The sequence below is a fragment of the Schistocerca gregaria genome, chromosome 1 (genome assembly GCF_023897955.1).
Source record: "Schistocerca gregaria isolate iqSchGreg1 chromosome 1, iqSchGreg1.2, whole genome shotgun sequence".
NCBI classification, from domain to species: Eukaryota; Metazoa; Arthropoda; class Insecta; order Orthoptera; family Acrididae; genus Schistocerca; species Schistocerca gregaria.
In genome coordinates, this window is record NC_064920.1 from 129,135,888 (window position 1) to 129,280,066 (window position 144,179).

General features: G+C 39.4%; 1 protein-coding gene across 1 annotated transcript; it reads left to right on the plus strand.

Annotated features, from left to right (window-relative positions):
- The first annotated feature begins 4,074 nt into the window (after window positions 1-4,074).
- On the plus strand, window positions 4,075-115,407 carry LOC126330262 (heparan-alpha-glucosaminide N-acetyltransferase-like). Its single transcript, XM_049996397.1, has 8 exons — window positions 4,075-4,212; window positions 19,018-19,130; window positions 19,224-19,327; window positions 19,512-19,639; window positions 23,691-23,797; window positions 109,015-109,122; window positions 112,697-112,963; window positions 115,374-115,407. Exons 1-8 carry the CDS (start codon window positions 4,075-4,077, stop codon window positions 115,405-115,407), a joined length of 999 nt encoding a protein of 332 aa, XP_049852354.1.
- The last annotated feature ends 28,772 nt before the right edge of the window (window positions 115,408-144,179 follow it).

Sequence of the window (144,179 nt, forward strand, 5' to 3'; positions counted from 1 at the left end):
AGACAGCTGGTAAACTACGTATTTAATGTATCTCTCCAAAAAATCTAGCAAAATAGCAGTATTTCAGCACCCCAGGTTCTCACTGGAATTGAAGCGTGGCTAGTATCTGGCATTCTCGACATATGTTTTACGCCTCTCTCCAGTTTAGGTCAGTGCTGAGCTTTCGTGCTTTGACTTACTGTCAAGTACTGGTGGTTTAGAAGAAACATCACAAGTTAACATCTTTAATGCTTGCTGAAAAAACTGCATAAATGTTTATTGTAAAAATAATTATTGCTTATACAACTACTACTATTACTACTACTACCACCAATACTACCTGGAACCGCACGACCGCTATGGTCGCAGGTTCAAATCCTGCCTCGGACATGGATGTGTATTATGTCCTTAGGTTAGTTTGGTGTAAGTAGTTCTAAGTTCTAGGGGACTGATGACCTCAGCAGTTAAGTCCCATAGATTTCTCTGTGAAGAGACCACAAATGAATTCAGAAGTCTATTAGAGTTACATTTCAGATCAGCCATAGAATAAATAGAAATAAAGAATCGGTATGCATGCAACAGTGATAGAATCGCTATACATGTGACAGTGATAGAAAGGTAGGATCAATTGCTTTGGGTAGAACTTGGGCATTTCTATACCCAACAGAAGGATCGTCTTAGTGTCATTGTCCTGCAAGTACAGGTCATGGTCGTACCCTACTTTTGGCTTTTGGGGGGGGGGGGGGAAGGATAAAAAAATTTCTTAAGCTGGGTCCCCTGATTTTGTTTTGACCTACAAATTGTACAAAGACACCTATACGAAACATTGGGTGTAGGGGAAAAGCCTACAGGAGATGCTGCGTGACGGTTAGTCAAAGAAATAAATATAAATATGTCTTGATTTATTTTAAAATGTTTGATTAGACAACTGTCTTAAAAGTAATTTTCGAGAATTTTCTGTAAAATGTCTTATGATATTTCCCATGAAAGAATCGCCCATAGTGAGTACAAGTTTTTCATATACACTGAGCATACGAAGCACATTTAACATAAATTCAGTCATTGTTGATCTGAGCCATGCTTTTATGCATCTGAGTGTGCTAAACGACGTTTCAATTGTAGCCATGGAATAAGGCACTGTCAGTAAAATTTCTAGGCCTGTTTTCACCTTTGGATAAAAAGATGCTGCTTGTTGGATTAAATCTGCTATCTCCAAAATTTCAAAGTTTTCCTGTTTGTTTATCCAAAAAGTGCGCTACACTTTGGCTTCTGATCTCATCCCTTCTAATTCATACAATGTGGATACTTCCTCCACACAGTTTTTAAAATTTTTATTTTGTGAATAGGATGTAACAATGAAAGAGCAAATGCTGGTGATGGGTCTTTGCCATAACTCGCCTCTAATGAGGATCATAACATATTTAAAGGGACCACGTAAAGCAAGCGACGAAACTACTCCCTTGACAATGCAGCTGGATGATTTGTCCTATATTGATGGTGCGGTAAGAAGCAATCTATCCTTTCCCACATTGTTGATATTCCTACCTGGAGTTTCCATTGTTTAACCATCACACAAGAAGATCCAGATATTGGACTCTGTAGCTTTTGGATTCGGAGAGTTGTAGCTTCAACAGTACAATGCCGTACACCAAATTTGGCGTCCATAGAAGACTCATTCTTCAGTGTTGCGTAAAGAAAAAAGAAACTATATTAACTAGTCGATCAAGACGTACAAATTTTGCAGAAGATAGGGGATACGATCCCTCGACCTCTAAATTCAGAGATCAATAATTCAATAAATATTCGCCGTGGCAATATTCTACTTGCAGCATCCAAAGACAAATACTTTAGTTCTGATTAAATGTTCAATTAGGAAATATGGACAGCTGAAAATGGCAGAAAATACGCGCATGGCAACCTCGGCTGCTAACGTCAAGAAGGAGTGTATTATACAGGGTGTTTCAAAAATGACCGGTATATTTGAAACGACAATACAAACTAAACGAGCAGCGATAGAAATACACCGTTTGTTGCAATATGCTTGGGACAACAGTAAATTTTCAGGCAGACAAACTTTCGAAATTACAGTAGTTACAATTGTCAACAACAGATGACGCTGCGGTCTGGGAAACTCTATAGTACGATATTTTCCACATATCCACCATGCGTAGCAATAATATGGTGTAGTCTCTGAATGAAATTACCCGAAACCTTTGACAACGTGTCTGGCGGAATGGCTTCACATGCAGATGAGATGTACTGCTTCAGCTGTTCAATTGTTTCTGGATTCTGGCGGTACACCTGGTCTTTCAAGTGTCCCCACAGAAAGAAGTCACAGGGGTTCATGTCTGGCGAATAGGGAGGCCAATCCACGCCTCCTGTATGTTTCGGATAGCCAAAAGCAATCACACGATCATCGAAATATTCATTCAGGAAATTAAAGATGTCGGCCATGCGTTGTGGCCGGGCACCATCTTGCATAAACCACGAGGTGTTTGCAGTGTCGTCTAAGGCAGTTTGTACAACCACAAATTCACGAAGAATGTCCAGATAGCGTGATGCAGTAATCGTTTTGGATCTGAAAATGGGCCAATGATTCCTTTGGAAGAAATGGCGGCCCAGACCAGTTCTTTTTGAGGATGCAGGGACGATGGGACTGCAACATGGGGCTTCTCGGTTCCCCATATGCGCCAGTTCTGTTTATTGACGAAGCCATCCAGGTAAAAATAAGCTTCGTCAGTAAACCAAATGCTGCCCACATGCATATCGCCGTCATCAATCCTGTGCACTATATCGTTAGCGAATGTCTCTCGTGCAGCAATGGTAGCGGCGCTGAGGGGTTGCCACGTTTGAATTTTTTATGGGTAGAGGTGTAAACTCTGGCGCATCAGACGATACGTGGACGTTGGCATCATTTGGACCGCAGCTGCAACACGGAAAACGGAAACCCGAGGCCGCTGTTGGATCACCTGCTGCACTAGCTGCGCGTTGCCCTCTGTGGTTGCCGTACGCGGTTGCCCTACCTTTCCAGCATGTTCATCCGTCACGTTCCCAGTCTGTTGAAATTTTTAAACAGATCCTTTATTGTATCGCTTTTCGGTCCTTTGGTTACATTAAACCTCCGTTGAAAACTTTGTCTTGTTGCAACAACACTGTGTTCTAGGCAGTGGAATTCCAACACCAGAAAAATCCTCTGTTCTAAGGAATAAACCATGTTGTCCAGAGCACACTTGCACGTTGTGAACAGCACACGCTTACAGCAGAAAGACGACGTAAAGAATGGCGCACCCACAGACTGGGTTGTCTTCTATATCTTTCACATCACTTGCAGCGCCATCTGTTGTTGAAAATTGTAACTACTGTAATTTCGAAACTTTGTCCGCCTGAAACTGTACTGTTGTCCCAAGCATATTGCAACAAACGGTGTATTTCTATCGCTGCTCGTTTAGTTTTTATTGCCGTTTCAAATACACCGGTCATTTTTGAAACACCCTGTACATACTGCAAGTGGCATTTGCGTCGGCGGATATGTATTTAATTATGGGTTTATGAACTTGGAAGACGAAGTCACGGAGCTTGGAACTCAATGAAAAACAATCGGCGAGTAGCCTCAAATCGCGTATGTTGGCACCCCTGAATCCAGGTAGCGAACAAAATATGAAAACGAAGCTAACTTCAAGTCGGTTGCATCATATGGAGTGAATAAGCACGAGCTTCGTAGTTCTTTTCATTAAAAAATAAAAGCACAACAAAGTTTCCGTGAAAGTAATGTACGCTGTTTAAAAATAACAATAAACCTCATTTTTCTCATTGCTTACGTTCTCCTATCTGTAATTTGTGGCTGCTGTATCTCTGCTAGCTATTTTTTGATGAAAAAGAGAAATCGTGTGCACGCCGTCAGACTCTTTCCCTCTAATAAACTACACAGGAATATGTATTTCACGTCTTGTGACGATAGCTGTCACGTGAAGTAAATGTGCTTAGATTTGTTTGTGTGTTCTTTGCACTGGAAGCTGTGACATTCTTATACGTGGTTCTACTCTATGATGTGTTTTGTACTATAGCATGAAGCATTACTGAAATTCTCTTCCGAGAATGACGATACTAAATATTATAAGGAGCGTAAAAAATTGCAATACTTCAGTGCTCAATGTTGATGAAGCATGCCTATTTGTGAATTCTGCAGCGGAAAAAGATATTCAACTTTGGGCCCAGTTTCAAGAATGCTTTTTGGTAAGATGAAACTATTTAATAGCGTCAGTTCATACTAACAGCGCATCAAGGACAGAAAATTGTTTTCGTTATTGGCGTAATTGAAATGTGTTGACCTTAAACTACATTGTTCGTCTATTTTTACGTACCCACTGATAATGAGTAGGCTACATACTCAGTTGTCATTAACTGTTTTCGTGTGCATTGTAAAAACATTCACATGTATTTTTCGATAGACTGCTTATGAATTATTTTGGAAGGGGTTTAGAGCTAAAAATTTTACAAATTGTATATGTTCGGATGCTTCGAAGACTTTACAACTGGGGAGATTTTATGGGGCAGATATATCTGTGTTTCACAGTGGCGGCTTGTGGTCATTTTCCTTGGTCAATAAGGAATTGTTCCAAATTGTTTGTTATTTAAAATTCATTTGTCATACTGCTTAGAAACACTAGAAAAATAGTAAATATGATAACTGTAAAGCTATAAATAGGGATTAATGATCTAATCCATGAAATAATGTAGCTAACAATGAAGTATAAACAACTTCCTTTTAATTGTTTTCGTGTTGTGTGCGTAATATTGTAGGTGGGTGATGTGCACCTCAGCCTTTGATTTGTATCTTTTCTTCTACGCTTAACAAATTAAAAGGCCTTTTTAGCAGACAGCCTACTTTATTCACTTTAATACCAATTACAGAACACTCGAGTTTCAACAACACAGCTCCAAACTACTGAGAGCGGCCCTGTTTGCTGTTGACGAACTGTAGTACACCGTCACTTGAGGTCGCTCGATAACATCGGTGACATCGTGGTCGAACTGCGTCCGATCTACTTAGTCCGTTTTTGGCAGGGTCAAGGAGATTGCGTTAGGTTAGAATCAATTCTACACATGAATTAGTTAAACAATGGAAAATCCAGGATGGAATGTAACAATATTATGAAAAGGAAAGTTGTTACTCACCATTTAGCGGAGGTGCTGAGTCGCAAATAGGCACAACAAAAAGTCACAAAGAAAACTTCGGCCAGTAAGGTGTTCGTCCAAAATAGACGACACTCACACACGCACGACTTCAGTCTCAGGTAACTCAAACCTGCTTATGATGTAGGTTAGATTTTAACCTCTTTGGGTGGGGTGGATACTTCGACGCCTCTGTGCTTGGACACGAGTGTTGCATAGCGGCCTCTTTTATTAAAGAGACGCCGAATGCGTTTGAATGAGCTTTCCTGCTTCGTAAAGTACGGTACTATACACTCCTTGCTAAGTTATCGAAATAACCAGCCAAGTTTTACGAACATATGAGATGACGGGAGAAATGTTCTGTTGCGTACTCTACGCCCGCATCTCGTGGTCGTGCGGTAGTGTTCTCGCTTCCCACGCCCGGGTTCCCGGGTTCGATTTCCGGTGGGGTCAGGGATTTTCTCTGCCTCGTGATGGCTGGGTGTTGTGTGATGTCCTTAGGTTAGTTAGGTTTAAGTAATTCTAAGTTCTAGGAGACTGATGACCTAAGATGTTAAGTCCCATAGTGCTCAAAGCCGTACTCTACGTAATTCGTGGTGACCAACAAAAACAAGTTACAAACAGTCGATTTCGCTGTATTTATTCAAAGTTGTGCAGACGTACGCCAATTAACTTTCAATAACTGTCATTTAGCACACGAGCGAAAGATAAGCATAAAGGGTAGCATAAGATACTCTGAAAACCTAAAGCACTTAAAAGTGGGAATACATATAGCGCACATGTTAATAGAATCACTACCCTGCTGGCATAAAACGCCAGTAAGCAGTAATGTAATTTGTAGACAACTAATGGCAACCCAACACAAAAAAACCAGTACAATAGCTATAAACATATAATATAAGGCACCCTTTTCACTTGAACAAATTATTTTCTGATATTATAATCTATGCCTAAAATTTCCAATAAAGATTTTGCTTATTTGAGGTCTCGAATAAACCTGCGATTTCAGTCCATAGTTTTCGAACTATATTTCGATTATGAGGTCTTCATCCTCAGGATGCCACAAACTCACTCTTTCTTGGACTAAACTTATCAGTTTCTCACATTCCATATTTCGCGTGCGAGAACGTCGGTCAATTTGACTGAAGAAAACGAAACGATTTCAATTTCAGCGACTGTCATCCGAAGTCTGTACGTCTGGGAGATGAGATCGGCTTTAAAGTGTCCTCCCCCATTGTGGCAAACTGATTTGAAAAGATCGGCCGATGTCGGAGCCAGTGTGGCGCCGCCTAAGAGTCATCAGACGCCGTTGTCCGAGGTCTCACTATACACCGGCAAACCGCTTGCTCACGGAACGTATCCCACGTTTGTGTGTTTAGAGACGAGTCCTGCACTGCAGTTGCTTCGTTGAAACGTCCTCGAATGCATGTTAATGAGTTAAATGAGTATCAGGAAGGACGTGGTGAACACCATATGCTGCTTCCTCAGTTGCTACAACAACGAGAAATATTTTAATGAAGAAGGAAATATTGTACTATTTATCAGAGATGATTAGTGTTGACATTGAGAAGCAATTCAATTTTAGGAAATGCATTTTAGAGGAATAGAGGCTAGTCGTAACCATGTGGTAACGTTTTATACTCATACTATTTAATACCAAGTTCAAAAGATGGAGGTGCTTATATCTGTTGCTCTATAATACTTCTGGAGTACTCATGTGTAGAGCATCTCTCACTAAGCTTGGTAAAATAATATAATGGGCAGGATAGACCTGTTTAGCTGATTTTGTACTGTGTAGAGCATCTCTCACTACGCCTGGGAAAATAATATTATGAGCAGGATGCACCTCTTTAACTGATTTTGCTAGTAAATCGTCCTCAGCCTTCAATTTAGACAATCAGTACATCGCCCTGGCAGCTACTCGACACTGCGTTCAGATCTTCGAGCAGCGTTGCCAACTCCAGAAGATAAAATTATGGCATTTTGTATTTAAAATTATCGGTTTTATCGAAAATTATCGTATATTGACAATCTTAAAAAAACAAAAACAATAATGCTGATAATATGACGTACACAATATTTGCTTTCAATCGCGAATGGCAAAGTCTTCTCATCTTTTAAAATTTTTGTCCATAAAACCTCCTAATTACGAACCAAAACGTCTCTAATCCCGATGCTAAGTACTAAAAATACGTTCAGAACCAGATAAACTCGAAAGTGTCCAAAGCATCACAGATTTTATGCAAGGAAAATTCGCTAACCCCGATCGGAAAGTAGCACTGTGTACGTAATATAATTAAAAATAGTAATATAATTAAACTCACCCTAATAAGCATCGTTGTCGAACTCCACATCGGCGAAATCGGCGTCACTATCCCGATGACATTCCTTCTTCTTAGCATAAATGTTCGACGTGTTCATTGATGCAAGCGTTGCACTGGTTGGCTCGAACTGTACGCAATTCTTCACACGCTGGGAAGTGAGCATTACTGCGCTGACTGTACCCGAATGTAACTTATTTCTCAATGGTGTCTCCACTAGATACAATTTTGAAAAGACCCGCTCACAATCAGCACTAGAATGTGGTAAAACTAATATATCTAGCACAAAGATTCCTATTTGGAGGGACTCTTGGTTACCATGATGGTCCCTAGCGTTCTTTATGAACACCCAAAGTTCGTCCACCTCTTTAGACCATAGATTTTCAGGAAATTCTGCATGTGGCAATGCTCTCCACTGATCATCAATCATTTGCATAAGCCTTTCGTCTTTTGGAGAAATCCTCTGAACCGACTTTATAAGTGGAACAAGTGTTGACGGCCTTGCAGCACTTTTTGACAATGCTATTTCTGGTGTTAACCAACTCAACATTTTTAGAACAGAATTGTTGAAATCATACCGCTTTTTTTATCTCACAACAAGATACTATAAGAAACTGTTGCACTCTGTAGTAGAAATCAGTCACTTTAGATTTTTGTGAATGTTTTCAGATTGGCTCATGAAATTCGTCACACCTACACCTAAATACATTTGCGTATAAGGCACAAGTTGGGCTGGGTTTGCTGGATCTATGTCTGTCAAATCAGTTTTATTGATATAGTCAGGAGACACGTAGCAGAGAAGGATTTCTTTGTACGTTTTCACATTCTATCATGCAAAGAGCAGATTACTAATTTCTCGCTTTGAAAATATTGATTCAGAGATACAAATTTCAGTAGAATCCACTCGAGAAATATAAAAAATACACGTACAAAGTTGTCCCTGAATGCCTTTGCTAACTGTTCAGCTGCATACAGTCTTTCTTCTTCCCACTTGCAAGTGAAAAATAATTGCAATGCATTCCATTGCTCTAGAATACGTGAAACAACAGTTAACAAAGATAACCATCTTGTTTGAGATGGATGCAGTATCTTGTGACGTTCGACATTACAAAACTGTTGGAATTCCACAAACTGGGCTATTCTTTTTGAACTATACTTAAAGAATGAATTTGCCATTCAGCGACACTCACACCCTTTACTTCTAATGTGTCTGACTTGCGACTTAATGCATCTGCATTCCTGTGTTTCTTCCCTGGTTTATGAATTATTTCATAGTCAAACTCACTTAATCATAGAGCCCATTTTTAATGGACTAGAAGGTTCCTTGAGTCGCAGTAACCATCTCAACGCTGCGTGATCTGTCATGACCTTAAACTTCCTACCATAAAGGTAACAAAGAAAATACATTACTCCATATATTACGGCTAACATCTCCTTTTCCATTGTGGAATAATTCCGCCCTTCCCTATTTAACTGTCTGGAAGCATATGCCACCGAGTGCTCCTGTGCTCCTGTTCCTTTACCATTTGACCCTGAACACATCTGTTGCGGCCGCATGTAGTAAGCGTTGCTTCATGCTGTGGAGGATGGAAAAACAGAGGCATGGCGGCGCCCGAGGCGTTGCGAAGTAGGCAGGCACAGATAGCCTTGCTGACAGCAGCAGTCTACCAGCAGGCTGATGCAAGGACGCACACAGACCGAGCGCCGAACGAAGCCTGGAGAGTGCTGAGTAAGGGGAAGTAAGGCCAGCACGCTTAGTTACGCTGCAATATACTGCGGGAGTAATAACAAAAAGCTACCACCGAGGGTAAAAAACGCCCTCCTGTCGGATACAAATAGTAGAGCGCAGGCAGCAACAGACAGAAGCCATTAGGAAGCAGTTCGGATCTGAGGACAGACGTGGTCCGTGTCCGAATGTTCAGTCTTCGTAGGTGACGATTCCGGAAGTCTGTTCCAGCTCTCAGGAACCATCCGTTCGCCGCCAAAAGCCAACTTCAGCTCTGGAGGTCGGCCCGAGTCCGGTCGGCACCATGGCTGACTTAAGTAGAGTGAGAACTTCCAGCAGGACCAGCCGCAGCGCGGTCTCGGTCACAGGCGCCGCCGGGGAGTGACTCCCGGACTTCCCGGCAGCCCGGCCAGCGGCGCGTCGCCGCCCATGACGGGACCTCGCGGACAGCGTGACTGCCAGCTTCCCAGCTGCAGGGGCAGCAAGCAACGGCAGCTGACCTCATGGTGACGCTGCTCCGTGGGCGTGCTCATACTGGGGGCGCAGAGTAGTGACGACTTCATCTCAACCACAGGGCATACTGGCCTCAGTGGAGCTCCTAAGTGCGATCATTGGCGAGCGTTGCGTGTATTATCAGAGAATCTACACAGCAGCAGCCAGGTGGAGGGATCCGCAGGGCTGGGCAGCGACGACGAGGTAGAAATTGTAAAGAAAGTTCAATAAATAATTGTAAAACTTGACGCCGTCTCAGTCTTTGGCGCAGCCACTCTGTCTGCTGCTAACAAGTGGTGTAGAAGTCATAACAAGTGGTGTTAGGCGCACTCACGCCATGACTTTGACTAGCACCATACGGAGCAACCGAGAAACACCGAATAGGGTGAGTCTAGCAACTGCCATCTCTCTATGTCTTCTGTGTAGCTAGACATGTCAAGGGTAATGTTAAGGGATGTGAGAGTGTCATTTGAAAGGCTTAGTAGCCCTGTAGACTTATCACAGTTTCGTGGGAATGATAGTCACGTTAACTTAGTCCCATCTAAATGTGTAGTGTGTGGATTAACAGGTCACGGAACTCCTTGCAATAAATTTGTACTAAGCACTTGTGATGTTTGTTGCTTCTATGGTCATCTAATGGGGCAATGTGGTAAGTCTAGATGGCTTGCCATTAGACGTGCGAGGAATTAACTTGCTTTTGGGTAATACAATTTTATTTTTGTGAGGTGAGGTATACCATACGGAAAATGCCAGACACGTGCAACCGAAACAAGTGACGCCATAGTCGCATTGACAGAGCAAATTAAGAAACTGATTGAAGAAAATAAGTTGCAAAAGCAGCACATGCAGAGGATGGAGCAACAATTGTTGCAAAATACTCATTCAGCCTCGGGAAGCAATAGTGTAGAATGCAAGGGGTACTGTCTTTTCTGGTGTGGCAGATTGTTCAGCGGCTAATTTGATACCTTACTTCTTGGGTAAAACATCAGAGGATGTGAATGTTTTCATTGGTGACGTACGTAGTACGGCTAGACTGTGTGGCTGGTCAGATGAAATGTGTTTGCAAATGGCGACGTTACGATTAGTAGGTGACGCAAAGACTTATGTGGCAAACCACGAAGGGTTAAAGGATGGTACTACGTTCACAGAGTTGGCTCAGGGATTGTTGCGAAGGTTTAGGAAACAAAACAGTGCCAGATTTTTTAGAGAAAAATTGGGAGGATGATGCAAAAAATGGGTGAAACGGTAGAAGAATTTTCAGACAGAATTAGGATAACGAATGCGCACACATATGAGTTAATGCAAGATGCGAGTGCAAATGAAGTTCTATTGAAAGAAGCAGAGAATAGAGCTTTAGACTCATTTTTGTGAGGGGTCTCCCCGGATTTTTCTTGCTGGATACGGATGGAAAGTCCAAATGACTTAGCAGCAGCATTGTGCGTAGCTATACATTTGGAGGAAGTGGATAGTGCCACTAGAAGTTGCAATGGCAAGAACATTTTTTCGTCTTCCAAAGAGTGTTACCGTTGTGGAAAGCAAGGTCATTTTAAGGGACAATGTCGGGAACCACACTGTTTCAATTGTCAGAAAATAGGGCATAAGGCACGGCAGTGTAAAGCCTGAAAACGGGTTAATGATACAGCAGGTAAAAATCTGTTAAACGAAAAAGGGAGTGTTCCTGCCATCGGGAGGCGTTTCCAGTAAAAAGAGGTACTCAGAGAGTGCATGAAGAGGCAGATGGTAGTTTGATGGTTTGGATAAAAGATAAGTGGCAAAGAGTTTTAGTGGATACTGGAGCACATGTATCAATTGTCAGTGTGGATCTCGTGGGCAAGAAAGGATTGGAAGTTCCAAGATACAGATTGCGCGCAGTAGGTGATAAAAATAAGATGCACTAGGGACAGCACAGCTGAAGTTTAAGATAGGGAACGTGTGGTTTCGGGAGCAAATGGAAATGTTGTCAACTGTGGCACAGGGATTTTCAGCGATACTTGGGTTGGACGTTCTGATTAAACATCACGCCAAAATTGACCTTTCGCAACATATGCTGGAGCTCGATGAGAACTTTTTCTCAATGGGTATAGCCGTTGCAAATGTTTCAGAGTCACAAGGTGCACCGATTACTAAGGTGATACCAATTAAACTGCGTACAAGCTCATTAAAGTTGATTTCGTGTGACAAAGTACGAACAGGTACAGGGAAGTTGATCTGGGTACTGGTGGATGTAGATGTGCCACAGCATTGGTTATTCTTGGTAGAGCCACTACCGAGTAATGAGGCTTTAGATGAAAAGCATTGCTTTATTCGTAGGAGTGTATCACGGGTAACGAACATAAATGGGCACTTTATGGTTCCGGTGAGCTTAGATAACTTTGGGCGGGATGATCTCGATCTGCCGAAGGGATTAGTAATAGCCACAGTAGAGTTAATGGATGAAGAGGACATCGATAGTTCGAGGCTAGACTATGATGTAAAGCAAACCGCCAGCACGTCTGCACTTCGTGACAAGGTAAGTCATTTGAGAGGAAATGATCATTCGGTATGGAAGCATTATTACTAAAGTATAAAGCATTCTTTGATGCACAGGGTATGCTACCTGCTACACCGATAACACAGCATCGTATTCCGACAGGGAATCATGCTCCGGTGTATCGTAAGCTATACAGATTACCGAAACAATTACAACCAGTAGTAGAGCAATTAATAGAGCAACAACTGGAAGATGGGATAATCCAGCACAGTAATAGTTATTGGTCTAGTAGCGTGGTCCTAGTTCCAAAGAAGACACCGGACGGGTCGAAAAAATTTTGCTTTTGTTGCAATTACAGACATTTGAATGAATGGACAGTGGCAGACGTATATCCGTTTCCGAATATCACAGAAACATTAGACAACCTAGGGCAGTGTAAATTTTTCTCCACTATGGATTTGTGAAGCGGTTATCACCAGATTGAAGTATCTCCAGAGGACAGGCCAAAAACAGCATTTACGACGCATAGTGGTCACTTCAAGTATAAAAGAATGCTGTTTCGACAAAAAAAATGCTCCAGAAACATTTCAGAGGTTGTTGGATGGAGTCCTCTGTGGGTTGAAACCGAAAAAATGCATGGTGTATCTGGATGACATTATAGTTTTTCAAGAGATAGAGAGCAGCACGTGGAACGGTTAGAGGTGTTTAAAAGATAGAGGCAGCACGGCTAACATTAAGTTTGGACAAATTCCATTTTGTGCAATCACAAGTAAATTATCTTGGGCATGTTGTCAGTCAGGACAGGGTATGGACAGATCCTCATCTCACTTCTGCAGTATGAGATTTTCCGGTTCCGCAAACGGTTAAACAACTGTAATCGTATATTGGTCTTGCAAGCTATTATCGAACATTCGTACAGGGGTTCGCAGAAATAGTGAGGCCACTTACTAAGTTGCCAAGAAAAGGTGTTACCTTCCAGTGGACGTCAGAGTGTGAGAAAGCATTTGAAGAGTTAAACGGATACTGACATCAGATTCAGTTTTGAAGTTTCCATACTTTTCAAAGGAGTTTATACTACAATGTGATGCGTCTAATCACGCTCTTGGGGTTGCACTTGGGCAGGAAATTGATAGCAAAGAACATCCGATTGTGTTCGCGTCTCATCAGCTTAACAAGGCGGAACATAATTACTCCATGACAGAGAAGGAATTGTTAACAGTAATATACAGGATTTCATACTTTCGATGTTATTTGTACGGTAGAAGGTTTAAGGTTGTGATGGATCATTCAGCTCTGAAATGGTTATTAGGTATAAGATCCAGCGAGTAGGCTAGTGAGATGGGCGCTGAAACTCAGTGAGCTCGATTATGAGGTAATACACAAGGAAGGTGTGAAACATGGCAACACTGACACATTGAGCAGGAAAGTGGCAGTATTACAAGTAACAGGGGTGACTGAAGATGAGTGGAAAAGGGCAGGCGCCGTGGATAGTGATTGCAAATTGTTCTGAAAGCAACCACAGTTCCTAGTACAGGACGGGTTACTTTGCAGGTCGACGAATTGCGGCCCACGTGTTGGCGTACCAGCAGTGTTAAGATCTTAAGTTTTGCAACAGGTGCATGACCATTTTCTTTCAGGACATGGTGGGAGAAGAGCTACGGATAGGCAGATAGCGGAGAAGTTTTGGTGGAGGACGTAACGTCAAGATGTGGATGAGAATGTCAGGAATTGTGTGCCAAGCGCACAGCGTGTGGACTTGAGCCATCAAAAGATTCAGCTTCAAAGATTACCAGAGGCAGACAGACCTTTCCAACAAATCGGAATTGATGTTTTAGGCCCATGTAATAGAAGTGCAACAGGGAATAAGTATGTGTTAACAGTGATTGACCGCTTTTCTATGTATTTAGTCATGGTCGCATTACGGCCGAGAAAGCAAGTATGGCGGCACAAGCTTTAGTTAATAACTGGTTGCTCAGGTATGGGATACCTCAGTCCTTAACCTCAGATCAAGGTACTAATTTCACATCTGATCTGATGAAGCAACTGTGTAAGTTACTGAAGGTAAAGAAACTATGCGCTAGTCCATTCCATCCGCAAGCAAACTGACGAACGGCCTGTCCTGTGGTGCAGTCAGTAATCTGATCGAGGATAATGAAGTATTTGCAATTTCCTAACCTGTCTAGTGTTTTGTCGATACGGGGGAGAAGGTAACCATCAGGAGCAGTTACCTTATTTACTGCTCTCATATTGAAGCTTAGATGGTAGCCCATTGATTGGTTTCTTTGGGACCATGATGATTGAGGACGACCAGGAACTGACAGAGGGTTCTATTATCTCTGCCTTTAGCTGCTATTGGATAGTTTCCTCCACAACAGGCTGGAGGTATACGGTATTCTATATCGTTTCTGTGAAATGGCGTCGAATCTCTGATGGGAATTTCATGGTTAACAAGCTCAGTGTCCAGCAAATAACGCCTTTCCTCGAATAACCAGGAGTGTTCTTCAAGATGGAGTACAATTTGTTTTGGTTAGCCGCAGGCAGATGAGCTAACTTATCTTTGAATTTATGTTTGAGCACAGGAGCAATATGACATATGCTGTGTTCCAGAAGCCTTTGTTTTTGGTTAGGTTTTGGCTTCTCTTGTACAGGTTGGTTTTGTTCAATCTCTTGGCCGCTAGCTAGAATGGTTCCCATAGGAATTTCTACCTGTTTCATTCCGAAATTATCCAAACAGATGGGAACATAAAATTTCTTTCCCTGCACTTCTGCTGTTGTTAAGTCACATTTAACACGTACCTGTAGTCTGTTGAGGGCATCGTATTGATGGAGGGGGTCCATCAATATGGCTGTTCTTGGCAGTTCGTAGGGTTTGGGTTTGACCCCGAGCCAGAGAATGTGTCCTGTGCCACCGCTGATTCTAACAGAGGTCGTTGTACGTAACATCCACATTTGCGAGGAAGGAACCTGTGAAAGCAACTGCATATCAGTAGTACCTTGGGATGGAATGATGTGGGGGGCACTGAAACGCTGGGTTTCCTCACTGAGATGGACAGTTTGTGTTCTGTAGTCTACTATACTCTGATAGTGGTGGAGGAAATCACTCCCCAGGATGACGTCAAAATCTCGCCTTCGTTTTCTAATTACATCCATGTCAAAAGGGTAGTGGCTAGCTCCGATTTTCAATTGAACTTGGCAATACCCAGCAAGTATGATTATCTCATTACTCAGACTGTTAATATGGTGATGGGATGGTTTTAACACTTGTCTGTTCCCATGTCCTATGAATAACGTGCTGGTTTGCTCTCCCATGTTGACAAGCACTCTTACATTCTTTCCTCAAACTTTGCCATTGAGGAGGATATTCACTGCCTCATTTACTACTCCATGGTGGACTGCGTGCATTAATTTCACAGGGGGCATGGTCTGGCAGCGTGACTTGCCCCCTGATTGTTTCCCAGCTCATTTTGGGGTCGTGGTAGTTTGTTGGTGAATTGCTCCCTCTTCTGGTTGTGTGAGGTCCCCACTGTTTCCTGGGTTCTGAGGGCAGTTTTCACTCATATGTCCTACGATTCCACACTGAGGACAATAAGGTGCATGGCACTGGGTGGCAGCATGGCCTGTCTTTCGGCAGCATTAGAATGCCTGCTTGTATTTAAAAATTGGATGTGGCTGTTCATCCAAGTGTGCTGAACTGGCAATAAAATGTGCTGCCTCCTCTCGCGGCATTGTGAGTTGTGTGGTATCATGCAGCAAGGCGGGTGATGCTATCTTTACCTCTCCTCCAACACACGGGTTGATTCCATCTATAAATACGTCAATCGAGTTGACTTCTGCCTGCTCAATTAACACCTCGTTACGGATGGGGTCTGAACCCAGCGTGTAAGTGCCGCAAGCCATAGCGTGGATTCGGTGAGCAAATGTCTCTACATCATCCCCTTGCTTCTGGCAGAGGGTGGACAACTTGCCCCTGTAATAGTGGACATCATGTCTTCTGAGTACCTCTCCTTCAAACTAGCTTCTAACGTGGGAAAAGAGGTGGTGTCCCTAAGGGTGTGAACTGATTCTATATAGGTACAAGCGTCATTTGACAATTTAAGGTGGAGTACAGTTAATAGGAAATTGTTTGACCAAGTTCAAGTGCATTCTACATCTCAGACAGTTTGTAGAAAGGAATTTATTTGCCTCATTAGGTTCTCTGGAAAATTTCGGAATGAAATCGACTGCAGGGAAACTGTTAGCCAAAGTTGCAATGGGTGGTTGGGGTACTGTGCTACTTAAGGTGCTTGCAGCCATCATTTTCTGCACAGCAGGGTGTATTTCTGATGCACATAGATTGGCAGACTGTATTTGAGACAATTTTTGGCATTCTTCTGTCAATTCTATCTTCCTTAACATTAACCTATCAATTTCTGCTTAGAGGGTAGCTACTGGGTCTGGTTTTTGCATAGGTGGGGAGTTCTCTTCGCTAGTGGTGGTACTATGGTTACAATTTTAGGACACCTAGCACTAGCCAAAAACTTTACAATGACAGCACAAAAAAAGGGCCTACACTTGATAGCAAGAGGCGGTGGCAAAGAAAATCTGAGCAATGAACTTACTGGAGCTGTAGTTGTGGCAGTGGTAGATTGTCGATGGCTGCATCTCGCTGGACAATGGCGGTAGGAAACGGTGGCAAAGATGATGTCGGCAGTGTCGACGGCTGTGCCTCACCTAGTCAGCTGGAACGTGTGCATTTTCTGGATGGCGATGCATGGCCGGAACATGCCACCATGCTACATTGGAGCAGCACGAAGGCCTGCTACCCACAGCATCGCATAGCACCAGACTGCATGGAAGCGGCAGCAGTGCTGCTGTCTGTGTGGCGTGGTGAAGCACTTGGCCATGCAAGTGACCTGGCATTCGCTGCGGCAGCAGCTTGGAAAGAACACCGAAATGGCAAAAGGCTGCACGGCGAACCACAATGCATGTGCGTGTTATTGTGCATTGCATCTGGAGCATCAAGCAACTTCATTGGGTATTGCAGTCAGATTGATAAGACAGGCCTATCGGTCAGCGATCCCACTTCTGACACCAGATGATAACGAGTCAGGATTGGCGAGGAAGGGAAAGCAGTGGGCACCATTTGAGGTAAAAAATCAAACATATTTTAAATGCATGGATGTTTAATGCCGTAAAAAGGAAAGGCAGGCCTATAGAAGCTGCCCAAACTGAATGGGCTGCTGCCCAAGAGAGCAGAAGAAGAGAGCGTCTGGTCGGCTCAGAAGCTGCCAGCAGAAGGGAACAGATGGTGTATTCACTCTCGGCAGCTAGCCATGATTCCACGCCCACGTGGCCACCTCCAAACATCCCTACTGGTCGGCCAAATCGTAGACACGCAGTTCGGTGGTGTTACCTCATCAGCAACATGTGAATTTAGCTGCTGATGGGTCAGCACGTGAGTTTCAAAGTGGTTCTGTCTGGTTTTGCAATGTGACTGATCTGCTGCAACTAGTCGCCAGGCAGAAGGCACTGACGGACATTAAGTAAAAAATAAAAATAAAAATTTATACTGTTTAATCCATTCAATATCGGTCCCCACTGTACACCTCTCTGTTAATGGAAACAAAGTGGTTACAGCTTAAGTAGGCCATTCAATCAGGGCCAGTAGCATGGCATCCATAATGAACAGTCCTGATGAAACTTCACTTATGTACTGCACATGCAGAAAGCATTCCAAACTTGTTACCAGTCATATAGTAACCAAGTAATACAACCACTTTATTTATAATCTCTGACCAAATAAAGAAATAGACTCTTGGGACTCCACATGACACAGAACAGTGGATGTGGATGATACAAAACTAGAATAGCATAGAGAGTCAGTCAGGGCTGCTCTGCGCATATTAGAGTATATGCGTGAGTTTCCCGCAGTCAGTGCAGCATAGACTGTGCCGTGCTCATGACTCCTACTGGAGACCTCTAGTGACTGACCCGTTCTGATACAATTGGCAGCCAATTTGAACACACGTGAGAGGTTACACATAATTGGCACATTCACACACAGTAATAGTGATATATAGCACCTAGGGAACAGCATATTGTTGACTTCTACACACTTATTCAGCATATATATTGATTTCTGTATGTCAGTACTTCATGACAATTTCTCTAAGGAACATTGTTCCACAGGATAGCGAAATTATGCAATAAAATGCGATTTATGTCATATTTTAAAGCATCAGTTGCATGTTATATTTAGGTGTTGCTAATCATGATATCTACACTAGCTACATACAGAGCAACATTGAGATTCTTATTTAAAGAAATGCAGAAAATCCATATGCCAAAAATGAAGTCTTATGAAATGTCATTTAATTTCTTTCCTACATAATTTAGTGTTAAACCAATGCCTACTTCTTTTAGTGAGACTTTGGCTACTAAGCAAAGAGTTTCACTGTAGTATCACAGTGTGTAATGTTGTATGCTTTTGCAGAAAATATGCAAAGGCTGACAATATGATCTATGATAGATCCATACTCACCATATCAAGAAGGCATTGAACGACAGACAGGTACTTTTAAATGGAGATTGCTGGATGTTGTCTGCACACACACACACACACACACACACACACACACACACACACACACACACACACAATGTTATTCTATTCTGGATTGTTTGAATATTAAAAGGTTAAGTTTATTCTATACTCTGTTTATAATTTTTTATCAAGAAACTGAATGTAGCCCTTTGCTGTATTGAAAAAGGTAGTTGTCCTTAACTCATGAGGTCTCTAAAATTTAATTAATTCTCACTACATTCAAGTATGTTTTTGAAATGCAAAAGAAATCATACATATACTCTTTTCTTTACAGTGTGACTATGAGGCATGGCACACAGTTGGGGCACAAGAAAATGTTTCATTTAAAGTGGAAACAAAATTTCCTTTATTATTTCGTTACTCTTTCAATGCCACCGAATGGTGTTTGTAAGTATAAGTCTTTCTTCCATACTAGTATTTTTCTCAGTGTAAGAAAGAGCTGAATGATTTAATTTGAATGACCTTATTCATTTGTTACAGGAGGAATGTTACATTCAAAGAGTATGGTTTATATGGGTGGAATATATCCGATGATGCTTGCAGTGACTTATACATTATAAGGATACCTGTTGCACAGTTTCTTCGTATGTATATTTGATACAAATGAGAGATAAAATAGAGTGAAATCTGTTCATATTTGTGTCATTATTGCTAATCTAATTATGTAAATGTAAGGTTATGAAATTATGTCTGTATTAGCTTTTTTAAATTATTTACAGAGTTTCTTGCAGTCATGTCTCAGTTCTCAGTTCTTTCTATTTCTTACAGCAATCATCGTGGCTGTCTCCTTGCTGCTTCTTCTTGGTATAATATCTTATGTATTTGCAACAATTGCAGAATCAGGATGTCCCACAAACCTTGGGAGGAGGAGTGCCTCCTTCCCAGATTTGGAAAAAGTTAGTAGAAAATTCTGTTTCTCTATAATTTGTATATATATATATATATATATATAAATAAAACAGAAAGAAACTTCCACATGGGAAAAATATATTAAAAATAAAGATTCCAAGACTTACCAAGCGGGAAAGCGCCGGCAGACAGGCACATGAACAAAACACACAAACACACACACAGAATTACAAGCTTTCGCAACTGGCAGTTGCTTCGTCAGGAAGGAAGGAAGGAGAGGGAAAAATGAAAGGGTGTGGGTTTTAAGGGAGAGGGTAAGGAGTCATTCCAATCCCGGGAGCGGAAAGACTTCCCTTAGGGGAAAAAAAGGACAGGTATACACTCGCGCACACACACACACACACATATCCATCCGCACATACACAGACACAAGCAGACATATTTAAAGGCCTTTAAATATGTCTGCTTGTGTCTGTGTATGTGCGGATGGATATGTGTGTGTGTGTGTGTGCGCGAGTGTATACCTGTCCTTTTTTTCCCCTAAGGGAAGTCTTTCCGCTCCCGGGATTGGAATGACTCCTTACCCTCTCCCTTAAAACCCACACCCTTTCATTTTTCCCTCTCCTTCCTTCCTTCCTGACGAAGCAACTGCCAGTTGCGAAAGCTTGTAATTCTGTGTGTGTGTTTGTGTGTTTTGTTCATGTGCCTGTCTGCCGGCGCTTTCCCGCTTGGTAAGTCTTGGAATCTATATATATATATATATATATATATATATATATATTACTTCATTGGTTAGTATTATGATTGTAGTAACTGATCTTCTAGAGAAAAACATTTAATACAGTGTTATCTTTCTTGCATGCTGCTGACATTGCAGGTATGTGCATTACATTCTGACAAGTTCACAGATGCTCTCTATAATGAAATAGTTTTCTTCATTGGAAACTTTAAATGTATTTAAAAGCAACCGAAAAATTATCCTCTATATTGTTCTTCATCTACATCTACATTTATACTCCGCAAGCCACCCAACGGTGTGTGGCGGAGGGCACTTTACGTGACACTGTCATTACCTCTCTTTCCTGTTCCAGTCTCGTATGGTTCGCGGGAAAAACAACTGTCTGAAAGCCTCCATGCACGCTCTAATCTCTCTAATTTTACATTCGTGATGTCCTCTCGAGGTATAAGTAGGGGGAAGCAATATATTCGATACCTCATCCAGAAACGCACCCTCTCGAAACCTGGCGAGCAAGCTACACCATGATGCAGAGCGCCTCTCTTGCAGAGTTTGTCACTTGAGTTTGTTAAACATCTCCGTAACGCTATCACAGTTACCAAATAACCCTGTGACGAAACGCACCGCTCTTCTTTGGATCTTCTCTATCTCTTCTGTCAACCCGATCTGGTACGGATCCCACACTGATGAGCAATACTCAAGTATAGGTCGAACGAGTGCTTTGTAAGCCACCTCCTTTGTTGATGGACTACATTTTCTAAGGACTCTCCCAATGAATCACAACCTGGTACCCGCCTTACCAACAATTAATTTTATATGATCATTCCACTTCAAATCATTCCGCACGCATACTCCCAGATATTTTACAGAAGTAACTGCTACCAGTGTTTGTTCCGCTATCATATAATCATACAATAAAGTATCCTTCTTTCTATGTATTCGCGATACATTACATTTGTCTATGTTAAGGGTCAGTTGCCACTCCCCGCACCAAGTGCCTATCCACTGCAGATCTTCCTGCATTTCGCTACAATTTTCTAATGCTGCAACTTCTCTGTATAGTACAGCATCATCCGCGAAAAGCCACATGGAACTTCTGTCACTATCTAATAGGTCATTTATATATATTGTGAAAAGCAATGGTCCCATAACACTCCCCTGTGGCACGCCAGAGGTTACTTTAACGTCTGTAGACGTTTCTCCATTGATAACAACATGCTGTGTTCTGTTTGCTAAAAACTCTTCAATCCAGACACACAGCTGGTCTGATATTTCGTAGGCTCTTACTTTGTTTATCAGGCGACCATGAGGAACTGTATCAAACGCCTTCCGGAAGTCAAGAAAAATAGCATCTACCTGGGAGCCTGTATTTAATATTTTCTGGGTCTTATGAACAAATAAAGCGAGTTGGGTCTCACACGATCGCTGTTTCCGGAATCCATGTTGATTCCTACAGAGTAGAGTCTGGGTTTCCAAAAACGACATGATACTCGTGCAAAAAACATGTTCTAAAATTCTATAACAGATTGACGTCAGAGATTTAGGTCTATAGTTTTGCGCATCTGCTCGACGACCCTTCTTGAAGACTGGGACTACCTGTGCTCTTTTCCAATCATTTGGAACCTTCCGTTCCTCTAGAGACTTGCAGTACACGGCTGTTAGAAGGGGGGCAAGTTCTTTCGCGTACTATGTGTAGAATCGAATTGGTATCCTGACAGGTCGAGTGGACTTTCCTCTGTTGAGTGATTCCAGTTGCTTTTCTATTCCTTGGACACTTATTTCGATGTCAGCCATTTTTTCGTTTGTGCGAGGATTTAGAGAAGGAACTGCAGTGCGGTCTTCCTCTGTGAAACAGCTTTGGAAAAATGAATTTAGTATTTCAGCTTTATGCGTGTCATCCTCTATTTCAATGCCATCATCATCCCGGAGTGTCTGGATATGCTGGATCAAGTGCCTCATTGGTCCATCAGTGCACTCAGTATCCTGCATCATTTAAAAACAGTACAAAATTGTGGCTTTCCAGACCACTCTTCATGCCTCTACTTACTTACTGTCCAGTTTCTGTGTTGTTATGGCCATTGAAGACATTCAACTTTATGCATAGCTTTGAGCAATGGTCTTCTAACTTGACTCCATATCCATTGCATGCAGCTACCTTCCCTATGTTTGCTCATGAACTAGTTGAGATTAACGTGCATTCACTGACAGCAGCAATTCTTGTTGAGTTTGAATGTAAATGTCATTGACAATGTGAGACACTCATTTCCAGTGCTTGTCAGTTAGGATCCTTTCCTGACCACTGCTCCTAAGCTGTGTTACACAGTCTGTGACTAAAACACCAGTTCTCGTAGATACATTGGACAATTCCCATTAATATGTCAACAAGTCAGTTAATTTCATTAACAGTGTGGTCGACAACACATCAAAACACAGTAGCTCCTTTCTATAATTCAGTCTAGCCCCATGCCTGTCTGCCTTAATGTGTTAATCCCATATAGTTAACTATCACAAACAGACCACTTCTGTCATGATGTACATTAGTGGTGAGAGTCACATGACTGCCTGGTATCAGTTGTACATCATCTACAATGCTCCAAAGACACAATGTACTCTTTTAAGAAGGAGATTTAATATCTGGTCCCTCAAGCTGCCTCTTATACATTCCCTGATAGTTATTTCATCATCAACAACACAACAGGTTTAAGGGCAACCTGCTTGTTTACATCCCTACATGCTAATGTTTTGCACACTATCTCAACAGTCATTTTCTCAGTTCAGCATTCAGTACTGATGATATAGTGCAACAGCTCCTATTCATCACACTTAAATTTCTTCTTTTGCATTACATCAGCATGGTGGGATGGTGGGTGGGGCAGTATACTGATACATCTGTTACAATACCATTTTCATTTCTGAACTGTTCACTTAGGGTAATTGCAAAACAAATAAATAAATAAATAAACACCAGTGGTACTTTTGTTGAACAACATTTACCTTGTGGATATGTAAGTCATGACAGTTTATTTCCACAGTTTCTTGGAAGATATGCACTTTAGGACACCATGTATGATGATGAAAAATGTTCAGTTTTTAATTATCTATTAGTTTCATCAATTTCATATCGCCTGTACATCATGATCTTCAGGGATGGTTTTCTCAAAACTGGAGGGATGTTGAGCCACAATAGATTAGAGTCTTTCATTTGTGCACAAGTGACCTACCAGATATCAGCTGAATTGGTATGCCAATTTTGAGCTGTTCCCATTATAAGTCTTTTAGGTATAAAATTCATTATAAATTACATCTGCAGTGTGGACATATATATAGGATGGTCTAAGGTGTTCTTTCTCAATTTTGTTTAGGACCTTGGTAGCTCAAAACCTGGTGATGCACCTCCAATAATAAGAAATGAGGTACAGCAAATAATCCACCGACAGAATAGAGTTGCATCTGTTGACATCTTCAGAGGGTAAGTGAAAGATCCTTGCAGCACTAACTAAAGAAATGCACTTTCATGTTACCCGTAATGACTGGGTGTTGTGTGATGTCCTTAGGTTAGTTAGGTTTAAGTAGTTCTAAGTTCTAGGGGACTGATGAGCATAGATGTTAAGTCCCATAGTGCTCAGAGCCATTTTTTCATGTTACATGAGGTGCAAAACAATTGTTCTAAAAAATGTAAAATTACAGTTACTGGTAAAATGTAGACAGATAATGGTAAAAAGCTGAAGGTGTGACCAAATACAATACTCTGCAAAAGGTTAGAGAGTGAGAGAGAGAGAGAGAGAGAGAGAGAGAGAGAGAGAGATCATTTTGTTCCGATTTGTATTACCATCTTTAATATTGTTACTACTATCAGTACTGCCACTATTACTTTATACCAGGTTTAGCAACAATACAATGGTTTCTCTTCCACTTTCAGTCAAGATATGCAAGAAATTAATGACTATAAATTTTTAATGAGTCGAACCCTTTTCAATAACCATTTTTATTATGGAGCCCCTGGTATGTTTCCGTAATATGTATTTAATGCAACATTCTATAAATAGATTATCTGGAACAAAGATAATCATTCCAAATAATGTTTGTTTCAAAAAGTAATATCAAGATTATCTAAAAGTTCTTATGTTAACCTAAACTGAAAGTAGCACAAGCAGATAAGACATTTAACTTTTCTTGAGATATGTCATTCTGATAATGTATTTCAATGACATTCATAATAACAGATTTTATGGATGAAAATTGAATTCTCATGAAAAGTTTTGTAACGCTTTTGTGCTATTTATTTTTATCAACACACAAGCTGAGGACCCTGTTTTGCTCTTATATGTAATGGCAAATGGTAAAACTACCAACCAGGCATATTTTGTCAATTGATGATATTAATCTTTTAAACTGAACCAGGGTTCAACTTAGATTATTACTTAAAATAGTTCTTCAATGATGAATGAGATGTTTGTTGAAAAAAAGTTTTGTATTCTTCCACAGATGTAGTCGTAGGTCATGAATTTCTGATGGACTGGCGTGTAAGTCAGAGTCTCATCCTCGGTAGCATCAATCTTAATCAGTTGAAAGCTGAAAGTTCATGTAAGTGTGGTATGGTGGCATTCAGAGATGTACATGGCACCAACAGTTTAGTGGACAATAGCACGCACATTTTATTACTTTCAAAGTTTGAATAGTATGAACAGTGGCCACTTTATCTACTACAAAAAATAAGTAGCACAAGTCATTTGTCAAGTCCACACAATTCTGGTGGGAATTTTTTCTATTGTGGCAAAAACAAATATTCATATTTATACAAGAAAATCTCTGTTCCTACTTATCACAGTCCTTTATCAATCTGTTAAGGCTGATTATACTTTGGTGGTTTATTTAAGTGAGTTCAGCACATGAATTACTGACTCCAACAACATATCTAAAAACGAAGATGATGTGACTTACCAAACAAAAGCGCTGGCAGGTCTATAGACACACAAACAAACACAAATATACACACAAAATTCTAGCTTTCACAACCAATGGTTGCTTCTTCAGGAAAGAGGGAAGGAGAGGGAAAGACGAAAGGATGTGGGTTTTAAGGGAGAGGGTAAGGAGTCATTCCAATCCCGGGAGTAGAAAGACTTACCTTAGGGGGGAAAAAAGGACAGGTGTACACTCGCACACACACACACACACACACACACACACACACACACACACACATACACACACACACACACACACACACACACACACACACACACACACACACACACACACACACACACACACACACACACACATCCATCCGCACATACACAAGCAGACATTTGTAAAGGCAAACAGTTCGGGCAGAGATGTTAGTCGAGGCGGAAGTACAGAGGCAAAGAAGTTGTTGAAAGACAGGTTAGGTATGAGCGGCGGCAACTTGAAATTAGTGGAGGTTGAGACCTGGCGGATATCGAGAAGAGAGGATATACTGAAGGGCAAGTTCCCATCTCCGGAGTTCTGACAGGTTGGTGTAAGTGGGAAGTATCCAGATAACTTGGATGGTGTAACACTGTGCCAAGATGTGCTGGCCGTGCACCAAGGCATGTTTAGCCACAGGGTGATCCTCATTACCAACAAACACTGTGTGCCTGTGTCCATTCATGCGAATGGACAGTTTGTTGCTGGTCATTCCCACATAGAAAGCTTCACAGTGTAGGCAGGTCAGTTGGTAAATCACGTGGGTGCTTTCACACGTGGCTCTGCCTTTGATCGCGTACACCTTCTGGGTTACAGGACTGGGGTAGGTGGTGGTGGTGGGAGGGTGCATGGGACAGCTTTTACACCGGGGGCGGTTGGTTACAAGTGTAGGAGCCAGAGGGTAGGGAATAGGGAAGGTGGTTTGGGGATTTCATAGGGATGAACTAAGAGGTTACGAAGGTTAGGTGGATGATGGAAAGACACTCTTGGTGGAGTGGGGAGGACTTCATGAAGGAAGGATCCCATTTCAGGGCAGGATTTGAGGAAGTCGTATCCCTGCTGGAGAGCCACATTCAGAGTCTGATCCAGTCCCGGGAAGTATCCTGTCACAAATGGGGCACTTTTGGGGTTCTTCTGTGAGAGGTTCCGGGTTTGAGGGGATGAGGAAGTGGATCTGGTTATTTGCTTCTGTACCAGGTCGGAAGGGTAGTTGCGGGATGCGAAAGCTGTTTTCAGGTTGTTGGTGTAATGGTTCAGGGATTCAGGACTAGAGCAGATTCGTTTGCCACGAAGGCCTAGGCTGTAGGGAAGGGACCGTTTGATATGGAATGGGTGGCAGTTGTCATAATGGAGGTACTGTTGCTTGTTGGTGGGTTTGATGTGGATGGATGTGTGAAGCTGGCCATTGGACAGATGGAGGTCAACGTCAAGGAAAGTGGCATGGGATTTGGAATAGGACCAGGTGAATCTGATGAAACCAAAGGAGTTGAGGTTGGAGAGGAAATTCTGGAGTTGTTCTTCACTGTGAGTCCAGATCGTGAAGATGTCATCAATAAATCTGTACCAAACTTTGGGTTGGCAGGCTTGGGTAACCAAGAAGGCTTCCTCTAAGCGACCCATAAATAGGTTGGCATATGAGGGGGCCATCCTGGTACCCATGGCTGTTCCCTTTAATTGTTGGTATGTCTGGCATTCAAAAGTGAAGAAGTAGTGGGTCAGGATGAAGCTGGTTAAGGTGATGAGGAAAGAGGTTTTAGGTAGGGTGGCAGGTGATCGGCGTGAAAAGAAGTGCTCCATTGCAGTGAGGCCCTGGACGTGCGGGATATTTGTGTATAGGGAAGTGGCATCAATGGTTACAAGGATGGTTTCTGGGGGTAACAGACTGGGTAAGGATTCCAGGCGTTCGAGAAAGTGGTTGGTGTGTTTGATGAAGGATGGGAGACTGCATGTAATGGGTTGAATGTGTTGATCTACGTAGGCAGAGATACGTTCTGTGGGGGCTTGGTAACCAGCTACAATGGGGCGGCCAGGATGTTTGGGTTTGTGAATTTTAGGAAGTAGGTAGAAGGTAGGAGTGCGAGGTGTCGGTGGGGTGAGGAGTTTGATGGAGTCAGGTGAAAGGTTTTGTAGGGGGCCTAAGGTTCTGAGGATTCCTTGAAGCTCCGCCTGGACATCAGGAATGGGATTACCTTGGCAAACTTTGTATGTAGAGTTGTCTGAAAGCTGACGCAGTCCCTCAGCCACATACTCCCGACGATCAAGTACCACGGTCGTGGAACCCTTGTCCGCTGGAATAATGACGATGGATCGGTCAGCCTTCAGATCACGGATAGCTTGGGCTTCAGTAGTGGTGATGTTGGGAGTAGGATTAAGGTTTTTTTTAAGAAGGATTGAGAGGCAAGGCTGGAAGTCAGAAATTCCTGTAAGGTTTGGAGAGGGTGATTTCGAGGAAGAGGAGGTGGGTCCCGCTGTTTGCTTCACTGACAATTACATTTCAATCTCTTGATAATTATAATACACTTAATTTCAAATGTTCATTGATTTATGTTACAGAAATCACTTGTAAATAATTAAACATGAGAGTTCTTGCATTCTGCAATGACTGGTGCATGTACTTTTGTGTATAAAATGTATGTAACTATTGCATGAGTTAACAATGAATACCTGTATGACATAGGTGTTTCTCATGTACTTCCAGATGGCAGACTGCCTAATTTGGGTGATGTCTTACTACTTATAGACAGGTGTGAGGACAGTGCCAACCCATAGTTGCCACCATTGTCATGCTTTGGAATGCTGCGAGCATCTCCATTGCATAATGTCTTGAGAGCCGCTGTGGCTAGTGTGACTGTGCAGCCCGTAAACGAAGCTGCCTCGCATAAAGTAACAACATCAGTGGCCTTTTTCCTCCATGGGCTTTCAACTTGTAACTACCACTGATGGAGCCCACCACACTTGAGCACACTGTTTCCACACGCTTGGACATGCTTGTTTTCCAGGTGCTGCATCATTGACAGTGCCAGTTACAGTTATGCGGTTCAATGTGTTAAGCTTTTCTGTTTGGCATCGCGAACCTTGGTGTGTGTCGCTGCATGTGGAGAACATACTGGGTGGCCTTAAGTATTATCTAGAATGGCCCTGGTCATGTTTCAGCTAACTGTTGGCATGCATGGCCTGAGACAGGTTGATTCTCTTGAGTATTTGTAAGTATGGTGGCTCCAGTCTTGCTGGTTTGCTGTATTTAATCAGATCTCAGTCATGGGGAAGCCACCAAATAATATTATATAATTTTCATTAACTATGTTGACAAAAGTGGATGGTTGGTTGCCTGTGTAAAAATTTGTTTTACAGACTTTTAATGCAAATAATGTCACAGCAGTATTTTTCATGCATGGATAATAGAGATTTATAGATTATGAGTTTTAAGCATTTTCTTTTATTAGCATTGTAAGCATATTGTTTTATTATGGTGCCTTTTCTAAAGTTATTGTAGCTGCACTTTGTATTTGGTGTGATAGTTGTGGAGCTATATCAGTTTAATTGGTTAAAATTATGTACTATTCTAAATTGTGATTTGATGATAATTTTATGAATACTGTTGTTTTTTATAGGAGTTTTTTTTGTTGTATTAAATGATGAAGTATTTTGAAGGAAAGTATCACACCTACCTCAACCTAGCCCTTCCAATCATTACGTTCCACTGTGTTAGTAGAGAGCATGCATGGATAGGCTATGGACAGCTCCACCAATCCAATTCATCTGAGAAATTTATTTGCCTACCTTCTTATTATTCCTGATTCATTACCTTAAACTGTCCTAATCCTCCAAATTTCAATATGGGGATAAAGAAAAAATATAAATAAAACAAATGAAGAATGAATGTGGGAACTGAACATGCATTCTCTGCTCCCCCAGCCAGAGATATTTTTTTAATTTTTTTTTTACTTTTTTAGTTTTAATGGGCCTCAGTCACTACTCCAGTGGCACTTTTGTTCAACCGTGTTTTGCTTAAGGGCATTTTTTGGGTTGGGGGTAAATCCTTTAATTTTGCTACCTGATATATCATGTCTTGTGTTCTGTTTATTGAATATTACCTGTTACTGTTCTGTTATAGCATGGCTGCCAGCAATGAGCCTGCAATTGCAGAGTTAAGGAAGGAAATCTGGTTTATGAGTTAAAGGTTACAGTGCTGGGGCAGTGTGGGGGGATGGGGGGTTTATTGAGCTATCTGTGGGATGTTATTGCTCATTTGTGGCCCTGCCAAGCCTGCAGAAAGCAGAGATGAGTGATACTGTCTCCAGCATTAAGATTGTGTTATCAGGCTTAAAATCTATTCTCTCTTGTTTAGAAGTTATTGAACCATCTCACTCACAAGTAAATGGAATTAGAGCCCATATTATTCATTATGTTAACAGTGCACATGATTTTTGAAGTCTCAGACCATCTGACTCTGTGAGCAAATTACCATTTGAACAGCTGTGCGATTTACTGATAAAGGAACACAGTGTACCTTAGTTTGGATGGGGAAAATTGGCCGAATTGAATTAAGCGTGCCCTCAACTGATCATAGAGCAGATCCCTCATGGCTCCTCTTCTATAGTTACAGCTGGTCTGTTTGTCAAGTTACCTAACCCATTAGTGAGACTGTCTATGATGGTCGAGTATTGAGAAAGTGTAGAGGGCCTTTGGGAATTGTGAGATTGAGGTCAAGTACTAAACATTGCTATCAGTTTCTAAGCCACACGATGGGCAAGCAGTTGGAGCAGGCATTGTCTGAGTCCATGTGGTGCAAACTACCTTATAATTAACTCTGGATGATAATTTGTCAAAATTATTTAATGCCCATGCTCAACATGAGCTAATCAATAAGGGCTACTTTTGGGTGCAATGATAAGAGGAACTGTTAGAAAGATATGTTAAGAGAATCAAAGATAGAGCTAGAGGCTTGTGTTTGTTTTATAGTTAAGGGCAAATAATTTAAAATATCATTAAAGGAATGTGTCCTAGTGATTGCTTCAGGTTGCTTTTTGTGATCAGACACAAAGCTTCCTTTGGTTAGATGAGTTGGTGATTTGTGTGCAAGCCATAGGATATGCTGACCAATAGAGTGGGTGGGCACACAGGAAGAAACTGCACAAGGCAGAGAAAATTAAGTAAAAGCTGATGGTATATTAAGGGGGAATCATGGAAGAGGTCACTTTGCAGGAAGATTATTGCTATTCACAGTGGCTAAGTCACCTTAATGTGTCTGACTATAAATGAGGAGCCTGTTTGTAGCCCTCTTGATACCAGAAGTTCTGTTTCTTTGATCAGTGAAGATTGGGGTTCCACTTGTTGTGAGCCATTTAAACTCCTAGGATTGTCAGCTGGGGCTGAGTTTTATAAGCTGGCCAATTTCACATATATGCAAATTTTGGGAATATTAAAGTTAAGATCTGAATTGTGATTTTACATTGAGATTCCCAGCTAAAGTGGCACATAATTTGTCTGTATTGAGATTTATAGGTTCTGACTCTATTTGTTAGATTGGGTTAGTCCTTCAGTGATGTCAGAGAAAGTTTTATTTTGAACTTGCACACAAGGAAGTCTTTTTAAGTTTTGTAAGCATGTGGCAAATGGAAGGTCAGGGCATCAAACCAAATTACCAATTCAGTCATGCCGATGTTCTGACTTATGATCGAGAACATTTACCAGCTGAGTAGAGAAAATAGATTGTGGGTTTGTGTGAATAATGTTGGGATGTGCTTACTGATGGATTAGGTAAGGTTAAAGGAGCTGAGTATAAAATCGAATTACTCAACAGTATTCGTGTAAAGCATCCCTCATACAGATTGTCCCCATGTAGGATGAGACAGTTAAAGGTGAATGTTGATGTGTTATGTGAGGGAATTACTAATCCATCCAAATCCTCATACTGCTCTCCTATATTTGTGTATCAAAGCCACAAGGGGGGATGAAACTGGTTGTTGACTATTGGACCCTGAATAATAAAGTAATTCTTCAATCTCTATGCCTTCCTGATTTGCACTCATTCTTCTCATGGCTCTAAGAGGTAAAGATCTTCACCACCTTTGACCTAAACCAAGACCGTTATCAAAGACATCTAACTGAGGAGTCTAAGCAAGTTACAGCCAGTGCAACAGATTTGTTGCTGTATAAATATAACACAGTCCCATTTGCAGTGTCTATAGGAGCAGCTGTGCTGTCTGGTGTATTGGATAGAGCTTTTTGATTAAATGTGAGCATGTCTGTCATTATCTTGATTATTTGGTGATTTCAATGAGAACTTTCAGAAGCCACACTGAGGAGGGCTTCCGTAGTTGGGTAGCAATAGGTTTACAGTTAAACCTTCAAAAGTTAAATTTACTCAACCTGACATTTCTTTCTTAGGTCATGTTGTTTCTGCTTAAAGTATTAGAATTGTTCAGGCTGAGACAAAGTCTATTTACAACTGTTCCATACCAAAAAACGTAAAAACAGTGGTATATTTTATTTGGATGATGAATTATTTCCATGAATTTGACACAGCTAGCAGCTCCTTTAAATGACCTTCTGAAGAAAGAAAGGATATTCACGTGAGCCCTATCGCAATAACTGTCCTTTGAGACTTTAAGGAAAACCCTAGTGAATGTGCCTGTATCAACCATGCCCAAGTTAGGAATTTGTTGTTCAAACTGTCACCTCCATGTCAGGAGTCACGGCTGTGCGTTTGCAGGAATGGCTGGTTGGGAGGTGCCTTGTTGCTTATGCTTTATTTAGCCTTTCTTCACTGGAAGCTAAATATTCCATGTGTCAGCTGGAGGCACCGGCTGTTTTGTTTGCCCTTGAGAATTTTAAACTATGTCTGAAACATCGATCATTTATCGTATTAGCCAACAATGCAACACTTAGTTGGGTACTGACAAAACTAGTCTGTACTGGGCAAACTGCTACATGGGCAGTATATACTTCAGCATTTAATTTATCTATGGCCGAGAGACATTGTGGCTAATGATCTGAGTTGGAAGTTTAATCAGGAATTAGGCATACACACTGATGAAGGCTTCATGTGGGAGGGCTCATGGGAACCATTAAGTAATTATACCTATGCAAATTTTTAGTGGATTTCCAGTGCTCTTAAAGACATTTTGGTACAGTAGCATGTTGAACCTGAGTTAAAGTTTATTAAGGAAAGAATAAGGAAGGGGGAGGTGGCTATGCCCTGTTGTTTGTAGGGAAATTATTTTTTTTGTGCAGGCAGTGGGAACTGACGTGGTAAGGTCATAATGCTGGTTGATTTAGTTTTTTTAGTCTTCAAATATTATCATGAAATACCAGTGGGCTTTCAGTTTGGTGTTATCAAAGCATGGGTGAAGGCTAGAGAGAATTGGATGTGGAAGGGGATGGATAAACAGATTAACTCATTGGTGATGAACTGTAAAATCAGTTGTAGTAGCAAACCTCCATTAAATACTCAACAAGATATGGTTAATGAGCCTATGAAAAAATTATATGTGGATTATGTGAGTCCATCCCTATGCTCTAGAGTGGGTAACTGGTATGTATATGTATGCATAGATGTGTCTATATGCTTTTTCTGCTTGCTCCCTACTTGCAGTGTTATATCTCAAGTATCAATGAAGTGTTTACAGGAGATATTTGTAATCTTTGGTCCTTGCTGTGTACAGGAGATATTTGTAATCTTTGGTCCTTGCTGTGCTTTATTTTCTGATAATGTAATGACATTCAAATCTACTGCTTTTTGTAACTTTTGTTTTGAAATAGGAATGGTTCACAGCACTACTACACCATATTACCCAAATACTTCCTTTGTGGGACGTGTGAACCGCAGTTTGGGAGCAGCCTTGATTGCATTGCATTACAGAGACAAATTATGGGAGAGCCCTTGCTCAGTTTTTGCGGCTTACTCAGATTTTGTACTTCGTGGCTCCAGTCACCTTGCTGGCAAGGAACCACCAAACTAAAAGAATTTTTAGAAAACATATATCACAGGTCAAACCATATCTCAAAGGGAATTGTGATGTTGTGGAATAAATTAGGAAATGTTAAATGTTAATGAATGTTTACACATCTCTTCTTGCTGAATCTTATCAAAGAAATAATTCGCTAATGGCAAAGTTAATCCTGTTGCTTCCATCAAAGATCAACTCATGAGCCCCCATGTGCAACTGAATAAATAAAAAAAAATAATAAATGCATGGTTGGATTTCAAATTGTTACCTACATCACTGCCCAGAAGCCAACCAACACATTCACTGCATTAACTCTGCATAATACCGGTCACAAGTTTAATATATGCAGGTAGGAATCTGAAGTGAAATACAGAGTCTGCACAAAAAATATCAGAAACAATTTCTTCCTGATGTCACTGTTCGTTGCAGTGTGCTCCACCACACATGCTCGATGGCAGGGTGTGTGACATACAACACACACCAAACACCATGCACCTGTGCTGTTCAATCTTGTGAGATTGTTTGTAATAGCACCCTGTCGTGTGAATCGGTGCAAGTACAAAAAGGAGTGAAGCGTTGAACAGTGCTAAGCTACCAAATTTTGTGTTGGACAGGGGAAGTCAGGTACAGAGATATTGCCAATTATTTGCCAAATGTTCAAGGATGAGAGCATGTCCAAATTGTAGTTTTCAAGTGGCACAAGCTCTCAAAGTTGGCTGAGAATGTGTGGAGGATGAGCCCCATGCTGGGCAGCCACTGACATCAAGAACTGACGACAATGTGCAACATGTGTGTGAAGTGCTGAAGTCAGGCCATTGGTTAAGTGTACACATGGTCACAGATGTAATTGGCATTGATAAGATGATAATGCACACCATTATCAATGAAGATGTGGCAATGTGAAAGATCTGTGCTAAATTAGTTCAGAAGGTCTTGATAGATGACCAAAAGCAGAGGCAAGTGTCTGCTTGTGAAGACCTGCACCTCACTGAAGGAGATCCTGACTTTTTAGACAATGTTATCATGGGAGACTAAACTTGGAAATTCGAATATTACCCAGAAACAAAGTAGGAGAGTTCTAAATGGAAAACTGAAGCATCACCTCATCCAAAAAGTGGTTGCATGACAAAATTCAGAGTGATGCCAAGGGGATGGGGAAAAAATGGCTCTGTGTATTATGGGACTTAACTACTGAGGTCATGAGTCCCCTAGAACTTAGAACTACTTAAACCTAACTAACCTAAGGACATCACACACATCCATGCCCGAGGCAGGATTCGAACCTGCGACCGTAGTGGTCGCCTGGTTCCAGACTGTAGCGTCTAGAACCACTCGGCCACCCTGGCCAGAAAGGGGATGGTCCTCTGTGAATTTATTCCTGAGGGGCAGATACTGATTAAGGGATAGCCAGGTGGAGCCAATCACCTCCAGAAATTGGAAATTGCATCACAACAATACACCCAATCACATCTGCTCGAAGGTCTCTGACTACCTGCTGATAAATGACATCATGGTGATTCCCCAAAACCCTTACAGTCCTGACTTGGCACCAGCAGACTATTTCCTATTCCCTCAAAGGACTTCATGATGGCACCCTAAGTACTGCCAAAGAAGTCTACATGCATATATAAGGGGCATTCAAAAAGAAATGAGCCAGAGGCATAATTACAGAAACCAGTACCTGTATGTTAGAAGTATTGACCCTGGTTGTTGAGACACTTGTTCCAATCTATTTTTCTGAAAATTTTGTCAATGCTTTTTATACAAAAACAGTAATTTTCACTTCACATACTGTTTCTAATTTTCTTAAAAATCTGACTTTATTGCAGAAAACTGAAATATTCCTTCCAACTATTCACAATCAATTAAAATTAAAATAACATCTTTTAGTTTGAGATCCTAAGTAAACTGATCAGCATCATGTGTTCAATTCAACTTTCAAAAATCCACAAAATATATTTAAAGTTGCTTCAGCACAATTCTAAGTTGAAGTTCTGTGATCGTGAGCTAATGATAATCTGTGTTGATCTCTCTCAAAGTTAACTCCAGTTTTTTAAAGTTTATTCTAATCCACCTAACCCAAAAGTCAAAGTCTTTTGTGACCATCTCATGTAAAATACTACAAGTCCCATCCAACCAGTTTGCCCAACATGGATTTTTTCTAAGTCCACACAAGTGTCCTAACAATCATTACACATGAAATTACTGATAAAACCCATGACCAAATACTTAGAAAATATTTTTGATACACACATGTGGTGATGACCAGCCTTACATGTGTCCTGTCTGTTTGCCAACTCCACACCAACTGACCACTGAATACAAAAGTGCCACTAAATTCACTATTTCATGTTTTATGTGCAAGAAAATTCACTTTTTTATGCCCACAATATACATTCTGTCCTTTAATTTAAAGTAAGTAACATTCACCAAAAAATCTACCATAACTATTTGATAGTACTTACTGAGACCTATCCATTGACATGACATTTGCATGAATCACTCAAGGTATTAGTGGGTTATTTGTTTGGTTTAGTTTTCATTTAGTTTCTTTAATGGTGGATACCCTTCCAAGTGCACTGAAACAGCTGGTTTTTCCCACCACATGTTAGGAATCTGGCTGATCTCCACTCAGGATTTCTTGTAGTTTGTGACCTGCCAATCATATTGCCTCAAAGGTTCCTCCACCTATTGACAATGCCACAAAGCTCAACCAGCCTAGCATGCTGCCCCCCCCCCCCCGCCCCCCTGCCCCCCTGCCCCCCACCTCCCCCCTGCCTCCCCCCCTCCTACCCCTGCACAGCTGTCAAAACACTCTCTCCTAGCCGTCAGAGCACTCCCTGCTTCGGCTGCCAGTATTACATCAGGATGTGCATTCGTGGCTGTGTCTGTTAAAGTTTTTCATAGCCATTTCTGGGATGTGCTATCTCAGTACCCTGCTTACCACTCTTTGCATATAGTAAGTAGTGTCACAATCAGCATCAAACATTGTGATGTACCCACAAATATTATTTTCCCATCCTTTTTTAAAAAAAGAAAAAAAAAGTTGTCTAATTTAGGTAGCAGCGTTTCCTAGCCTACACACAATCTTAAGCATATTCAAATATTTGTATCTCTGTGGAAACCAAAAAAATGCTGTATAAATTTGTAAATAAAGCAAACAACAAAATATATCGTAATAAACTAATGATTTAAATTCAATATCTGTGGTCACAGACCCATCATCACAATTGCTTAACGACCATGTGTGTGTGTGTGTGTGTGTGTGTGTGTGTGTGTGTGTGTGTGTGTATGTGTGTGTGTGTGTGTATGTGTGTGTCTATATACAGGGTATTTCACAACATCACATTTGATGTTACAAACTTCTAGAGTTTACAGAGAGGACTCATTAGATCAAGTTTTTCATATGAAACCGTGTCCAGAAACAGTTTGACTTCATGTTAAAAGAAAAACAAGATCTTTTCAATCATGCAGTGTATGTTACTTATGCATTTCACCTGCTATGAGGGGCTACCTACATTCAGGAGTGGTACAATGATGCACTGTCATGTGATGTCCTATGTTTCCATCTGCCTTGTTTTCATGACGACAAGTCGGTTGACATCACAGTGGCTAGCACTGCAGCAGCAGGAAGCCTGAGTATTCATTTGCAGAGTGCACTGATATGTTGTTAATTTATGATGAAGTTTGTCATAATTAAAGGGAAGTTCAACATTTGTACCATGAGTACTTTCCAAGTTTCATGATTCTGTGTCACCCCATGTTTACCAAAGTACAACAATGACTGTGGGAAAGTGAGAAATTCACAAGTGATAGAGTGAACTCTGGTGCTCCAAGAAGGCATGTTTACATGAGTATGGATATCAAGGATCTGTCTGATTGAATCCCATCTCTTTTGCTATCCAAACTTCACACAATTAAAACTAAAAGCCTGACACAAACAAATAAATCAAAGTGTTTGCAATGAGTGTGTGTCAAGTATAGAGTTTTAATTTCTGCAGCAACAAATTGTTCCACTCAAGTGTAGAACAGCCCAAGTCATTGCCACTGAACCACCAGATGGTTATTATTAAAGTACAGCTAATCATGTAGGTACAGTATGGGCTGGGCTGTAATTATCATATGGCAGTGAAATTTCGTGGATTTACTGATGTGTTAATGTGGAACTGACTTACACTAGAAAGAAATTAGTTCCAATTTTGGCCACTGAGTGTAAATCTGGTGCTGTACACTGTTTGTGTGACAGCATTACATCCATGCTGTAATTTTACAAGCAACAAAATGAGTGTAGAGTAGGACTGTTGAGGAGAAAGACTGTGCACTGCTAGTGAAACTGTTTTATGTGAACATCGGCAATTACATTACTGCATTGAGAGAGTATCACTGACTGAAATGTCTGAGGAGAGGCCCAATGTCATTAAATTATTTAAAGAAGATGATAATGAAATTTTAAAACATGTGTGAGCTTGGTGTGGCACCTAGGTGAGTAAAGTGTCCTAACACAGTGGAAGTTATTGATGATGTTGCTGTTGTAACTGACCATGCAGCATGTGCCCCAGGTAGTGCTAGTGCACATGCAGTGTCATAATTGTCCATCCCATGGTAAGCAGTGCATAAAGTTTTATGTTTATGTTACACTGGTACCTTTACAAGATCCAAATGGTGTAGCAACTGAAACCACATCATCTGCAGCATCCTGAATTTCCACTTTGATTTCTGGCATGGATTGAAGTTGATGACATGTGGCCAGGCAATATTCTATGGAGTGACGAAGCACATTTTACACAGCAGAGTGTCATGAATACATAGAACTGCTGAATTTGGGGACAGTTAGAGCATGCGTTGTGCATGTAGATCCACTGCAACTGTGTGGTGCGGATTCTTCGTCCATTCTTCTTTGAAGAGTACATACCTACAGGGCTTGTCAGTTGTACCATGATGTCTGCACATTCTCAAGACCTCCTTGTCGAGCATCTGATACCAGCTTTGGAAGAGTGCAGCCATGTAGAAACCACTGTCCTCATGCTGACTCACCCAGTGAAAGATCTGCTTAATGCAACCTTCCACAACTACGTTATATTCGGACGTTTTCCAGATGCTTGGCCTGTGAGTTCATGTAATCTGAATCCATGTCACTTTTGCCTCTGGGAATATCTAAAAGAATGCATTTATCTGGGACACATTCATTCTCTACTTGATCTGAAGGCCAGGATATAGGAACATGTTGCTAAGATTCTATCATAACTGCTGCAAGCAACTTTTGAGCGCATCATTTTACAGATACAGCTTCTTGTTGACATCTACAATGCTCATATTGAACAAATTGTGTAAAAAATTTAAAATGAGATATGTTTTACACAATTTTCCCTCTATGGTTGATTCTCTGTTTATTATTGTTACCTTCTGTGTTTGAAAAATTGCATACAGGCACAGAGATCATTGTTGGATAACAATAACTTTGATGGTGTGAGAATGTGTGAAATTGCAGTACAAAGTAATGAAACATATCACAGTGCATAGCAGTAAAATTTGGACAGAATTTTAAAATAAATGAGACTGCAGATTCTAAAATGAGTGAAGTAAAGATTCATCACATCACCCAACTTGTACTTCATAGTGGAAAAATAAGGGTGAAAAGATATACAAGTGACACTCTCACAATAAAAATTGTAAAGATACGTTATATCATCCCCCTTGAGTGGCTATGGCAAGGGTCATATCATCTTGGAGTAGCCTTTCAACACACCTTTATGAGGGTTGTCTCACACAACATAGAATATTGTGATAAGTGCAATGAATATACATCATGTTATTCAGTAAATAGTTAATAATTATTAAGAAAACAGAAAATCCAGGATGGAATAATGACAGTATTATGATAGGGAAAGATTGCTATTTATCATATAGTGGAGATGTTGAGTCGCAGACAAGTACAACAAAAAGACTACTAAACACATAAGCTTTTTGCTAGAAGGCATTCTTCTGAAATAGCCAACATATTCACACACATTAATGTAAACAAAGCTCTCACATATGTGATAACTGTCTGGCTGCTGGGGCCAGACTATGAGCTACTGTGCTCGATGGGAAAGCAATCTAGGTGGTGTTTGTAGCTGGGGCAGGGAGGCAGAGGCAGAACAGAGTACATTTGTGGGACAGTGTAGTGCTATTTCTGGGAGCATACAGGAATGAGTTCAAGAGAGAGCAGGGCAGTGAGGTGTAGTGTTGGTTAGACAGTGGAGATGGAGAGGGGAAATGGGGAAGGAGTCCAGTAAAAAGACTGTGGGTATGCTTGTGGAATAGAAGGCTGTGTAGTGCTGGAGTTGGAAGTGGATAGCTGGATGAAGGACAATGACTAATGAAGGTTAAGGCCAAGAGGGTTATGGAAACATGGTATATTGCAGGAAGAGATTGCATCTGCACAATTCAGAAAAGGTGGTATTGGTAGGAAGAATCCAGATGGCACAGGTTGTGAAGCAGTAATTAAAATGAAGAATGTTGTTTTGGGCTGTGTGCTTTGCAATTGATGGTCCAGGTGTTTCTCGGCCACAGTTTATCAGTGACGATTCTTGTGGATGGACAGCTTGTTGGTTGTCATTCCCTCATAGAACAATGCACAATGGTTGCCAGATTAGCTTTTAGATCACATGACTGGTTTCACAGGTAGCCCTGCCTTTGATGGGATAGTTGAGGGTTATGACACAACTGGAGCAAGTAGTGATTGGAGGATGTATGGGACAGGTATTGTGTGTTTAGTAATTTTTTTGTTGTGCCTGCCTGAGTCTCAACATCTCCACTGTATGGTAAGTAGCAATCTTTTATGTTCATAATATTGTAATTAATAAATGTTTGTAGTTGAAGTTCAGTCTATGGTGAAGATACACAATACAATTTCTTTCTATTAACATTTGACAGCCTAAAATGTGCAACTTATATCATAGTTTACATATTCTTTCCACCGTTGGAGTGTATTGTTTGCATATTTCACATGTTAGGGTCATGGTGTGCTGGTAACAAGTTGACTGCATTTCTTTGAGGCATGCTGAGCAATTGGTTGGAACAGTATGCAGGGACCATCAATTTGATTCGTCCAGCATCTCGAGGTCACTTGAGAGGATCATTGGTTTTGGCATGCAAGAGACAGTCATACCATAGTGCAATTATACAAACCTGGCCTAATTCATCTAATGCTGCTTCAGAAAAGTACTATGTGTACTCTGGATAGGAGAATACAGTCTATAGCAGGTTAAAAGTTTAATCTCTAGGTAGAATGTCATATTAACATAGAGCAAATTATCCTCAAAGCGTAGTGGAATATAGACTTATATGTACAGCTCATGAGAAATCTAAGCACATTACTTATTCAAAGCTTGTGTAATCACTTATCCTAATATTTATGTAGTTTTGACATGAGCGATGCTGATAATGTTATGCACATATACCAATTACTGGTTTCACCACACCGCTCTATGTGTTTAGTTTATTTAGTGATTTTACAAATGACTATTATTATCTGTACGATTGACATACTTACATACAAATTGGTAAATATTCTCATAGTCAAGAAACGATTATGCCTGGAAAAAGTGTTTCTCTTCCAGTATAAAGTTAGGAAATGGGTGTTAGGTTTAACTAATTCAGCTTTTTGTGCTTCCTTTTACCTTAAGTACTTAAATATTACTCTCATCTAAGTAGTAGTATTCTTCCATAACTTCTTAAGGACTTCCTTTCATTGTGGAGCAAGGGCCCTGTAGATGTCATGGCTTAACTGGTTACAAACTACCTTCAGTGTTACCTTTTAACATAAACTCACACATAAAAAGTTAAGAATTATTTCTTTTGAAAATATTTCTTTAAATCCTGATGGCAATATAATCTCTTTATTTTACGACTTTTATGATAAGGTGGAAGATAGCTCCCTGGATGTGGTATTCATACACTCCTATAAGGTCCAGTATATAGAAGATTCCACTTGCAATTACTCTTAGGCAGAAGAGCTGATTTGCAGTGTTTTCTTAAAAAATGTAATCTCCTACTTGGGAAGACTGTATTTGTTATAATTTCAAACAATGAAAAATTCAGGATGGCATGTAACAATACCAGAGAAGGAAAGTTGCTACTCACTTTATAGCGGAGATGCTGAGTCGTGATAGGCACACAATAATAGCTTTCAGCCATTAAGGCCTTTGTCAGCAGTAGACACACATTCATACACATGTACGTGCGCCCACACACACACACACACACACACACACACACACACACACACACACACACAACTTGCACACATGTCTGCATTCTCGGAGAACTGAAACTAAACTGCGAGCAGCAGCACTAGTGCATGATGGGATTGGCGACTGGGTGGGGGTAAGGAGGAGGCTGGGGGGGGGGGAGGGGGGGGATAGTATGGTGGGAGTGGTGGACAGTGAAGTGTTGCAGTTTAGATGGAGCGCAGGAGAGAAGGTGCGGAAGGGTGAGGGGATAAGTAGCAGAAAGGAGAGAAATAAAAATAAATTAAAAGACTGGATGTGGCGGTGAAATGAAGTCTGTGTAGTGCTGGAATGGGAACAGGGAGGGGGCTGGATGGGTGAGGACAGTGACTAACAAAGGTTGAGGCCAGGAGTGTTATGGGAATGTAGGATGTATTGCAGGGACAATTCAGAAAAGCTGGTGTTGGTGGGAAGGATCCATATGGCACAGGCTGTGAAGCAGTCACTGAGATGAGGGATATCATGTTTGGCAGTGTGTTCAGCAACAGGGTGATCCACTTGTGTTTTGGCCACAGTTTGTTGGTGGCCGTTCATGTGGACAGACAGCTTGTTGCTTGTCATGCCTGCATAGAAAGCACACAGCGGTTGCAGCTCAGCTTGTAAATAATGTGACTGGTTTCACAGGTAGCCCTGCCTTTGATGGAATAGGTGATGTTAGAGACCGGACTGGAGTAGGTGGTGGTAGGGGGATGTATGGGACAGGTCTTGCATCTAGGTCTATTATGGGGGTATGAGCCATGAGGTAAGGGATTGGGAGCAGGGGTTGTGTAAGGATGGACGAGTGCATTGTGTAGGTTTGGTGGACGGTGGAATACCATGGTAGGTGGGGTGGGAAGGATAGTGGGCAGGACATTCCTCATTTCAGGGTGTGATGAGAGGTATTTGAAACCCTGGCGAAGAATGTAGTTCAGTTGCTCCAGTGCTGGATGGTACTGAGTTGCGAGGGGAATGCTCCTCTGTGGCCAGGCTGTGGGACTTTGGGAGGTCGTGGGAGACTGGAAAGATAAGGCATGAGAGATTTGTTTTTGTACAAGGATGGGAGGATAATTACGGTCAGTGAAGGCTTCAGTGAGACCCTTGCTATATTTTGAGAGGGACTGATCGTCTCTGCAGATGCGATGACCATGGGTGTCTAGGCTGTACGGAAGGGACTTCTTGGTATGAAGTGGGTGGCAGCTGTCGAAGTGGAGGTATTGCTGGTGGTTAGTAGATTTGATATGTACAGAGGTACTGATGTAGCTATCTCTGAGGTGAAGGTCAACCTCTAGGAAGGTGGCTTGTTGGGTTGAGTAGGACCAGGTGAAGCAAATGGGGGAGAAGTTGTTGAGGTTCTGGAGGAATGTGAATAAGGTGTCCTCACCTTCAATCCAGATACCAAAGATGTCATCAATGAATTTGAACCAGGTGAGCAGTTTAGGATTTTGGGGTTTTAGGAAGGATTCCTGTAGATGGCCCATGAATACGTTATCATAGGATGGTGCCATGTGGGTGCCCATAGCCATACCATGGATTTGTTTGTAGGTAATGCCTTCATAGGAGAGGTAATTGTGGGTGAGGATATAGTTGGTCATGGAGACTGGAAAGGAGATTGTTGGTTTGGAATCCATGGGGCATCTGGAAAGGTAATGTTTGATAGCAGTAAGGCCATGGGCATTAGGAATGTTAGTGTACAGGGAGGTGGCATCAATAGTGATGAGCAGGGCACCATGTGGTAAAGGGACAGGAACTGTGGAGAGTCGGTCGAGGAAATGGTTGGTATCTTTTATATAGAAGGATAGGTTCCAGGTTGTAGGTTGGTCTACAAGAGTAGAGATTCTCCAAGTGAGGGCACAGTAACTGGCCACAATGGGGCATCCTGGGTGGTTTAGTTTATGGACTTGAGGAAGCATGCAGAAAGTGGGAGTGCGGGGAGTGGTAGGGGTAAGTAGAAGGATGGACTCTGGGGAGAGGTTCGGGGATGGGCTTAAGGATTTGAGTAGTGACTGGAGATACTGCTGGATTACTGGAATGGGATCACTGTGGCACGGTTTGTAGATGAAAGTATCTGACAGCTGATGGAGTCCTTCTGTCACATAATCCTTGCGGTTCAAAACAATGGTGGTGGAGCCTTTGTCAGCAGGTAGGATTATAAGGTCGGGATCACTTTTTAGATGGTGGTCTGCAGTTCTTTTGTGGATGTAAGGTTAATTTGCATGTTGAGGGATTTGGGGAAATGTTGAGGCAAGGTTCGAGGTTAAGAAATTCTGGAAAGTTAACAGGGGGTGGTTTGGAGGCAGTGGGTGTGGATCATGGTTGGATAGAGGAGTGAACTGAGTTAGGCAAGGTTCAATATTGGTCTTAGGTTGACTCTGATTGGTTAGGTTGGTGGCAAAAATGTGTTTCCACCGTAGGGACTGGGAGAAGGTGAGAAGGTCTTAACTAGTCTGCATGGTTGATTTTGGGGATGGGGCAAAAGGTGAGGCCTTTGGAAAGAACTGATATTTCTGTGGGACTAAGGCTTCTGGATGAAAGGTTCATAACGGTGTTGTGGGTCTGCTTAGGTACTGGGTTGTGTGTGGTGGTGGGAGGGAGTTTTGGAGTGTGGGATAAGTGTAGTAGGTTTGCAAGACAAGGTTTGTCAGCTATGAGGGGGCGTGGGGGATGTTTGGAGGTTGTTGTAGAAATGATTGACTGTGGTAGGAAGTGAGGAGGATGGAGAGCTTTTGAGGTGGCGTTGTACATGTTGCTCAAGTTCCTGCAGAACAAGAGATTCAATGTGTGTTATAGGTTCCAGGAATTTGGGATTACATAGCAGGAGAATTTTGTGGATGGAGAGAAGGTACTGCAAAGAGGATTGGGCTTGGTTAATATGGTTTTGCAGGACTATGTCGGCGAGGGCTAAGGATTGGCGGAATCTGAACATTCAGAGTTCATCATGGAAGGAGGAGTGGCAACCAGAGATGGATTTCATGAGCCAAGCAACAATGCAGGAAGAGTATGTGGGACTGGGATCCGGCTAGGGATAAGGAAACTTGTCTGTATTGACGCAGATGGAAGCAGCAAGGATCCATGGTGGTGAAAAAAATGCGAAAAATTGTCTAAGAAAGTAGAATTACATCTGCAAAATACACCCAAATAGGTGTGAAAAATACTAAATGGATGGACAAGGAGGAAAAAACAAGATGAAATCTGAGGAAGACTACAATAGTGGAAGGCGAAAACCCACTAAAATTGACGAGAAGTCAGAAGGGTCAAAATAGAGAATAACTAATCAAAAATTTTCTCAGCATACTTGGGCAGTGGATCTATTGATTCAATCTTCTCTCTGGATTTACTTATCAGATGTGCTGGAGTAAATTATGTGTTACACAAAGGAAGATTGTTTACCACCAGTTTGAAAAGTTCTGCATGTGCCATTCAAACATCTGTTTTATTTCATTACTGACTGCCAATTTCTTTGACCATGGGATGGAATATGTGTTGTAGCAATAAATCTCAGACATCCAGATGAATATGTTTATGATAAAAAGGTTAATAGTTTTTATTTTTACTGAAGACATGTACATACTTCGGCAATAATCTTTGCAAATTACCACATTGTGATGAGTCAATAATGGTAAACTCTGTTACTTTATTTATTATTCGACTATCTATGTAATCAACTTCAATATTTTGTGTAGGTGTGTTACAGGTTTTCAAGCAACTTTTATCTCTGGCAGTACATACCATGGTTCAAATTTGTCTTCTAAGTCTATGTCTTTACCAGTTCTCTTGTGATTCTTAGGCTGTTGATATTCAAATGCCATTTGTCTATGGAGAAGTCTATTGTAATGTCCTTCTCATGTAAAATGTCTAGGCCCAAAATGCATTTGACTATTATTCAATTTCTGTTTAACAGTGGGCATTGTATTATTCAGTTTCCTAATCTTTCTTCTACTTGTGTCTGGATCATGAGATTTTGAAATTTAATTCCAATAGCATTCAGAAATTGATGATTATGAACAGGATACATGGGTATCTCTGTAACCTCACTCAGTTTATATTGTGGACATACTTACCATTGCATCTGTATCAAACACAATGTTAGACAATATACTTCCAAGTAAAGCAGCTTCTGTATTTTGTTCATGACTCTTAAACTGACTGGTTACTAGTTCTTCCCTGTGTTTGATGAGTTCCGACTTAATTTCATCCACCCCAGCCAGTTTATTGCACTGCAATCTATTGACCATTTTCTCCACTTCCTCAAGTGTGATCCTATTTCCATCATCATTCCTATCCCATTGTACATTGAAATCTGAAACATTACTGATTGTATTTTCACCTACATCGAGCAACTCTTCAAAATATTCCCTCCATCTGCCCAAGGCATCAACAGGATTCACCAGCAGTTTTCCTGATCTGTCCAAAATACTTGTCATTTTCTTCTTACCTCCCTTTCGAAGACTGCTAATTACACTCCAGAATGGTTTTCTAGTAGCTTGACCCAAAGTTTCCAACCTGTTTCCAAAGTCTTCCCAAGATTTCTTCTTGGATGCTGCAATTATCTGTTTGGCTTTGTTTCTTTCTTCAACATAACTTTCTCTGTCTACCTGAGTTCTAGTATGTAGCCACTTTTGATATGCCTTCTTTTTCCTTTTACAGGCTGCCTTGACTGTGTCATTCCACCAAGCTGGTTGCTTCATCCTACCTTTAGACACTACTGTTCCAAGATATTCTTTAGCCACTTCTAGTACTGTGTCCCTGTACCTTGTCTGTTCCTTTTCCAATGTCTGTAATTGACTACATTCAACTAACTGGTACCTTTCTGAGATCACTGTTATGTACTTGTGCCTGATTTCCTTATCCTGAAGTTTCTCCACTCTTATCCTCCTACATATGGATCTGGCCTCCTGCACTTTCGGCCTCACAATACCAGTTTCACTGCAGATTGAATAGTGATCAATGTCATCAAAAGATCCCCTGAATACACGTGTGTCCCTCACTTAGTCATTTCTGCATTGTCAGTTTGCACCACTGCATTTCACGAATTTGATCAAGTATGGCTAGTGTGGAGCACAATATGGAGAACAACAGCCATGACCATTTCTTACTTATTTCTGTTCTGTCTAAATAAAACTAGTAATTACTGAGTAGTGCCTGAACGCATTAAATTAAAAAAAAAAAAAAAATCAGGTGTGAATAGTGTGAAGAAAATGTTTATTCTCATCATCCAATAAACACTTTACATTTTTGTGAGGGCTACAGAGAATAAATAAGGAACTGTACCATTGTTAGCAAAATATACATTATTCAAATATTATCTATCATAAGAACCATGCTACAGTAATTTTTATAAAATATTTAATGTCAACAAATCAAAGTCATGACTGATGGAAGTCAACTGATGGTGATGATGATGTCATGTGACGAGGGCCTCCCGTCGGGTAGACCGCTCGCCTTGTGCAAGTCTTTCGATTTGATGCCACTTCGGCGACTTGCGTGTCGATGGGGATGAAATGATGACGATTAGGACAACACAACACCCAGTCCCTGAGCGGAGAAAATCTCCGACCCATCTGGGAATCGAACCCGGGCCCTTAGGATTGATAGTCTGTCGCGCTGACCACTCAGCTACCAGGGGCGGTCAAGTCAACTGTAATGTAGTATCATACATAGCTTTGATTTTCTAGCCCTAGTCACTCATATAAAGATTACATCTGCAACAGTTTAGCTGTTGATATGAACTGCAAGTTATTCAAGAAATTAAAGATCTGAGACATTTTGGGTATGTTTTAAGTGCTTAAAATTCATGTGCATGTGCTTTCAGACAGCTGTGTCTGCTTATTTGTGTTGGGCAGGAAGTGCTGTACAAACTGCTGTTATCAGCTGTTATTTGTATGGCAAAAATAAATAACTTTAAAAGAATACTTGAAATGTGCCTTAGCATCTAAAATTTTGACAGCACATTTCTTTTGGTGTGTTCTTCCTTCATGAAAAACGTCCGGGTAGATTTTGACATGTTGGATTGGACCATTCCCTTGTAAGGTAGACATTATTGTTGCTTCATTACATATATATCATTAACTATCTTTTGAAACTGGAGAGGTTATTCAGTTTTCGGATATAATGATGGAGGTTATTACAAAGTTGGATTTGTACTGCTGAAAAGGAGCTTAAGAAAGTGGTTGAGTGTTGTGGAATATAAGCTTTTTCTTTGATGGGAATGAATGTTTCTGCGTGTTGTTCAGACAAGAGTGTTAATGTCAAGAAGAGGTGAGCGGGACAGTGTACAATGATAAGACAAAGTGTACAGAAATAACTGCATTTGCACGCTGTCAGGATAGCTGTGCATATGAGGTCAAAAAGTAGAAAGTCAAAAGATTCAAACACAGCCATTCCTAACCATTTCCAGGGGCCAAGAGCTTTCCGAAGAAAGACGTTATAGGACAACATCACAGTGATCAATTTTGAGTATACATGTTTGTACAAGTTTCTTCTTTAGTTCAAAAGGGGAGGGATTTTTATATTTATGTAGGGCATGGAGAGATGCTGATGCCCTCTTACACTTTACAGTTGTGTTCTCAGATTTTCATCTGTTATTACTCCTAGACTTTTTTTCTAAGGGAGAGGAGTAGATATTTGTCCTGTTTGGATTGGCAGTTGTAGGGAATTGAGCCTAGAATGACCAAACAGAGCCACTTGGGTTGTGGATGGGGTGAGTTGCCTCTTGAGTACCCACAGCAGGCTTCAGGTCATCTGTACTCCTGTGTTTATGGAAACCGGATTGGTATTCATCTGGTAGTCTGTTTTTAGTTAAGTAGTAGGTTAGCTGGTATGAACTCTATATTATAAGGCATTGGACAGTGTCAGAGGAATGCAAATAGTTTGGAAATCAGAGGCTGTTGTGGCAACATACTTTTTAGGTAGTGGCTTAACTGGTCTCTGTTTCTAAGCCTCAGGGAAAACACTTGTGATTAAGGAGGGGTTGAAGATGTCTGTTATAGGGGACAGTAGAGGATGGATAATAAGCTTCATCATTTGGACTGTGATGCCATTGTGTCCAGTGGATGCAGACCTGATATGCATGATGACTTTATGAGTGTTACTTCAAATAACATGATGCAGACAGAATTTTTTATAGCTACAATCATTTATTCTCATGAAGTAATCAATAAGTCTCCATTTTATTTGCTTCTAGAGAATTGTCAACCTCCATATTTTCAGTGTAATTTCCAACTTTGGAAATAGAGACAAGGAGCATCAATGCACTTGAAGCCACCAGAGATACTGGCTAGGTCTATGTTTTTTCTCTCAGTAAAGTGTAAACACACACACACACACACACACACACACACACACACACATTCACACAAGCAAACACGCCTCTCCCACACATGACTGCTATCTCTGGCAACTTGGACCAAGCTCTTGTCCAAACTGCTGCATATAGCACTTATGTGTACATGAGGTGTGCTTGCTTATGTGAATGTGTGTGTGTGTGTTTTCTTTTCTGAAGAAGGCTTTGGCTAAAAGCTAAAAGTGTAAGAGTGTTTTTGTTTTGGCTGTCTGCAGCTCAATGTATCATCATCATGGTGAGTAGCAATCTATATCATCTTCATGGTGAGTAGCAATCTACTCTTTTTCTAATATTGTTTATTTTAGTTTATTTAGTACAATTACTTGGATTTTTAATCAAGGTATTTGTGTTTTCCTACACTTTTATGCATTACAATGCACAAAATTCTAAGTAAACAACATTCCTGCACCAGAGCTTGCTTACAAATCGTTGTTGACTATGGAAAAATTGAGAGATAACTTAACATCATTCACTGCCAACAAAACTCTCATGTTGTACCACTTAGCTTAGTGATGTGATGTTTTTGCTCAAAAGTAGTGCTTATTTGCAGTTGTGAGTATGAAATTAGTGATAATGGCTGTTGTATGACAATTACTCAATGAGCAATGTGGGACTACATAGGTTCTTAGTAGTTCCAATGATAATGACTTCTTACATATACTGATGAGTGCCAATCAGTGGCCATACAGTACAGATGAATATCCCTTCACTAATGCAAATAAATATAACACAATATACTCCTTTAAATTAGCATCTGACAGTTGTCAACTGCCGTGCGGGGTAGCCATGCAGTATGAGGTACCTCATCATGATTCGCGTGGCTCTCCCCTGTCAGAGGTTTGAGTCCTCCCTTGGGTATGGGTGTGTATGTTTTCCTTAGTGTAAGTTAGTTTAAGTTACATTAATTAGTGTGTGAACCTAGGGACTGATGACCTCAGCAGTTTGTCCCATAGAACCTTACCACAAGTAAGTTGTCAACCGTTATTTGAATTTTGAAGAAGTAAGCTTTTGTTAAGTCTGTTTTGTTGTATAGCTGTTTTGTTACATCACTAGCCATTTGAGGTTTGCAGTGTGAATATGTGCAAAATGGTTCAAATGGTTCTGAGCACTATGGGACTTAACTTCTGTGGTTATCAGTCCTCTAGAACTTAGAACTACGTAAACCTAACCTAAGGACATCACACACATCCATGCCTGAGGCAGGATTCGAACCTGCGACCATAGCGGTTTTGCTGTTCCAGACTGTAACACCTAGAACTGCTTGGCCACCCTGGCCGGCGAATATGTGCACACCTAGTGACATGGGAACTGGGAGGGTGATTTTTTATTCCCTAGAAAGGCAAAATTTCACAAATGGACCTTTCACCATGAATGTCCTTCTTAATGGGACCTTGCACACATGTAGTAGCTCCATCATTCGCTTGACTGGCAGTTTCATTTCAATTTATTGTAGCTTATTAGTATTGGTTGGAGTTTGTTGACATGGAATATTTCTTTCCTTACGAGCTATGCATTGTTCACAAACACTAAAATCCCAAAAATTCTGGCTATAGAAATGTAAATTTTATTTTGTAGTTTTGTCATATAGGTACTGGACTTTATTTAATTTTCCAAAGATGAGATCATTTTCAAGATTGTACATCACTTTTTATGGGATTGTGCTTAATGTCCATTTATAACACAACAATTAATTTATTTATTGTTACATGTAGTATAGTAGTAGTAGAGTAGTACCAAAGCAACAACAACAACAACAACAACAACAACAACTACTACTACTACTACTACTACTACTACATGACACAACAATTCATTCTTTTAATGTGACATGTAGTAAATAAATGATGGTTCATCTGCTTATTTTCATTGTTGCAACACTTACTGTTGCATCGCTTACTTATACGAGGTATGGTTACTGATGAAAGATATTGATATTTTTATTGATATTGCTTTGAACATAATATCCGTTTGTCAAATATCACGTGTTGATTTTTTTTATTCATTTTTAAAATCAAAGAAAAATATGGAAGTGCATGCTCTATTTGTTTCAAAGAATGTTGAAAGATTTTCTGACTAGAACCACATATCTGTCAACAGATATTCTCTCACTTTTGAGAACTTGTGTGTGCTATCATACACTGTACCAGTTCTAAGATGGTTATCGAAGAGTTTCTGGACATCTTCAAAGAAAGGGTTTTCTTAAATAAAAATATAGCAATTTTAAATTATCCTTTCTGTAACATCAGTTACAACCTCCTATGAAGGTTCTTATAACTCTTGTTCATTTTATAACTCACTATACATATGTTTCATATCATTTTATGTCATTTTATTTTATTTTATTTTTTATTTCAAGGTCATTTTAGTGATAATTTTCCAGGTTTTTAAGGTCATAAGAATCTGGGCTTTTTGGTTACATGTCCTTTGCCACACACACTCTCCTCCCCGTACTCCCACAGCCTCCCATTCCCCTGCTGGTGCCACTGCTTCTCTGGTTAACACATTTTGTTTCATTGGCAAGTTAATTACAGGGGATGCATTTTGATGAAAATACACTGTCTACTGTATTTTAATTGAGATTTGAACAATGTAGGAAAAGTCAAATTGCTACTTACCATGAAGAAGACATGTCAAGTTGTAGACAGGCACAAATAAAAGACACTTCCACAAAGCTTTCAGCCACAGCCTTCATCAGTAAAAGACAGACACACAGCATTCACACACACAAGCAAAGCACACATGACGACCAACTACAGCATCTCGGGCTTCACCAGTGAAACAGACACACACTATTCACACACACAAGCAAACACACCACATGCACACATGACCACCCGAGATGCTGGCGTTGGCGGTCATGTGTGTGTGTGAGCTGTGCTTGCTTGTGTGTGCGAACAAATTGTGTCTCTCTTTTACTGATGAAGGCTGTAGCCGAAAGTTTTATGTAGGTGTCTTTTAATTGTGCCTGTCTGCAGCTCAGTGTGTCTTCTCTATGGTAAGTAGCAATCTGTCTTTCCCTACACTGATATTCCTACCTGGAATTTCCAGTGTTAAGTGAAGCTTGATCTGACACCTTAGGTGATAACTGATCTGAGATCTCATTACGTCTAGTAGGCAAACATTTGATATTCCATGGAAATGAGCAGATATTAGATCTGATATTTCTGAGATTTCATTTTTTCATTTGACTGTCATTAATAAGTATCTCATCATGTATTTCAGGTGGTGTTTCATTTTTCCATCCGAACTTATCACGTTTACTACACATTTCCTAACAAAGAGATAGAGGGGCTGGCCAGTACTTACCTCAGCTCAGTACAGCCAATAGAAACACAAAAAACAACCGAAAATTTAAGTTCCTAGCTTTCGGAATAAATGTTCCTTCATCAGGGAGGAGATCCTTGCTACCCTCCCTGTTTTCCTTTTCCTGTTGCTTCATAACCTGGGTTGTGAGTAACTAAATCCACTTTCCCTTCTTCCCTTTCTTTCCCCTCTCTCCTCCCTGATGAAGGAACATTTATTCCGAAAGCTACGAACTTAAATTTTTGGTTGTTTTTTGTGTTTCTATTGGCTGTACTGAGCTGAGGTAAGTACTGGCCAGCCCCTCTATCTCTTTGTTAGTATTTGTTTCACATCTTTATATGAGATTTTCCATTAATTATCTAGTACACATTTCATTACATATAGCATACATGTCAGTGTAAATTTCACTCAGCTTCTGTAACACTAGGTCTTACATAGCACTGGAATCAGGTAACTGACTGGTAGTTGCAGTAAGTGCAGAACAGTTGTATTGTGTTATGGGATCCATGGCAGTTAATTTTCCTATCTTTTCCATAACAATGTAATATGATTGAATTTTTCATATTTTAAATATAAGATACTTAAGTGAATTTAATCTCCAAACAATTAGTTTCAATGGGCAAGAATGTTCGCACAATACAACGTGGCTAAGCTAAGTAGTGAAACCAATCCACCTAAAATGAGGTCTTCCATTTTGTACAGCACATTACATACTATTATTAACTACTTGAAAATGAAATTATTTATCATATTCACTCAGTACTGACTACACTGACACAGCTCTATACACAAAGTAGGTAGTATTGTTCTTACCTGATGTAATACAGTGATCAGAGTCAGCTTTATTATTGATCTGTGGATTATAATTGTCCTGATTTGGCTCTAATAAATTTTTATCATTTTACTCTTTTTCCATTTTACTTGATTGTGGTTTCCATCGTCATATTTTTCCCACAGTATGGACTTATCTTTAGTGCATGAAACAACAACAAACAGATTAACACAATGTAATGTAACACACAAAATATACACAAAATATTTCCCTATTTCTTCTAGTCCTGGCTATGTGAGTCAGTTGTAATATGCCCCATAAGTAGGTTAAAATTAGTTTGTAAAAGTAGATTGTTAAGTTGTTTATTGAGAGGATATATTACAAGAGATGAATGGGAGTGAAAATGGCTGATCATTTTTTTTAAAAAAATGTGGTATGTTTTGTACAACCTCCCCGTGTAGCCAGTGCTGTGCTTATTATTCTTACATTCTGTGTTTGAAGAATTATATGCAGGTGCAGAGTTTGCTGATGAATAGCAAAAAGTTTGAAGATGTGGGATTGTGTGAAATTGCAGTGCAGTGTGCATTACTTGACCCTAACTATCCAGTCACTAAAATCAAAGACACTCTTCATCTTACTCTCCTAAAGTTCAACAAAGAAATGTGCCTTCATACTATCATACTATGTGCTACAGAATGAATGTCATTAGGATTAATAGTATCACTCACAACTTCTAACATGAAAGAATGATTATCTGCAGAAATCACCAGTCTGAATGTGAGGGCCATTCCATAAGTAATGCAACACATATTTTCTTGTCCAATTTTGGTTGAAATACTGCAGAATTTGTTGTTGGGCATCATGGAATATTCCCATTTCAGCTCCTATAGTTTCATGAAGATCCAGTTGGTGACTGCACTATAAGTCGTGTTCAAAATTGTGTCTGTAATGGAGGTTCATTCCAAACAGACAGCTGTCTTTTAGTTTCTTTTGGCAGAAACCAGAGCATCACACATGTTCATTGGTGTTTACAGAATGTTTATGGAGACCTGGCAATGAGCAACAGCATCATGAGTCTTTGGGCAAGCATCAGTCATCATCACAACAAGGTCACGCAGAACTGCCTGATCTCCTGCATGCTGACCAGCTGCACACAGCTGTAACTCCTGCAATGTTGGAACTTGTGGATACTCAAATTTGAGGTTGGTGGATCACAGTCAAACACCTCACTGCTCAACAAGATGTCTCTGTTAGTCATGCTAACACACTTGTCCACAGTTTGGGTACTCAAAGCTGTGTGCCTGCTAGGTTCCTCACCCCCTTACAGAAGACCACAAAGAGCAATAAAGGATTATCTGTGCAGAATTGCTTGCATGTTAGGAGGCTTCTCATGACACTTATTGGTTGAAAATTGAAATCATAGGTGACAAGACATGAGTTTATCACTTCATAATAGATGCAAAATAGCTATCCACCGAGAGGCACTACACAACCTTTCCTCTGAGGAAAAAGTTCCAAGCCTCATTTTCAGTCAGTGAAGTCATGGCGAGAGTCTTGTGGGATACTGAAGCGGTATTCCATTTGATGTCCTCTATCATGGTGCAATGATTAACTCTGAAGTGTACTTTTGGTTGTTTGGGGAAGGAGACCAGACAGCAAGGTCATCGGTCTGAAGTGTACTGTGCTACTGACAGGAAATTGAAGAAATTACATCAGCATGTTTGTTGCCACAAAAAATCAAACAAACATCCCCTCCTCCATGGCAATGCAAGGCCTTATACAAGCCTGTGCACCTGAGTGGAGCTCAAAAATTTTCATTGGACTGTTCTTCCTCATCCACACTGTAAACCAGATCTCACACCTTCTGACTTCCATCTGTTTAGACAATGAAGGATGCACTCTATGGAAAAAAAGTACATGGATAATGAGGACTTTGTTGATGCAGCACCATGTTGGCTCTGATGTCAATCACTGGACTGATGCCGTGGAAGCATACAGGTCCTCTCAATAAGGTGACTCAAAGTAATTCCACTGAACAGAAATTATGTTGAAAAATAGCATTTTATAGCCAAAAGATTGGGGAATAATATAGTGTATCAGAATCCTGATTATAAACAACCTGCTCTCAGTTTCATTTGTTGGCACTGGTTCATTTCAAAATTGCTTTCCCATGGACCCTCCTGATTCCTGTTCTCGTCATTAAAATTTTCTCTGCCTCCTCTCAGTTTTCATCATGATTCCTATTCTAAGTCTGATCCTGGATATTGTTCCCTCAATTTCTGTTGTTCCTATTATCCTGATAATTCCTCTGATTGTTTCCAAGATTATTACCCCCAAAGCTTGGCTTATGCACAATGCCTGATACATCATCTCTATAAAATCTAACAAACTTTCTACAGAATCTGTAGGCCAGTGCATTAAGTCCCACTGTAAATTCTTAGGTAGCCTTAATGTAGAAATACTAATTAGTATCCCCAATGACCTATCTGAATGCATCAACTTCTGTAATTCCTCCTGATAGAAATCTCTTATAGAATTTTTGCCCCCCTGGTTGGCTGGTCCATTCAGAAACTCATTTTGTAACTCACATTGGTTGACTTGACTTCAATACGTATTTAAAACTAACTATTCAGTCACTTTACATGAAGTGAACTGATCAGCACATGGATTTGCCCATGTCTCAGCAAACCATTCTAACAATCTCTTCAGAAACTTAATTCAGTATTGATCACCCATTCTTTCAATGAAAGGGTCTTTGCATGCTGCAAGGGAGTCCACAGCATGGTACTTGTCTCCACATGAAATGGCCACCCTACATTTCTAGAACATTAAAACTAAACTCCACCAGAACAGGCCTAGTAAGGCCCAACTGTGCTGACCAACAACTGTGTCATCCACAGGGAATAAGCATGACTGGATGCAGATATGGTGGGCCATGTACTCAGTACACAGCTCTCTTGGCCGTTCTCAGTTTTCTTAACCGGAGCCGCTACTTTTCAGTCAAGTAGTCCTTCAATTGACTGAGTGCACCCCACTTGCCAACAGCACTTAGCAGACATGAAGGGTCACCCATACAAGTGCTAGCTAACCCTAACAGCACTTCACTGATATGACATAAACCGATGCTACCACTGTGGCAAGGCCATTGGCTCCAGAAGCACTACAAAAATCTAAATTACTTAGTCTACGTTTACTAATCACACCATTATTTACTGTTACCAGCTGACCATTTAACAGCCGTGTAGCTTAACTTCTAAGCAGTTTGGTTGCACTGTAACAACAATGTTGAATACAGTAACAAAGATTATGAATTACTTACAGATTTTGGTATTCATAATTTTATCATCGTTAATACTTACTACAACTAGTCTTTTAGGCAATTATCATGTGTAAAAGTAATACTTTCAGTGACTATTGAGTGTGGCCCTTCCTCCACCTTTTTCCCCTCTGCCCTCTTGTTTATATGGTGTGTTTTTGTAGCTCATTTCCTTTCATGCTATTTGGAAACTTTTTCACAGATAGGAAAAATTAATTAGATGTTTCAAGAGAACATGTAATTTCAAGTTGTCCATCTTTATTCACATGTAACCTCTGCAACCCACTGTACAGTGCACAGTGGAGGTTACTTCCTGCCAGTATTATCGATTTTCTGTTTTCTTCCATTTGCATATTAAGTGAGGGAAAAATGACTGAGTGTATGTCTCTATAAATGACCTAAGACATCTTATCTTATTCACTTCCCCAAGGATTCTTATTAGAGTCAGTATTTATGTTACACTTTAACATTTACTGTACTGACTTGTTATGAACCTAACAGAATGTATCGTATATTCTTTTTATGTTTATTGCTGTGTCTGGTCAACGAGGACTCCAAATACTGTACCAGCACTCTAGAACTGGTTGCAGTAATCTATTCACACTGTTACCATGTCTAGCAGTAGAACCTTTGACTCATAGTCAAAATGCCCTTAGTCCTAGCTTTGATCTTAGCAACTGTTTAAATTTCTGATAAAAATCATCAGCAATGGCAGCCTAAGATTTCCAGCACAAGAGGCTGAAAAAGAGGCTCAGAGCATTTTCTTGTCTTGAAAGTGGGAAACTGCCCCTAAAAGGTGAAATAGTCAGCAAAGATCAACAGCATGAGGATATAGAAGGCAATGGAAACCTCTGGCTTAAAGACACTTAATTTGAAGAAAAGGAAAATTGCTATTCACCATATAGCGAGGATGCTGAATCACAGACAGGCACAACAATGAGACTGTCACAATAAAGCTTTTGACCAGTAAGGCTTTCATCAAAAATAGATCACACATACACACACACACACACACACACACACACACACACACACACACACACACACACACACGTGCGCACGCAACTCACACCCAATATTGCAGTCTCAGGCAACTGAAATGACACTGCGAACATCAGCACCAGTGCATGATGGGAGTGGCAACTGCGTGGGGGTAAGGAGGAGGCTGGGGTGGGGAGTGGGAGGGATAGTAGGGGAGGAGTGGTGGACAGTGAAGTGCTGCAAGTTACACGGAGGGCAGAGAGAGGGGGAGGAGATGATGGACAAAGAGAGGGGCTGATGTAGGACAAGATGGTAACAACTGGGGAAACAGACAGAAAGAGAGAGACGGGGAAGGAAATATGTCTAATCAGTATATGTTATGTATGTGTAGAACAGCAAAGCCACAGGTATAAAGCTAGTTTATAAATAAAAATCTTATAAAAACCATATAAAATTAATTTTGTTTGATTCTTGATTTTATTTTTTTAGGAAAATAGCAATTAAATAGATTGATGCATTATTAATAGGTAGTTATTTCAGATATTATCAGATGGAAAGACGTGATTCTGACCAAGATAAACTCAAGTTACAATGTTCTTCTTTGGCAAATCAGCGTAGAAGTGTGCGGAGAAATAGCTAGGTGAAAAATCCATGCAATACACACATTTATTGACATAGACTGCAAGTACAAGATTCGTGTGCTAGTCTGAAGTTCTAGACCCACATATGTTACCTATATTTCATTGTTCATGTTGCTTCTGGATAATCTTTCATTGGTTATACCAATATCCATATGTATTGTGGTAAATTGTGTAATTTTGAACATCCCCACATGCTGCGATAAACCCGCACTGTTGTTGTCAATTGTAGGTTATGCTTGGTTGTGCCCTTTTAAAATTTTTGAGAACAGTAGACCTATAATTGTTCAGAATGATTGTTCAAAACAATTTTTCTATAATTCCATTGTGTACTTATGTGAAGAATAGGTTATTTTTGAGAATTTTCAGATGATTACAAAACTTACTGGTTTGTGTATTTTGTATACATAACCTATTTCATAGCAAATCAGCATTTGTAGTTCACAGTTACTGCCAAAGAATATATCACACATGAATCTTGTTGTATATCAATGCAATGAAATGTGTTTTTCACGACTCTTCAGAAGCTACAATTGTCCTTTGCATAATCTATAAGTAATTTGTAGTAAATTGGCGTTTGCAATTTAGTTACTGTAGCAGAGTAATAAACATATTGTGTGACATCTAGTTTTCCTTAAAAAGGCATAGCTTTCTATATTATTAACATTTATCATAAATTAACTATGTTTTCAAGTTTGCTAAGAACTATAAATAATCTCAAAACGTTTTAAGAAACTAGTAATTTTTACCACAGTTATTTGTTTTGCCTTAACAGAAATCTCATTAGCATATTTGCTTTGATTCTTCTTTGTAGCTCAACAGATTGAAAGATAATCAATGAGCTTAATTTAAAGTTATTTGCTCACTGCATTAATACATTGCACCAGCCAAAATGCAGCTCCACTGTGATTGCTGCTTTTGAATGTAGGATGAGTTGGTTGATGTTCATAAGCAGCTGGAAATCACCTTGACTACTTTCAAATGATTGCCAGCTGTTGTGAATCAGTGTATCAGAAGAGCTCCTGAGGGTTGTGTACATTTGATGTCAATACCACAGTTACCTCAAGTACTATCCTCTCCAGTGGATCCTGTGTTCTTTGCAGAAAGTACAGGATCTGTCATTACTAATCCACTTGACTGCAAGTAGTGTGTCAATGATAGATCTTGGAATCATATATGGGGTGGAGAGGGGCCAGGGAGGACTCACTGTGTTGCACTGATCCTCCTGACCAAGAAGTTGGAGGTGCTATCTTTCACTGAAACTGAACTGAAATCAAGCCAGTGGAACTCGCTCCACCTGTTTTGGGGAAACCCGTTCTTTCTGGTGTCAGGCAGAGGCAAATGCAAAAGGGTAAGGGTTAATAGTTCATATTTGTGGTAAATGATGGTACCTCTTAGGGAAATAGCGGGAAGGTGCAGGAAAAGATAGCAGGTGCACTCAGTGTGTATATCTTGGAGCCTCATTAAACATGTTGAAGAGGCTATTCCAGCAGCCGTTGAGGTAACAAGGTGCAACTAACTGCGAATTATGGCACACATTGGAATGAATTATGCCCGTCATCTGGGCTCAGAGGTCATACTTGATCATTCTAGCAACTGGCAGAGAAGGTTGAGAAGACCAGCCTTACAAAAAATGGTTCAAATGGCTCTGAGCACTATGGGACTTAACATCTTAGGTCATCAGTCTCATAGAACTTAGAACTACTTAAACCTAACTCACCTAAGGACATCACACAACACCCAGCCATCATAAGGCAGAGAAAATCCCTGACCCCACCGGGAATCGAACTCGGGAACCCGGGCGTGGGAAGCAAGAACGCTACCGCACGACCACAAGATGCGGGACCAGTCTTACACACAGAGTTTCAATGAAGTTCACAATTTGCGGTATTGTCCCCAGAACTGATCATGGGCCTTTAATTCTGAGTGGAGTGGAAGGACTGAATCTGAGACTTCAAAGTTTGTGTGACAAGTAAATCTGTAACTTCCTGGTCTTATAGTGTTTAAAACTGTAGGGTTCCCCTAAATGGGTCAGGTATGTACTACATGTCAGAGGCTGCTACTCAGGTAGCTGACTGTCTGTGGGGTGCATACAAGGAGTTTTTAGATTAGATGGTTCTTGATCCAATCCAAAAAACAACAGCCATAGAAAAATCCAGAAGTATTAGTGAAAGGTTGAAAGAAATGTCTCGCATAGGTGAAAGTAGTAAAATCCTAATGGTTAACTGCTGAAGCATTCTCAACAAAGTACCAGAGTTTGAAGCACTCCTGAGATGCAGTGAAGCCAAAATAGTACTAGATATAGAAAGCTGCTTGAAACCTGAAATTAATAGCATTGAGATTTTTGGGGAAAATTTGAGTGAATATTCAAAGGATAGGCAAAGGGAAAATGATGGTGGTGTATTTGTCACGGCAGACAAGAAACTCAAATCCACTCAGATAGAAATTGAAGCTGCATGTGAGATTGTTTGGGCAAGACTCAGTGTTAGGGGTGGGCATAAAATGATAACTGGATCCTTCTATTGCATACCAGACTCAATGCCTGATGTAACCAAAAACTTTAGAAAAATTCTCAATTCATTTATATGTATGTTCCCCAGTCATACTATAATCATCACTGGAAACTTTCATCATCCAACAATCAACGGGGGAAAATTACAGTTTTGTTAGGGATGGGCATGATAAGGCAGCCTGTGAAACATCACTAATTATCTTCTCTGAAAACTGCCTAGAACAGATAGTTCGGTCAGAATCCCACTAATGATGGAAGTGTATTGCATCTAATGGCAACAAATAGATCTGACCTCTTTGATGATGTCCACATAAAAACTGGTGTCAGTGACCATGACACAGTTGTGGCAACAATGATGACGAAAGTACAAAAGACATCTAAAAAAAGCAGAAAGATATATATGTTCAATAAACTAGATTAAAAATCAGTAGCGTCATACCTCAATGTAGAACTTGAAACTTTCAGCACAGGACAGGAGCATGTAGAGGAACTATGGCTCAAGTTTAAAAGAATAGTTGACAATGCACTGGATAGAAACATACTCAGTAGAGCAGTTCATAATGGGAGGAACCGTCCATGGTATACAGTCACTGCAAAGAAATGTTGAAAGAAACAGAGACTACTGCATAATAGCTGTAAAACAGAGCATAGGACTACGGATAGAAATGCTCAATGAAACACATTTGGCTGTCAAGAGAGCAATGCAGTGAATCCTTCAATGACTATCAAAGCAGAATGTTGTCAAATGATTTTTCACAAAACCCAAAGAAACTCTGGTCATATGTAAAGGCTGTTAGTGGCACAAAAATTAGTGTCCAGCCCCCAAGCTGAAACTGAGGGTAGCCAAGCAAAAGCTGAAATGCTTAGCTTCATTTTCAAATGCTCTGTTGTGAGGTAAAACCCAGGAGAATTGCCACAATTGAATCCTCATCCCACTGAAAAGATAAATTAAGTCAGTATTAGTGTCAGTGGTGTAGAGAAACAGCTGAAATAATTAAAATTGAACAAAGCTCCAGGGCCCTATCTAATGCCTATCAGATTTTACACTGAATTTGTGGCTGAGCTGCCCCCTCCTCTAACTATTATCTATCATAGATCCCTCAAACAAAACACTATGTCCAGTAATTGGAAGAAAGCACAGGTCACACCCACCTACAAGAAGGGTAGTAGAAGAGACCCCCAAATCTACCATCCAGTATCCTCAGTGTTATTTTGTTGTAGAAACTTAGAACATATTCTTAGCTCAAACACAATGAGATATCTTGAACAGAATGACCTCCTCAATGCCAACCAGCATGGATTCCAGAAACATCGATCATGTTCATTCCAATTTGCTCATTCCTCACATGACATACTGAAAGCTTTGGATCAAGGCAGTCAGGTAGATGCAGAACTTCTTGATTTCCAAGAAGCATTTGACTCAGTATCACACCTATGCTTAGTGTCAAAAGTACAATCATATGGGGTACCAAGTGAAATTTGTGACTGGATTGAGGACTTTTGGTAGGGACGACACAGCATGCTATCTTGGATGGAGAGTAATTGTCATATGTAGCAGTAGCTTCACATGTGCCCCATGCTGTTCATGTATTATATCATTGACCTTACAGACAATATTAATGGTAATCTGAGATTTTTTGCAGATGATGCAGTTATCTGTGATGAAGTACTGTCTGGAAGAAGCTGCATAAATATTCAGTCAGATCTTGATAATATTTCAAAGTGGTGCAAAGATTGACTACTTCCTTTAAATATTCAGAAATGTAAAATTGTGCACTTCACAAAACAAATAAATGTAGTATCCTATGATTATAATATTAATGAGTCCCTGCTGGAATCAGCAAATTCATAAAAATGTCTGAGTGTAACTTTTTGTAGGAATATAAAGAGGAATGATCATGTAAGCTGAGTTATTAGACATATGGGGCCACCTACACTCATAGCACCCTCTGGGCTGTATGAATATAGTCATGTCAGTTTTGGGGGAAGAAAATATTAATAAATAACAGTTCTGATGCAAAAATGGTGTATTGCAATGGAATCAGACCACAAGCAGGCTCAGACTAATACTCTTCAAGCCACAGTGTTGAATGTCTAATTGTGAGTATATGTAAGCTGAAGCAGAAATTTCCAAAGTTGTTAAAGTGATGAAATTCCCCACATTTGATGAAATGTTTGTTTATATGATAGTTCTCTTTACCAAAACAAACACTTTCATATTTCCGATATTATGCCTCAGCATTTAAAACTTAATTCTCTAACTAATTCAGAAATGGCTGCCATGCAACAATACAGGGTGATTCAAAAAGAATACCACAACTTTAAAAATGTGTATTTAATGAAAAAACATAATATAACCTTCTGTTATACATCATTACAAAGAGTATTTAAAAAGGTTTTTTTTTTCACTCAAAAACAAGTTCAGAGATGTTCAATATGGCCCCCTCCAGACACTCGAGCAATATCAACCCGATACTCCAACTCGTTCCACACTCTCTGTAGCATATCAGGCGTAACAGTTTGGATAGCTGCTGTTATTTCTCGTTTCAAATCATCAATGGTGGCTGGGAGAGGTGGCTGAAACACCATATCCTTAAATAGCCCCATAATAAAAAATCTCAGGGGGTAAGATCAGGGCTTCTTGGAGGCCAGTGATGAAGTGCTCTGTCATGGGCTGCCTGGCGGCCGATCCATCGCCTTGGGTAGTTGACGTTCAGGTAGTTACGGACAGATAAGTTCCAATGTGGTGGCGCTCCATCCTGCTGAAATACGAATTGTTGTGCTTCTTGTTCGAGCTGAGGGAACAGCCAATTCTCTAACATCTCCAGATACTGTAGTCCAGTTACAGTAGCACCTTCGAAGAAAAAGGGACCAAAAACTTTATTGGCTGAAATGGCACAGAAAACGTTCACCTTAGACGAGTCATGTTCATACTGAGTTGTTTCCCGCGGATTCTCAGTGCCCCATATACAGACATTGTGATGGTTGACTTCCCCGTTAGTGTGGAAAGTTGCTTCATCGCTAAACACAATCTTTGAAACGAAAGATTCATCTCTTTCCATTTGAGCAAGGATAAAATCACAGAAAACGATTCTTTTAATCTTATCGGCTGCAGACAGTGCTTGAACCAATTTCAGACTATAAGGTTTCATAACTAACCTTTTTCGTAGGACTCTCCTTACAGTTGATTGTGGAATTTGCAGCTCTCTGCCAGCTCTGCGAGTCAATTTTACTGGGCTGTGAACAAATGCTTGCTGGATGCGTGCTACATTTTCATCACTCATTCTCGGCCGTCCAGAACTTTTCCCTTTGTACAAACACCCAATCTCTGTAAACTGTTTATACTAACGTTTAATACACCACCTATCAAAAGGTTTAACACCATACTTCGTTCGAAATGCACGCTGAACAACTGTCGTCGATTCACTTCTGCTGTACTCAATAACACAAAAAGCTTTCTGTTGAGCGGTCGCCATGTTAGCATCAACTGACGCTGACGCCTAGTCAACAGCGCCTCAAGCGAACAAATGTATAACTAAACGAAACTTTATGGCTCCCTTAATTCGCCGCAGATAGTGCTTAGCTCTGCCTTTTGTTGTTGCAGAGTTTTAAATTCCTAAAGTTGTGGTATTCTTTTTGAATCACCCTGTACAATTAGATGTGTTCTGACAACACATCTCTCTATTCCTGTATCTCAATCCTTTGCCAGAAGTGTTACTAACCAGTTGTCAAGGACACTACATCAGCGAAGAATAGCATCACTTACACAGAGTTTATTCTCGCAGTCATTTTCCTTCACTGCTGCAAATACATTAATTTGAAAGTGTGCATAGCTTGGAGTTCATTGAACCACAGTCTGTGCCGTAAAATGCTCTCAACACACCTGGTATACACAATCCATCTCAAAATCAGTACATTCCTCAACTCTTAAGCAGATTTGTGTCACTGCATGATACCGATTGTGGTAGCAAAATTATTTAAATAAACACATTTCTGTATCACTAAGGATGACTAAAGATGAGCATGCAATTTACTCGGTATCAGATGCCATGAAGAACATAATAGCTGCAGAAGAGTAGCATAAGACATCAAGTTATCATTCTGTGAGGCTGACTATACCAGATGTTTGGGTACAAGAGAGCAAATTTTGCCGAGGCAATTTAAGTTAAAGCCTCCCCATTTGTTCACATCTCACCAGAAAACCATGGAAAACACCAAGAAAGACCCATCAACCTTCTGTTTGTCTGACTCCAAACCAATAACTATCATATGAATTTACTAGATAGTTAGTTGATAATTTTAAATGGTTGAGAACCCACAGGGGTTTGAAATCACAGTTAGAAACATATCAGTATTACATTACAATAATTGACCTTTGCATAATCAGAGAAGTTTTTATAGCATGCATCAGTGTATTTCATATATATTGTGAGAGGTGGGTGTAATTAAGAATGTTAAAAAAGTGACTCTTGAACTCATTAGTGGGACATGAAGGTGCCTTCTGTGAAACTGCGCAATGGTTGGGAAGGGAAGGTGGATATCTTGATGGTTTGGAAGGTGGATGAAGGTAAGTCCTTCTTGGTGGAAATGCAAGTTGAATGGAACAGGAACTGGGCTGATCATCAAATCTTGGAACATTACGGAGCTGTCAGAAGCTAATTCAGGTTTTGCCCTGTCACTATCTCATTAGCAGTACCAAATGATTTTCTACACAAATGTCACAGATTCTTCATGGAATCTATGGTAAACTCACACCTTTTCACTAATCACAACATTTAACATCTCATACAAGGTCTTCTGCATTCAAATGGCATATTCACAGTTCATGCATTTCAATTACTTGGGATTTCTTTTAATTTATGTTACTTTATGTTGAATTTAAGGATCACATTGTCACTATAGATACTGCCACTGCTTCAATAGAAGTTGATAGTGGTTTGTATCATGACATCCATTCTCAGTATTGATGATTATGGAACAAATAATTTAAACGTTACTCTCTCCTATCTTCCATTTGAGTTTGATTACATATTCCAAATCAGAAAATTTTGTTGGTCATGATCATTTATTCTTGACTAAGTATGAGCTGAAGGCTCAGATACATATAAATACGCTCTCTGCAGGATTTTAACCAACAGTGCCCACTATAAATCTCTGTACCAACTGGCCTAATAATAAAATTTAATGATTCATAGTGGTAAAACCCTGTGCTGAATTCATTACATGACACACTTGTGGCACAAAATTATCACACTTCACTTATGTATTGTCTAGAGTCCACAGAACTGAAGCTGTCTTACACAGCATTACTGAGTATCTAATCTGGCATATCCTTGCTCAGAAACAGAACTTTAACAATATGCATAGAAATCATCAAAGCATATGACTATTATAAACTCTTATTTGTGTTGGAAAATTAGTCAGGATTAGTACATGTATTCACATAAACACACTCAAATAAAAAATTATCCTCAGGTTTCTTTAACAGTTTAGGACTCAATAATAAATTTACATACTACAAAGAAAATAGACATAAAACATCTATTTAAATCTACTATTTACAAGAAAATATCTTTATATTTACACTTCATCTGAGATTCGTCTCCTCAGGAGGAATATCATCTTATATCCTAATGTGGGTACAATCCTTTTATCTGGTCCATTTCCAGATAGCATAATAAGTAAGCTCCAGGATGTGTAATTTTTAGTATTACAAATGGACCAATATATAATGTTCCCATTTTTTATTTCTTCTCTTCAAGAGAAAAGATTTCAAATGCATCCACAAGAGTACTTGTTTATCCAGATTATATGTTTCCATCTGCAGTCTCCTTTTATCATATGCCTTTTTCCAGACTTGAGCTTGTTCAGTCAGATTGACTAATGCTCGTCATACTTTATTCTCAGTTGTTATCATGGACATCTTTTGCACCTACGCATTCCTCTCTTCTTGCAGGAACATCAGTTCTACTGGTGTGAACTAAGTTGTCACACTTGGTAAGTGATTCATAATTTCTTTTAACTTTGCCAAGTGGTCAGTCCATTTTGTCTGCCAATTGCAGCAGTATGTTCACATAAATCTATTTAATTCTCAGAAGAGTCTTTTACCTGGGTTCCCTTAAGGGTGTTACTTGGACATTAGTACCTGCTTAATATCTGATCTTGAGAATGCATGCCTCCAAGCAAAACATGTGTAATTTGCTGCATTGTTTGAAAGTACAGCATGTGGTCACCAAAGTTGCAGCATGAAGTCATTGAATAATCATTTCAGAATAGGAGCACAAGTTGTATTTTCAATGAGTACACCTTGACATACTTTTTAAAAACATCAAAGAATACTACAATGTACCTACATCCACCTCTGGCCCTGGGTACTGACCCATAAATGTACACACATATGATGTCCAGGGGCTTGTCTGTTAGTGTTGGCTGTAATGATCCTTTATTCTCTTGATTATTTACTTTAATTTTCTGACATATTTGGCAAAACTTGATTTCTTTCAACATTTTCCTTCTAATATCAGAAAAGTAGCAATAGGTTCTAATCTTATCACTTCACCTCCATCCACCAAAATGGCTCCAAACATGGTGAGGTATACCAAATAAGTTGTTTCTCATACTCTTGAGGTATGCAGATGTACTAGCCTTGTACATTCTTACTCAGTCTGTGCTCTTGTTGGTATTGCAGCAACTGCCCAACCTTTGACCAACAGTTGACATGTTCTTGCAGTACAGTCATACTCCAGAAGAATCCTGACCCTGCATCAACAAGATAGGGATATCAACCATCTGTTCATCCACAGCTGTTTCTGGATTTAACCCTTTGGGAAGTCTTGATGAGGCATCTGCTGCTGTAATCTCTTTTCTGATTATATACAGGGTGGTCCACTGATAGTGATTGGGCCAAATATCTCATGAAATAAGCATCAAACAAAAAAACTACAAAGAACAAAACTCATCTATCTTGAAGGGGAAACCAGATGGCACTATGCTTGGCCCGCTAGATGGCACTGCCACAGGTCAAATGGATTTCAACTGCATTGTTTAAAATTGGAACCTCCATTTTTTATTACATATTCATGTAGTATATAAAGAAATATTAATGTTTTAGTTGGACCAATTTTTTAGCTTTGTGATAGATGGCGCTGTAATAGTCACAAATGTATAAGTACGTGGTATCATGTAACATTCCACCATTGTGGACGGTATTTGCTTCATGTTACATTACCCTTGTTAAAATGGACCATTTACCAACTGTGGAAAAGTTTGATATCATGGTGATGTTTGGCTATTGTGATCAAAATGCTCAATGGGCGTGTGCTATGTATGCTGCTCAGTATCCTGGATGACATCATCCAAGTGTCCGGACTGTTTACTGGATAGTTACATTATTTAAGGAAACAGGATGTGTTCAGCCACATGTGAAACATCAACCATAACCTGCAACAAATGATGATGCCCAAGTAGGTGTTTTAGCTGCTGTCACGACTAATCTGCACATCCGTAGCAGACAAATTGTGCGAGAATCGGGAATCTCAAAAATGTCGGTGTTGAGAATGCTATATCAGCAGTGATTGCACCCGTACCATATTTCTGTGCACCAGAAATTGCATGGCAACAACTTTGAACGTCATGTACAGTTCTGCCACAGGGTGCAAGAGAAATTACGGGATATTGACAGATTTTTTGCACGCGTTCTATTCAGCAATGAAGTGTCATTCACCAACAGTGGTAACGTAAACTGGCATAATATACACTATTGGGCAACAGAAAATCCACGATGGCTGTGACAAGTGGAACATCAGTGACCTTGGCGGGTTAATGTATGGGTGCGACATTATGGGAGGAAGGATAATTGGCCACCATTTTATTGATGGCAACCTAAATGGTGCAATGTATGCTGATTTCAATGTATGCTGATTTCCTACGTAATGTTCTACCAGTGTTTCTACCAGATGTTTCATTGCATGACAGAATGGCGATGTACTTCCAACATGATGGATGTCCGGCACATAGCTCACATGCAGTTGAAGTGGTATTGAATAGCATATTTCATGACATGTGGATTGGTTCTCGAGGCACCATACCATGGCCCCCTCATTCACTAGATCTGACATCCCTGGATTTTTTCTGTGAGGAAAGTTGAAGGATATTTGGTTTTGTGATCCACCTACAACGCCTGACAACATGCATCAGCACATTGTCAATGCATGTGTGAACATTACGGAAGGCGAACTACTCACTGTTGAGAGGAATGTCATTACACATATTGCCAAATGCAAATGCATTGAGGTTGATGAACATCATTTTGAGCATTTATTGCATTAATGTGGTATTTACAAGTAATCATGCTGTAACAGCATGGGTTCTCAGAAATGAGAAGTTTACAAAGGTACATGTATCACATTGGAACAACTGAAATAAATTGTTCAAATGTACCTACGTTCTGTATTTTAATTTAAAAAACCTACCTGTTATCAACTGTTCATCTAAAATTGTGAGCCATATGTTTGTGACTGTTACAGTGCCATCTGTCACAAAGCGAAAAAAGTGGTCCAACTAAAACATTCATATTTCTTTACATGCTACATGAATATGTAATTAAAAAATGGGGTTTCCTATTTTTTTTAAAATGCAGTTGATATCCATTTGACCTATGGCAGCACCATCTAGAGGGCCAACCATAGCGCCATCTGGTTCCCCCTTCAAGCTAGACAAGTTTCGTTCTTTGCAGTGTTTTCATTTGACACTTATTTCGTGAGAAATTTGGCCCAGTCATGATCAATTGACCACCTTATATACAATTTTAAAATTGTATTCTTGTAGTGCTAAGATCCATCTTGACAGCCTGGAAAGCATTAATTTACAAGTTTCCAAGAACTTAAGATCTTGGTGGTCACAATACACCATTTTGTTAGTTCCAAACAGGTAGCAAATAGTAACTAAACTTCTGGAAAGTTCAGACCACTGCCAGTGCTTCCTATTATGTCATATGTATGACCCTTTGCAAGACGACATGCTGATAGCAAATGCTTTTGGACAAAATGCTGGCTTTCCATTTTTCATTCTCATCTGGAACAGGCCAGCTGCTAATTTGACTTAAGAGGTATCTGTCGTCAGACCAACATCTAGTTACATATCTAGATGGTACAACAGTTTGGATCATATTAGTTGTTGTTGTTGTGGTCTTCAGTCCTGAGACTGGTTTGATGCAGCTCTCCATGCTACTCTATCCTGTGCAAGCTTCTTCATCTCCCAGTACCTACTGCAACCTACATCCTTCTGAATCTGCTTAGTGTACTCATCTCTCGGTCTCCCTCTACGATTTTTACCCTCCACACTGCCCTCCAATGCTAAATTTGTGATCCCTTGATGCCTCAAAACATGTCCTACCAACCGATCCCTTCTTCTAGTCAAGTTGTGCCACAAACTTCTCTTCTCCCCAATCCTATTCAATACCTCCTCATTAGTTACGTGATCTATCCACCTTATCTTCAGTATTCTTCTGTAGCACCACATTTCGAAAGCTTCTATTCTCTTCTTGTCCAAACTAGTTATCGTCCATGTTTCACTTCCATACATGGCTACACTCCAAACAAATATTTTCAGAAATGACTTCCTGACACTTAAATCTATTTTCGATGTTAACAAATTTCTCTTCTTGAGAAACGCTTTCCTTGCCATTGCCAGTCTACATTTTATATCCTCTCTACTTCGACCATCATCAGTTATTTTACTTCCTAAATAGCAGTGCCTTTTTGATAATATTGAATGCTTCATTACATTTGCTCATTCCATGCCATGTGGAATTCTTCTGCCACAGATTCAACAGTGCTTCTGCACTAAACAGTTGATCAGCATGAATCTTTGAAAGAACAAGGACCAGAAACCTTTCCAATTGGTTTTTCATTCGTGGGATGAAAAAGTTCTCAATTGCATGAATCATCTTGAAACCCACCACAATTCCTTTCACACCAATTAAACGGCCAAGAAACGCCATCTTTTTTTTTAAGGCAAAGTGTGTCTTTTGCAAATTTACTCTCACTCCAGATTTTCTAAAAGCCTCTAGTACTCTTTTTAATAGCTCTAGATGTTTCTCTCAGGTGGATGTTGGTATTAACATTTCATCCACAAAGAGTGTGAAGTGACTTCTCAGTGCAGTTCCCAAAACATAATCCAAAGCTTGGATGACTATTCTGGTGCTTACATTAAGGCTGAATGGGAGAATTCATATAAGAATTCTGTGTATTTTTGTAATGGCTCATCAAGGCTAATCTGCCAGTAGGAGGCATAACTATCTATATTGGTCAAGTACTGTACACCATGAAACTTTTGTATTAACTCATCAGTGTTCTCTTGGTGTGTATGTATGGGAACAATTATTGTAATAATCACCCAGGACTCGAGTACGAATTGAACTTTGCTGTCACTTTTTGGTACCACTAGGAAGGGGCTACAGCAGGGGCTGTTTGAAGTCTCATCTAAGTCCCACAAAACATAAAACAGATCAACTGGTCTCTTCCTCTTCTCTCAAGGTGTAACATCATCATGGAAAAAAAAAGCAGTGATCCTTATATGTAATCAATTTCCTTTAATTTATGTCAAGATTTGATTTTCAGGGGACTGGATAGAAACTGTGGCAGAAGGTATTATACGGGTAAACTTCAAGGTGGCACATATATCTCTTTACACAGCCAGGCCTTTCCTCATAGACTTCATACTAAGTGTTTATTAAACTGCCTAACTGATCCTTATAATCTTGATCAAGGTGTCCTGGCTCTTTTGATTTCTTACAGGTCTGTTCCTCCAAACTAAGAAACATCTTATCTTCCTTAATCTACATGGAGTAATTATGGTTTCTGTCGATAAACAATTTAATGTGTGTCTCTCTGCAGTACCACTTGTGCTTACTCTCCTGGCTCAGAATGTCTAATTGAATTTATATGCCATCTACTTTAAATAAAGATTTGCCTGTTGAGAAGTTGACCTTCTCAGAAGTAGTTTCCCAACCAACAATACAATCAATTAATAACTTATTTGTCACATGGAACATGTGTTTCATTGCTACATTTTCAGGTTAAGCTACCATCATCTTTTGTAACTTAATTAATTGTGATCGGCTGCCAACTGTACCACCAATCCAACAGTTGCATACTGGAAGAATAGGCAATCTTTTCCACAGCAGTACTTTGTCAAACAATCTGCAAGAGATTGCATTAACTGAACACTGTATCCAGCACCATCGTAACTGGGATCCCTTCCACAGTTGCTTTCACCACAGAAATTGGTGCTGTTGAATAATCTCCACCACATTGGTTAATATCTGCACAGAGATTTTCTTTCAAGTCAACACTTTCATTTCATCAGAAGACATAACCTGCTGATAGCCAACAGAATAGTGCTCTGTTGTGGAGCACTGTTTCAGTCATATCCGTGGTTATTGGCATCTACTCCTGCCAGTTTGGATCCAGTGATTGTCAGATTCCACTGGTGGTTATCATTGGCATTATTGTTGTTCCCATACATAGGTTGAACCTATGGCCTGGTGTTTTATGCATGTTCTTATTTAGTCTAAAACCAGAACCACTTCCACTTGCTCAGTTATTGTGGTAATTATTACTATTTTTGTACTGGTGATCTTCTGGCTGATTGTTGTTACTACTGTTAACCCTTTGACCACTCATTCAGTTACAATTATATGCATTACTGTTTTACTGGCTAGGACCAGGCATATTATTTCTCATTGGTCCTTGTGTACGTTTAATGTCTTCTTGAATCAGATCTATTAATTCTAATACTGACAAGAACTCTTTTGACATTATTCTCATTGGCATGGATGAGCTTATTTCTGATTTTGACTGACAATTTCGATTTTAATATGCACAGCAAACCTTTTTGGGCAATCAGATCATCCCAGTAGTGTGCCATATTCATGTACTTTTCAAAATACCGTCTTAAATTTCAGTTTTTATAAGAGAAGACTTCTGAGTTAAATGCCTGTTTTTAAGCCTCTCTTGTTTGCCAGAAAAGCTGTTTAAAATTCTTCATAAGTATTCATTGCTCAGACATATCTGTAGCCCATAACTCAGGGTCTTCTCGGCAATAACCTGCCACATAGCTAATCTCCTGAGCTTCAGCCCATATTCTTGGCAAAAGTCCATGAAAACAGATTTTCTCTCGTCAGGGAATGTGTAGTGCCTTGAGAATTTTGGGGTAAATTCTAGAGACACACATACTTCATCAGCTCGAACACACAATATTTTAAAAATGTGTGTGTGAGAGTGGAAATGTGTCTACTGTGCCACAGTTTATGTGTGTGTAGGACAGGTATGTGTTAAGAGAATACTAAAGTTGTGGTGGTCTTTTGGTGCTGACAATTGGTGGCCACACGAGCCTGGGAAGCCGCGTGTCCAGTACAAGGAGTAATCAAGGACTACTCTTTGGTAGTGACATAGTAGTTATTGTTGCGAACAAATGAAATATGTTTTATCTAGAGACCCGTATACTCTGTTGTTTGACTTGCTAGGAGCAAGAACTGTTCCCACAAGGGTTATTACAACCAAAGGAGACTGTAATGATATGTGTTAAGTACTAAGGTTTACCAGATGGGATTGATTTGCGAAACTTTCAAAGCACATGTGAAACTTGTGTTGTTGTTTTATTGTGAAGAAGAAAATATAGTGAAGTTGATACAAAAGTATTCTGAGAGAAAGAAATTATTTCAAAAGTAGAGAAGTAGTTCAGTATCATTTCCCTAACCAGCACAAAATCTTTGGAGAAGAAGCATTGTGAAGATCGACGCAGCCATCTGTCCTGAGAAGAAGATTGGCTGCACACAATACATAAATCACCCGCAGGAGATGTGTGAGTCTTGCACCCAAGTACCGCACAGTCTCCAGTCATCAGGAATATGTTTGAACGTGGTGACTATGACAGGTTCTGAAGAAAGCAGGAATTTTATGACAAAAATCAAGATAAGAAGATATTGAGTTGCCATAGCAACTGAGAGTAACAAGACAAAGAAACAGTTATGCAGAATTGAATTCTGCAGGAAGAAAGGGTGAAACCTTAATAAGCACCAAAAAAAGGAAGACACAGAGAATAGTTTGACTAAGATGATTTGGTGTGGGGAAGTAAGCAGTTACACATACGTCAATACAGCCGACGCCGACACAGTATCCTGCCAACAACGCTGATGTGGTGACCAGCCGCAATTGCCAACTGCAACAGCCATTCACCATTGCTGACTTCATGTCCGCTTGCTAATGTCGATTCTGCAACCAATGTTCGATGCTGCCGGCAGCCGTGCTATTCACCTGTGCCAATTCTACACCTACTCACAGATGCTGCCTAAACCTCTACAACGGATGAGCAGAAACCAATAACTGTTTGGTAAATTTGAAAGAACTGTGGGATAATAAACTGTTGGTGTGGTTATTGTACACAATATTGTATTTCTGGTTAGATGATTATTAGGTAAATAATAATAATAATAATAATAATAATAATAATAATAATAATAATAATAAATAAAAAATAGAGAAATGGATAATATTCAGAAAGCTGGAGAAACTTCAGAACTAGCCATGGCCATGACAGTGAATAAGGAAGTGCTACACTTGTCTGAAATAATAAATTTAATAAAAGCCCAGAGTATACAATTAAATACCAGATCAGATGAACAGAGAGCAGATTTAGCTTCTTTAAGACAAGAACTAAATACCCAAAATGCTTCATTAAGACAGGAACTGAGTGTTTCTTTAAGAAAGGAGTTGAATGACACTGTAAGTGCTCAAAGTCTTAAGCTAGATTTAGTAAATACACAATTGAACATCAAATTAGATGCTCAGAGTGAGGTTTTAAGTAGCCAAAGTGAAATCTTAAACAGTCAAGCAACAAATATAAGTCTGCTAAAGACTGAATTTTTCACTCTGAATAATAAAGTCAAGAATCAGAAGTTATATTTAAAGAGTGAACTAACCAGTTCTCTAAATACTCACATTAATCAACTATTTACTGAATTTAACAAGAGACAAGAGGTGCAATTTCAAAATTTAAGTAAAAAAATAGAATTTGGCATTGGAGATAAATGTAATAATGTAGAAATGGGACTTGCCGAAAAATTTGGATCATTTCAAAATGTATGCAATATTGCATTCAATGTGATGAAGCAAATGTTGTATGCCTTAAAAGACAGCATAGAAAGACAGGATAAGATGATCCCTATTGTCCAATCACAAATTTCAGGCGTCAACATGTGAGTGAATAATGTAGAACAAAATTTCAAAGATAAAATAATCAACTTTGACATTATAAATGTAAGTGGTCTGGTGGAACCATTTGTGCTAATTATAGACCAAGAAGCAAGCAACAGTTGTAATGTTGCTGGAGATTATACTCCGGTAATACTGGAGTATAATCTCTAGCAACATTGTGACTGTTGCTTTCTTCAAACATAATGATACTAACAAGATTATAGACAACTTGTGTGGGAAATTCAAACTTGCCCATGACAAAGTTGAAATCACAGTAACTTTACCTGATGTTGTGTTACCTAGTAAAGTTGTGATTGTTTTTCTGTGGGGAGACTTTCACTCAAAATTTAATGAAAAGTACTGGGTTGTGCTTGCTCAGGTGAGGTTAGTATCAGATCCATGGGATCCGGGCAGAGTCACATCCATCTCCCAGGGACGTTAACATTCTGTGAGTGATGACCGTCAGTTCCTGAGTTGTTTTTGGTGTTACTTACACATTACTTTTCCTACACCAAATTCCCTTCAAATCTTCAACTATTCTGTAATCTATTCATAACCGCTCAAACCATCCTATCATATTAGTATTTAAGTGACCAAGTGACCGAATATGACTAAAAGATTTGACTACTTTAAGAGAGTCATGAATTAAACAGTGATCTTGAAACATAAAATGGAACAAACAGAATAATAATTTAGTGGAAAATTGGTATGATGGTATTAGGCAAGCAGAATGATATCGAGACGACATGGACTGAACATAGCATTTTATGTGGGTATAAAAGATAATATGAAGTGACTAACTAGATGACTATTTTAAACAATAGTGTATAATTTTCTAATTTTACAGAATATTTTATACCTTATGATGAGATGTGATGTAGACAGGGAGGGTTTGTATCAATCTTGAAAGGGGTGGGTTGTGTAGGTAAAGACATGACTAACACTGCACACACACACACACACACACACACACACACACACACACACACACACACACACCTTTCAGATGACCCTTGCAAACAAGAGTGACTGTCTGTTCTGCAGGAGACGTTTAACATTATACCTCCTCCGGCATCTCAAGTAACGGCGAAGTAGGGATCCTGAGGAAAAGGGCAGTATGTGACAAAAGTCACACGTTTTGTAGAGATTATTCTGGTAAGTCTGAATTCTCTATTCCCCTAGCATTGTCAGGTTTTATATTTATAAGTGTCAGAAAGAACCTTTACATTTGTCCAGAGTTCCTCCAGACTACAGGAAATGGTGATTAATGAAATTAATGTGTACTAAAGAATAAACAGTACAGAGGAGTAGAGTAAGGAACGACATACTTTAGTGTCTATGACATCTAGAGTTTGTGATTGGAAATCAGAAATGCCGTCTACATGATCCCTAGATATAAAAGTACGAACCTCAACATTAGGTGAGACACTCAGATAGTTAGTATCAAAAGAGCTATGTATTAGGTACACAATTGCTAGAAAAAGATGTTATATAAACTGATTGAAATGTAAATTAGCATTATGTGAATATGATCTTGATGTACATAATGAACATATATAAAATATCACATGTTTGAGCTAAGGGGAGGGATATGTAGTGCCTCGAGAATTTTGGGGTAAATTCTAGAGACTCTCACATTTCACCATCTCGAACACCTGATATTTTAAGGGTGAGTGTGTGAGAGTGGAAATGTGTCTAGTGCACCACAGTTTATGTGTGTGCAGGACAGGCATGCGTTACAAGAAGAGTAAAGTTGTGGTGGTCTGTCAGCGCTGCAAGTGGTGGCCGCGCATGCCTTGGAAGCTATACGTCTGGTACGAGGAGTAATCAAGGGCTGCTCTTTGGCAGTGAAATAGTAGTGATTATTGGAAACAAATGAAATATGATTTAGCTAGAGACCCTTATACTCTGTTGTTTGACTAGCTAGGAGCAAGAGCTGTTTTGACAAGGGTTATTAAAACCAAAAGAGACTGTAATGGTATATGTTAAGTAATAAGGTTTTCCATACGGGTTTGATTTGTGAGACGTGTGTAGTTGTTTTATTGTGATGAGGAAAATATAGCAAAGCTGATAATTCGGGGTCTCCTTGGCAATAACCTTCCACATAGCTAATTTTCTGAGCTTCAGCCCATGTTCTTGCAAAACTCTATGAAATCCTCATATGTAAACAGCCAGATTCACAGATTTTCTCTCGCCAGGGAATGGCTAAAACGACGTGTGTTACAGTAATTTTTCTTCTATGAAGACGGTTGCATAGATATTTGTCAGTGACAATATAACTGCAGCAGCATCTGCATTGTAATTCTTGTATGCTTGATATGCTTGCCTATTTCTCATATTTCTACTTGGTACAGGGCTTGAGACTTGTGGCATTTGCTGACCACATCCCTCTAGGTTTGGTGTTTGCAGTGCTCCATGGGCCCCTTCTACATCTGATCTATTTTATCTACTTTGCTGGCCAAAATACTTAATCTGTTCAATATTTCTATTAAAGGATCCATGTTCAATCTAGATGCAGTTATTGTCTGATCTGCAGAAACTTCAGTAGCTGGCTGAACAACCAATTGCTGTTCACTCTGTGTCTTGTAAAACTGAGCATGTGTCCTTACGATAACCAAGTAACAATAAGCAGATCTTGGACCTTACTTATCCTCACACTGAATTTACAGTACACATATATAAAACGTAATACATTTGTACCACACAGCACTCTCATGCACTGTGACGTCCACCAGCTTTATCTCTTTATTGATAGTCCTCAGTGTCGATGTACTGCATTGTTATACTGACTGAAAATTGGGGTGTGGAAGTTCAACACTGACTACTGCAAATGATGTAGCCTACTGTTGAACAGTTTCGTTTTACAGTTCTTTACTCCCCCCAATATACCACAGGCTATATAGCCAGTTCACTATTGGTTAACTTTTGATAAGCCTCATTGATAGTTTTGGAGGCAAATGTCAGCATACTGCTACAATAGCTTGCTGTTTAAATACCTAACCACACAGTTCACTATTTCTCAAATAAAATGAACAAGGCTTATTTATGTTACACTAATTCCACAGTTCAGTTGATGCATTGTTGTTACTCTAAATTGATACAGGCTTTCCGTCTGAAATTTGGCCATGGACTGACTGTCTCAGGACCAAAGAGCAGGCCTTTATATATCCTCACAATAATAGGTACTGAAACTATACGATGTTCAATGTTTAATTTACAGAAATTGTAATTAAAACATAACTCATTCAATTAAATGAATCCCTCAAAAATATCTTCTTTTTAACAGTTCCTTCTATCACAAAGGTTAGGCCAAATTATATGATTAATAATAAAATTAACAGATGTAGTTATGCATACAATGCTTTTGACAAATCTGGTAATTATTTTGGGATTAATTAAGGGCTGGATTTGCTAATAAGTTTTCAAATAGAACCAAATAAATACTTAAAGGATCATAATGGTTATTCTTCCAAATGTGTATAATTAGTACAGAATTATATTTGTTTATAAGTCAACAATGGCATTTAAGTCTCGAAACAATTACTGATTTCACCCTATCACAAAAGATATTAACTAGGAATAGCCAAAATAAATTAGTAAATTGAGTACATGTATGAAACTAAGCACAAAATTAGATCTCATGCTATATTTCTTAAGACTGAGTGACAAACATTCTCTTTTATGAAAATACAGATTATACTCATGTGTGTTAAGGTAATTAGGTGAAAATGAAAATAAAATGAATTTAAGGAGGCAGATGGCAAAGCAAGCAGACTGTGCTGATGGATATGTGTGCGTGTGTGTGTGTGCGCGAGTGTACACCTGTCCTTTTTTTCCCCCTAAGGGAAGTCTTTCCGCTCCCGGGATTGGAATGACTCCTTACCCGCTCCCTTAAAACCCACATCCTTTCATTTTTCCCTCTCCTTCCTTCCTTCCTGACGAAGCAACTGCCAGTTGCGAAAGCTTGTAATTCTGTGTGTGTGTTTGTGTGTTTTGTTCATGTGCCTGTCTGCCGGCGCTTTCCCGCTTGGTAAGTCTTGGAATCTTTGTTTTTAATATATATATATATATATATATATATATATATATATATATATATATATATATATATATATATATATATATATATATTAAAAATAAAGATTCCAAGACTTACCAAGCGGGAAAGTGCCGGCAGACAGGCACATGAACAAAACACACAAACACACACACAGAATTACAAGCTTTCGCAACTGGCAGGGTAAGGAGTCATTCCAATCCCGGGAGCGGAAAGACTTCCCTTAGGGGATTGGAATGACTCCTTACCCTCTCCCTTAAAACCCACACCCTTTCATTTTTCCCTCTCCTTCCTTCCTTCCTGACGAAGCAACTGCCAGTTGCGAAAGCTTGTAATTCTGTGTGTGTGTTTGTGTGTTTTGTTCATGTGCCTGTCTGCCGGCACTTTCCCGCTTGGTAAGTCTTGGAATCTTTATTTTTAATATATTTTTCCCATGTGGAAGTTTCTTTCTGTTTTATATATATATATATATATATATATATATATATATATATATATATATATATATATATATATATATATTAAAAACAAAGATTCCAAGACTTACCAAGCGGGAAAACGCCGGCAGACAGGCACAAGAACAAAACACACAAACACACACACAGAATTACTAGCTTTCGCAACCGATGGTTGCTTCTTCAGGAAGGAGAGGGAAAGACGAAAGGATGTGGGTTTTAAGGGAGCGGGTAAGGAGTCATTCCAATCCCGGGAGCGGAAAGACTTCCCTTAGGGGAAAAAAAGGACACATGTACACTCGCGCACACACACACTTCCCCTAAAGGAAGTCTTTCCGCTCCCGGGATTGGAATGACTCCTTACCCTCTCCCTTAAAACCTACATCCTTTCGTCTTTCCCTCTCCTTCCTGAAGAAGCAACCATCAGTTGCAAAAGCTAGCAATTCTGTGTGTGTGTTTGTGTGTTTTGTTCATGTGCCTGTCTGCCGGCGCTTTCCCACTTGGTAAGTCTTGGAATCTTTGTTTTTAATATATTTTTCCCATGTGGAAGTTTCTTTCTATTTTATATATTTCCCATGTGGAAGTTTTCCAAGACTTACCAAGTGGGGAAGCGCCTCTCTACTGGCACTTTCCCGCTTGGTAAGTCTTGGAATCTTTGTTTTTAATATATTTTTCCCATGTGGAAGTTTCTATTATCTTTGAAATGTCTGCTTGTGTCTGTGTATGTGCGGATGGATATGTGTGTGTGTGCGAGTGTATACCTGTCCTTTTTTCGCCCTAAGGTAAGTCTTTCTGCTCCTGGGATTGGAATGACTCCTTACCCTCTCCCTTAAAACCCTCTCCTTCCCTCTTTCCTGATGAAGCGACCATTGGTTGTGAAAGCTTGAATTTTGTGTGTATGTTTGTGTTTGTTTGTGTGTCTATCAATCTGCCAACGCTTTCGTTTGGTAAGTCACATCATCTTTGTTTTTAGATATATTTTTCCCATGTGGAGTGTTTCCCTCTCTCTCTCTCTCTCTCTCTCTCTCTCTCTCTCTCTCTCTCTCTCTATATATATATATATATATATATATATATATATATATATATATACCAAGCGGGAAAGCGCCGGCAGACAGGCACATGAACAAAACACACAAACACACACACAGAATTACTAGCTTTCGCAACTGATGGTTGCTTCTTCAGGAAGGAGAGGGAAAGACGAAAGGATGTGGGTTTTAAGGGAGAGGGTAAGGAGTTATTCCAATCCCGGGAGCGGAAAGACTTCCCTTAGGGGAAAAAAAGGACAGGTGTACACTCGCACACACACACATATCCATCCGCACATACACAGACACAAGCAGACATATTTAAAGGCAAAGAGTAAGGGCAGAGATGTCAGTCAAGGCGGAAGTACAGAGGCAAAGAAGTTGTTGAAAGACAGGTGAGGTATGAGCGGCGGCAACTTGAAATTAGCGGAGGTTGAGGCCTGGCGGATATCGAGAAGAGAGGATATACTGAAGGGCGAGTTCCCATCTCCGGAGTTCGGATAGGTTGGTGTTGGTGGGAAGTATCCAGATAACTCGGACGGTGTAACACTGTGCCAAGATGTGCTGGCCGTGCATCAAGGCATGTTTAGCCACAGGGTGATCCTCATTACCAACAAACACTGTCTGCCTGTGTCCATTCATGCGAATGGACAGTTTGTTGCTGGTCATTCCCACACAGAAAGCGTCACAGTGCAGGCAGGTCAGTTGGTAAATCACGTGGGTGCTTTCACACGTGGCTCTCCCTTTGATCGTGTACACCTTCCGGGTTACAGGACTGGAGTAGATGGTGGTGGGAGGGTGCATAGGACAGGTTTTACACCGGGGGCGGTTGCAAGGGTAGGATCCAGAGGGTAGGGAAGGTGGTTTGGGGATTTCATAGGGATGAACCAAGAGGTTACGAAGGTTAGGTGGACGGCGGAAAGACACTCTTGGTGGAGTGGGGAGGATTTCATGAAGGATGGATCTCATTTCGGGGCAGGATTTGAGGAAGTCGTATCCCTGCTGGAGAGCCACATTCAAGGTCTGATCCAGTCCCGGGAAGTATTCTGTCACAAGTGGGGCACTTTTGGGGTTCTTCTGTGAGAGGTTCCAGGTTTGAGGGGATGAGGAGGTGGCTCTGGTTATCTGCTTCTGTACCAGGTTGGGAGGGTAGTTGCGGGATGCGAAAGCTGTTTTCAGGTTGTTGGTGTAATGGTCGAGGGATTCAGGACTGGAGCAGATTCGTTTGCCACGAAGGCCTAGGCTGTAGGGAAGGGACCGTTTGATATGGAATGGGTGGCAGCTGTCATAATGGAGGTACTGTTGCTTGTTGGTGGGTTTGATGTGGACGGATGTGTGCAGCTGGCCATTGGACAGATGGAGGTTAACGTCTAGGAAAGTGGCATGGGATTTGGAGTAGGACCAGGTGAATCTGATGGAACCAAAGGAGTTGAGGTTGGAGAGGAAATTCTGGAGTTGTTCTTCACTGTGAGTCCAGATCGTGAAGATGTCATCAATAAATCTGTACCAAACTTTGGGTTGGCAGGCTTGGGTAACCAAGAAGGCTTCCTCTAAGCGACCCATAAACAGGTTGGCATACGAGGGGGCCATCCTGGTACCCATGGCTGTTCCCTTTAATTGTTGGTATGTCTGGCCTTCAAAAGTGAAGAAGTTGTGGGTCAGGATGAAGCCGGCTAAGGTGAGGAGGAAAGAGGTTTTAGGTAGGGTGGCAGGTGATCGGCGTGAAAGGAAGTGCTCCATTGCAGCGAGGCCCTGGACGTGCGGGATATTCGTGTATAGGGAAGTGGCATCAATGGTTACAAGGATGGTTTCCGGGGGTAACAGACTGGGTACAGATACCAGGCGTTCGAGAAAGTGGTTGGTGTCTTTGATGAAGGATGGGAGACTGCATGTAATGGGTTGAAGGTGTTGATCTACGTAGGCAGAGATACGTTCTGTGGGGGCTTGGTAACCAGCTACAACGGGGTGGCCAGGATGTTTGGGTTTGTGAATTTTAGGAAGTAGGTAGAAGGGATGAGCTATGTTGATCATGTGCTGAACTTAGGTTGGTGAACAACAATGGGTGCAAAGGTTGGGTAGTAATGTTGTCTCCAGATCACGTTAAAGGGTGGGGAAATTCAAGAAAATTTCGAAAAAAATTTTTTTAAATAGAAAGAAGCTTCCACATGGGAAAAATATATTAAAAACAAAGATTCCAAGACTTACCAAGCGGGAAAGCGCCAGCAGACAGGCACATGAACAAAACACACAAACACACACACAGAGTTACTAGCTTTCGCAACCGATGGTTGCTTCTTCAGGAAGGAGAGGGAAAGACGAAAGGATGTGGGTTTTAAGGGAGAGGGTAAGGAGTTATTCCAATCCCGGGAGCGGAAAGACTTCCCTTAGGGAAAAAAAGGGCAGGTGTACACTCGCACACACACACACACACACACACACACACACACACACACACACACACACACAAATATATCCATCCGCACATACACAGACACAAGCAGACATATTTAAAGGCATATATATATATATATATATATATATATATATATATATATATATATATATATATATGACACTGGAGAAATCTTTTCTAAAATATTCCTATAGTAAAGTATCCTGCTGTACAAAATAACATGAAAGTCAAAGGCAGAATGTTTCTGATTCACTTATAAACTTCAAATAGGATAAGAGAAGAGTTTGACTGTTTCAGGAAACACAAAAAATGAAACAGACAGCTGGGGTAAGCATTATTGCCACATAATGAATCCAACACAGAATGTTGAAGCCCCGACTTGCTTGTAGGTCTCACTTCTGGTTCAATGTACACTCTATTCTCCTCACAAATTCAATACTACCAAAACTTAGACACTTTTAAACTGTTCTGGATTTATATTCAAACATATAATTGGTGAGACATAGGGTTTCAGATCAATATTCTTTAATCCAAAAATCCTGTTAGTCTTTGTGTAAGCCAATTCATAAGAGTTGTCATGGGCAATGTGTACCACTGTGAAAGGACAATGATACATATGCAAAAATTTCTTTATCTCATCATTTACTTTGCTAGATTTTTCTTTTGGTTTTAACGAGGACAAAGTCTGAGGGAAATCCACTTCTTCTCTGATGATGTTGCTGGGTCTCTCGTTGAATACAAGCTTACATTGGGCATATTTGTTCCACAAGCTGTTTTCAAAATGTCCAATACTGCCCAAGCAGTGTGTTTCTTACTACAATAAGTCCTACACAGTCTATTAATCTCCTTCATAACTGTTACAGTGTAGAAAATAGGTAGAAATCTTTGTGTTTTATCTTGTGTATTGCCATACAGTGTTCAAACCTCTCAGAAACAAATTGTGGACCATTGTCAGACAAATGTGATTTGGTATGCCTACATTGCAAAAGTGATTAAATGTCAACTTCTCAATTATAGTATTAGTATTTGTCTTCTTAATTGGATACAGTTTTACATATTTTGAGACTGTATCCAAAACAATGAAAATGTATTTATAATATCCTGTAGACGCAGGTAATGCGCCTAGAAGGTCAACTGCTACAAGCTCTTTAGGTTTGCTAGGAAGGACAGAATGCATTAAGCCTTTTGATGGCACAGCAGTTGTCTTTACTCTCTGGCATTTATCACATCTTTCTAGTCTCTGCTTAACCCTTCTCCAAAAGTTGTTAAATATTACTGTCTCCTGTATCTTAGCTACTATTTTCCTGGTCCCATAATGTCCATAACTTTCATACAAATAGTCAATAAATTTATCAACATGGTGGTCAGGAAAGCACAAATTTCAGTCCTGATCATTGAAATTTTTCCTCCTAAGCAACAAACCTTTATGTATAGTATAGTACTGTGTCACCTTCGGCATGTTGTCTGAATTGTAATACTGCTTAACCATCCTTAAATTTGAATCCTCATTCTGCTCCATTCTCATTTGCTTGCAAATTATCCTAATAAGCTTCTCCTCTTTCACTCCCAGCAAATAAAATGACCTTACTTGTTCTTCACATTTCTCACTACTGTCAGTATCCTTCTTCCCTGTTGACATCCTAGATAATGTATCAGCCACAATATTGTCTTTTCCTTTTACATACCTTACCTCCAAACCAAATTGTTGCAAATACAAAACCCATCTAATTAACCTGTTGTGTTTCAGCCTGCACTTCTGAAGGTAATTCAAAGCTTTATGGTTCATAACACTATGGTCTTATGTCCAAGCGAATAGTACTCAAACTTTTGGAATCCAGAAATAATTGCCAAAGGCTCTAATTCTAAAATGTAATGTCCTACTAGCAAAAGCAATAGTTTAGTGTTCAACCCCAATCTCAGTAGGGACTAATTGCAAAATTTCTACCTCAAAACCACAAAAACTTGCATCAGTACTCATATAGAATGACAGTGAAAAATTTGGATGTCCTAACATCTTACTAATTCTTTTTCAAACTCTGAAATACCTCTACACACTCCTCTGCCCAATTCCACACCACATTCTTTTTCAACAAATTACCAAGGGAAGGACAGTTAAATGACTGATACAAACTTTTGGTAGAAGCCAAACAAGCCAAACATAGTTTTAAGATCCTTCTTGTTCTTTGGGGATGGGAAATCTGCAATAGCAGCAAGTTATTCTGCATCGGGCTGTCCACTTAACATGTATCCCTGGTACACTTGCTGTTATTACAGAGTGCCACAGTTCCTTTGTACTTACCATGTGATCTTCTTCATACAATAAATCCTCATTAATCCTTTCTATGGAAAAACTATCATCTTGCTTACCAAAATAGTTATGACACAGACAAATGACAGCATGGTCTTCTTCCTCATTGCCTGTCTCAAAGTCTAACTCTTCATTAGGCCTAATATTATCCTCCTTTATTCTTTCTTTACTTAATACATTTCCATCATTATCTATTATAAATTCAAATACCTCATCCCCATCACTATTGGATTCATCACTGCTATCATCATTACAACCACTGTCAGATTCAGACTCACTATCACTTCCATTGCCCTCAAATACTTGGCTAATTAGTTGATCCTTGTTTCATTAAATTCCCTAATGAAATCCAGTGGATGCACTTTCCCATATGGTTCAAAATTATTAAATTACTTACAACTAGCAAATGAAGGACTGTTTGGGACACCACAACTCTATTCTTTTGATTTTGTACCTCTTCCATCATTTTCTCCATTTCTGCCAATTTTGAATCCACATTTTTATTTACTTCTACCAGTTTTTCCTCTAGCACTACTACACACTTGGTTTCTACTTCTGTTTCTAAATCATTTTTAATCTGATTGATTTGGTTCTCAAGTTTAACCTTATTTTCAGCAAAAAATTTCCTGGCTTCTTTGACTTCATCTTACACTGTTTCTCGGAAGCCTCCACCCTACTACTATAGTCATCACAAAGTCTCTTTCTCTCTTCTACAAATTTACTACTCATTAATGTTAAATTCTCATTAGTGTTATGTACTACTTTTCTTATCTTTTCATCACAATCTTTAACTACCACCTCAACCTTCTTAATTAATTCTGAAAGATTAGAGCTGACAACTTTAATCTCCTTTCTTAATTTCTTTCTTCAGTTCATTCTTTAAGCTAACCATGCCAGTTCTGATGCTATCAATTTACTTTTGTACCCTACTAATGTCTTCCTTCGGACACATACTACCCTTAATTTGTCTTAACATCATTTCCAGTTTTCTGCCTGCCATAAATTGTTACTCTTGCTGACTTTCGCAGTTTAAGAAAATTATTAGTTATATTATGCTTTGTAACATCACAAAATTATGTTGAAATTTTTTATTTTCCTTGTTTGAAGATAGTTACCTTTTAAAATACATTCAATAATGAGTTAAAACAAATAATTATTACGGTAGTTAGCAGGTTAACTGAAAACAAGGGGTGTGAATCATGTGGTGCTGTGGGCACACTTAGAATTTATCCTGGCATGTGACCTTTGGGTAAAGTCTGGCATAGGAGGTGACATCAAAAGGACTGTAGCAGAAGCACCTGGAACTCTCTACTTTGCGTTGCCTTGATGCTTCATGACTTAATGACACTGCAGCTATATAATGCTCATCCTGCTGTTGCAGTCATTCAGTGTGGGTTGATTCGTTCAGTGCATGCTGCAGAAATGTATAGTGTTCTGGCTTTAGTGTCTAGTCTAATATTTTATATGACTATATTTCATTTTTTTTTTACTTTAGTCTTTTAGTGTATTGTCAGTTAAGTTTACAATGGATAAATTTGTTACCGAAAAGGTGTGCTTGGGAGTTGATGATACAGCAAGTCAACCTCCAACAATTATTGTGTTCTCAATTGCTTTGTCAGCTTCAGGTGAGAACTGTTCACAGCCAAGACCTGGACAATCTGATAAGGGAAGATCATTTCAGAAGTCTTGGTTGATCAAATATTCGTGGCTAGAATGAGAAGCATCTATTGGAATTTTTTTTTTGCAAAATCTTCAAAGAGGCTGAAGCTAAAAATCTATTACAATTTTCTCCACAAAAAGAAGATGAATTTACTTCTGCAGACTTTTCTAACTGGAAAAAGGCTTGGGAAAAATTCCATCTTCAAGAAAATACTTTTACACATAAAGAAGGTGTTCTGAAACTAAATTCTGTCACTAGCCAAAGTGTGGCCACCCAACTGAATGAACAGTTAGATAGTGATACGAAGAAGGGCCATTGAGACAATTTTTACTACCATGCAATTTCTATGCCAACAAGGACTAGCAATTAGAGGGCACGAAGATGTAAACTGAAGATCAATAAAGTTTTGGGTGGCAGCCTCATTAATTTGACTTATTCTTATAATATTTTGGCTGAATACCGTCTAGCCATCTTCAGAGTGAGCCAAGGTGACTGACACTCCAGCACTTACTCCGTCCTTTTAAAGCAGTGGCTTCAAAAACTCTTCTCAGGTGTAAAACCTTGTCCTCCAGACTGCTCTCATAAGCAATGACATGTGCTGTGTGTACTAGAGATCTGAGTACACTCATCATCTGTGAAGGATGGTGGCAGCTATTTGCACGTAAATATAAATCCATATGGGTCATTTTTCGATTAACTGCATGTCCCAAGACGCCATCATCTTAACGCCGCACCAACACATCAAAAAATGGAAGCCACCCATCTTTTTCGAATTCCATTGTAAACTGAATTTGTCTGTGGATGGAGTTCAGATGATCTAAGAATCCTTTCAACTTTTCTTCACCATGGGGCCACACTACAAATGTGCTGTCAACATACCTCCAAAACCCTGTTGGCTTCAAGCTTGCAGATTCCAGCACCTTCTCCTCGAAGTCCTCCATAAAAAGTTGGTTACCAAAGGTGACAAAGGACTACCCATGGCGACACAGTCAGTCTGTTCATAAAATTAGTTATTGAATAAAAAATATGTTGAGGTCAAAACACGTTCAAACAAAGCTGAAATCTCTTTGTCGAAACTTTTTCCAATGAGAAACAATGATTCCAAAAGAGGAACCCTCATGAACAATGACACTACATTGCAACTGGCTAAAATATCAGAATTTCTCAGTTTCAGTGATTTCAGTTTGACAATGAGTTACGTTTATGATGAGCACATTCTCCCACCAGGGCCTTAATAATGTGTTAGAAAATTTTAAAAGGGAAATGGATAGGTTAATGTTAGATATAGTGGGAATTAGTAAAGTTCGGTGGCAGGAGGAACAAGACTTTTGGTCAGGTGAGTACAGGGTTATAAATACAAAATCAAATAGGGGTAATGCAGGAGTAGGTTTAATAATGAATAAAAAATAGGAGTGCGGGTAAGCTACTACAAACAGCATAGTGAATGCATTATTGTGGCCAAGATAAACACAAAGCCAATGCCAACTAGCTCTGCAGATGATGAAGAAATTGATGAAATGTATGATGAGATAAAAGAAATTATTCAGGTAGTGAAGGGAGACGAAAATTTAATAGTCATGGGTGACTGGAATTCGTCAGTAGGAAAAGGGAGAGAAGGAAACATAGTAGGTGATTATGGATTGGGGCTAAGAAATGAAAGAGGAAGCCGTCTGGTAGAATTTTGCACAGAGCATAACTTAATCATAGCTAACACTAGGTCCAAGAATCATAAAAGAAGGTTGTATACATGGAAGAATCCTGGAGATACTAAAAGATATCAGATAGAGTATATAATGGTAAGACAGAGATTTAGGAATAAGGTTTTAAATTGTAGGACATTTCCAGGGGCAGATGTGGACTCTGACTACAATCTATTGGTTATGACCTGTAGGTTAAAACTGAAGAAACTGCAAAAAGGTGGGAATTTAAGGACATGGGATCTGGATAAGCTGAAAGAACCAGAAGTTGTACAGAGTTTCAAGGAGAGCATAAGGGAACAATTGACAGCAATGGGGGAAAGGAATACAGTAGAAGAAGAATGGGTAGCTCTCATGGATGAAGTAGTGAAGGCAGCAGAGGATAAAGTAGGTAAAAAGACGAGGGCTGCTAGAAATCCTTGGGTAACAGAAGAAATATTGAATTTAATAGATGAAAGGAGAAAATATAAAAATGCGGTAAATGAAGCAGGCAAAAAGGAATACAAACGTCTCAAAAATGAGATCGACAGGAAGTGCAAAATGGCTAAGCAGGGATGGCTAGAGTACAAATGTAAGGATGTAGAAGCTTATCTCACTAGGGGTAAGATAGATACTGCCTACAGGAAAATTAAAGAGACCTGTGGAGAGTTGAGAACCACGTGTATGAATATCAAGAGCTCAGATGGCAACCCAGTTCTAAGCAAAGAAGGGAAGGCAGAAAGGTGGAAGGAGTATATAGAAGGTTTATACAAGGGCGATGTACTTGAGGACAATATTATGGAAATGGAAGAGGATGTAGATGAAGACGAAATGGGAGGTAAGATACTGCGTGAAGAGGTTGACAGAGCACTGAAAGACCTGAGTCGGAACAAGGCCCCCGGAGTAGACAACATTCCATTAGAACTACTGACGGCCTTGGGAGAGCCAGTCATGACAAAACTCTACCAGCTGGTGAGCAAGATGTATGAGACAGGTGAAATACCCTCAGACTTCAAGAAGAATATAATAATTCCAATCCCAAAGAAAGCAGGTGCTGACAGATGTGAAAATTACCGAACTATCAGTTTAATAAGTCACAGCTGCAAAATAGTAACGCGAATTCTTTACACACGAATGGAAAAACTGGTAGATGCAGACCTCGGGGAGGATCAGTTTGGATTCCGTAGAAATGTTGGAACACGTGAGGCAATACTGACCTTACGACTTATCTTAGAAGAAAGATTAAGAAAAGGCAAAGCTACGTTTCTAGCATTTGTATACTTAGAGAAAGCTTTTGACAATGTTGACTGGAATACTCTCTTTCAAATTCTGAAGGTGGCAGGGGTAAAATACAGGGAGCGAAAGGCTATTTACAATTTGTATAGAAACCAGATGGCAGTTATTAGAGTCGAGGGGCATGAAAGAGAAGTAGTGTTTGGGAAAGGAGTGAGACAGGGTTGTAGCCTCTCCCCGATGTTATTCAATCTGTATATTGAGCAAGCAGTGAAGGAAACAAAAGAAAAATTTGGAGTAGATATTAAAATTCATGGAGAAGAAGTAAAAACTTTGAGGTTCGCCGATGACATTGTAATTCCGTCAGAGACAGCAAAGGACTTGGAAGAGCAGTTGAGCGGAATGGACAGTGTCTTGAAAAGAGGATATAAGATGATCATCAACAAAAGCAAAACGAGGATAATGGAATGTAGTCAAATTAAATCGGGTGATGCTGAGGGAATTAGATTAGGAAGTGATACACTTAAAGTAGTAAAGGAGTTTTGCTATTTAGGAAGTAAAATAACTGATGATGGTTGAAGTAGAGAGGATATAAAATGTAGACTGGCAATGGCAAGGAAAGCGTTTCTGAAGAAGAGAAATTTGTTAACATCGAATATAGATTTATGTATCAGGAAGTCGTTTCTGAAAGTATTTGTTTGGAGTGTAGCCAAGTATGGAAGTGAAACATGGACGAAAACTAGTTTGGACAAGAAGATAATAGAAGCTTTCGAAATGTGGTGCTACAGAAGAATGCTGAAGATTAGATGGGTAGATCACATAACTAATGAGGAGGTATTGAATAGGATTGGGGAGAAGAGAAGTTTGTGGCAAAACTTGTCTAGAAGAAGGGATCGGTTGGTAGGACATGTTTTGAGGCATCAAGGGATTACAAATATAGCACTGGAGGGCAGCGTGGAGGGTAAAAATCGTAGAGGGAGACCAAGAGATGTATACACTAAGCAGATTGAGAAGGATGTAGGTTGCAGTAGGTACTGGGAGATGAAGCAGCTTGCACAGGATAGAGTAGCATGGAAATCTGCATCAAACCAGTCGCAGGACTGAAGACAACAACAACAACAACAACAACAACAACAATAACAACAACATACAAGCAGTAGCATCATATGTACATTGCACTGCTCACAGTTTAGGCTTAGCAATTGTAGACACTCTCCATCATCTTATGTCTGTAAGGGATATTATGGCTTTAGCCAAGGACTTAATAAACACCGTGAGGGAATCTAACAAAAGGATGGGACTTTGCAGAAGCAAACGAAGTAAAAGTGCCAACAACCAAGCTGATCTAGGACCCCTTTGCCCGACTCGATGGACTGTGTGAGTTTCTAGTATCTTGAGAATATTGAAAAACTTTGAAGAACTTCTAGAGGTTTTGGAAACATTTTCTGCAGAGGAGAAAACAGAGGCAGGTTACAAATGTGCATGCTACCTTGGGTCAATGTCATAATTCAAGACTTATTTCTTTTTATGTCTTTATTGCCATTCAATGAACCCAGTAGAGGATTTCAATTAAAAAATTCAACGCCCTCATCCAAGTGTTGCTGATCTGGAAAGAATATATGAGGGCTAGATTTGTATATTGAATGGAAGGCGTAATAATTTTGAACAATTTTGGGAATTGTGCTTAAAAGAAAAATCTTTACAAGTTGATGATCCTTCACTTCCTCGGAATCAAAGTATAACAAAGAAGTATGAAAACAATGAAGCCAGCTCACCGCACACTTTCAAAACCCCAAGGGAATACTACAAAGCTATTTACATTGAAGTTTGTGAAACATTGCAATCTTGTATTACTGAGCAGTTGGCGTCAAGTGGACTCATACAGGTCATTGCAGTTGAACAAGAGTGCTTGTTTTTAGTAAACAGAGGTGAAACAAATTTTCAAAACTTACCTAGACATTGAGAGACTTCGCTTACACTTGAATATTTTAGCTGATATTGCTAATAGAAAAACAAAACTTGTCTTAAAAAACATGCGTGATGTAAGAAAGTACATTACACTGGAGCCTGCAGTTGGAGAAATGTTATGTAAAGTAGTGAAGTGAATTAAGTGTCTCCAAGCGGTTACAATCATGACAGCAACAGCAGAACAGTCATTAAGTGCCCTTAAACATCTGAAGCCATATCTCTGGTCAACAATGGGACAGGAGCAATTGAACAACTTGGCTTTTCTTCATGCCCACTGAGATGTTTTGAATGAATTGGATATCTGACCACTCATCACTTAGTTCATGTTCAGTAATCCAGTCATACGGTCGACATTTACACCTTTATAAAGACACTCTAGCCCTGATATTGGCATTTAGAGCAATATTAAAAATCTTTATAAAATAGAGACTTAAATACACACATAATGATAAATTTTTAGTTTCGAAATATTAGAACTAGTTTAGTATTCTATTACTATAGTACTGTATTAGTTATTTTAAAATACTTAAATATTTTTAGAGTATAAGACCCATTTAAAACCTGATATTTACATACTTTTTACCTGAAAGTATTAGGCATACTGTATTAACTTTATTAACTGTATTAAAGCATTAACTTTGAAATATTGTTTTTATTTAATGAACCCTGAGCCTTATTCAAAGTAAGCTTAAATTAGCTATTTCACTCATTAATCAAAGCGTTATTACTGTGCAACACCAATATTTTATGTTTTATTCTTTTAGAGATAATTTAGGATTTATTTCAATATAATTTCAGTCTTTTCAGAGCTATATATTCACCTTTCTTTATAGTCTATAAGCATGATTATTACTGCAAATTAAATTCGCTTTTTACAAAAATACTGTGCATGTTTATGTTTTCTTTCTTTTTTCAAAGCCAAAAAATGTGTCAGGAGTGTTGAGTTTCCTGGAGTGTCAAGTTATCAAGAGTCCAATTTTAGGGGTTCTAATGTTGATCATATGACTCTAAAACATTTTAAAAAAACTTTAAAACTCACTACTTTTCTTCTAAAACTTAGAAATTTCCCAGGGCAAGACCTCCAGTAGGCCCCCCCCTCTCCCTCCCCCCCCCCCCCCTCCCCAATATTTTTCATAAGTCAGCGCCCCTACACATACAATGCTTTGAAAAATCTGGCAATTATTTTTGAATTAAATAAGACCTGACTGATAATATGTTTTCGAGTAGAGCCAAATAAATACTTAAAGAATCCTGATGGTTCTTCTTCCAAATGTTTATAATAAGTACAGTATTTATATTTGTTTATAAGTCAACAATAGCATTTAAGTCACAAAACAATTACTTATTTCACCCTATAACAAAAGATATTAAATAGGAAAAGCCCAAATAAATCAGGAAATTGAGTACATACACAAAACTAAGCACAAAATTTGATCTGGTGCTATATTTCTTAACACTGAGGGCCAAACTTTCTCTTATATGAAAATGCAGATTATACTTATATATGTTAAAGGTAATTAGGCAAAAATGAAAATAAAATGAATTTAAGAAGGCATATGGTGAAATGAGAGGAAGTAAAAAGATCCCAGCTCGCTTCATCACAATATCTATCGATCACTAACCACTAGAACATACATACAATACATTTTGTGTTCTTGTTAATGACTCTGTATGTTAGAAGAGCAGAACAGGAATCTAAAGTCAAAGACCGTTTGCTGATCTTGCCTGTATTGATCATTACTGAGTCTAGAATTTTGTTTTTGAAATGACCAGGCTGCTCAGCTACCATGAGTACACCCAGCTCCAATCAAGCATGAAAAAAATGTACAAAACAGGGATTTCACACTGTTCAAGTTGTGAAATACACAAATTTCCACCAAAAGTTCTATTAACGATCCTGTACAACATTGCCACTGTTTAGATGGTGACAGAAAAATTAAAGGGAGAGAAATTTAAATAGCAATTTTCTTCAGTGAGTATTAAACTTAAACTCTAAAAGTTGGAATGGATGTTACGTGACTGTTAAGTTAAACATTAATCCAAGCTTTCAAGATGGTCCAGCTATGCCTATATCTACTAAGTTTACCTGAATGATATAGGTGCATACAGTTGCTATAATGATCAAATGATTATGATATGAAGCTGTAGTCTCTACACCACTGCTGTTGCATACTGCGCTCCTGAAAAGCTTATTTAAGTTTATTTCTCATGTTAGACTTGCAGGGCCACCTACACTTGTAGCACACTGTGAGTTGTATGAATGTAATTGTCTCAGGTTTTTGGTGGAGAAAATATTAGTAAATTACAGTCCCAGTGCATACATGGCCTATTGCTATTGAAACGGACCATGTGTAGGCTCAAATCAACACTATTAAAGCTACAGAGACAAATGTTTAATCATGTGTATATGTTAATCCAAAGCACAAATTTCCAAAGTTGTTTAAAATGATGAAATTGCTCACCTTTGAATAAATATTTATTTATATGGTAGTTCTCTTTAACAAAACAACCAGTTTTGTATTTCTATTCACAAGATATTACACCTCATTATTTAAATAAAATTAATCCTCTAATTAATGTCTGCTTGTATATATATATATATATATATATATATATATATATATATATATATATATATATATATATATATATTAAAAACAAAGATTCCAAGACTTACCAAGCGGGAAAGTGCCGGCAGACAGGCACATGAACAAAAGACACAAACACACACACAGAATTACTAGCTTTCACAACCGATGGTTGCTTCTTTAGGAAGGGGAGGGAAAAATGAAAGGATGTGGGTTTTAAGGGAGAGGGTAAGGAGTCATTCCAATCCCGGGAGCGGAAAGACTTCCCTTAGGGGAAAAAAAGGACAGGTGTACAGGTGTACACTCGCACACACACACATATCCGTCCGCACATACACAGACACATGCAGACATATTTAAAGGCCAAGACAATATTGAATAAACAGAGCAAGGTAGGTCGAGAACACTGTGCACTATCTACTGGGTGAGGAAATGTTTCAATACTGTTACATCCAGTTGTGACGTAAACTTTAAATATGTCTGCTTGTGTCTGTGTATGTGCGGATGGATATGTGTGTGTGTGCGAGTGTACACCTGTCCTTTTTTTCCCCTAAGGGAAGTCTTTCCGCTCCCAGGATTGGAATGACTCCTTACCCTCTCCCTTAAAACCCACATCCTTTCATTTTTCCCTCTCCTTCCTTCCTTCCTGACGAAGCAACTGCCAGTTGCGAAAGCTCGTAATTCTGTGTGTGTATATATATATATATATATATATATATATATATATATATATATATATATATATATATGTGTGTGTGTGTGTGTGTGTGCGCGCGCGAGTGTATACCTGTCTTTTTTTCCCCCTAAGGTAAGTCTCTCTGCTCCCGGAATTGGAATGACACCTTACCCACTCCCTTAAAACCCACATCCTTTTGTCTATCCCTCTCCTTCCCTCTTTACTGATGAAGCAAGTGTGCGTTGCGAAAGCTTGAATTTTGTGTGTGTGTTTGTGTTTGTTTGTGTGTCTATCAACATACCAACGCTTTCGTTTGGTAAGTTACATCATCTTTGTTTTTAGATATATAATCCTCTAATTAATTCCATAATGGCTGCCATGTGACAAAACAAAGAGATACACTCCAACAACACATCTCTGTATTCCGGCATCTCAACCCATAGTCAGAAATATCATCAATCCACATCAAGGATGGTATATCAGGAAAGAGTACCACCTCCTATGCAGAGTTTATTCTCACAGTCACTTTCTTTTGCTGTCACAGATATGTTAATTTTCAAGTGTATGGAGTGTAAACAAGTATGAATGACATATCTCTGCCATTGCAAGTTCTTTGACTCTGTGACCTAACAGCCCACACCATCTTGCTTTTTCAGTTCACTGTATGACTTGATGTAATGTGGACATCTGTAATGAAAGATACCAAGTCTTACAGAAATGAGTGTGTTTTCTTGGGCTACAACACAACTGAAATCCCACAGTGGTGACCCCGACAGGGGACCGAGCTCATCAGACGATCACAGGCCCCTACCTGCTCCCATGCAGGGTTGAACACATGCTCCTCCAAGCTACAGTAACCCTCCTAGGGAGGGTTACAGTTCAAATGCTGCCAGCCAATCATGCGGGGGCACAGTCCATCCTCACATCACTCCATCCTCATGTATGGGCTGACACCTCATGTGCCCACACCACCTACAGAAGGTCCATGTTGACCTCCTAGCGTGTTATCTGCCGCAACAACCTCTGGAGATGGACATCCCAACCACATCACTGTCATCTCCCTCACCACTTTCACTGCCAGACAAGCCCCACTTCCACTGCACTCAAACTGTGCTCCACACTGCATGGGGAGGGGAGGGCAAGGCAGGAATAACAAGCAAAAATAGTGAAAGAAGATATGGAGGAAGCAGTGAATGCTGTAAAGTCAGGAGATCTTACTATAGGAAAGGCAGGAAAACAGTTCAGAGTAAAAAAATCTACACTAATTCCTCATTTGAAACAGTTCAGAGCATTTGGAGAGGAGAGTATGTGTATTCACATAACTTGGATGTTTAAAAAGTTTTCAATGAAGCTAACAAACTATAAATGTATAAAAGAAGCAGCCAATGTGCACCATGGTTTGAGCCTGATGATTGTAAGGCAGTTGGCATACCAGCATGCTATGGCCAACAATAAAAATTTTCTTCCATAGTGGGAAACCAAAGAGAAATCTCGTTTACAGTGGGTAAAGGATTTTCTTAAGAGGCACTAAAATGAACTGTCCTTGTAAAAACCAGAAGGATCCAATGTTTGCTCTAGCCTTTGACTTCAGTTGTGAGACTGTGAAAATTGTTTTCCAGAATCATAAGGAAGAATTATAATGACATCGTTTCCAACCATCTGACATGTGGAACTTGAATGAGACTGTTCGTGTCCACAACAAAATTGTATCCCTGAAGGGGTGTAAACAAATTGGAGCTGTCACATCATGGGGAAGAGATGTGAATGCGACAATGATTGCTGCAATGAATGCTTCAGGGAACTCCAATTTTTCCAAGGATATTATGTTGCTGGGTCCATTGGAGGAGGATCTTGTTCTTGTTGGTCCAATGAAGGCCTTTTTTTCGCTTTTCTGAAGCATTTTATCTGACTTGTCAAGTCCAGTTGAGAAAGCCCTGTGGTTTAACTGATGGACAAACATGGAAGCCATATTAGTTTCCCAGCAGTAACATTAACGAAAGAGCTAGGAATTTTCATGATGACTTTTCACTCTCATACAAGCCATAAGATGCAGCCTCTTGACAGGACTGTGTTTGACATGAAACTTACTTCAACACTGCCATGAATGACTGGATATTAACACCTGGGAAAACAGGAAAACATATCACAGTGCATCATGCTGTAGCCCCTGTAGGAATAACCTATCCAAAAGCATTTTACCCAGGAAACTTTATCAGTGGTTTTCATGTTTTGGGACTGGTTCTCATGAATGAAAATGTTTTTGGGGATGTTGAGTTTACTACCATAAGCACAAATGGCTGATCAATTGATAATGCATCCTTGGGCAGTCCAATTCACGAAAACTCAGAAAAACCACTTCTTGAAGCTCAGTCATCTACAGACAACAAGTAACGGCCTGTCACTCCAGAAATGATTCGTCCATTCCCAAGAGCTGACCCAAGAAAAGAAAGCAGCAAAGGTCAGAGGAGAGTAAAGTCTAGAATAGTAAATGACACCCATGGAAATGGAGGCCATGAGAAAATAAAGAAGAAAGGCACTACACAGGAACAAGAGAAACCTATACATAGGCCTACTACCCTTAATGTGCAGAAAATTACAGCTATGAGATATCTCTTTGATGATTTTTCTGATTATAAAGCCATGAATGCAAGTGACCTTTGTGATGATGAGTCATCACTGCATTGGGAAAAGGAATTAAATGATTCAGAAGACCAAGATGAAGTATGTCTAACTAAGAAGATTTGCAACACAACCTTGAGCCAAGAAAATGTTAAAGAAGAAGATTATGTTTGGGTTAATGTGCCTATTGGTGCAGGAAAAGTAGCTAAACATTTTGCAGCTCAAGTGTTAAAAGTAGTTGGAAAAGAGAGATCTGAGGTGAAATTTATGAGACAGTACAGGAGACATATTAAAATTTTCACAATGCCATTTGTGGATGACATCAGTGCGGTGTATAAAGAAGAAGTTGTTGGGAAAGTTCACATGAGTGCAACCACAAAGTCATGGACAAATATAATTTTTGTAATTTTTCACTCATATGCCACCACAAAAATAACAACGCATTTGTGTTAACTTTCTGTCTTGTTGAAGATAAAAGCATAATATAAAGTCAGTTTTCATACCAGTGTTCTATTTTTCTCACATTGTTAATGGTACAATTGGAGATAGTCAAAGGTACAGCCATGTCATTGTGTGTTTGACCAATTGCACACTTCTACTAAAAGTAATACTTCTGTGAAACTGTTTAAGAAAAAAAATTTTAAACTCTCCATCCTGCTCACTTCCTAATCCCGCCTTGGAGTACCACTGTCCAGCACCTCTACAAAAACCTCCAAACCTCTCCCTCGCCCCCTCATAGCTGAAAAACTCTGTCTCGCAGACCTACTACACTTACCCCAACCTTCGAAACTCTGTCCCACCACCACACAGAATCCAGAACCTAAACAGACCCACAACACAGTCATGAAACTTTCCTCCAGAAGTCTTAGCCCTACAGAAATATCAGTTCTTTCCAAAGGCCTCACGTTTTGCCCCACTCCGAAATTCAATCATGCAGGACTTGTTAGAGACCTTTTCTCCTTCTTCCCGTTCCTACAGTGGAAGCACTTTTTCACCACCAACCCTACCAATCAGACTCAACCAAAGACCAATGTTTTACCATTCCTAACTCAGTTCACTCCTTCATACAATTGTGATCCACCCCCACTGCCCCAAACAATCCCCTGTTAACTTTCCAAAGTTTCTTAACCTCAAACCTTGCCTCAGCATCATTCCCGAAATCCCTCAACATGCATACTAACCTTTCATCCACAGAACGAACCACAGACCACCATCTAAAAACTGATCCTGACATTATAATCCTACCTGTGGACAAAAGCTCCACCATTGTTGTTCTGAATTGCAAGGATTACCTGGCAGAAGGACTCTGCCAGCTGTCAGATACTTCCACCTACAAACCTTGCCACAGTGACCCCATTCCAGTAATCCAGCAGGATCTCCAGTCACTACTTAAGTCCTTAGGCCCCTCCCAGAACGTCTGTCCAGAGACCATATCTCTACTCACCCCTACCACTCCCCACACTCCTACGTTCTACTTGCTTCCTAAAGTCCGTAAACCTAACCACCCAGGAAGTGCTATTGTGGCCAGTTACTGGAGAATCTCTGCTCTCGTAGACCAACACCTTCAACCTATTACCCAGAACCTACCCTCCTATATAAAAGATACCAATCATTTCCTCCACTAGCTCTCTACAGTTCCTGTCCCTTTACCACACGGTGTCCTGCTCGTAACTATTATTGCCACCTCCCTGTACTCTAACATTCCTAATGCTCATGGCCTTACCACTATTGAACACTACCTTTCCCAATGCTCGACCGATTCCAAACCAACGATCTCTTTCCTAGTCACCATGACCAACTATGTCCTCACCCACAATTACTTCTCCTATGAAGGCATTACCTACAAACAGATCTGGGGTATGGCTATGAGTACCCAAATGGCACCATCCTATGCCTACCTATTCATGGGCCATCTAGAGGAATCCTTCCTAAACATCCAGAATCCTAAACCCCTCACATGGTTCAAATGGATCTAAACACTATGGAACTTAACATCTGAGGTCATCATATAACGAAGCGGGGTTGCCCACTGCCATCCTGTTTTGGTTTTACACTCCCTCAGTAACTTAGTTAAATAATGAACTTTTTTATTTTTATTTATTATTACTATTTTTTTTTTCATATTCACTACTCAGATTCCGACCACAGATTCTGTGGCCTTCAGCCTCATAGTGCAGAATTCAGAAATAGTTTAAATAAAATTCCCCTAGTAAAATCTACCATTTCAGTACATTCTAATATCTGTTCTGAAAGTAATGTGCTAATCAGTTTTATTGGAAATGCATACTATTAACAGTTATGGACAATGACATATATTGTGCAATACATATTAAGTAAAATTCAAGTGAGCTAATAGGTCAAATTCAGCTATAAGACTGCATTCAAAAGAAAGCCTTAATTTTACTGACTCCAGCAAAGTGCTTAAATGAACCTAAAGTCTGTTAGTTAAATACATATTATGACTTAAAATCTCTAGCCTGTGTGACTTGCATTGCCAATTCTGACCAAACTACTAAATAATTCCGAGATCTGTTTTGATACTTTTGCTACCTTTATTTTTCTACGTAAAATGACTCCAGTCTCCACTTTGTAAGTGCATTAATTAAGAATTAAGTAAATTTGAATATGTAAAAATTATTGTTCAAAAGGGCTGCCATGGTTATAAGTCAGGAAGTCCCTCAGCGGATGCATAAGCTAGTTCCGCGTATTTAAATTGATACAGTTCACTCATCTTATTTAAATAATAAAACCCAATAGTTAACTTCAAAACCAGTTAGAAAGGATCATTTTAACCCTGGAAAGTTATAAACTATAATATATTAACAGAAATAGTCAAATATTCAAGCGCTTGTCTATATAAGGTCTGAGCTGGTGCAGCTCTAGTTAGTTCTCGGTCAGATTCTCTTGGAGCAAAAGTGCGGCAAGTAGGTTAATTTTTTGGTAATTGTAATTGTGAGCTTTGTTAAAGACTGGAAGTTTTTGACCTACCTATTGTGACGATTCAGTGTAAGTGGCCTGGTCACATGAATATTGTGTGTGCGAGTGATAACAAATAAATTGCACTGTGCTTGGCACGAATGTTCAACAATGAATACGATCTTGACTTTTGATTTTGGAAAACTTCACCTAGGATCCTGGATTCTTAATTTCAGTGAGATTTAGGTGAGAGGGATGCAGCTACCGGGAAGACAATATTGAATAAACAGAGCAAGGTAGGTCGAGAACACTGCGCACTATCTACTGGGCGAGGAAATGTTTCAATACTGGTACATCCAGTTGTGACGTAAATTTTAAGTGGCACTAATAAATAAGGACATGTCCCGGCACATTACAATCAGTCCCCTAGAGTTAAAACTACTTAAACCTAACTAACCTAAGGACATCACACGCATCCATGCCTGAGGGAGGATTCAAACTTGCGACCATAGCAGCTGTGTGGTTCCGGACTGAAGCACCAAGAACTGCTTGGCCACAGCTTCAGGCAGACCCCTCACCTGGTTCAGATTCATTGATGACATATTTACTATCTGGATTGAAGGTGAGGACACCCTATCCACATTCCTCCAGAACCTAAATAACTTCTTCCCCATTTGATTCACCTTGTCCTACTCAACCCAACAAGCCACCTTCCTAGAGGTTGACCACCACCTAGAAGATGGCTACATAAGTACCTCTGTACATGTCAAACCTACTAACCACCTTCACTTTGACAGCTGCCAGCCACTCCATATCAAGAAGTCCCCTCCATACAACCGAGGGAGGTGGCGGAGTGGTTGCACACTGGACTCGCATTCGGGAGGACGACGGTTCAATCCCGTGTCCGGCCATTCTGATTTAGGTTTTGCGTGATTTCCCTAAATCGCTCCAGGCAAATGCCGGGATGGTTCCTTTCAAAGGGCATGGCTGACTTCCTTCCTCGTCCTTCTCTAATCTGATGAGACCGATGGTCACGCTGTCTGGTCTCCTTCCCCAAAAACAACCAACCAACCCCTCCATACAGCCTAGCCACCCATGGTCACAGCATCTCCAGTGATGAGCAGTTCCTCCCAAAATATACTGAGAGTCTTACTGATGCCTTCACTGACTGTGAGTATCGTCCCAACCGTGTACAAAAACAAATCTCCCGTGCCTTATCTTTCCAGTCTCCCACCACCTCTCAAAGTCCAACTGTCCAGCAATAGAGGAGCATTCCCCTCGTAACTCAGTACCACCATGGGCTGGAGCAACTGAATTACATTGTCTGCTAGGGTTTTGATTACCTCTCATCATGCCCTGAAATTAAAAATGTCTTGCCCGCTATCCTTGCCACCCCTCCCACAGTGGTATTCCACTGTCCACCAAACCTACACAATATACTCGTCCATCCTTACACAACCCCTGCTCCCAATCTCTTACCTCATGGCTCATACCCCTGTAATAGACCTAGATGCAAGATGTGTCCCGTAAATTCTCCCATCACCACCTACTCCAGTCCAGTCACTAACATCACTTATCCCATCAAAGACAGGCTACCTGTGAACCCAGCCGTATGGACTACAAGCTAAGCTGCAACCATTGTGCTGCATTCTATGTAGGCATGACAACAAACAAGCTGTCTGCCTGCTTGAATGTCCACTGACAAACTGTGGCCAAGAAACAAGTGAACCACCCTGTTGCTGAACACACTGCCAAACATCATATCCTTCATTTTAATTCATTCACAGCCTGTGCCTTGTGGGTCCTTCCCACCAACACCAACTTTTCTGAAGTGCTCAAGTGGGAACTTTCCCTGCAATCCATCTAATGTTCCAGTAACTCTCCTGGACTCAACCTTTGTTAGTCGCTGTCCTCACCTATCCAGCCCCTTCTCTATTTCTCTCCTTTTCCGCTACTTTCCCCCTCTCCCACCCTACCTCTCCCTGCCTGCCGTGCAACATGCAGCACTTCACTGTCCGCCATCCCCACCATACTATACCTCTCCTTCCCTGCCCCAGCCTCCTCCTTTACCCTCACCCAGTCGCCATTCCCATCATGCACTGGTGCTGCTGCTCACAGTGTGGTTTCAGTTTTCTGAGACTGCAGTCATGTGTGTGAGTTGCATTTGCATGATTGTATGTGTATGTGTATTTATTGTTGACAGAGGCCATTGGCTGAAAGCTTTAAGTGTGAAAATCTTTTTGTTGTGCCTATCTGTGACTCAGCATCTCCGCTATATTGTGAGTAGCAACTATCCTTCTCATAATATTGTAACTTGACGTCCTGGATTTTCCATTTGTTGAAATTATATTTGAGATAAGATACGTACTTTCAAATAACACAACTAAAATATTGTTCAGAGTATTTATGGGTCATTTATAATTATAAATATGAAAACTGATCAAAGGTATACAACCTTCCCCTACATTAAAAATTATTAAATAATTTTCTGCTTCTTTATTCACACAACTCTTATCTAAGACATAAATACATTGTTTTTCAGTTCACAGTTGACTTTCACAGGTGACTTTACAATGTGTCAAAGATGGACAGTATAAACAAATTGCAGGAAATAACCAACATCCACTCTAAGAGTATGTTTTGACTATAAGCTGCTCACTGAGTGAAGTGGTTCAATAGTTAGCACACTGGACTTGCATTTGGAAGGATGACAGTTCAAATATACATCAGGTTATCCAGATTTAGTTTTTCTGTGGTTTTACTAAATTGCTTCAGCGAGATGCAGGGATGGTGCCACTGGAAAGCACAAATGGATTCCTCCCCTGTACTTGACACAGTCTGAGCTTGTACTCTGTCTCTAACAACCTTGATGTCATTGAATGTTAAATCCTAATCTTCCTTCATTTTTTATAAGCAGCACCTAAACTCTTAGGGCTAGAATTATATTTGTATTACAAAAATCAAATGTAAGTGGGAGTGGCGTAAATTTATCACTCAATTAAAACATGACATTATTGTTTCTTACTTTGTAGTCAGAAATAAATGATCTGTTGAAAGGTTTCATTCAGCAACTACAATTCACAGTGTTATTACATATTTCTCATGATATGATTGTGAATATAATTAGCTCACTGCTTCTCATAGAAACAGACATTTTTCTTATATGTGTTATCAGAGAACCACACTTTAAAAATGATTGTTGTTTTAGGGGAAAGTGTTATACTTAGAGAATAGTGTACCTTGGGTCATGTAATGTTTTATGGTGGATACTTTAGTCTAGTCTGATTTTAGAAAGACTTGAAGAAATGCACACTAGAGACCACCATAAGCAGTTTTGCAGTTTTTTTGTTGTTGTTAGACACAAAGTTGCATTTTATGCAACATTTGTAAATATTTCACATTCAACACATTTAACACTGTGTAATGTATATGAATGTTACATTGAATGTATTGTTAATTTTTTACATACAGAAATTTGTGACAAGTATAACACTATACTTACATCATTTTTAAACTGTTTATTTAATAAAATGGACAGTGATGCTATATTTCATTATTCATGCTCTGTCTTGTAGCTTGAAACAGAAGAAGGCAACCATATAACTCAGGACGCTTGCAAATGAACACAGTTCTTTAATGTCATAACAATTTTACAAATCTAGAAAATGTAAATTTGTGTTGGCTTCCTTTAGCTTCTGTTTCAAACTGTAATTAACTTTTAACTTGTTTTCCACAATACTACTGCTTAATTTGATTTTGCTGACTGATTATTAGTCTGTAGAAGAGTAATAATGTAACAGATAGAGTATTCAATACGGCACTGGCAATATTTTCTTCATTGCAGTGCTTTTAATTTTAATAGACTATTTGTTTTTAGGTACTTGACTGTGTTGTACCTTGAAACATGTTTTCACATTTGAAAAAAGCTAAATTTTCTCTTGTGATTTTATTAATTTCAGAAAAAGACTGCAGCATATAAAAATGAAATGCAAAAAACTTTTTATATGGGGATGACTTGAGTAAAAGCCCATACCAAAGTACAACACTCTTCCCTGCACTCAGTTAATGAAGTATGCTGTAAAGTCATGTGCTTACCATTTTGTGACAATGCATATAGAATTGTAATTCATACACAAATAATTGGGATCATTATAATATTCCCTACAATGTACTACAAGACATTGTCTTAGTCACTAAGTCCTCTTAACTAGATTTCATTACATGAGAATGCACTAAACATCATTAATTTACAGAGAACACACTTATAAAACTTGAGCTCTCTTCCATTTCTTCAAATTACCATTCCATTTGATGTTTGATACAAGCACAGTCTGTGCTTCTAGACCTCAGTCTTTATTTGACATCTTATGCTCTGTGTATAGAAATACACATTCCTCAACAGAGAGAGAACTGTACAAGCGGATTCAAAATGATTCAGAATTCTTATTACATAGTTATAGGTGTTGTGGAGCAAACTTAAGACAGCAAAATTTGGTAATAAACCTGTGTCTGGAAATGTACAGTTTGTAATATAAATTACTCTGAAACAACATCAATATATACTGCACTTGCATCAACCAACTTGTATCTGCATGAATTGCAACATATGTTCGAAGTGGCAGCCATAACTTTCATTATACAAAGTGTACCTGTGTACGATGCTCACTTAGACATAGTCCAAATATCTTGGAGTGTCCTGAATGACCTACACTGCAGCCACTATACAGGCAAGGAGTGCATCCTCAGACTCTGCAGGAGTCTCATAAACATTACTCTTCATATAGCCTCACAGGAAAAAGTCCAGAAGTGTTGAAGCAGATGATTGTGGTGGCCAACAAATCAATCCACTGTGACTTATCCATCTGTCCCAGAACATATGGTGTGGATGCTGATGGATTCCAAGTGAAAAATGGACTGGTATACCATTGTGCTGGAACCTCATTGTCAGATGGATATGCAATGGAACATCTTCCAATTGCTGCACCAGTATGTCTTTCAGGAGGATCTGTGAAGACTAGCCAGTAGAATACATGAGCCAATGAGATGACCTGGATAATACTAGGCCACACATTAATAGCAGAAGAATGTTGAAATCCATGGGGATGTGTGGAATTAAGGCTTTCCTCTTTCCAGATGTGATGGTTAAGACAGTGGGGCACAACTTCTTTTGTGAAATGCACTTCATCTTCGAAAATCAATTATCCAAGGAAAGTCGGGAATGTTGACACAATAGGGTAGAAACCATGCACAGTAATTAGCATGTGACACAAAATTAGCTAGACCCACTGTGCATACTCTCTGGAGGTAATATGGGTGAAGTTGCTGCTCATTGAGAACGCACTAGATGCTGCTCTGGAATACATCTACAGAACCTGCAGTGTTGCAGGCACTCATTGACAGGTTCTGGTTGACCAGTTGAAGGACTTCCTCTTCCACATCAAAAATGCAGCTCTTGAAGATGCTGGCTTCCAAAAGTCATTGTTCCAGTCTTTCAAAAATGGCATGGATGGATGGACAAAACTTGTAAATCATTCATGACACAGGCATTGTACTAACTGACCATTTGATCCACTTCCTCTATAGGTAATCAATATGTTGGTGTACTCAGAAAATGTATTCTTTGTCATTCCATAATACACCATCTTTTACAGTAAGTGCATGGCAACTGATGTATATGCACTTCAGTTCATTGGATTGTTCTCTTATGACATGTGACATGACATCATGCAAGACATCATGTGACATGAGACACCAACCTATATTGTTGTGTATTGTCTTCCATTGCTCAAAGTCTTTAACCTTCCACATGGTGTATTTACAGACATAGGTTTACTATAAAATATTTCTGTCCTGAGTCCATTTCACAACACTGAAGCACCCAAGTAACTGGTATAGGAAAGCGTATTGAAATAGAGAGATATGTAAACAAGCAGAATACGGTGCTGTGGTAGGCAATGCCTACATAAGACGAGTGTCTGGCACAGTTGTTAGATAAGGTGATGCTGCTCCAATAGCATGTTATCAAAATTAAAGTTAGTTTGAAAGTGGTGTTATAGTTAGCACACAAGCGATGGGACACAGCTTCTCCAAGGTAACAGTGAAGTGGGGATTCTCCCATACAATCATTTCACAAGTGTACCATAAATATCAGGAATCTGGTGAAACATCAAATCTCCAACATCACTGTGTCCAGAAAAAGATCCTGCAAGAATGGGACCAACAATGGCTGAAGAGAATTGTTCAATGTTACAGAAGTGCAAACCTTCCACAAATTGCTGCAGATTTTAATGCTGGGCCATCAACAAGTGTCATCGTGTGAACCATTCAACAAAACATCATCAATATGGGCTTTCAGAGTTGAAGGGCCAGTGGTGTACCCTTGTTGAGGTTGGTTGAGTCTCATTTCAAATTCTATTGGATGGATGAATGTGTACGAGTGTGGATACAACTTCATGAATCCCTGGACCCTTCGTGTCAGAAGGGGACTTTTCATGCTTGTGGAGGCTCCGTAATGGTGTGGGGCTGTCCAGTTGGAGTGACATGGGACCGCTGATATGTCTAGATACGACTCTTGACAGGTGAAATGTAAGCATCCTGTCTGATCACCTGCATCCATTCATGTCCAGTGTGCATTCCAATAGATTTGGACAATTCCAGCAGGACAATGCGACACCTGACACATCCAGAATTTGCTACAGAGTGGATACAGGACCACTCTTCTGAGTTTAAACACTTTTGCTGGCCATCAGACTCCCCAGACATGAACATTATTGGGTATATCTGGGCTTCCTTGCAACGTAATGTTCAGAAGAGGTCTCCACCGCCTCATACTGTTAGGAATTTATGGACAGCCTTGCAGGATTCATGGTCTCAGTTCCTTCCAGCACTACTTCATACATCAGTTGAGGCCATTCCACATCATGTTGTGGCACTTTTGCATGGTCATAGGGGCTCTGCACGATATTAGGCAGGTTTACCAGTTTCTTTGGCTCTTCAGTGTGTAACTGTGTAATAAGAATTCTAAAACACCCTGTAGTAATCCATGACATAGAAGGCAGCTGAAATGAAGGTCATCAATACTCATGATTGTTATACTGACCTTGTAGAATTATCACTAGCAAACAGTTTTCCAGGCCGAGAATATTATTGACATTGAATGTAAGGCAAATACATTGAAATGTGTTACCTCTTCGCATATTGCAAAACTGAAATTGTAGCTCAAAAGATTTGGGATTTTTTTTGTTGCATTATATATGATGTGCATTCAACACATTTTCTTTTTCTGAAAGCAGGTTGGTTTTATTCATGATTCAATACACCACATTACCCTCATTCTTATAGCTAGAAAACACTATTTTTCAACATAATCTGTATCAAATGTGATGATCTTATGTTACCTTACTGGGAGAGCCTGTATGCCTGCTTGGCACCAATCTACTGTTCACTATCAGATCCAACATCCTGCTGCATCAATAACCTCCCCATCATCCACATACTGTTTTCCGTGGAGCACATCCTTCATTGTCCAAACAGATGGAAATCGGAAGGCCTGAGATATGGTTTGCATGGTGAATGAGGAAAAGCAGTCTAGTGAAGATTTGTGGCTTCCTCTAATGTGCACACACTTGTGTGAGATCTTGCATTGTTATGGAGAAGGAGAAGCTTGCTTGCATTTTTGTGGCAATGAACATGTTGAAGTCATTTCTTCAATTTCCTGAGGGTAGCACAATACACTCCAGAACAGATTGTTGCATCAGAGGGAGAGCATCAAAGAGATAAACCCCTTCAACATTCCAGAAGACCATAACCCTGATTTTGCTAACTGAGGGTGTGGCTTAAAACTTTTTCTTTGGAGGAGAGGTGTGGTATTACTCTGTGATTACTATTTTGTTTCTGTTTTGAAGTGATAAACCCATGTTTCATCATCTGTGACCATGTTCAACAAAAAATGGTTATGACCAGTCTCATAAAATGCAAACAATTCTGTGCAGAATGGTCCTTCATTGCTCTTTATGGTCTTGTGTCAGGCAGCGAGGAACTCAATGGGCACACACCTTTGAGTACCTGAAGTGGTGGACGACTGTGTCAGCACTATCAACAGAATATGCAGTTGTGCAACAAGGTGTCTGTCTGTGACCTATTGATGATTTTGAATGAGAGTGCCTGTACATTCCATCATTGCAGGAGTCACAGCTGTGTGGCTGGCTGATTTGCAGGAAATCAGAGAGGTTTGTGCAATGATGACAGAAGGCTCACCTTACAAATCACTGTGTTTTTGTTTACTGCCATGTCATCTTAGACCTTATTTGTGATGGTTTCCTGCCAAAAAAGAAACTCAATCACAGCTGTCTGCTTGGAATGCATCTCTGTTAAAGGTGGCATTTTAAAGGCTGCATGTAGTGCCATCCCCCGTCAGAACTTCATGAAACTGTAGGAGCTGCATTTTAAAGGCTACATGTAGTGCCATCGCCCGTCAGAACTTCGTGAAACTGTAGGGGCTGTAAGTTAGTCATTACTTGTGTGTGTGTGTGTGTGTGTGTGTGTGTGTGTGTGTGTGTGTGTGCACGTGTGTGTGTACCACCAATCATCCATCTGCAGGAATGGACAAGAGTGGTTTCCTTTCCTGATCTTACTTGATAATTTAAATGTGATGGGCCCATTACTGTAACACAAATTTTGATGGTTCGGTTGTAATGTAATGCTTTTATCTATATTATCTCAAAAGAGAGTGACAGAGAGGAGGGGATTAGTATCAGTATCAGAATTATAATTAAATATGTTGATGTGAATATTTTATAAATTTATTCTTTTTTATCTTTCAGCCTATGCATAGCACTGATGATATTTGTCAACTATGGAGGAGGCAGCTACTGGTTTTTCCGCCATTCTGTATGGAATGGCCTCTTGATAGCAGACCTCTTATATCCATGGTATGTTTATCTCTTTCTATAATTACATAAAACTATTTTAAGTAATTTTGCATGTTAGTGTGTTATTATTACTATCAAAGTCAGAAGCTTGTGTGGACAAATTGTGAAGGTCCCTTTTGTATGCTCTGAGGATTCATTACAATGTTGTGTGATACACTGTTTGCTGCTCTTTGTTATAGCCACATGCAGGGTATGACTTCCATCCCCAGTGGTGCTGCTATGCCCCATGTCTGCTCCAGATAGTTCCAATCCAGCAGAATGTGCACCAGTGTTGTTGGGGTGGATGAAAACCTGCTGGTTGCTCCCAGGGAGTTTTAATTAGCTTGTGTTGCTTCTAGGAAGTTTGCTTCTGCCATTGTTTGGTCCAGGCATCTTACATGTTGAAACGATTGTCCTGCAGGTTGATTTCTGTGTGCCATGGTGATTTTCTAGATCCTAGTTGTAGGGGTTCTGATAGTGAAAATTCTGAATGATTTGGTATTTCTGGTTCATTTTTAATCCCTGTCCATATGTTCAGCTTGACTGTAATCTTCTTATATATTTCAGAGGAATATTACTAGCAAGCATTAGGCATTGTGTGTTTGTGGGATGAATACACCCTGTGATGAGGTGCATTGCATTGAGCTGTGTGTCAAATATTTTAATGTGGGCACTGTTTAGCCAAATAGAGAAGCACTATTGTATGACTTCATTATACCTCTTATGGGAATCAGTGTGAGGCTATGAGCAATGAGGGTAATGGACATGGAACACTATGTTTGTAGTACGGGACAAATTGGCAACATGGCACAGGTGTGAAGCATGCTTGGATATCTGAAGTTATTAAGGTGACTGCTCATGTAAAACAAGAAATCTGGGTTCGAGTCCCAGTCCAGCACAAATTTTTAATTGTTGCTGTAGACTTTATTTAATGTCCAACTGTGGCTAATGTTGGAATTTCAGTTTTGTCATGAGTATGAAAGTGCTAAAGCTGAGGGTCATTCCAATGGAATTTCAGGAAGTTCCTGTAAACTTCTAGAGTAAATTGTTCTGAGTAATTGCCACATTTTGGAGGTGGATTTTGTATGTCAATGGCCTGTTTAGGGTCACTCTCAGACATTTTGGAGTGTTGCAATATTGGAGAGTCTGATCCCTAAATGTGATGTTAGTTTTGTAGTTTGCTTGTTTATTCTATAGATGGAAAGTTGATACAATGGTGTTTTGGCAATTCAGTGAGAGAGAGTTACATTTGAAGTATTCATGCAAAGCCTTCAAGCCTGACGTTAGTGTACTTTCAGCCTGTATAAAGCAACAATAACATCAGACCTGAAATGTTTGTATACTTCAAACATAACTCTCTTTTAATAAATGACCGAAAGACCATTGCAGTAGTAGTAACATAGTAACAGTAGTAGTAGTAGTAGTAGCAGGAGCAATAGTAGTCATGGTGGTGGTAGTGGTTGTGGTGCTGACAGGTTGGGGGGGGGGGGGGGGATGATAGTGCTGTTGGTAGTAATAGTTGTTTCCATCACTGTTACTACTAATCAGTATGAGGAGAGACCCTCATCCTCAGAACAGGGGGGCCCCTGTCATACTGATGCTGAGTAATATGCCCTTTCTCTTTAGCTTTCACAGTGCTGATATTTCTTCTGAAGATAAGTGCTAGCCTATAATTCAGTCTCATATCTTTATGGTTTTATCAAGAGAATTTTTCTTTTGAGACAAAGTACATCTTTGTCACTTTGTGTCTGAAATCAGACTGTTTCAATACAACCTGAAGTTGGCATGTTTACACTATGACAGGGAATACAATGAAATGATAAATGGCACAGCTTGGCTCTCCAATTGCACGAGCATAGTGAAATACCTCTCAAAGCATTACAGGAAAAAAAAAAGACGGCTCCTGTACAAAAAAGTGTGTCTACCACCATTTTGATAATGAGTGATTGGATAAGTCATAAAAATGATTGTAAATAACTTTTGGTTTAAGTGACCATGGTTTGCCACTAATTTCAAACCCATGCAACATTCAAGGTTTGTACATGCATCAGGCAGTGTGATGCACCATTTGAAGGCAGTGGGATTAGATTGTGGAGGAAAGGGCTTAAATTCCATCTCACACAGATGGGATACATTTTCTATGATTTATACTTTTTCTATAAAATAGTTACGATTAATGCCAGGATGGTTCCTTTGTAAAGGACAGGACTGATTTCTTTCCCATGCTAGTCAAATTTGAGCTTGTCACACATAATGACTGTGTCACCAATGGAATTTCAAACGCTAATCCTCCTTCCTTCTTTCTTTTTGCATACATATTTAGTGCCAAGGTTACTTAATGTTAAGCACAAATAACGTGGTAGCACATTTAGGAATAACACAAAAAAACTATAGTTAGTAGGCATCTGACAGGTACAGAGGACTGTGAACACCCTAACAATAATCTACTCTCTTCATAGCTCTTAACAGTTACCTTTATCTAGGATAGCATCCACCATCATCTAACAAATATGCAAGAGACAGCTAGTCAGAAATTTAATGTATTTAGTACATTATATTAAACAGTATTATCTGAGATCCAAAAGTGAATCTGCAGGTAAATGAAAGTCAGACTGAGTATGTGCTGATGTTGAGGCTGTAAAAACAACACATACCACCACCATCAGCAAGTGGATTGAGTTCCAAACTTATGTTGATTTTCCAGTACCTGAAAGTGCAATCAAGCACATAGAATGAGTTATATGTTGTCTGAAATGATATGCTAGAAGTGAGAGACAAATGTTTTTTCATCCTGTGAAATCCACTGAGATCCCAAGTCCTGGCATGCCTAAGAAAGATTAAGCTCTACAGATCAATCATGCTCTTAGTACCACTCTATAATAATGACATATGGCTAGTTAATAAAGAGGTTAGACAGAAATCTGATATATCCAAAAAGGAGGGTGAATTCTTGTGTTCTGGTGGGGGTAGAAGAGACTGGAGACAGGGAACAATAAAAGAAATGTGTTGGCATCTCATTGGATTACAAAAATGTTGAGAAGCAAGATGATCCAGTGGGCAAGTCAAGTGGTGCTCTCTGTCTCTCCCCCCCCCCCCCCCCCCCCCCCCCCCCTTCCTCGCTCTCTCTCTCTCTTTGTTTTCACACACACACACACACACACACACACACACACACACACACACACATACACACACACACACACAGAGAGAGAGAGAGAGAGAGAGAGAGAGAGAGAGAGAGAGAGAGAGAGAGAGAGTAATAATAATTGCTTGTGGATCAATGGTGAAGTACAAGTCTTTTGATTTGATGCTATTTCAGTGATTTGGATCTTCCCAGTCTAATCCATTTATCCAATCAGGGGAAAGGGATCTACAGTTTAATGTGGCATCTGAACTCTGAACCACATGTCACCTTGGTTGCTGGATTAACAGCAGGCAGAATTTATGTGGTCTGACCAGGATTTGATCCTGTGATCTTTCAGTTTTCAGTCACCCACATTAAACTACAAGGCCTGACACAGGAGCAAATTATACATCATTTACATATTCCATGTCGTAGAATAAACAATGATTTGAATGTGTCTTCTGTTGACAGGTTTATGTGGATAATGGGTTTGAGCCTGACATTATCACTGCGCTCACAGTTGTGCTCCAATAAACCGAGACCCTGTGTCCTCGGACGTGTGTTACGTAGATCAGTTTTCCTAATTGCTATAGGAGTGATTTTGAACTCATTTGACAACTACAGAAAAATTGATGTAAGGACCCTGCGACTGCCTGGAGTGTTGCAGAGGATTGGTGTCTGCTACATGGTTACTGGCACGATAGAGAGTCTGCTAATGTCACGGGAAGGGGCTTCCAGGTAACTCACTACATATATTTAAAAATTTCGAGAATACTTTTACTATTTAGAAGTTTCATCTAGTTTTTGTGATGTTTATTTTTTAATGTTATGAAAAAGATTGACTGCTACTCATCACGTAGAAGAGGCATTATTTATAATCAAGCACAATGAGAAGGCTTCTAAATATTTAAGCTTTTGACCAAAAGGCATCCTTTGGAAACAAAAAACACCCACACACATTCACAACTCATGTGGCCACTGTCTGCAGCCACTATGGTCTGATTAAGAATTGGAAATGTGTCTGACATCATTAGGAATCTAGGGTAGGTGATGGAGATCAGGAGGAGGCATGGGGCATGGAGGGGGTGGTGGAAGAATAGGAGGGTAGGGGTGGGCAGATGCATTGTGCTGTTTGAGAGACCACACAGGGATGTGTTGGAGACAGGATATGGTTGCTAGGAGAGGAGAAAACTAAAAAGAGAAAGGCGAAAAGGAGAGAAGGGGAAAACACTAGTGGGTGTAATGGTGGTATAGAACTTGTGTGTAGTGCTGGAGCAGGAGCAGGGAGGTGAGTGATGGATGCTTACAGAAATGATGGATGTGTTGTAGTTCAGAACACGCAGGCTGGGAATCAGTCACATCATGTTAGGTAGCATGTTCAGCAACTGGTTGGTCCATCTTTCTCTTGACTGCACTATGGTGGTGGCCATCATCCAGACAGCTGCTTAATTGTCATGACCACGTTGAAATCAATGCTTTGGATGGAGATAAGTTTGTAGATAATACAGTTTCTTTCACAGCTACCTCTGAATTTGATTGCTTAGGAGTTACTGAAATGACTGGAGTAGATGGTGATGGGAGGATTGTATGGGACAGGTCTTGCATGTAGGTCTATTGCAGGGCTATGAGCTATGAGATAAGGGGTACGGAGGAGGGTCAGAGTAGTGATGGACAAACATATTGCATGGGTTCAATGGTTGGTGGAAAATCATTGTGTGTGTGTGTGGGGGGGGGGGGGGGGGGGGTTGCAGTGAATAGTGGGTAGTATTTTCTTCATTTCAGAGTATGGTGAGAGGTAGTCGAAACCATGGTGGAGAATATCATTCAACTGCTGCAGTCCTGGTTGGTACTGTGTCACAAGATGACTACTCCTTTGTGGCCAGATGACATGTACGTAGGAGGCAGTAAGTAACTGGAGAAAGAGGGCAGTACTGATCTGTACTTAATAAGGTTGGGATTGTAATTATGGTCTGTGAAGAACTCAATGAGACATTTGACATATGTGGAGAGGTACTACTGATCACTACCGATTCAGTGACCAGGGGTGGCTAGGCTCTTGGTATAGAACAGGCGTCAGCTGTTTAAGTGGAGATATTGTTAGTGGTTAGTAGGTTTGATGTAGCAGCAGGTACTGATGTAGCCTTCCTTGAGGTGGAAGTTATAATGGGACACTCTCCTCTAACACTACCCTTTATTTTTCCATAAATAACCGATACCATATATACTATCGATTCTTGTATAGGTGAACTTTCTCGGCTGTTTCACTGAAGGAATTTCATTTGATTTTGTATATGATGTATTGTGTTTGAGACTACAATGTGTAAAAAGAAATAAAGTTGTTGCAATCAATACAGCTAAAATTATTTTTCTTTTAGAAATATCTGGCAAGTTTAAAATTAATTTTATTAATTGTACATCTAGCACTGACTATTAAATTTATTTCTGGATTAATTTATAAAATGATGTTATGTATTGGTGATGGTTCTTCTTTTGTCAAAAACGTTTGTAAATTCTTTTGCTTTGTAGACTCTTTGGGATATTGTGAGTACTGCAGAATGTTGGGAGTAGTGGGCATGGCTCTGATGGAAATGCATGTATTTTGCTAATCTTGTCAACAACAGTGTAATTGATGATTTTATGAAAGTGGAAATTGTGAAGATAGTGTGATATTTAATAATGTGACAAAGAATAAAATTCAAGAAATATACAGGCGAATCTTCATCAGTTATTTAGTCACTAGGAACCCACAATGTTAAATCCAAATTTCAGCCACAAGAATGTACCTCTAGATGCAAGACTTGGAGCCAACAAGAAGAGAAAATGAAGATAAGTAAAAAGTTTTTCTTTTGTATATCTTATGCTTCTTGGAGCTTTTGAAAATAATGAAGAGACTAAGAGAAATTTAATGGTGATATGTGGGAGGGTAAGATTACAGGATCAACAGCAAGAAAGAGGACTGTTGGGTTGAGGAGGAGCATGTGAAGCAAATAGGGAGTAGGTGAGGTGTTTCTGGAGGATTGAGAATAGTGTGTCCTCACCCTTAGCCCAGGTTATGAAGACAACATAGATGAATCTGAATCAGGTGAGGTTTTGCAATCCCTACTCTATCCACAACCCATTGCCTCATGTCTCTTATACTCTGTAACAGGTCTAGATGCATATTTGTGGAAGCAGTCATGTAATCTACAAACTAAGCTGCAACCACTGTGCAACATTCTACATGCACAGGACAACTAACAAACTGTCTATCTGCATTAGTAGCAACCACTAATCTGTGGGCAAGAGACAACTGACCCATCCAGTTGCTGATCATGCTTCCCAACACAACCTGCACAACCTGTCTGTCCACATGAATAGCTACAGCCAATCAGTGGCCAAAGGGAGTTGGCCCATCCAGTTGCTGAACGAGCTTCCCAACACAATGTGTTTGTCTTCAGTGACTGCTTCACCATGTGCACCATCTGGATCCTTCCTGCCAAGTCTATCCTTTCTGGATTGTGCAGATGGAAACTCCCCCTCCACACAACCACCCCCTATTCTCACTCTTTACAAGTCACAATATTGCAGTACCTGTCTTGTTCAGAATTATGATGCAATGCATGTGCATGAGTGAAGGAACATTGCATCATAATTCTGAACAACACAGGCACTTCAATATCGTATTTATCCACTGACACCAGGCAAGTGACTTTCAATTAAAAATGCCTCCCCTGATTGGGCATATACATGATGAATGTACAAGAGCACATCATAAATACATGGTTGAAAAAATATGGATGTTTGGATCAAGCTATGAAGTGCATTTGGATAACCTAATGTAAGGCGACCATTCACGATAAGCAGGAAATCCAGGTTTGAGTCCCGGTCCGGCACATATGTTCTTTATCGTCATTCCATTATACAGCCGGTGGTTGTCCATATTGCCAACTGTGAATTAATTGCATGTATTTGCTGTTCCCTGTCCTCCACATACCTATCCCCTTCCCTTCTCCCAGTCGAGCAATACACCAACCTTCCATTCCATAAATGTAGCTGTAGTCTTTTCCCCTTTTGTACTTCTCACCTCTCCTCTTTTAACTTTCCACCCCCTCAGAAACTGAATTTAAATTATTATGACTGAATAATATCTAGTTACTTGACTGGAAACTTTTGGGCAAGAGAAGTCAGTTCCCGAATACTGTTACACAATTATCTCCAACTCTTCCAGGTATAAAATTAATTACTCCACCTGGGATAAGATCTCTGTGGCTCTGCAGAATTCTGGCTATCATCAGCTCTGAAAATTCTTAAAGTAGTCAGAGGCACAATTATGTGTTGTAGGGAAGCCATCTTGGGTGCTATGACATATTCACTCTGCAGCATGGTAAGCAGTGTCCAAATTGTGTACCAATTTTGATAAAGTCCAGAATTTAATCTCTTAAAATGACTTGAATGACTATGGTGCAGGCTCTACTGATTTCCCAGGAAACAAAATTCCAAACCATAGACAAGGGACACCATAAATGATCTTCTTAGATATATTTCAGTATACATTATCCTCTCATATGAGATGAAATGTTATCATAATTCATCAAATTACATTCGGTATTAAAAATGGAAGCATACAACAATGCCACCAATTGCAATTCCACTGTGATCTTATTCTCTCCAATTTTAAATCCAAAGTAAGTAAGTCCACTGTATAGGTAATGTTCCACATTCTATCCACAGAGTTTTTATATCGTGAGTCAGGGATAATCTGTCTCTTCCAGTTGTAAGGAGTCTTTGAACCATATAAATCACTTGCTGAGTTACACATTAATATTTGTGCTACATGAGAAAACGTTATACTACAAATGCCCCTCGTGGGAGCAACAAACTTTAAATGCCAATTAAATTTGATTTCTACGAATTAAAAGGGAGTATCCAATTTCATTAATTTGCTGAGAATGAATAGATATTAATCATATTGATTTGCAGCAGACCAAATTTTGGTACCTAACCAATTTTTACAAAATTTCTATACATTCTCCTTATCTTGGCATGTGTGTACTTATGTGGTACAAGGTTGCTGACTTTCACACATGGAGAGTGGTATATCTCATACCACCACACAACCATGGAAGATCATAATAAATTCAGGTCTACCCATTAGGGAACTTTTTTCCAGACAGAAACCATTGAAACCCCCAGAATATAGACTCACAACCGTGACCTATTCATGATATATAGATAATATGGATACTGAAATTTTGAAAACTGCATACAGAAAAGAGGAAACTAAAATAGCATGTACAAATCACCTTGTATGTTTCAAAATATTAACCAGCTTCATTTGGCTAAATGTCTGAATCTTCAGATTACTAATAGGGATTAAATTACAGTTTGTGTGTTTAAAACAGTTCAGTAAATTACAATAACAATCTGCTGGCTTGAATAGACATATCTGATGAAAGGTGATGGAGCTGGAAGGAGTGGGTTGACAGGTGGATGGCTGGATGCTAGACACTGACTGGAATAGTTGGAGATAGATATAGGAGGAATCTCATGTGAATAAGGAACCAGGTTGTAGGAAAGTCGAATAATCTTGAGCCTCATGGCACCAGACAGGACCAATAGGACATGAAACAATTTCAAACATTGGATCAGTCAGAGATCTTTACTTTGTTGTTGTTGTTGTTGTTGTTGTCTTCAGTCCTGAGACTGGTTTGATGCAGCTTTCCATACTACTCTATCCTGTGAAAGCTTCTTCATCTCCCAGTACCTACTGCAACCTACATCCTTCTCAATCTGCTTAGTGTATTCATCTCTTGGTCTCCCTCTACGATTTTTACCCTCCACGCTGCCCTCCAATACTAAATTGGTGATCCCTTGATGCCTCAGAACATGTCCTACCAACAGATCCCTTCTTCTGGTCAAGTTGTGCCACAAATTTCTCTTCTCCCCAATCCTATTCAATATTTCCTTATTAGTTATGTGATCTACCCATCTAACCTTTAGCATTCTTCTGTAGCACCACATTACGAAAGCTTCTATTCTCTTCTTGTCCAAACTATTTATCGTCCATGTTTCACTTCCATACATGGCTACACTCCATACAAATACTTTCAGGAATGGCTTCCTGACACTTAAATCTATACTCGATGTTAACAAATTTCTCTTCTTCAGAAACGCTTTCCTTGCCATTGCCAGTCTACATTTTATATTCTCTCTACTTCGACCATCATCAGTTATTTTGCTCCCCAAATAGCAAAACTCCTTTACTACTTTAAGTGTCTCATTTCCTAATCTAATTCCCTCAGCATCACCCGACTTAATTCGACTACATTCCATTATTCTCGTTTTGCTTTTGTTGATGTTCATCTTATATCTTCCTTTCAAGACACTGTCCATTCCGTTCAATTGCTCTTCCAAGTCCTTTGCCGTCTCTGACAGAATTACAATGTCATCTGGATCCTTCATGAATTCATTAGATTCAAAAGAGGTATGATCCACTGCAATGTGCACAGCAAAACAATAGATTTTTATCTATTTTAATTAAGTCCTTTCAAAGTAAATCACTGATCCATTATTAGATTCAGGTGTTCTTGGACTATATGAAGTCGCAGATCATTCAATACTGTTTCTAACCACATAACTCGACATATATGCATTTTTCATATGAGCCAGTATTCAAGAAAGATCATCCTTCATTTAGGAATCTTTCTCTCTGTGCATCAGTATCACATTATCATCTTACTTAGTCAGATAAGAAAAATTTTTGTATACCCAAAGTGGCTATTCCATCTGAGAAATGTTTCTGATGAAAACTATAAATCACCTTGCCTTCACACCACTTCTATGGTTTCATCATACACTTGTTTCTTAAACTCCTATACCTTCTCAATTTCTTTTCAGACAATGTCTGAAACTGAATTCACTTTAGAGCAGATAGATAAATTAATTCAAATTCAAGATCATTTGAAATCAAATAAATCACACAAACATATAAAAAAGGATTTCCTCTTCCTGTAAGTAAAACTCATTAAGTTCAGGAAACATCAAACCAACCCCAATCCACAATTTACATACCAACCAACTTGCAACTACACTAAGTGGCATGAATGTAGCAAAATTTAACTTTTCATAATAGATGATTCCTGCAAATCTCTAAAATTTCACCCTCACGATAAATCAGAAATTTCAATCAATTCAAATAATTTCCCTCTCACACAAAACTTATGATGTATGAAACTGAGTGGATAAAACACAGACACATCCTACATCAAATCTTAAATCATTAAAATTGAAGATCACGAAACCATACAAATATATATACAATCTTCCTAAAAAAAAAAAAAATAACTTGGCATCAGTAAAAAGAATTAATTAGTTCGTTACTAGATAAACACTAACATTACTTCTCTAAAGTACTCACTATGTGATGCATAGTCTCTTATTAGTAACCGATCTCACTTTTAGTGCATATAGTCCAACAACAAACACAATTACTATAAATTAAATCATAAACCACCACTCCTTACTATTCAATTCTTAATCACTATGGATTTAACCATCATATTTCTTTTCACACATTAAATCACTTCGGATGATATTTCTTAGTATCCTGATGGAAATAAAGTCCTTTGATTTGTAAACTTTATGGATACACCAAGAAATATGCACCAGTGTTTGTAGTTCTCACAGTTATAAATGGTTCAGTGTATAATAATTGCCACTTCCTATTATTTTTGGAAAGCAATGAGGATTGCAGATGTGCTCATAGCAATACCATTTCTCTGATCCTAAATGTCTGCATCCGTTTGAGTTTGCTGTCATAATCCCCCCTTTCTGACCTGTGAGAATAAGCAGAGCTTGTCTAATTTTCTCTTCACAAAGTATGTCACTATCTTGTCCTTTCAGAATTTTATCTACCCATTAATTTTTTTCCTTTCTTTAAACATCAGTTCAGCAAGCATGAATTTGGTTGATGCATGAAGCAAGTTGTTCATAATTTCGTCTTCTACAGGTTTCTTAACACACCAGGGAAGCAGATGGAAACTATGACCATATGTCTAATGTGGCATAACATCATGATGAAACATGTATCCTTTGATCATTCTGGGTTTTCTTCAAAAACCGCTGAAATAGATGATAGGAGACTTGGTAATTGCTGCTTCTGTTCATCAGTGAGGTGCATAGGTTCCTTTATTTTCTCAATTATTTGATCTGAAAATGTGGATACTTTCATTGTGTTCCAGTATGATGTTTTTCAGGCTTTATTATTTGTGATGATCAAGTTTATGCATGCACATGGCAGTACTCCTCATGTACTCCTCCTTTCTGTACTAAGTCAAACTCCAGTAAAGCACCTTTGATCCAAAATTTTGCTTCTCCCCAATACTTCTGTTTCTCTCTCTTATGTTACTAATGCCCTGGATACAATCCACTATTGATTTTCAACAATTAGGAACATGCGTGTAATTGCTGTTTTTCCCAAATTCAGTTTCAATAGTGTCTCTGCATCCTGACACTTGTGGCTCTTGTGCTTGGTGCATCTATAATTCTATAGTTCTCCACTGGTAAAACTGGTATTCACTTTTCATGATAGCTTTTGGATCAAAGCACTTGGTATCACATTAGCCAATGTTACCTTGTCTAAGTTACAGTGACTGGAGCTCCTTCAACCGTAGCAAGGATTCACAACAATGGCATGAAAGGATAAATCTTGTCACACTGATACATATCCTCACACAATTCCTCTGATAATTCCTTTCCATTATTATATTGTAGCATCTGCAATTGCTGGTTGTAGCCCTTATTTGAATCCCTGACCATCACTGCCACTGTTTGCACCATCTGTTACCTCTGTAATTGGTGTCTCCATGTTTCGATCTCCTGGCATGGACAGTGGCTGATTCTGTTGTTGCTGTTGTGGAAAGTTATTGTTCCAAAACTGGCTAGTTCACAGTTGCTGGTTATTTGGTTGGACTGGATTGTACCTCCAATCCCATATATTAAATTAGTTTCTTGCCAGTCAGAAGCTACTGCCATTGCCATTCCCGCTGTTGTTCTTCCAGCTATTGTTTGGATTACCATTTAGTAGATTGCTTGGGTTTGCTTTATCCATTTGGTTGGTTCTTTGTGCATTATTACCATTTCAACAGCCACTTGGTGAGTAATAGACGTATGTTCAAATTATTATACCCATTTTTCAATCCTGATGTGGGCTTCAGGTTTTCTTGAATCAGGTCAATTGAATCTAACACAGATAAAAATTCTTCCAAATTTTTGTCTGACACATTAACTAGCTGATTTTTGACACTGACCAGTAATCTAGCTTTTAATATTCTCAGTATTTCCTGTTCTCATAATGGATAGACCCAATAATGACATTTATACAGATATTTTTAAAAATGCTTTCTTAATATCCCTTGCTTGAATGAGAATTGTTCAGGATAAAATACTTCTTGTCGCAACCTTCTTTGAATTCCATGTATCTGGTATTTTGCTAAGACAAAGTCCGACAAGATTCACATGTGTTTGTTGCGTATAACGCACCTTCTCCTTGAACAGAACCCAATATACAGCTTATCTTCTGTACATCAGTCCAATTCCTTGGCAAAGCTCCCCTGAAGCTTTTCATGAACACTGTCTGCTTATTGGGATTAAATATCTGAAATTTCTCTTCTCAATTTTCATTTCAATATTAGGTGTAGAGTGCATGTACTGGCCCTTAGTGGGTTCTTGTGGACTGTACAGAGGACTATAATATGGCAAATACACATTTGGATTCCGTAACTGGATGTGTCACCCAAAGTTTGTTGTCATGGACCTTGATATACCTTGCTACGACTGTCCATCACCCTCGAAGCCCTTCTAGCTTTCCTTTGGTCATCTTAATAGATCCCTTGACTCTGAATAGGTATATTCGTATATGTGTGTGTGTGTGTGTGTGTGTGTGTGTGTGTGTGTGTGTGTGTGTGTGTGTGTGTGTGTGTGTGTGGTTGTGGGTGGGGGAGGGGGGCGGGAGATAATGGAAATTGGCTAATAATTGCTTGAATAGTTGGAAAAATTGATTGGAAGGAATAGTTGAAAGAAATTTGAGGGTAATTTATAAATCTATACACAATCGTGGGTGAACTTTAACTGATACCAATATCAATAGACCTTCACTATCAATACATTCAACATCAGTATTCGTAATCTGCATTATGTACTGCTTCACATTAATTCCATTGTGTGTAGGCTTGATTATGACAATGCCGATGCAGGATCACTCCTCCATTGTTCGCGTACATTCTTCTTGTCTATTCCAAACCTGTTGATGCAAGATCTTGGCAGCAGGTGAAATGATGAACAGACATGGTTGGATGTCTTAAATGTGTGAATAATTTTGCCTTTCTAATAACTTTTGATAACACTTTTAATGTATGGCTGAAATACGTATTTTTAACCATGCTGGTATGATGGATCCAAGCATATGTCCATACCCTACTACTTTCCAAAACAAACAGGTGAAGATACAGGAATTAATAAATTGAAGAATGTATTTATTATTTTGTTTCATACAGACATAACAAAACATTATCCTTGCCACAAAACAGCTCATTAATTTATCTTTGTTGGTGTTTGTAACCCATTCGCTTCATGTATAACTTACATGTAAGAAAAGACAAGAATGAAAAAAATAATATGATTCAATACAACTTGCCCCTCCCACTTCACAAAATTGGAACCTATCTGAGTCTTAATCTCATCTAATACTTTATTAAAGAAATTCTCTTCTGGCAATTCATCCAGGGATAAGGATGAGACAGCAGATCTTACACCATCTTTTACTGCCTTATTTAGCTGCTAGTCCTTTGCCTTTTCCCAGTTATTGATCTCCCCCAAAAAGTAACACTCATCTACCTCAAAATTTTCTTTGATTTTATCTTACTGTTGTGAGGAAATATCTTACACTGATTTGCTGAAGCTACCAACCATTTTTCTACATGATTATGTTGATTCATAATCTCATTGACAGTACCACCTTATACCACCTCTGTTTTCTATCTCTATCAGAAATTTTTCTTGACCCTGTTGCAATTCTAGTAACTCATTTGACATGGCCTCTTGCTTTCTGATAAGATCAGCTATTGTCTCTTGCATTTGATTGAATTCAATTTTTATATCTTTTTCTCTTATGCCATGGTTGACTGTGCTTCTGCCATGATTGACTGCACTTGCATGATAACAGACAAATTGTCAGATAGCAAACTAAGCTTTTGCATAATTATTGTGAGGAGAGCAATGGCAGGTGCTGAAAATATAGCAGGATCCTGTGCTGCAGCTGCCGGGTCATCTATAATGTCTGTTATGTTAGCGGACTTGCATTTTAAACTGTGTGCTAGTTAAAACCATGAAATGCTGCTAGCAGTTCCATAAACTCTACTGTTTGGATTAACACGCACAATAAATTGAGTCACTATTTCACAAAAGGACTTGCGTAGTCTGCTCCGAGCATTGTAGCAGCAGTACTCCTGCCATTGTGGCATGAAACAGATGCACACAAATATTATACACAGAGCCCTGCCACGGTTACCAATTTAACTTTCTTCAACCCTTTGAAATTAAATTTAAATTATTTTGACCGAATAATATCTAGTTACTTGAGTGGAAACTTTTGTGCAATAGAAGTCAGTGCCCCAATATTTTTACACAATTATCTCCCACTCTTCCAGGTATAAAATTAATTACTTCACCTGGAATAAGATCTCTGAGGCTCTGCATAATTCTGATGATCATCAGCTCTGAACATTCTTAAAGTAATCAGAGTGATGTAGGGAAGCCGTCTTGAGCACTCTATAGAATGATAGTCAGTGTCCAAGTTGTGTATCAATTTTGATAAAGTCCAGAATTTAATCTCTTACAATAGAGCTTGAATGATGGTGGTGAAGGCTCTACTGACTTCCCAGGACACAAAGTTCGCTCCAAGTTACAACAAATCAAATAATGTTCTGAGTCACAGTCAAGGAAGAAGTTAAAATAACCAAAGAACTGAATGTATCTTTTCCATTCAGGAAATTATTTTTCTACAAATGATCTTCCTAGCTATATTTCAGTATACATCATCCTCTTGTATGAGATGAAATGTTATCATAATTCATCAAATTACATTCGGTATTCAGAATGGCAGCTTACAACAATGCCACTAATTACCATTCCACTGCAATCCTGTTCTTGTTGTTGTTCTGGTCTTCAGTCCTGAGACTGGTTTGATGCAGCTCTCCATGCTACTCTATCCTGTGCAAGCTTCTTCACCTCCCAGTACCTACTGCAGCCTACAGCCTTCTGAATTTGCTTAGTGTATTCATCTCTTGGTCTCCCTCTATGATTTTTACCCTCCACACTGCCCTCCAGTACTAAACTGGTGATCCCTTGATGCCTCAGAACATCTCCTACCAACCGATCCCTTCTTCTAGTCAAGTTGTGCCATGAACTCCTCTTCTCCCCAATTCTATTCAATACCTCCTTATTAGTTATGTGATCTACCCATCTAATCTTCAGCATTCTTCTGTAGCACCACATTTTAAAAGCTTCTATTATCTTCTTGTCTAAACTATTTATCGTCCATGTTTCACTTCCATACATGGCTACACTCCGTACAAATACTTTCAGAAACGACTTCCTGACACTTAACTCTATACTCAATGTTAACAAATTTCTCTTCTTCAGAAATGCTTTCCTTGCGATTGCCACTTTACATTTTATATCCTCTCTGCTTTGACCATCATCAGTTACTTTGCTCCCCAAATAGCAAAACTCCTTTACTACTTTAAGTGTCTCATTTCCTAATCTAATTCCCTCAGCATCACCCGACTTAATTCGACTACATTCCATTATCCTCGTTTTGCTTTTGTTGATGTTCATCTTATATCCTCCTTTCAAGACACTGTCCATTCCATTCAACTGCTCTTCCAAGTCCTTTGCTGTCTCTGACAGAATTATAATATCATCGGCGTACGTCAAAGTTTTTATTTCTTCTCCATGGATTTTAATACCTACTCTGAACTTTTCTTTTGTTTCCTTTACTGCTTGCTCAGTATACAGATTGAATAGCATTGGGGAGAGGCTACATCCCTGTCTCACACCCTTTCCAACCAGTGCTTCTCTTTCATGTCCCTCGACTCTTACAACTGCTATCTGGTTTCTGTACAAATTGTAAATAGCCTTTCGCTCCCTGTATTTTACCCCTGCCACCTTCAGAATTTGAGAGAGAGTATTGCAGTCAACATTGTCAAAAGCTTTCTCTAAGTCTACAAATACGAGAAACGTAGGATTGCCTTTCCTTAATCTTTCTAATAAGATAATTCATAGGATCAGTATTGCCTCCCATGTTCCAACATTTCTACAGAATCCAAATTGATCTTCCCCAAGGTTGGCTTCTACCAGTTTTTCCATTCGTCTGTAAAGAATTTGAGTTAGTATTTTGCAGCTGTGACTTATTAAACTGATAGTTCAGTAATTTTCACATCTGTCAACACCTGCTTTCTTTGGGATTGGAATTATTATATTCTTCTTGAAGTCTGAGGGAATTTCGCCTGTCTCAGACATCTTGCTCGTCGGCTGGTGGAGTTTTGTCAGGACTATCTCTCCCAAGGCCATCAGTAGTTCTAATGGAATGTTGTCTACTTCCGGGGCCTTGTATCAACTTAGATCTTTCAGTGCTCTGTCAAACTGTTCACGCAGTTCACGCAGTATCATATCTCCCATTTCATCTTCATCTACCTCCTCTTTCATTTCCATAATATTGTCCTCAAGAACATCGCCCCTGTATAGACCTTCTATATACTCCTTCCACCTTTCTGTCTTTGAACCATATAAATTACTTGCTCAGTTACACATTAACATTCGTGCTACATTAGCAAAAGGTATATTATACTCTCTCCTTTTTCCACTCTCTCTGTGAGCCATATCCTGTTCTCACTATGTCCTTGCATCCTGGCATAGGCTGCACGATACCCTTTCCCACCACTGCCATACCACCCCAACCCCCCCCCCCCCCTCCACCTCCTCCCCCAATGCCTCCTTCATACCCTTGTGATCACCCCAGATTTCTGCTATGCCAGGTACATTTGCAGTTCCCAGTTGGACTACAGCAGCCAGACACAGTGGCCATGTGGTGTGAGATGTGCTAGTGTGAATGCGCGTGTTTTTTTATTTTTGAAGAAGGCTTTTTGACCAAACAGTTAAATGTTCAGCAGTTGTTTCCTTGTGCCATCTACGAATCAATGCAATTTTTGTTGTTATCCTAGTCTTCCCACTGATTGTTATTACATAATATAAATTATATCATGGAGTACAAAGTCTTTCTTGCTTGTCTTCATATGAAATCACAACAGACTAAGAAATGCTCGTCACCACTGTTGCTGTTGCGTATATAACAATCTTTTTAAATTGTCAGTGATGTTTTTTAGTATTATAATTCTTGGGTTAAAATTGTAATTACTTATGATGTGTAGAAACAATTGCATTTGTGGTTGAGATAAACCAGACCAGGATAACATTTACTTACTCACTGAACAGTTAATTTTTCACTGGGACTTAACCAAGCATACAGATATGAAATTCTATGAAATCTTGGAGAAGCAAGGGTTGACATTTGCATGTCACATACATCAAGGCTCACTATAACCAGACTACCACCACAGCGTTCATCCTCACTTTTGAGTGGGATTTTCTTCCCGAGAAAGTAAAAATCTTGGTCTGTCATATGACATGAAGCTGTATTTTCCAAACCCAATGTTGTGCGTTGACAATGCTTCAGGCTTACGTCATCATATTGTATGGAAACCAAGTTTCTCCTACTTGGGGATTTCAGTGTTCACCACTCTTTGTGGGGCAGTGCCACATCATTTGGCGGAAGCCTTCTGGTTGGCCAACTTCTTGCTGACCTTGATCTGTGTTTCGTCGCTGATGGTATCCCGACTCCCTGTAGTGCTGCCTTTGCCACCATTTTGGCCATCGACCTTATTATCTCTTCTCCCAGTCTCATGGCTTACCTACAATCATCACTGTATGACAATTTTTGTGGCAGCCATCACTTTCTGATGATCCTGTCACTTTTCTGTCACCATCTGTCATCAACTGCCATGTTGGCCATTGTATACCCCCATTGTCACCTTCACTCCTCTCATCAGATTATATCAGTGAGGTTGTTGGAGACTCATCACACAATACAGCCCAAGGCCCAGAATCATTTTATAATAAGATGATCCTCTTCAACTATGCTAAAATGTTTTGCAATGGGGTAATAGTGTCACCATACCAAACCCTCAAACCAGGCAAAACCCTATGTCCATCAACAGTTACCAACCAGTTAGCCTCACCAACATTCTCTGCAAATTGCTTGAAAGGATGATCATTCAGTGATTATGCTGGATTGTTGAATCATGGGGCCTTTTGCCCTTCTTTCAGTAGGCTTTTTATGATGGATGATCCACAACTGAGCATCTGGTTAAATTTTTCTGAACATTAACATTTCATTGAGACATTTCTGACATATGTACCACATTTTCACATTTTACTTACTCTTCACGATGGTCTTTCAGGGCTCACCACTGATTTTTATTTCTTACTTATACTGATTGTTTCAAGTAAGAATTGGTATGTAACTCAGCTCCCCATGGATCCAAAAGAACAGCATCCATCAGGGCTCTGTGCTGATTGTTATACCCTTCATTATCACAATAAATGGTTTAGAGATTTCCATTGGACCAGTAGCTTACCCCACACTTTAATGTTGACACTTTGTGTATTTGGTGTAGTTGTCAGTCTATGTCATTGTCTCAATGGCAGTTCAAGGAGCCACCCACAGGGCCTTCTTCAAACTCTTTTCCATGCCTTCCAGTTTTATTCTGCAAGTCATTAATTACTTTCACCATACCATGGTTCTTCCTGACTGAATACTCTACTTGGGTCTCTAATAACACTGCTGACAGGATGTTGATCCCCCTCTACTTGGGTACCCAGCACTTAGACATTGTTGCACAGGGATGATTTTTGTGGCTCCTCTTTGTCAAAATGCTTATACTGCCTTCTTATATTCATCAATTTCAGACTGGCTTCATGCAAGATTAACACCTTTTGCTTCTTTGCCCTCTCCTCTTGGGGTACAGATTGCACTGTTCTACTTCGTATTTTCGGGGGCACTGTTCTTGTCCTGACTGTACTACGATTGCCAGGCTAAGTCTCACACTCAGTGGCACTTTAGGCTTTGAAAGTATTGGACCCAGTACAAAATCATGGAGTAACTGTAGCAGAATAGGGGTGAGACAGTTGTGAGAGTGAAGCTGCATGCTGCATGTTGATCCCCTGGGGACACTCGACTGCACCCACCCACCTACAGAGCTGATTATTTCTCTCAGCTTATCTCACTTTTGCCATTCCCACTACTGTTCATTATGTTTCCAGCCTATTCAGTTTTGCTATCATGGATCTCACCTCTACCCAGATAGAAGGATTATTTATTCGAGTACTGCTATATTGGCTCAGCTGCAGTGAGACAGGAGGCAGATGCTTCTCACCACAGATGAGCCTAGTGGACTTCTTGTCCATTCTCCAAACTGCAGACCTGTTCAACATATACACTTTTATCTTTCTTTAAATTACTTCTCATCTTTGTCATCAGTATTGGTTTCAGTGTCTCGATCCACCTTCTTTTTCACTGTAGTACGTAATCATCTCCCCTTATATGTCATGTGTCATTTTGTCCTGAAAAAATGCACAAATCTGGTCACTTTTTCTATCAACAAGGAAAAGATAAGCCTAACTCAATAATGTTCATGCATTTCATTCTAAACAATTACATACCCACAATTCATGTATCCCTGTTATAATTATTATTTTCATTTTCATCATAACAATTACCAGTCTCATATTTTGTGCAGTAACATGTCTCTAATACAATGACATATGTTATACTCAGTGTTAATAATCAGTAATCGTGCCAGCTAATCTCTCTTTCTATAACATAAGATCTCTTTTTACCATTAATTATTTTCAATAAGTGTGCTAACTTAATTATCAGTAAAGCATCACATTAGTGCAATGGTATATACTATATGAGATTGACTTAAAACTTAAAATCAATTAGTTATTTTACAACATCATGGCATTCACATTGAATATATGCATTCCAAATTCTACAGATTGAGTAGAGAGAGTATATAAGTTGAAATATTGTATCAGTCTCTCTCACTCAATACAGCACAAACCTGCATGTAACAGTTCTTGAGTGATAAGCAGCCATTTCATTATATTGTAACTTTCACTGTGTAGATTAATTTATCAAATGTGAAACTTATCCATGATAATAAATTAACTTTCCTGAATGCAGATAGCGAACTGAATGGTAATAACCAGCAACCATTTAGGTTATCCAGACGAACTACATACATCTGACATCCTTTCCTATACATCTTTGAAAAGACAATATAGCATCAACGTATTCACTATTAATGTTTTGTGGTGAGTTAGTTACATGTACTAATAGAAGTAATTAATGTTCACTCTAAATAAAACAAATAGTACAAATTCCCTAATGTAGTATGGAATAGCTTATTCGTGTGTTAACTTCTCGTCTGAGTCTTGTATAGCTGTTTGTTTTAATGACTTGCTTTAGACATTCTCAAAAACCAATGATATATGGGTTTCAAGACAGTATAGATTGTGATCCACAGGTACTTTGATTGCTAATCATATTTCTTGTTGTCTAGTGTAGTGACAGATCAAACCAGTTCATTCATGTTTCACATTGGTCTTAATGTACTTATACAAGGTGCAAAATTGTTCAGACATTTAGATCACAATGGGTCTGCTAAGACAAGGTTAATTTAATAAAAATCATGTAGTAATTCATTAGGAATATAATGTTGCAAGTTAATATACTTGTGCTATCATATGGTTCATGAAGGATTATAGAAAAAGAGCCAAATTACCTACTATCCTCTTGTCACACATAATCAGTATAGCAATAGTTATATGTGTCATTCTGATTATAAGAAAGCATTTGCTGACCATTCATATGTGGCAAGCTCCTTATCTTTAAAAAAAAGCAGTAATTGTTATTAAGTGTAGAGATGATTGCAATGTGGAGGTCATTCAGTAAATCATAAGAAAAAGATAGTATGCTTTGACATAATGCTACACTGATAAACACAAAAAATATTTAAAAATGTCGACTGAAACATCACACAGTGGACATTTATGTTTTCACAGATATAACATATCATACCTAAATTCGATGCCACATGGACATTCAAAATAATTTTCAAGACACTGGTGCATGATTCTGTTCCCTACTACATAAACAGTGCTTTTACAATTCTCTTTATCATTTATCTGTGCATTACTTTCAGCATTCCTGCTATCCCTGCACTATTCCAACTGTGTGACTTACAATACATTCATTGTGAATACTCCATGAGTGTAAATAACACTTACCTATTACAAGCAGATAACCAGAGCCACTTCCTCGTCCCCTCAAACCCAGAACCTCTCACAGAAGAACCCCAAAAGTACCCCACTTGTGACAGAATACTTCCCGGGACTGGATCAGACCTTGAATGTGGCTCTCCAGCAGGGATACGACTTCCTAAATTCCTGCCCCGAAATGAGATCCATCCTTCATGAAATCCTCCCCACTCCACCAAGAGTGTCTTTCCGCCGTCCACCTAACCTTCGTAACCTCTTGGTTCATCCCTATGAAATCCCCAAACCACCTTCCCTACCCTCTGGCTCCTACCCTTGCAACCGTCCCCGGTGTAAAACCTGTCCTATGCACCCTCCCACCACCACCTACTCCAGTCCTGTAACCCGGAAGGTGTACACGATCAAAGGGAGAGCTACGTGTGAAAGCACCCACGTGATTTACCAACTGACCTGCCTGCACTGTGACGCTTTCTATGTGGGAATGACCAGCAACAAACTGTCCATCCGCATGAATGGACACAGGCATACAGTGTTTGTTGGTAATGAGGATCACCCTGTGGCTAAACATGCCTTGGTGCACGGCCAGCACATCTTGGCACAGTGTTACACCGTCTGAGTTATCTGGATACTTCCCACCAACACCAACCTATCCGAACTACGGAGATGGGAACTCGCCCTTCAGTATATCCTCTCTTCTCGATATCCGCCAGGCCTCAACCTCCGCTAATTTCAAGTTGCCGCCGCTCATACCTCACCTGTCTTTCAACAACTTCTTTGCCTCTGTACTTCCACCTCGACTGACATCTCTGCCCTTACTCTTTGCCTAAATATGTCTGCTTCTGTCTGTATATGTGCGGATGGATATGTGTGCGTGTGGGTGTGTGCGCGAGTGTACACCTGTCCTTTTTTTCCCCCTAAGGGAAGTCTTTCCGCTCCCGGGATTGGAATGACTCCTTACCCTCTCCCTTAAAACCCACATCCTTTCGTCTTTCCCTCTCCTTCCTGAAGAAGCAACCATCGGTTGCAAAAGCTAGTAATTCTGTGTGTGTGTTTGTGTGTTTTGTTCATTGTGCCTGTCTGCCAGCGCTTTCCCGCTTGGTAAGTCTTAGAATCTTTGTTTTTAATATATTTTTCCCATGTGGAAGTTTCTTTCTATTTTATTTACCTATTACAAATATTCACTTAAAAATTTTCTATATAGCTTTACAAACTGAGGGTTTCTCATCATCATTAAACTTATCCAGGAATTATTTTTTCCCAGTTGGTGTTCTCAATGACTTGTGTACAGCGAACATATAAAGTAGTTAGTACATTAAGCTGAAGAGATTATATCAAGTACACTTAAAGGTCACTATGAGAATAAAATTATCAGAAAAATAAGAAAAGAAATTAGTAAAAATTTAAAAAAAATAGAAGAAAATGTTTTATAACTAGAGTCCCTTGCATTTGCCACACACATGGTACACAATAGTGTGTCCATCCCCCTGCAGATAAATTTATCAAATGTGAAGCTTATCCATTAAAAGGAATTTTTACTGAGTGCGACAATGAACTGAATGGTAATAGCTATGTACCATTCAGGTCATCCAAGCAAACTACATACATCTCACATCCTTTCCTGCACCACACCTTGAAAAGACAGTACAGCATAAACATCTTCAATATTAATGTTTTGTGGTGAGTAAGTTACATATACTAAAAGAAGTAATTAATGTTCACATTGAATGAAACAAATATTACAAAAATATTACATGTAGTGTGGAATAGGTTACTCATGTATTAACTTCTCACCTGAGTCTTGTATAGCTGTTTCATTTCAATGAATTATGTTAGTCATTCTCATGAGGTGCAAACAATGTTTACAGAAATGAAGCCACGGTGTTTGTTAAGAAGCTGATCACAGTGCTGTGGTTCCTGCATTTCACAAACGTAATTGTAACAACACTCCCACAAAGGTATGATCTTATGGACTGGTCATGTGTTAACAAAGAAATTTGACGAATGAATTATAAGTTAAAAAGTTTTTGTAAATGTAAAGCTCATAGATATTGATACTTATGAAAAAAAAACTGTTTTACATGCCATGGAATGCATCACAACAAACATGGTAGGAAAACATTAGCTGCGAGCTTTAGCGATGTACTTGAACAGACATCTCAAGATAATGAAACTAATGCAGCCGACCAATTCCTATGGAATTAGGTCTGAAAGAACTAACAAAGCGAGGGACCGTAAATTATCAGTAAAGACTCACATAGGAGTGAACTTTGCCGACAGTTTAATAGATACTGTAAGTTCTTTAGTCAGTAAAAATATCTTCATAATGCACTTAAATATAGGTGGTGTGTCGGGAGAAATGATGAACAAACTATATGACTTAGAAATATGCTTAGGGCAAATAAACTCTGTAAAAGTCATATGTCTGAATGAACATTGGCTTAAATGGAACAATGTCAAGCTACTAAATTCACTCTCAGGGTACAAGTTAGCATCAAAGTTTTGCAGAAAAAAAGGGTATGGGAATCATGTATATTAATTGAACAGACACAAAACTTTGAAGCCAAAATGACTTTCGATTGTTTAAATGAAGAACAGGTATTCGAAAACTGTTGCATTGAGCTGTCTGAATACAGTTTACTAATCATAAGCCTATATCATGTCATTGCGAAAATTTTTAATTTATATGTCTAAATTTGTACTTTTAAAAATGCCTTGAAAGTGATATTCCATTATTATATCTGTAGTACTTGTACTAGTATGATAACTTTGTTGTGACAATTGCTACATGATGTAAATGATTTACAGGAAGATAATAAAATGAAATGAAATAAAAATGGGATATTGGGCTACTAGGGCATTTCTAGAGAAATTTGAAACTCTGATAAGTAGGCTGCAGGTAGGAAAACCATATAAAAAGATTGTAATGTCTTCTGATTTTAATGTAGATATAAGAGACAAAAACAGATTTGTTACCAGCCTGAAGGATTTGTTGGCTACAAACAGCTTAACACTAAATTTTACTGAGTGCACCAGGGTAACAGCCACTTATGCCACAACCATTGATAATACAGTGAGTAGCAAAAATTATGGGAATACAGAAAAACATGTATTAGACTTAGGAATATCTTATCGCTCAGCACTTTTTATGCCATTGCCATACATAGACAAAATGTATAGACCCGCAGTAAAATTGGTCAGAAATTTCAGCCAGCCAAATATACACACATTTATCTTGAAAGTAAAGGAAACTCACTGGACCTTCAGCAACCCGTGATCAGTAAACAATAATTACAACACTTTCATATCTGAATTCAAGAACATTTTCAATGAATGATTTCCCCTCGTATCAACACGTGATAAATACAATAAAAGTAAAACATGGATTACAGAAGGTATCAGGATCTCTAGTATTAGAAAGAGGGAAAAGCATAAGGAAGTGAAAACCAACCATGATGCTGAATTTATTAGGTACATAATCAAATACAAAAAAATATTTGATTGGGTAGTTAAACGAGCAAAACAAATGGCAAACAGTAAATGCCTCAAATAAATCAAAAGCAGTATGGCAGATTGTTAAGAAAGAAACAGGTACTGAAGGAACAAAACATTTTAATTACAAACTAGAAATTGTTGGGACTACTGTTACTAACACTCAGAACATCTGTGAAGAATTTAATAAGTACTTCATAACCACAAACAAAATTCATAACTTCTTGCTTCCACAAATAAAACCTGATGCAGTACTGCAGGAATCAAGAGAGTTTAAATTTACTGCAGTATCATGTGAGGAAGTAGCTAACGTCATACAATCCCTAAAATATTTTAAATCTATGGGCTGGGATGAAATTCCAACAAATATAATAAAGGCAGGAAGTGACAGCATTGCACCTCAACTCTGTAAAATAATAAGCACATCATTTGATGAGGGCTGCTTTCCAGACAGACTGAAACATGCTGAAGTTTGTCCAATCTACAAAAAGGGAAAACAAGATGATTTACTAAATTTCTGCCCAGTGTCTATACTCCAAATTTTCTTTAAAATAGTTGAATGAATAGTGTGTAATCAATTAGAAAAGTACAATAAAAAAGGTAATATTAGTGTGTAATCAATTAGAAAAGTACAATATAAAAGGTAATATTATTATAACCAATATGGGTTTAGGAAGGGACAAACCACTTTACAAGCTGTAAATGAACTAATCACTAAAGTAAGTAAATGCCTCGACAACAAACAAAATGTATCTGGTATTTTTTGTGACCTCCCAAAGGCATTTGACACAGTAAACCATAAGCTACTGCTCCAAAAATTGGGTACCTATGGCTTCCATGGAAAATCTGTAAGATGATTTTCATCTTATCTCAAGAACGACACCAAAGGGTGGGGATACATCAAAAGGGAGAGAAAATTTGCTGTAGCTGGAAAGAAATACAAGCAGGTGTGCCTCAGGGCTCAATATTAGGACCACTTCCTCTTCTTGTATCACATAAATGACATTTCTAGCAAAGTAAATACAGATACAATACCTAACACAGATGACTCAACTGCTTTAGTCTGCTGCATAAACACTGAAGAATTAGTATGGACGACAAAAAAACTCTACAAGAACTTGAACAATGGATAAAAAATAATGCTGTGAAATTAAATCTTGAAAAAACCCAAATCATACACTTCAGGACCAAACAAACTACTGAATGTATATCGCAAATAGAATATTCAGGTAAAGAACTGCCCACAGTTGATTCTGTAAAATTTCTCAGGATAACTTCAAATAAAAACTTGCAATGGACAGACCATGTGGACAGTTTACTGAAGAGATTAAATAGTTTAGTTTATGCGATGAGGGTGCTACACAAAGTCACGGATTTAACGGTGATTTTTGGGGTGCTGAGAAGACAAACCTCCTTCAAACATTCAAAAAAAAAAGTAGACATTCATGCAAACCACTATTCAAAAGTCTGCTGGACTTCATGACGATGCCCTCCATCTTCATATATGAAATACTTCTCATTGACCAGAAAAACTCGCATCTGTTTGAAGGAAATAATTCACACATTCCTATGTAACTAGACATAAATTGAAATACATATTATCTTCTCACAGGCTCACAATATATGAAAATACTCCATATTACATGACTCTGAAGATAAGAAATAAGATAAGGTCAATATTTGGGGAATCCACATTCCAGATCATTGGCACATACCTAAAGAGCAAATATTATTATAATCTAGAAGAATTTCTAAATGAATAGAAAGCAAATGTTATAGTTTAGAAGATTTTATAAATAGTAATAGGAAGTAAGGATACAAGTACAAATGGTATACGTTGAAAGCCATTTAGATACAAAGTATACACATTCACTGTATATTCATGTTTATAAATAGAATTATAGTTTGAATGGCGATTTGTATTCCATTCAGTACATTCATACTTCATTTTGGTGTGTGAAGGCTATGGTAATGATTCGATGAGTTACGAAAATATTTAAAATATAATGTTGTATTTTTTATATAATAAGCAATGTATATATTACGTATTTCCTGTAGTATATAAAATAGGTTAAAGACTGATGAGTCACCAATGCTCTCAATCAAATTATTGTATAAAAACATGTTATGTGACAATAAAGTATCTTATCTTATCAATAACCAGTAATATATAAATTTCAAGACATTATAAATTATGACCGTTGGGTACTTTTTTTAATGTCTGATGTACATTTCATGAAAGATTTGGCAAACATAAAATTACTATTAGATATAACATTTCAGTTCAGATTTACTTGAGTTTGGATACACCAATTTGTAAGCATTTGGGCGAGGGTTTTTTGCTATCTGAAATTGCCTAATGTAAATGACAGAAAACTTTCTGTTTATTGCTTTTGATTTCTCATAACTTTTTGCTCAATCTAGATCGCTGATTTTAAACTGTGTTACTTTTGCTTTAGTCTCTTGCTCCTTTTTTCTCTTGCTATGACACTGTTCCATGGTTTTTCTAACTATTTCTTCACCTCATCTACAGTCATTAGATTGTACACTAGGTATTCAACCAACTCAGTGAGGAGATAGCAGGTTTCTCATCATAAAGCATTTCATGTGATGAGTAGCCTGTGGCAGAATGCTGTAAACTGTTTAAAACATTTTCAAAACAACTAATGTATTCTGTCCAGTCTGAATGATCTTTACTACAATAACTTCTGCAAAACTGACCCATCTCTCTCATCTATCTCTCAGTTGCATTACATAATGGAGAATAAATCAAAATTAATATATGCTTTTCTCTTCAACAAAATTTTTCCATGTTTTCAATGTAAAATGACTCCCATTATCAGAAAGAATTGTCTTAGTAACGCCTAAATTTTGAAAATAATCTTGAGTGCTCTTTGATATAATTTTGTTACTTGTGACTTTCCTTAAAGTATATAACTTCAGAAACTTATAAAACAAATCCATCATGACAACTGTGTAGCTGTACCCCCTGCTTTGTTTCCGGGAGTTACCCAAACAAGCCATTTCTTACTAGATCTATCAGTCTTTTTGGGGTAACACTCTGTAAATATCCCTTACATGTTTCATTGCAGACTTTTACATGTTGAAACCTATCACATGTAGTTACTTGCTTTCTAACTCTCCAAGCAATATTGCACTCTGTGTAAATACCCCTTACATGTTTCATTGCAGACTTTTATGTGCTGACACCTATCACATGTAGTTAATCACTTTCTAATAATGCTGCAGAAATTTTCTTGACTCAGACTCCATCTGTCCTTGACTGCCAGAGACAGTGGTTATGTGTGTGTGAGTTTCAGTTCATAAATGTGTGTGTATATGGTGCATTATTTGGAAGAAGGTCTTTTTGCCAATGTCTTACTTGTCTAACGGTCTTTTTGTTGTGCCTACCTGCAACTCGACATCTCTGCTATATGGTGAGTAGGAAGCTATCGTTTTCATAATATTGTCATTACTTCATACTTAAGACTTTTATGTACATAATTTTAAATTTCTCTCTCCTTCCCCAGTACCATTCTGACCTCCCCCCTCCTCCCTCCTCCCCCCTCCTCCCTCCTCCCCCCTCCCACCCCAATGGTAACCTGGATAAAGCATCTGAAATAAAATTCTGTTTCCCATTTATATATTTTACTGTGTGATCAAATTGTTGCATATAGACTGCCCACCTATTAATTCTTGTGTGATAGATTTTACACTCTTGGACATAACATGGAGCTTTGTGATTAGTATAGACAATGACTTTTTGTCCAATTAAGTAATTCCTAAACTCCAGAAATTCCCATATAATAATTTAAGTTCTTTCTTAATTATTTTCACATTTTTAAAGTCTCCTACTTGCAAAGCCAGGTAAATGATGATGTTTTATTTTCTCATTAACCATCTTCTCTTGGAATGAATGAACTCCTAATCAAAAATTGCAACTGCCTCTCATCAAACAAAATGCTATGGAAAGATCAGTCTATGTACTATTTCACTTCTACAAAGTTGTTTTATCTCATCAAAAGCTAGCTGGCTTTTCTCACTCCACTCCCATGTAGAATTTTTCCTGAAGAAGATATTCAAACATGGTGCATTCAATGCCTGTGTTTTTACATATTTTCTAAAAGAATTGGGTGATCTGAAAATTAATATTCACTGCATCACCTACAAAAAAATCTGAGGTTACTATTAATACTGTCTTCTCCATCATTTATAGATAACATGAACAGTAAGTGTCCTAACACACTTCCATGGGGCATACCCAAAGTCACTTCTACATCTGACAATGACACTCCCCATTCAAGATAACATGTTGCATCCTCCTTACCACAAACTTGTCAATTCAATCACAAATTTCAATTGATACCCCATATGATAGATCTTTTGACAATAAGAATAGGTGTGGTACTGAGTCAAATGCTTTCCAGAAATCAAGCAATATTGTGTCTTTATGACTGCCTTGAACCAATGCTTTCAGTATGTGATGTGAGAAAAGTGTGAGCTAGGTTTCACATGATCGATGTTATCAGAATCCATGTTAGTTGACATGGAGCAGGTCGTTCTGTCCAAGATACCTCATTATGTTTGAGTTCAGAATATGTTCTAAGCTTCTACATCAAATTAAAGTCAAGGATATTGGATGGTAGTTTTGTGGATCACTTATACACTTCTTGTAGATGGGTGTGATCTGCGCTTTCTCCCAACTATTGGACATGGCTTTTTGTTTCAGGGATCTATTATAGATTATATCTAGAAGAGGGGCAATCTCAGCTGCAAATTCAGCATTGAATCTGATGGGCACTACTTCAAGACATGGAGCTTTGTTAAATTTTAATGATTTCAGCTGTTTCTTAACACCACTGACACTGACTTCAGTCATCCTTTCACTGGTATGAGGATTAAATTGGGGCAATTTTCCTGGGTTTTCCTTTGTAAAGGAACATTTTAAAACAGAGTTTAGCATTTCAGCCTTTGCTTTGCTACCCTGAGTTTCAGTTCCTGTCTCATTCACCAGTGGCTGAACACCACCTTAGGTGCCACCAACAGCCTTTACATCAGATAAGAATTTATTTGAGTTTTGTTAAAGATGACATGACAATATTCTGTTACAGTAGTTATTGAAGGCTTCACCACATTGCTCTTGACAGGAGGTATAACTATGCGAGAAAATCCCGCACAATCAAAGATGAGATGAAACTATACTATAACAACAAGAGTCACAGAATCTCTACAAAAATTGGTAGTTGCCCTGCTATTCTAAGAGCAAATGTGGCCTGTTGCTGCAGGCAAATCACCATACCAATAGCAGTGAAGACACTTGGCATAAAGACGGCATTCTTCTGTCTTCATTTTGCACTCATGCATGAACCTCCATGTGACTGTCACATGTGCCGACTGTGGTGTCAGTGTGTAGCAATTGCTACAGGAGCCCCCTTGGCAATAGTGGAGCATGGTAAGTCTTCTCTGTACTGGCAAGAAAATGAATGTGTCTTCCTGAGCGAGTCACGCATTTTGCTTTTCTCGATGTGGTTCAGGTGGTGATGAAATGGGTGGCTGGATTGTAGTCCCTTCCTTCTCCTCACTCTCGAAATCTTTGGCAGTGTAGTAGGGGCCTCTTTGAACATGTAGGCTGGCTTAACTCTATGAATTGAAAGTGTAGCTTGTTTGCCATTTATGTCCATGGTGTGTAAATTCCTGCGCAACACATGGTTTGGTCCAGTGTAGTAGGGTGGTTGCGGTGGCAGTTTGATGGTGTCTGTGCAAAGCATAACATCATTGCATGTGTCAGCACATGAATGTCATGTGCTGTCTATGCCTAGTTACTTTCACTGGTTTCCTGCAATCCACAGTCTCATGTAAAGCAAGTAGGAATTGTGGTTGATCATTAACATTATGTATCTTTGTAGCATCAACAAATTCACCCAGTAGACACGGTGACTCTCCTTATGCAAGCTCTACTGATGTAGCTTCAATGTCTGGCTTGAATGCAGTCCTCAGACTAAGTACAACAATGTGTAGTGCTGAAGTGTGGTCCTGTGGCACATCAGTGCTGCTTTCAAAGTGTGGTGCCATCTTTTCAGCATGCCATTACTAGCTGGGTGGTAGGCAGTGGTCTTACGGTGCAAGTATCCACAGAACTTGGCTAGCTGCACGAATATTTCAGACTCAAACTGTCTCTCCCTGTCAGTTGTTATATGGAGAGGGCAACCGAATCTGGCGATGGCAGGTTGACATGAAAGCTGCCGCTAGCGTTTATACCTACTGCTTCCGACAAATGCGTCTAACTGTCGATCATTGTCATTAAACAGCGACAGCCATCTGAGGGAGGCTGTGGTCCTACCACGTCTAAGTGAACATGAGCAAAACATGCACTGACATCTGGGAACTTCCCTATTGGAGCAGGTACATGGCGGACAACTTTGCATAACTGGCAGTGCGGACAAGCTTTGTCCATGCCTGGCCACACAAACCTCTTTGATACCAACTTAACCAACATGCACACGCCACGGTGACACAGGTTATGGAGGTTGAATGCAGTTGGTACATATGGTTGTGACCTGCCATGCAGTACATCACAGTAGACCTAGCCAGTTCCACCTGGAATGATGATCTGTGCAATTTTAGCAAAGTTTTGTTGTTGCATAATATTGCTGCATGGCTGCTAGCCCTGTCATGTTCAGTGGTTGTGAAACACCAGATTCTCTGGATAAGCAGTCAGCTACCACGTTGGTCAGTCCGGGAATGTGCTGCAAGTCTGCAGTGAATTGTCTTTTAAGCTCGAGTTGAGAGTACTGACGTGGTGAACACATGTCACTGTTCTTACTGAAGGTGTATACCAATGGTTAATGATTGTTATAAACTCTAAAATCCTGTGCCTTGACATGTGGTCTGAAATGCTTGATCGATTGGTAGATGGCCAACAGCTCCCTATCATATGTGGCCCCAACACTGCTGTGAAGGCATCAATTTATGTGGAAAATATGCCAGCGGCTGCCATGCACCATCTACCCATTATTGTAAAGCAGACCCAACTGAAAACTGGCTGGCATCAACCACTAAGGCGAGCAAGTGTCAAGTGTCAGGTTTGCCAGTAGGTTGGCCTGAACAAGACTGTCTTTCGCCACTTTAAATGCCGCGTCCATACTCTCATTCCATTGCATGGGAGTGTTACCCCATACCTTTGTGCCAAATAGTGCTGCATTTAACAGCGCTTGTTGCTCAGCAGTATGTGGTAAATGATACAGGTAAAAATTCAGCATCCTGAGGTATCAGTGTAACTCTTTTATGGTGGTAGGCTTTGACAGTTGTAAGATGGCCTCTGCTTTTTCTGGTAGTAGTGCAGGAGGGCAATATGTGGTGGCATAGAATCAACTTCAGTTTGGCCAAACAGCAATGCACAGTGTTTAAAACTATGCTGTACTTCTTCAGTCATTTAAAAACCTCATATAAGTGGGTGTTGGTTCTGTGCACTTAAGAGATCCACCTTGGGGTCAGGGCATTGTAATCAGCATACAACACCATAGGGGATATGGATGTAACACTGGAAGGAACAGTTACTGTACTGACCTGTGAGCACAATGTGATGGCATCTTGAAGGCAGTCAGCAAGTTTTGCGACTGCGTCCAGTGACATGTCCAACTGCATAGCAATGATGGCTTTATCTGGGCTGGTAGACAGCCCAAATTGTGCACGGTAGGTTGCCAGGAATGGTGCCAATGTCCACCTTGTTGCAAAGATGATGAAGGTATTGTGAAGTTTTCCTGTCACCCATTTCTTCTTGAGTCAATACCTGGCAAATGTGATCTTCCTGCGAAGCTCCTATATGATGTACGAGTTCTGCTTTTAATCTGTCTTAGGCATTTTCCATTGGAGGAGCTGTTGTTATGTCTTGGACCTCCGTAGCATATCACTGGTCAAGCTGGCTTACGACTAAAGAAAATTTTGTGTTATCAGTGGTCACTCTGGTGTAGGAAAAGCTTTCATCCACCTGAGCAAACCACAATACAGGATTTTGGGGTTGAAATGGTGGGAGGTGCACTGCCAGGCCATCAATGTTTGCTAATTCCATATGGAAAAATCATGTTGGGATCACTACTGATAAGAGGTATAACTATGTGAGAATATCCTGCACTTGACCTACAATCAAAGACGAGATGGATCGCCAAACAGATTTATTAACTCTCCACATTCCCAGTTGTGTACAAGCATTACTATCACAACAAGAGTCACAGAATCTCTACAAAAGCGAAGAGTAGGAGTCGGTAGTTTCCCTGTTATTCTAAGAGCAAATATGGCAAGTAACTGCAGGCAAATTACCGTGCCCCTAGAGGCAAAAACGCTTGGTGTAAGGATGGCATTCTTCTGTCTTCATTTCACACTCACACATGAATCTCAACGCAAGTGACTATTGCAGGTGCTGAGTGTGGTGTCAGTGTGTAGCAGTCACTACACTCTTTTGCCACCCAAACACATTTCCTTCAGCATGTCTATCTATAGTTCCATGCTTTGTTTTACACCTGTAATGCAGAAGTCTCTGTTTCTTTAGAAATTTCTTTACAATGACTGAATACCATGGAGGCTCCCTCCCATTATGAACCTTTCCACTGGATGCATATCTATCCAGTGCATGGTCAACTATTCTTTTAAACTTGAGCTATAGTCCTTCTACATGATATAGCCCTGTCCTGAAAGTTTCAAGCTCCTCATTGAGATATGACATTACTGATTTTTGATCTAGTTTACTGAACATATACGTCTTTCTTCTTGTTTTAGTTGTCCTTTGTTCTTTGATCATAATTTTTGCCACAACCGCATCATCATCACAGATACAAGTTTTGAAGCACACATTCTCAAAAAGGTGAAGTCTGTTTGTTGCCATTAGATCCAGTACATTTCCATCATTAGTGGGGTTCCAAACTATTCATTCTACATAATTTTCAGAGAAGGTATTTATTTAAGTTTCAGAGGCTGTCAAATTACATTCAACATAACAAAATTGTAATTTTCCCAGTTGATTGTTGTATGATCAAAGTCTCGACCAATGATTACAGTATGAATGGGGAACATAAGTAAAAGCAAACTTAAGGTCTTCTCTAAAGTTTTTGGTTACATCAGGAGATGACTCAGGTGGGTGATAGAAGGATCTAATTATCATTTTATGTCAAACGTCTGATAGTGAGTCTTGCCCGCACAATCTTACATGAAACTTCAATTTTTTTTGTCTTACTGGATTTTAATTCCTTGTCTACTGCAACAAATACATCACCTCCATTTTCCTCTTGTCTCTCCTCGCAATATTCACTTATTTTTCCCCAAAAAAAATCTCACTGTTACCAATTTCAGGTTTCAACCAGATTTCTGCACCTGGTACTGTGTGGGCGTCAATGCCTTTCAGGAGTGCTTCAAACTCTAGCAATTTGTCGTGTTTACTTTGGTAGTTAACCATTACAATTTTACTGCTCCCACCTGTGGCAGGCATTCCTTTTGATCTTACACTGGTACCTCTGGGTTTTCCTATGGCTATTGTGTCTGGATTGGGTGGACAATAATTTAATCTAAAAACCCCTTGCATTCACCTCACATGCAGTCAGCCATCTGGATGTGTAATGCACATATGACCCATTTGAGGGGACCCTACAGTTCTCAAACATATGCCGAAGTCCAGGAAGTTGCAATCTTGCTTATCACAGAAATTTTGAAGACTCTGTTTCAGCCCTTCCACTTGACCCAGAACCAAGGGGTGACAGTCAGTTATGGAGACAATGCGGCAAATTGTGAACTCGATGTGCAAGACTGGTCTTCTCGTACTTCTCTGCCAATTGGCAGAATGATCCAAGTTTGACATCAGAGCCCAGGCAACAGGCTTCATTTACTCCAATGTTTGCCACAATCTGCAGCTGCTTGCACCCTGTTCCCTAAATGGCTTCAACATGTTGAATGAGGCTCCCACACTTACACACTGAGTACACCTGATGTTCTTTCTTGTCCCTTGCTGCCATTTCCCTGAGGGTGACCATCATTTGCCATACTT

Excerpts from the sequence above, each read along its gene's own strand:
- LOC126330262 (XM_049996397.1), top strand. The coding sequence starts at position 4,075 with ATGACGATACTAAATATTATAAGGAGCGTAAAAAATTGCAATACTTCA. Across the intron at positions 4,213-19,017 it reads AGTTTCAAGAATGCTTTTTG|TGTGACTATGAGGCATGGCA; the intron begins GTAAGATGAAAC and ends TTTTCTTTACAG. Across the intron at positions 112,964-115,373 it reads TCACGGGAAGGGGCTTCCAG|GTCTAGATGCATATTTGTGG; the intron begins GTAACTCACTAC and ends ACTCTGTAACAG.